Here is a 144,179-nt window from a genome sequence, read left to right on the forward strand (position 1 = left end):
ATGCAGATTACGTAAATGAAATGCCATTAAATAGGCTGAGAGAGAGAGGGGGATTTGCATGATCCAAGATCCAATAATGATAATACTAATAATGATAATAACAATGATGATGATAATAATGATGATAACGATAATAATAATAATAATAATAATAATAATAAGAAGAAGAAGAATATTTCTCTCTTTCACTTCTTTCTTTCACTTCTAATAGGACTGTTATTTTGACATTTTGTTTCCCTTAGTAGTTAAGTAATTTACAGTTCAAGCTTTGGTATTTAGTTCAGCTTTGTTTACATTCCTGATGCTTCTGTTGTCATCCATTTACATTTGACTTTCAACCTACTTCTCCTGTCATTCCTTTCCTATTCAGATGTCTTCATTCATTACATTCCCACATCTGATTCTTTTGTTCAACATTCTTATTATGTAATCATCCCAACATCTTATTCATCTTTATCCTCTATCTCTTATTGGTTATTTTTATGAATTAGATTTTTCCACTTTCAGTTGGCTCCTCCATTCTCTTAATTTTCATTGGTTGATTTTGTGTAATTTAAATATATGCTAATTTTGTATTACCATTATGAGTTTAGCTGAGGCAAATTAGCCCAGCAAATAAACGGTGCACTACCAGCATGACCAGATTTCATCGTGTTAAGTTCTATTTTGTTCCTGTGTCTCTCGAGTTAAGTTCCCTCTTCTTCTCTCCGTTTGCTTCTGTTTGATGTGTGATTGAGCTTATGTTACTCCCTTCTTCAGTTAAACATTTTATTTTCCCCCATAAACTGTACCATTTTTCAACCCCACAATAATAATAATAATAATAAGAAGAAGAATATTTCTTTCTTTCACTTCTTTCTTTCCTTTCTTCCAATCCTAATTCTCCTTTATTTCTTTTTTCTTTTCTTTTTTTTGCTCTCTCATTCCCCCTTCCCTTAATCATCATGTTTCTTTCATGTCATTTATCACCATATGTTTATAATTTCTACAATATAATGGAACCAGTTGATTAATGTGCAGAGCCGTTTTCTAAGATTCATAAAAAAATATGAAATTTCAATGTGCAATATTGATATTATGTATTTACTTACAATGATACATGATCACTTGTTCTCCGTAATGACTCTCTATTTCTTCCTCTACCTTTCGTCCTTTCTGTCTTCTGTTATCTTTATTTTCTTTCTATTTATTTTCATGTATTATTTCTTACACCTGTATACAATAAGTTTTGTTTGCCCTACCATTGGCATTAAGAGTTTCACACTTTTCTTGCCAGGAGCCTGGGCTTTGATTATATTCCTTTGATTGAAATGTTTACATGTTATTTCCGTCTTTTTTGATGTACTTTTAATGGTTTGGTGTTTTTGTATTTATTGCAAATGGCAAAATAAATAGGAATTATATACATTCATCAGAACTCTGTAAGCGCTCTACGGTAATGCAACATCACTACCCAGGCTTTAGCAGAGCAGCTGTCACGTGCGTTGCGTTTCAAGGAATAAATTCCTACCAGACCTGACCTGGATTGAGTGCAGCATACTGTCCGTAAATTTCTTGCTGAAGCAAAACACTCCATGGCTTGGGATAGAACATATGTCCCTCAGATTGGAAGACAAGAGTCATAACCACTACACCACGACACCCACAGTGACACAGTAGTCGTGTATTAGAAGTAGTGCTTAGCTGCCATTTGGGGTTAGAAGCTAGATGTACCATGATCGATGTACCATGATCGAGTGAATGGGGGTCTGTAATACTCATGTGTGCCCTATAGGGCACACATGAGTATTACAGACCCCCATTCACTCACGTGTTATATCATAGCTCATCAAAAAATATTTAAAAATCAATCCCTCGATAGATTTTGCTTTAATTCACCGACATTAGTCACAATTAACAGTACATTAAGACTTGATATGTTAATCAGGTACTTGCCCGGCTCAATCAAAAGTTAAATGGCCTGAAATAAGACTAACCATAATTTCGGCCAGTTCATTGCCAGAAAAACCAGAACTGCATTGCGGGTAATAATAATTAAAATGAAATACAAAAATGCAGTCAAGCCTCCCCAAACGCCTTGATTATGAAAGAGTATGAACATAGCATTATGTCTATCGTTTTCATCTTGATATACAAACATTTGATCTATTTTTAATGAATTATTTTAATCAATAAAGTCATGTGATCTTTACTTACGCCTGTCCGGCATGCATTGCGCGCAGATGAATTACTCTCATGTGCCATATAGAGTACCTACATACCTGTAGATAGAGCTTGGTGCCCTCTACGCTAGTATAACAGATTAAAAGAGTACATTGGACCTTGTTTGATTTTAGGGGCCTCGGTCCTAAGTATAAAATATTATAGGCCTACTTAAAATTAAAAAACTCTGAATAGAATTAGAGTTAAGTGCCCAAAGTTTGGTTAATCACTTAATCTTAAGCATAAAATTGGACCAAAACAAAAATACAGTACGTAGTTGAATGAAATGAAAATCATATTTATTTCTGTAGAATAATTCAATAAATGCTGAATATTTATATTAGGCCTATGTCGTAAAAAATAGAATTGATAAAATTATGGACTAGATTCTATGGTAAACGGAAATCATTTACTCAATACCACTACCACTAAAATAAATATGATTAGGATGGTAGAAGGGAGAATTAAGAGGGTGCTCGTTTGAGAACTAAAGGGAAGAAGATGGAGAAGAAAAAGAGAAAGGATGAAGCATAAGACGGCTGAAGGTCTGGAGGGTGAAGTCGAATACGTGGGAATAACAAGAGAACAGGGGGGGGGGGGTATAGTGAAAATTTGCCTAATAACCCTAGCACATTCAATTCAATTCAACTCATTTATTTATTACAGATGTAAAGAAAAATGTGCAAAGAATACAAAAAGGGTAGCTCTTCAAAAAGCTTACGCGTGTCGAGCAAGGTGCTCCCTTGCAAAAAACAAGAATAAATATGTCAACATAACATAAATAAGATAATTACATTGAACATAGACACATAAAGACATTTTTAACATACACACACCACTCTCAATGTTAATTTCAAATCTTCAAACATCTCACGCACACTCTCAACCCACTCTGTTTCTATCACACACGCACACCCTCAACCCTCCCCCTCTCTCTATCACACACACACACACATACACACCCTCAACCTCCCCCCTCTCTCTATCACACACGCATACACACCCTTGCCCCCCTCTCTCTCCGTCACATACACATACACACCCTCAACCCTCCCTGTATTTCTATATCACATACGCACCCTACCCCCCTTCTCTCTCTATCACACACACCCATACACACCATCACCCCTTCCTGCCCCTCTCTATCGCACACACACACGCACCATCAACACTCCCTGTCGCTTTTACTCTCTCACACAAACCCTCAACCCTCCCTGACTCTCTCTATCACGCACCCACCATCACCCCTCCCGGTGTCTCTCCATCACCCAAGCACCTATCCACACTGTAAAAATGAAGTGCCAATTTAGCACTTACAGTGCTTGCTTAGTGACTGCACTTTCAGTGCTAAATTAGCACTTCATTTTTTACAGTGCACCCTCCCCGTTTCTCTCTATCACACACACATACAGTACATACATACCCTCACCCCACACCCACATGAACACAATATAGGGAGATGGGTGGTTAGAATTCGATACCATCATGTCGATAGATGGGGAAAATAAGAAAGCAGTCTGAAGGGATGATGAGAGGGTGCTACCAGATATTGGGGAACAGAGATCATTGAGTATTAGGGATTGGAGATTGGTCAAATTAAGTGATAAAAGATAGCTATCAAAACAAAGAAGGCGTAGTCAAAGATCAGCAGTGGTCAGTTAGGGTATTAACTTACACCCACTCGTAGAAAATAACAAAGAAAAACAAATATGTCACAAACGTGTAGATTAATAACGACATATTTTCATCACAATTGCTACATGGTAAAGTTTGCTACAGATCTATTTATTTGGAATCACATTTAGGCATATTTCAACGATATTTAAAACCTGACGATGACATAAACTGTACAAAAATGATGAATGTTAAAATATTATAGAGGCAGATATGTTAATTTAACCTACAGCTGATACGAACAAATAGTTTTCAATATGAGATATCTCCAACTATGATCAGGTTCACTACCCATAATGCAATATAGTATAGTCTTTTAAAATAAGTTCACTGAAATTACACACTACTTTACTACTAAATTCATTTCCAGTTTCATTGTTTTTCCTCATTTTAAACAAATATATACTTTACAATTCATACATATCGGTAAATTTGACAAAGTAAAACAATGCATGCAATATATAATTTCAATTATAAAGTATTGATTATAAATTTGAAACCAAAATTATTAATACCTATTACAACCAAAAATCCATCGCAACATGATAGCAAAACAAGTACTTTCCCTTCTCTCTCTCTCTCTCTTTAAAAACAAAAATCATATGTAAAAAAAAGATCAGAGGATATTTTATCCTACATACATGTAATATTAAAAGTTGATATATTTAAAAACTAGCTATATCGTGACACCATGTTGAAATCAATTAGCTCGCCCCTTTTCGGGGATGCTAATTCATTAAAAAGGTCCCGTAACACAAGTTTTCGATTCATCGTATAATACGCTTGATTTTTACGATTGATTGTACATTGTACGCAATGGAATCAATCGTAGAAGTTTTTCTACGATTATTGCTAAGTTATCTGTTACGGGTCTCAGGTGCGGTGCTACTGTGTGGTAAGAGAGGGGGCTTGGAGGCCATCCTAAAGGGGGTATCTCACTGGGCTTGAAACTAGTTCGCGACTAGTTCGCGACTACAAATTTTGCTAGTTGCAGAGACGTCTCCGCGACATCTCTCAGACGTCTCATGAAAATTACAGAGTCTCCGAGGAGTCGCAAGAAGATTAAACATGTTTAATATTTTTGGAGACTGTTTCTAGTCTCCGCGACGTCTCCGAGAAGTCTCCATCAGTTGCTGCGACGTCTCGGAGACTAATGATATCCGCGACTGCTGAGACGTCGCCGCGATGTCTCAGAGACGTCTCAGAGACATCGCGAAGACCTGCTGGAGACCAAAAAAAATTCACACCGTTTGACCCACTTCAGAAACCACGTGACTGAACGCGTGCTGATATCCCTCCTCCTGCTCCAAGTCAGGTGTATGATCTTTCAAACGTTCCATCGAGACGTCTCCTTGGTGAGAGCGCAAGCCATTTTTGTCTCCGAGACGTCTCCGCGACTGCAGCGACTGATAAGTTGGAGACTGTCGCGGCGACGTCTCCGTTGGTGAGATAGGGCCTTAGCGCTGCATTGTGTCCTTGAACAAATAAGGTTTTCATGTTGTTAGAAAGAACTATTGCAGTTCAATTAAAAAAAATAAATAAAAATAAGATAGAATAAATAGATGAATGAAATAAAATAAAGATAATCATGATTATTGTGATAGTAATATAACAATAACACCAAAAATAATAAAATAATGATGATAGTAATAATGATGATAGTAATGATAATAATAATATTAATTACAATAATGATGCAAATTGAACTGTAACGATAAATAATAATACTTCAATAGCTAGTACTGATTCTAGTCGAGTAGGCGTTTTCCATACTTTTATTCAACGAATTTTAATTTGAATTAGTGTTCATGTCATCCTTAGCGCTGCATTGTATCCTTGAACAAATAAGGTTTTCATGTTGTTAAAAAAGAACTATCGCAGTCCATAAGGAATAAAAACACGATGACATTAAGGACTGACTTTAATAACAGATGAAAAGGCAAGTCATTTTTTATACGGAAAAATTGACAAAATATATATATATATAAGTATTACGGGTCATTATTTTTACACGCTTTCATCACAAAGTGAAATTTACATATAGATTTCATTCAACAGTTAATTCTTGTACCGAAAAACAGATACACCTGTATTAGAAACCATATTCAATTTCACGATTTCCTCTCTCAATCTCTTCAGGTTTCTAAAATCTAAACCTTTTTTCTAATAAATAAAAACACTGGTCACATAAGACTCGTTTTGCTCATTAATAATTTCTGCAAAGGTTATTTCCGAAAATTGGAAATCACATATTATATTTGCATTTTTAAAGAATGGCACTGATTGTCTTATTTAACCACCTCTTTTTTAACTGAATACATTGGGATTTGATAAATACTTGTATTGGAGATCTATCACGACTCTTTCTCATTCTCTCTCTCTCTCTCTCTCCTACTCTCTCTATTTATACATTCATAATAAAAATGGTTACAGATCTATTGTTTTGTAAACAAAGCTAGAACAAAGGTCTCGATGTTCAATTTTTTCTCAAGTGAATTTTGATAACAACTGAGATGTTCATTGTAGAATGGCAAAATGAAAGCCCATTCTATATACATGACAACAATTTGTTATTGCAATATAATATTACAAAGTAAAAAGAAAATGAATCAAGTCTTCTCTCTCTGACATTTGCCTGTGTGTAAACGCAATATGCCCAATTCATGGTATTGTAGAAACACAGAAAATTCGTCACTCATTCCGTGCCGCTTTGATACAATCAAGTCATCGAAGTAGTGGTACGGTACCCGCTCGAACGTCGAGTCTAATCGCAGAGGGAACGGCCAGAAGCCGTACAGATGGGTTTCTTCACACAACTCTAATGATGCATGGGTCATGAAGAATCCTGCATAATAAAAATAATAATAATCATAATAATCATAATCATAGCGATGATTCAGTCAAGGGAACGATGAAAAAGAAAATAATTATTGCGAATCTTCACTTTCTTTTTATGACTGTTATGGAGAATTTCGCATTAATATTGATCACTTTAAAAATTCTGGATGAGAATGAAAAATACGACCCCGAAAAGATACTCTTCTAAATGTACTCTCATTTATATTATAACAAAATACCTCCTAAAGCTGAAAAATTTGGACAGACAAAGTCCAATTACTCTCTTTTGGAGAAGTACATGTTCCGGACAAAGAAAAGCGGAAATCTGTCATGACGAGATGACTGTCAAATCGGTCTTTGCTGGTGAAATAATATTACAAAAGAATCATAATCTTGTTTTCGGGGTTTACAAATCTTTGCCAACATAGGGTGCGTGTAAAAAAGTGGTCATGTACCTGTGACAAAACTTTGTAACATATGCTTTGATACAAATGAACAATAAACAACCTGACACAATAAGGGTCATTTTGCAAAAAAAGGGGGGTCTATATTTCTTTATCTACAAAGCTTTACCAGTAGATGGCGTCTTGGAGATGTTTCTTGTCTTCCAGAACTCCCAAAAGTTGACGAACTGATTAGGATTCGACAACACAAGATGAGGGGTCTGTGCTTCCCCGGAATCTTGGGCGAGAATGGGCGTAAGACAGACATTATGAAGAGCTGCAGATCCAAAGCAGGCAAGCCAGATGAAGCCATGATACTGGGTGATGTTCTCTTTAAATCGTAGATAATCTTCTTTCGTCTTCAGAGCATTAAATCTAAGGGTCAATACAATGGAAAATGATAGGCATAACTGACCAACATAGGTGTTTTTAACTTTACAGTGGTTTGCGTTCAAGTTGTGTGTGACATGATGGGGTGTCATGAAATAATATGAAACCGATATGTGTTCACTGTCTCCTGGAACATAACTTTTTTTCCGTGGGGAATGTTTTTGCGCTTTAATTAACAAAAAACACTTTGGACTGGAATGACGAAGTCCTGAGTTTAAAATGTGTAACATCTTTCACGCTATCACCATGTTAATTGTTCGATCAAAATTCATGTATCAAAACGATTTTACGTTGTCTTGGGCAAGCACGGTATTTTTTTTTTTCATTTTATCAGATTGAAATTTCTTACTCCTTGTCATTCTATGTGTTGGATGCAATAATATATACCTTACAACATGACATCCGTTGGTCAATCTTCTTCTATTTTCTTGAAGCTAGCGTAAAAAGTGCATATAGTGACAGAAAAACAATGGGAAACATCAGCTTGCAATATTATACCTGATGATATGCACAAAACCGATAGCCAAAATTTAACAAACCTTAAGAGCAATATACGTACAATTCTCATAATTCCTTTTTCCTTGGTTATTTCGTGACAAACTCTGACAAAATAGATTAATGAAAGGAAATCTCAAAGAGAATGTGTACGCGCGTCGGAAATTAACAGGTTACGCACTTACGTGATGGGTCAGAACGGGAACTTTCTTGAGAACGTTAACACTGCAATGAAATATTCTCCTTTAAAGTATCAACCAGACAACAAGGTCTTTTATCTTGCTAGGTCAATCTAACAGCATTATCTTTTCGACTTGGCCAGGATTCGTTATGTTTGTCATGTTGATGTATTGCATGCCGTTGATTACACAGCTATATGTCAACACGACGAGGTACTGCTGAATGTATCTTGCCATGTCAATATAATAACTTTATAATATACGACTTGGTATTATATATCGTAATGTTAACATGCATATCTTTACAAGTCATCTTTGGTAGATCACGTCATTCTCCATCCTGCATGATATCGCAATTAAATCGACATGGCAGGATAAAGCATCTCACCATCTTATCAAGTCCATGGACACTTAAAGCTTCCGCACTGTTCACATACAGCTAACACAAATGTGTAGGTTTTCCCGCATGCAAGGTTGTATATGATAAGGACGTTTTCGCATCGCTACGCAGAAGGCTTAAAAAAACGAAGAAATGCATTAATTTTAAAATACCCTTCATGAAAAAGCCAATCAAGAAGTCGTTGTCGAAAACCGGTGAATAAGAACAGCATTTTAGTCCTTGGATCTGGACAAATGTTATATTTGCAATTTTTCGTCAGCTCCGATACTTAGGACGAAATTGTTTTTCCGCTTTTGCAATTTTCTAAAAAGACCTCCTGGTTGTTTATTGTTTTCGATGGGTATTTTATTACATTTTCTTTGTTCTTAAAACTGTTCTAAGTCGCAGTGCCAAGACTCCCTGTTTTCTTCACCAAACAAACGCTGATTACATTGTGAAAGTATTGTTGCATCATGAACGGTAGGAGAGATCGATTAGGGTCTTTCACACGTGAATCTTGAATCATGATTGTAATGATGATTGCAATTTGTCTTACGAATCATCAGACTTTTGACAGGGTAAAGTTGTATCGTAATTTGTGAACTTAACTGGAATTCACCTCCGGAGTAGAATTTGAATTCGTGATTTTGATTAGTATTCGTGATTCTAGTTTGGTTTCACACGTGCTAACAACTCTTCATTAGCCTTATTTTACACTGGAATCATTGTTCAAATTATGATTTTTTTTACCGTGTGAAAGGGCGTTTAGTTTATCAGTTAGATCCTTTTATAGTATTAAGCGTTCTCGGGTTCACCTTCCTGTCCCGTTGTTCCAAGTGAATTAAGGTGGTACCATCGCCTTCATTGCAAAGTTCATGTTTAAGAACAAAAAGTAACCACTAACCTCCTATAGAATATACTTGGATTAAATGTTGTGATGTTGCTTTTCCATCCAGCGTCGTGTGCATATTTATCGATTGGTGCAGCATTACATCTTGAAAATGAAAGAATATAAGGAATTCGATATACGATTAATACATGCGCTTAGATAGATAGATAGATAAATGGTATTTATTGTGATAAAAATTCAATTAGCAGCCAAAGGCTGAATTGTATGAATTTGTACATAGTAAAATTTTAGTAAACAAACAAGCGAAACAGTAAAAAAAATAACAAAGTATACTAATGTATAATACTGGAAAGGGAATACAAAAAGAAAAGTATAGAGAGGGAGAAGAAATGTCAAATACAGGAATGGGGAAAGGTTAGGAGTAGACTAAATGTATATACCTTTAACATAATGCACATTTTTTAGATAACAAGTTGAATTTGTCTTCTATTAGTTCATAATATCGATTAGAATAATGAAGAGTAGTAAAAGCAAATGTTTTGTCAAATACATCTTTTAACGATGGTCTATTCTGCGAAAGATATAATGTAATAACAATCATTGGAAATGACCTTCAGGTAAGAAAAGCTGACTCAAAACGCCATGAAAGCATTAGAAATGAAGGTAAGTCACAATAAAACTATGACTTTGGCCATTTAGCTTAATTATTCTTCGGGTATTGTTGGGTCAGTAAAAGAGGGTTGACGACTACCATGAAAATATGCGACGAAAACTCGCACTGTGGGAGCCTTTAATAGTTGCTCCTCCTTCTCCTCCTCCTCCCCTCCTCGCTATCATCGTCATCAACATAATCCCCATCATCATCATCATCGCCATCATCGCCACCTCCACCAGCACCCTAAAGCATTTTTCGTCTTTGCATTTCCCATTTCCCTTCATCTGAATAATATTTTTATAATTTAATTCCTTAAGAACATTTTACCTGAATATCATATCGAAGCCATCTATTTCAGCACCACAACCACTGTTGAGAAGACTTCCACTATTTCCTATAACGGCACAGCGTTTATATCTCTTGCCACGAAACGGCGACTCCTGGTCAAGACAAAAAAATACGAAATGGCATATTAGTAAGATACTACTCGATTTATTATATACTACAAACTTAGAATAAATTTCATTTCGTTCGACGCTTTCTCCCTGTCGACTTCGCCGACTTTACCAAGTTCATATTTTAAGGTCAAGTCTACCACCCTAAAGTTGACTTGAATCATTAGAGAAATATCGACCAAGCATAAATACACTACAAGTTTTATCAAATATAAGAAAGTATATACAATTTTAAAGTTTTCCTTACTTCTCACAAAGTAGTTACAAGCAACCACTGATATGCAAAGCAGTCGATAAAAATACACTTACTTATTATTTTTTTTGTTTGTGTTTGTTTTATTTGAATTATACAATATTTCAATTCTCCAGCTTAATTTGACCATCATCATTTTATTATTTGAATTATACAGTATTTCAATTCTCCAGCTTAATTTGACCATGGAGCTAGCTCTATGATTTGACGATAAGGACTTCATGACTGATTCCCAAAATGTTTAAAAATGGTCACGGTCATGACGGTAATTAAACTATTTCATGGATGAGCAAAAGTTTGTTTCACATGACAATGACAAAACGAATTATTTCATATAATAAAAAAACCACAAAAAATAAGAAAAAAAGTAAGTGCCACAACACTGGGATGGATTTTCCCTTCCAGAATTTCGGACAGAATAAGTCACCGGTTATTAGACCATGAATCATTTTCTCAATTTTCGTTTTGCTCTTATTGAAGAAATGACGTCATATTCGTGACAGTTTTATCAATAGCGCCATCTCTATTAGGGAAACTCTGCGATGAACTGGAAATGGTACACGAAACATGGTAGAAAGCGTATACAAAATTACATTCTCTAAAAGGTTTACAAATTTTATAGCAATAGGACATTCTATGCTAATGACCCTTTGTTGAATGTATTGTGCATTATTTTCATATCTTATATTTGAATATTTTCTTTTAATTTAAAAGAAAATATTCAAATATAAGTTGCTGGAAGGACTGAAATTACCAAACCTTTGGTGCTAGACAAAGTGTAATGCGACTGAAGAGAGTATTTCTTTCCACATAGGAAACTCAAAATTGCTCACCTAATTTAAATGTTTAATTTCAGACCTCAATATGTTATCATTATACAGATCGATCACTGATTTCCGCTACCTGGCCCCTTCTTTATTAATATATCATACTATTTCCCATCGTTGGCTAATCTAGTAAGGCCGTGATAATCGATATGATACTGTAGTGGCATAAGGTGTTTTTTTTTCAGGTCGTGTGGTCCAGTTGTTAGAGCATTGGACTCATAATCGCAAGGTTGTGAGTTCGAATCCCACCTCTGCCATTGTCTCCACTTTGATAAAAAGGCCCAAGAGTGATATCTGTCGTCTATTACGTCAGCCACTATGACTGATTAACCTACACGTAAAATGTTTCCAAGGTAACTGGTTATATACCAGCTTGGCGTTTGCCAGCAAAAATGCTGTCCTGCCGAGTTCCTCCGAGAGTTACCACAAATAGAAATAGAAATCGAAAAGCAGAGGGAAAGAAAATTAAAAAAGTATCAGATGTGAAATTAAATTGAACGAAAATCTAACTGAGAATAAAAACAAGTAAATATTTACCTGAGGTATACTCTGTCTGAACTGTGCCGACACATTGTAAGCTTGCACTCTCTTAGTCGTTACTCCATCGGGAACCTTTGTGCTTATGTAGAACGGAAGTAAAGAACCTAATGGGGAGTTTTTCTGAGTTACAATGAGATTATTTTCAGCATCGATGCCACTCTCTAAAAGCTCTAGCCTGAAGGATAAATATGAATATTAGCATTAGAAAATAAATTATACATACTGGCATAAATACCGTTTATAGTGGGGGTTGGGGGACAGTGTGGGAACATTATTTTAAATCAGTAATATTAACAAATTCGAAAGTTGTCTGAAATATTGCTAATACGAGGCAACTCCTGTCAATAAGTCTATCAATTTTAATGAAGATTTGCTTAAAGTTACAAAAATCCGCAAAGACGTTTTTGCTCCTGAATAAAAAAAATATATAATTATCTGATGTCCTTCACAACAGATAAATAAGATAGTAAACAGTTGGAAAGTTAGTGCATTTTATTGACTGAATCTATCATGGCGGCTATGGTTTTGGGCCTCCCCTGCACACCCCTACCCCTTCCAAATCCAAGAGCCCCCCCCCCCGACTCCCGGGTGCATCATTACTTCGTCTTTTTATATGGTAGAAAAGCGAGTCCAGTCATGAGAAGTCATCCCCGGTCAAGGACAAGATTACATCCCATCCCGTTTGTTTTTGACATTGGGTAGCATTCGCATTTAGATCATATTTTGAACACTATCAAGATAAAGACTTGGCAGTACTTATGAGAAAATAATAGAACGAGACATCGATTCCTTTATTTGCAGCCCTACCTTTCATATTTGCTATTTATCAAACTGAATCTACCGATCAATAGTATGCAAACAAAACACTGTACTAGCTATCACTATAGGTTATGTAAATTTAAACAGTAGAATGTTTGTTGTAAGAGTCTGTTTTTAATGTCTGTTATCACCGGGATTATGACAGTAGAAGCTAGTACTCGTCGACATCATAATGTAGAAAAAAGGTCAAATTTTCAAAGTAAGGAAGAATAGCAAGACTGTGATGCGATTATATTTCCTTTCCTGCCAAGGCAGCCATACACTCCAGTGGAATAAAAGAGACGAGTTAATTGTAGAGGTGTTGTAGCTCAGTGAATAAGTATCCAGACTTTGAACCACAAGGTCACACCTGCCACTCTCCGCCCAGGTGTAGTAAATGGGAACCCGGTATGAAGGAATTCCTTGAATGTTCAAGCGTCCGATCAGGATAGCCGCGCTAAACCCGGGGTAATAGTATGCAGCGCTTAAAGCCCCAGTCTCATATATAGACACGGATCCTCACGGATCAACACGGCAATGCCGGCATAATCCGTGGAGGCCATGGATCGTTTTGCCCGGATTAAGTGTCGACGAGCGTCAATGATAGCACACACGGCATCTTCACAGGGATCTACACGGACCAACACGTCGGTAACACGGACCTTCAAGTCAGCAATACGGACTAACACGTCAGCTACACGGACCAACAGGCAAGGGCGCCGGAAGCGGGGGGGGGGGCAGGGGGGCACTTGCCCCCCCCCCCCAAATAAAATCTTGGGGGCAAAACGAGATTTTGCCCCTCTCCCCAATGTGCCCCCCTAAAGAAAAAAATGATAAATTATTCAAGGACAAAAGTAAACGATGAAGGCACTTTTCTGCCTAAAAATTGTGATTTCTATTGTCAAAAATGAAAAAAATTCGCCCCTGACGGGGCAATCACATAATCATAGTAAGCCTCGCGTCTTTTGACGAACATGTTCCTCTATGAAACATACCTTTGAGAAGCCCCTTTTCCATCTTATTACAGTGTGATAACGTTTAACCTTTTAATGAATATATTTCAGACTAAAAACGAATGGCAAATTGAAAGTGGTTCACCAATGCAATGCTGGTTGTGTCGGCTAACAAACGCGCGGTCGCCCAGAAACGCTCAGACCGGACCCGATATCACTAACGCGCGTGAACTTACTCGAGCAACATATGGAATCTGAAAATGACTGCAAAACAGAAAAGGTTAAATAGTTGAAGAGGCTTGAGTAGTTGGATTATTGGATAAATGAGAAGATGCTAGCTTGAGTCGGTGAATGGAGTGCAGAGCAGGAGTACTTAATCTATCAAATACTCATCCCTCTTCTACCTTTTCTGGTTTACTGTCTGTTTCAGGACTACGCGCATTTAAACAAAAAACTACTCGACTATCAACGGTTCACTTCCTCAAAATATTGCTAAATTTTAAACGTCAATAAATGTTTTATTTGTTATCCGATTTTGATGAAATTTTTGGCATTTTGCTCAGTGAATTCTACTCTATGTATTAAGACATAAATATTTTCAGCCCGGACCATCCCTTTTTCATGATTATTTACAAATGAATATTTCCTACAATTTCATAATCATCATTTCCTAGTTATGGTCACATTTTCCCCAGAAAATATGTAAAGAAAAAGGAAGATTTTGAAGGGGTCATCTAAAAGTGCTTCCCAGCCATACAAAACATGCAAAAGGAAACACATAAATCGAGTAATAAATGTTTTAAACTTTAATGATTTTCAGAAAAGTTTTAAATTGTTAGAGAATTAAGCTTGACATATTTCTTTTTCCTTCAGTTACAAAATATGAAATGTATTGCCCATGCATGGATAATCAGGGACTATCTCCAATGCTGATGTCAGAAGTGATTTGCATAGAATGGGTATTTAAGTGCTTATCGATGTCTGCCACGTCAGAACAGTATGACATTTAGAACTTGAAAAGACATTCATAAGAATTTATTTTCTTTCTGTTGTTGCGCTTCTTCTGCTTAATACACTCCTTGTTCTGACAGGAATTACTTGAAACTTATGATTGTGCTCTTCGCGTTGTCCGTGTATGTAAATGTACATATAAATATTACTGAAAAGATATTGCATGAAAAATGTAATTTCTGGTATTTTGAGTCAATATAGGAAATTTAATTGATCAGACACAAAAAACACATTCCGAAGCGATCGTTTTGCGCGTAGATTTCATAGGTTCTCATAGATTGTGAGTGTAGTCTTTCGAAGTGAATTCTAGTCTTTTGTAGTGAATTCTATATGTTTGAATTTCAAGAAATTTATTTTTAAATGCTCTTAGAAACGCAACTTGTATACACCATTTTTACACAAAGTCCTTACCGTGGGGGGGGGGTCCACTCCCACACCCTCTCCCGCTCGATCGCTTCGGTATCTCACGCTGTCAAAAATATTGTGCCCCCTTCGGGATTTTGCCCCCCCCCAAAAAAAAAAAAAAACTGAAAGTGTTCCGGCGCGCCTGCCAACAGGTCAGCATCACGGAACACGTCAGCTATATTGACTATATAGCACGGCAAATGAAAATCTGCGCATAAAAATGAGCTGATTTTGTTTTATTTATTTCACTCTTTTTCTCATCATTGCTGCAACATTGTAATTTTTTCTGAGTGAATTACAAAATATATAAAAATCCAAACTTCCTTAACCAGTAAAAAACGCTGTTTTATTTTGTATGCAACACAGTTTACTGTTTGTACAGTAGTTGTTAAGTACTTGAAATCTTAAACAACAAATTCAATCTTTAATATTTAAGCTTAAATACATTACGCATATGTTTATGTCAACTGTTTAACATCTACTGAAAAGTTCATTAAGTAAACAGCATTGTAAACCATTGATGGGAAAAAAGGACACGGACTGCTAAGGATACTCTAGGCAGCTACACGGACCTGCACGGCAACTACACGGACCTAAACGTCAGCAACACGACCCGACACGTCCGCTACATGGACCAACACGTCAGCTACACGGACCATCCCGGATTGATTGTCTACCCGGCAGTCCACGGATGACGCCGAATGTTTTTGACAGCCAAAAACTGCCGTGTTGGCCTCCCGGACGTTCAAGGACCATCACGGACCACCACGGACCTTCAAGAATGCCCAAGGCGCCAACACGGATCCCTCCCCGGACCACCCTGGATCAGATACGGGATGGTCCGGGGTCTATATGTGACTGGGGCTTTAGCAAAATTTGCCTTAAGCGCTATATAAACATTGCATATTATTATTATTATTATTTATTGTATGTTAAATCATTTTGTTACAGGTGCCTATATTCATGATATTTGAATAATGGAAACGGTAAAGTAATCATTAATACTAGGAATGATGATGAAAACTACATGACGTGAATAAACTACTTTGTAATAGTCATTATGTAAACTATTATATTATAATCTTCGAAATGAAAATACTTTGAATGCTGACAATCGTTTGAATAGGATCCATATCAAAATCCTGCGAACTTACCTGAGATGGTTAAGGTTTGTTAGGTTTCTACTCCATCCGTGATTTAACAGCCTTTCATAGAGAAAGAGTCGCTCGGAGTTAGTATCCTGAAAGCGCCAAAGCTTTTCTGTCAGATAAGGACTGGAGGGATAAATACAGATTTAATTCTTTGGTTTGAAAGGATTAAGAAAATACATCGTTACGGGGATGATATTAAATTATGTTTTTGAATTTTCTTTTATGACATTTCATCTAACATTGATGAACTTGTCTGATAATGTCTGGACATTGACTTTCACAACGAATTGCCCAGATAGGCCGCATAAATGGCAGAATAACATGCTATGTTACTGATATCTCAATGACTCTCACTTTTGCTATTATTTTTGTGCGATATAGGCGTAATGCAGTAGTTTCATGAAACAGTAAATCATCGTCTACATCATATCTGTCAACGCATTCTTATATATATCCTCTCGCAGGGAGCTGAATTCTAATGTCAGTTCAATAGAATAAGCTCGATGTTTGGTAGAACATTCTGCTTACTTTTTGTTATTTTCAAACGAATACACAAGACAGGGGCCGCGGAACGGTTTTCAAAGTAGGGAGGGGGGACTGAGGCCAAAAGTTGGGGGGGGCTGGCCATGCAAACATATGGTCATTCTTACGTTTTTGTACAGGGTTTTGGAAAAAAAAAGTCCATGGCCCCTGCAAGAAGCAATATTCAAACACCATGATCGTTATTATTTTAAAAAATTATTATCATTAGGAAATATTAATTTAACCTTGATATCTTACCTTTCTCGAGTTTTATTCTTGAGTAGTATAGGATTTGCTTTGAAGTTACCGTTCAAAATATCGCTGTACCAGATTTCATCATAAGTCGGTATGTTTCCCTTTCCGGTTATCCTGATATTGTCCTCGTTTGTTATAACTGTTTTAATGCCTACGACTTCTTCATGAATAACTTTCCCGTTTCTCATAGTCTTACGAATGACTCTAACCCGTTTCTTTGATGGTTTGGCAGGCAAGGTTTTATTTTTAAGCGTTGGCTTGTTCCCTGACGCTGCCACCCTTGCTGTGTCAACGACACCGTCTCTAGCCACTGCTTCAGGTTTGTCCTTGTTCTGCACAGCAATGCCAATGTTACCTTCATCTTTAGCATGTTTAGGAGTGTCCTTCTCTATGATGTCTCGGTTCGGTTGATTGTCTTGGTCTCTTGTATCAAGATCTAAGTCGTTCTTCAAATGATCCCCATCAATGAGGACCGGTAGAACTCTTCTCCCCTCATGATCGGTTTGTTCTTTGTCGAATACTTCGACATTTTCTTGTACATGCTTTGGATCTTTGAGATCGCCCTCAAGCTGATGCAGTTCATTGTTGGATTGAAGCCTGGCATGTAGTTGGAAACTATTTACCCATTCATTAGCTTGTTCCTGTTCAATTTCTTCAAACCCTGTTAGATCCTTCGATCTTTCCTTGTCGGTCAACGTTCGGGTCATGTACTGTCCGTCTGCTTTCCGCCTGAAAAAAATTCCAATCGATTCTGTCATAATGGTGAAATTATATTGTGACCAAACCATTTGAGAATGAAACTGTACAATCTCCTACATTATGAATAGGGAAAATTCGAACTAGATTTAAATCAAATATATTGACACATAAACACAAGCTCTAAAATTTGACACCATTGTGAAAAATGTCTCGCCAAGCCGACTTATAAAATGATGTGTACATGGCAAAATGTATTATATTGACAAGTTATCAAAAGTTGTGTCGTACCAATTCAACTTACAGGTTATCATATCTCCCCATGTCGACAGTATGTTACATTCTATAAGTCGACTTCGCAAGAAACCTTACTCCTCCATGCCGATTTGCTACTTAAGGCTATTTATTCGGCATGGTACAACTGGGTGTTGTGGCGTGCGCCTGTAATCCTAGCTATGCGGGGAAGTTACAAATTGATGTAGAGGTTCGAGGTTCGAGCCCTGGTCACGTCTTTCGGATGGTGACGTTTAAGGTCGGTCCAAGACGTAAATAATCATATATGATCGATACACGTCTGACAAACTCAAATACACACACACACATAGGAAGATATATCACCAAATTACCAAGTATATGGCACTTTAAAGATTCTATGTCAACATCCACGAAACTTATAATAAGTCTTATTTATGTACCTCGATTTTAAGACAGTGTTCAGATCCAACATATTCTCACGCTGTTCATTGACATGTTCTCTGCCCAGTAGCCTGTGTAATTCATCGTCGCCAGAGGTCGCTCTCATGGAGTTGATCACAAATAAAACGAGGCATGACGCACCAATAAGTGTCAAGTATTTGAATACTACCCGTCTTCTAGAGATCATGACTGTAAAGGATGAAAAGGGACATGTAGATTACCCAATGATCAAGAAATATTTTTTTATAAATAAAAAAAAACAACACACAATCATGTATGAATATATCGCGGAGGAGGTTTACGGTACACCATGATTAAAGTCCTGGCAGGACAGAGAAAAGAAAAATGGATAGTATTGGAGGTGAATTGGAAAGGTGAGAAAGTGGAGATTTGAAAGGAGAATATTCTTTTTCGAAATAAGTGCCACTCGCCCCCCCCCCCCGGATCCGCCTATGGGTTTCCAACGTGTTTTTTTTAAGAAAAATTTAAAATAAAATCCGATAATAACGATGAAATGTGTGCCTTATTGAGGAACATATGTCTACGAAGCCTAATGGTGATTATGTAAAAAACAATTGTTGCCTTATTTTAAATACGTTGATGATCTTACGTTACTTGAAAACAGAAAATAATGTACAAAAATTATCAATATTACAAAATGCATTAGATGATCTATTAGAATGGACAGACAGTAATCATATCAAACAAAATCCTAGTTAGTGCATGGCAATGAACGTAATATTTATGAAAAATGCACCCTTTTGTGAGTTGTTGCATATTGGCTTACGTTGATACTTTAGATTTTTTGATGAGTTTATATCCAACATAGATTAAAATGGGACTTCCATGTAAATGAAAGATTAAAAAAGCGCAATAAAAAACTCTGTAGAGATGAGATTAGTGAAGAAATATAAAATCACCGAGTTCTGACTTAATTTAAATATACATCCGCCCCGTGTAAGAATCATTGTGTGCCTTTGCTTAGTGGAAGATTAATTTTAGACCATATACAAACATTACAAAAAATCCAGAAAAATGTTTGTAAAATTATCTGAGGTAAATAATATTTAAATTATGAAAATGCCTTAAAACAATTCAAGTTGGATACACTAAAAGACAGAAGTGAACAATTATGCTCTGACTTTGTAATATATGTGAGCAAAAATCCACATTGTAAAACCTGGTTACCAGAAAAGAACGTTGTTGACATGACTTACCGCAATAAACAAAATATGCAATACAAGTGCAGGACCCCCGTTTTAAACACAGCGCAATACCTTATTTTTATCAATCTCCTTAAATAACTCTTGCGGTGCATATATAATTTAATTTTGTATGGTGGATAATTTCTTAATGTACCATAGTTTTATCACTATCATTGATGTATACTACATGTATAATTGTTACACCTCTGTATAAATTTCGGCTTTTTAGTTGCAGTATGTTTACGATTATTTTTCTGGAAATAGAAATGAAATGAATGAAATGTGACGATCCTTGGAGTTTGGTATAGTATAGCCTAATATGGAACCAAGATAGGTCCATGGTATTACCGGCCTCTGATGGTTCACAATGGCTAAAACACTCTAAACAATGAAATGATAAATCAACATACGTGTCCATTTGACCTAATGTTATATCCAACCTTGCATAAAGTTGACTCCAACATTTAAGATGCAACATAATGGATTTAATGCATCGATAAACCGGGAAAAAGAGCCAATTTTTTTTCCTTCTCACAGAAGGGGCGGGATGAGACAGTAAGAGATGTGAAGTCAGACATGAGAAGAGAGTGCTAAATTATTTATACAAATAGAGATTCTTATTTACCAAACTAATATATATCGCGCTCATATTAATTTCAGCGGATTGCTTAACGCTGTATCTAATGATCAGAAAAATATTACGTAAGACATACGTAGGCCTACAATGTCCAAAACCCAATCGAGCCCTTTGTAATACTAAGATCTAGTACATATGCAAGCACATGCAAATCTATTTCATGGGACTTATGTAAATCAGTGAACATTCGGTACCTATTGCAATAATATAAAAATCAATTCTTGAAAGATTTCAAAGACTTCGAAACCAATAGAGCAACTGCCATTCAGTTAAAAAAGGAGAGAATGAAAGAAAATCCCACTGACTGTGTTCTCTTTTCCCTTACAGCAGCCGTAGCAGGATGTATGTATCGCGAATTGGTCTTCACTCTCAATAGGCACTTTTCGCTCATCAACGGTAACGGACCTCTTCGACTTGATTTTGGAAGACCATTTCGTAAAAAAAACTGTCCTGCAATGCAAGTTGTGTGACATGAGAAAATGTTGACTCACCGCATCCACAACGGGAACATTCAATCTGCAGTTCGTGAGCAAAGTTATAGTTGCTATGGTACAGCGACATCTCTGATTTGGGAGGATTTTCGAAAGCCACATGTGTGTCACCCTAGCGCTCCAGGTAGCTCTGGAAGCGACAGTCAATGAACGCTCCTCTAGATAGATTTTGTATTATTGCATGGCATGGAGTAGCAACAATAATTTTGCACACGAACCGCAGATCTAATGTCCCCGTTGCTGTGAATGCGAAAAGTGTCTATTATGAGGGCCCACCAGTAAGCATATGACTTTTCTCACTCTCCATCTGTCGTTTTGACAGTACTATAATAATAATCAATCTAGTATTGATTTCTTTCCAAAGTCTGAATACTTGATAAACTATTAATTTTTGAATCAACATAGTACTGCCACAAAACAAATAATTAGTGTCGCATGATACAATATCAATATTGGAATGAATGTGCTTGCAAGTGATAAAATTCCAGAATGAAATATTGAAATTAGCCAGGGAATCAGCTGAAGATGGTTTGAAACTATAAAGAAAGGCACGATGACGGGATTGACTCAATGTTATACATAATCTCTCTTTTAGCACCCCCCCCCCTCGTGCCACTATACAGACACACAAGTATCCCAAAGGGAAATGATATGCAATATCTTTTATTAAAAAAAGACTTTATGAGTATTAGACGGTCTATTTTTTTTACATTGCTATCCGATCATCCATAATTTGATCATAATCTAAATATCGAAAATAAAATCGTATTCATCAAGTTTTGATTCATTACATTTTGAAACCTGTCGTTAGCTTTGCGAAGTCCCCAAAATACGTTCCATTTTCTCTCAATTCGTCATTATACTATATGAATAAGTATGCGGAGGATATGAAATGAAAATAATAATAATAATAATCATAACTCAGTTCCGAAAACTGTTCTCCCAGCGGGCCCTGCTATCATTACCCCGGCTTTAGCACGGCTTCCTTGATGGGGCGCTCGAGCATTCGAGGAATTTCTTCCTACCGGGTACCCATTAACCTCACGTGGGTCGAGAGCAGTACAATGCGGATAAATATCTTGCTGAAGAAATTACGCCATGGCTGGGATTCGAACCCATGACCCTCTGTCTCAAAGTCTGTCATTAGATTCGTTGTTTGATATCGATCATTCATTCCATTTTACAATAACGTCATCACTCGTGTATTCTATATATATATATATATATATATATATATACACTCAGCAAAAAAAGTTCTTGGAAACTTATAAAAGTTAAAATATTCCATATAGATATTTGATTAAAGGCAAATTATTGTATGTCAACATGACCAGACAATATTCCTCTTCCAGTATGACATGAAATTTTCATGTGAACAGTCATGCATGGGTGGTTAAATGGTTTAAACAATAGCAATGTCAGTAAAAGAAAATTGCAAGAAATGGGTCAGTCAGTGCATGGCTGGTTATTGGCATTAAACAATAGCAATATCAGTAAAAGAAAATTGCAAGAAAACGAACAGCCATTCTTTCAGTTTGAAAGTTTATGTGGCATCAATATCCATTTAACGATGAAAGCAAAATTAAAGTCGAATACAACTCTAAAAGTAGAGAGAAAGTTATCCACCTTGGATGCATCACTATTCCACTGGAATTTTAAGTCAAAGTTAGTCAATGACAAAATGTCAAATTTCAGTATCTTGGCATAAGCAAAAGAAAATTCAATATCTCGTTTGTTCACCCTGGCTCTGAATGAGTGCAGCACATCGAGGTCTCATGCTAGTCACAAGTCGGCGAATTTGCTCTGGGGTGATGTTGTCCCATTCTTCCCGGAGATAACGCCGGACATCTCTAAGAGTGTCTCCTGGTTGAATTCTTTGATTGACCAATTTTCCTAGCTGATCCCACGAGTGTTCAATCGGGTTCATGTCTGGTGAACAAGTGGACCATGGATCCAAGAGCTGAACGTTGCGGTCATCAAGAAATCTTGGACAATGTTTGCTCGATGGGGACGCGCATTGTCATCTATACGAAAATCGGTCAATCAAAGAATTCAACTAGAGACACTCTTCAAGATGTCCGGGGTTATCTCCGGGAAGAATGGGACATCACCCCCATGACCCCAGAGCAAATTTGCCAACTTGTGACTAGCATGCGACGTCAATGTGCTGCACACATTCAGAGCCAGGGTGGACAAACGAGATATTGAATTTTCTTTTGCTTAGGCCAAGATACTGAAATTTGACATTTGTTTCATCGATAAACTTTGCTTTAAAATTCTAGTGGAATAGTGATGCATCCAAGGTGTATAACTTTCTTTTCTCTTTTAGAGTGGTATTTGACTTTAAGTTTGCTTTATCGTTTGATGGATATTGATGTCACATAAACTATCAAAACTGGAAGAATGGCTGATCGTTTTCTTGCAATTTTCTTTTACTGACATTGCTATTGTTTAAAGCATTTAATCACTCATGCATGACTGTTCACATGAAAATTTCATGTCATACTGGAAGAAGAATATTGTCTGGTCATGCTGACATACAATAATTTGCCTTTAATCAAATATCTATATGGAATATTTTAACTTTTTTAAGTGTCCAAGAACTTTTTTTTGCTGAGTGTATATTGTTTTTTTTTTTTGCAATTCGTCGTGCAATGTTTGATCCGGACGCATTTGCCCATTACATGATTGCAAGCGCGCACCGGGACCTCCAACACTATACACTAGTAGATGTATATGTTGACACTAAAGCAATCGCTCGCCCTCGAAATGCGGCAGAAACGAATCGAAAGGTACAGCCGCCATCTTAAAGAGAGTAACAAAAAAAAAACCCAAACCCCGATTGTTTAGCATGATGACCCTGGGGTAATTTTTGTATTCTTCTAAAAAAAAAATAATGACAAATGAAACGGTGGTAAGTAAATCTGGAAATGAATCTTTAATCTCGTTTTGCCCTTTTTATTTGACAATAAAACCAACACAAAACGGGCACAAAACAGAAAAAAGCGCAGGATGAGTTGGGTCCAGGTTTTATTTGGAAATTCTCAACAGAACGATTACACCCTTGTGATCTATCCGGTATGTTGGTATAAACACTTATACACACGACTGGCCGAGACTTTTGCTGGTCATTTGCCTGATCTTCAAATAGTACTGCTTGCGCTCCTTTGGAATATGTAAAGAATAAGTTTTACCAAATTATTGACCTTTAGAGTTATTTCATATTTCATTCAGTTTGATAGTACATGCGTGTACGATATCCATATATTCCATTTTGATCGAGTTAAAGCCACCACAGGAAAATGTTGATTTGAATAAATAACGGGCAAAACGCTGAAAATTTAATCAAAATCGGATTTAAAATAAAAAAGTTAAGACATTATAAAGTCTCGCTTATTTTTCAAAAAACAGTGGCATGCACAGCTTAGTGACATTCAATTGAGAGAGACAGCCGGTGATATCCCTCACTATTTCTTTTGTTTTGTATTGGTTGAAATACACAATATTTCATTTTTTTTATACAAAATTAACAACATGGACCACCTTGAATGAACAATGCTTATTCCATATATCCATGGAGGAATCATTGTTATTTTACTTCAAAATGAGGAGAAAAGTAGAATATTTCATATTTCATATAATAGAATACAAAGGAAATAATGAGTGGATGATGTCATCAGTCACCTCATTTGGGCATTTTCACCACAGATGGACAACACAGAGGGAAAAAATCAAGTTGATATTCATGTCAATAGCTTTATATTTCTTTAATGATACGGGACCTGAAGTTTCTGGGACAATTTTTTTACGACTCTGGCAGCCATTTTTTATTTCAAAATGGCTGCCAAAGTATAGATACAAATTAGTGTTGAAAAAAGTATTTTGATACATATTTTGTTTTGACAGATTTTTAAAGAACAGGTTTGATCATGGTGTTTTCGCCTGTGATTTAGCTTGCTATTATAACACTTTTTAAAATCCCATAGAAAGAAACACCAGTAATTAATTCATCTGAGTAAAATCATTGATGAAGTATGTGCTATGGTATACCGAAAACATGAGCTTTTTTATCATTTCCCGGAAAAGAGGATTATTATATGAAACTCGGTAGATTTCCTCTCTAGGTAACACCCCTCCCTTCTACACCAAAATTAAAGATTACCAATTAACAATGAAGCCAAAGGGTATACCCATTAAATATATGTAATGTCAGTTACCAAGTGGAAAATGTAATGTCAGTTACCGATATGTAATGTCAGTTACCATGATGAAACGTTTGTTACCAGTTTTGAAATGCAAATGTGTGATCAATTTTATGGTGAAGAAATATTGTATACTTGTTATTAAGTCTTTCACTTAGTTTAAAAGTCACACCAGAAGGAGCTTGCTTTTGACTTTTGAAACATATAGTTCACAAGGAATAATATATGAAATTATGAAGGAAGTTGCATTCCCATCGTGCAAAAAAGAAAACTATGAAAGTGCACTGCACATGCACTTAGGTACCTAATTGTTCGTATCAGACATTTTTTTTGTTCTTAAATTCAAATGAAAACGTGGAAGAAAGTGGCAAAGAAAAATCACCTTTTCAATCATTTATAATTATTCCAAATCGGCTTTTTATTCTATATTTAACCATGGACCTATTACGAGATAGGTCCATGATTTAACCTATACTAGCACTTAAACACGAAAAGTTACCCCTGTACTTTAGAGCATTAACGATTCCAATTCAGAATCCGAATCACTCAACGATGATTTAGTCATGTTAGTGTTTCGACCACAAGAGCCCAACTTTTCAATTTCTTTCCGATCGTGTTGCATGGTAGTCCTCGGTACTATATAAATGTAGGCATATATATGTATATAGGCTAATACTTCTAATGAAACTTTATCTTACCTTTAGTTTCGTAATAATCCAAATTTTGGTAAAATGCAGCAACACTTTCCTGCTTTCAGTTGACCAATCAAATACAAACAGGTTAACGTCCACGCTGTGTCACCATGCTTACAGAGTAAACATTAAGGTTTCACAATAGCGGTTATGAGACGAGGCGATACCAGGGAAGCCAATGGACAAAGGGCTACCAAATCAGAGCAAATTGTACCTGTATTATGGAAAGTCAACAGACCGGCTCAAACACAGTATGCACCAACGAAATGAACTGATTGTCAATCGATATTATTACGTAATTAGAATTTAGAATGTTTCGATCTTGAGTAGATTTCTTCCAACGTAAACGTGGGAAATGTAAAATAAATGTTTGTCTTATAATTACCTGGATTACTATTTATTTTTGTTAAAACACTGTTGAAACATACAATCGACATTGGGGAGACGACAGGGGGGGGGGGTGGCGATGAGCGCAATGGGAACATAACCCTAAAGGGATGATCCAGGCTGAAAATATTTATATATTAAAAGATAGAGTAGAATTCACTGAGCAGAATGCTGAAAATTTCATAAAAATCGGAAAACAAATAAAACGGTTATTGAAGTTTAAAGTTTAGTAATATTTAGTCATGAATATTTAATAGGTGGGATGATGATGTCACATCGCCACTTTCCGTTTTCTTATGTTATTACATAAAGTAATATTTTGTTTCATTATTTCATACTTGAGACTAATATGTATACCCTATAATGAAACAAACTGCAGCAATAAATATCTAATGCGCTAAGTCAGTTGTCAATCCAATTTTTCTAGTTCTTGTAGGAAATAATTTGAATAAACCTAATTTCATATAATAACATACAAAAGAACAAGAGTGGAGATGTAACATCATCAGTCCACTTGAACTCTAAAATTCAATAACTTTGTTATTTGTTATCCGATTTTTGTGAAATTTTCGGCATTTAGCTCGATGAACTCTACTCTATTTAATAAGCTATTTATACTTTCAGCCCGGACCATCCCTTTAAGGTGCTAATAAAATATATGTGCCGATAAAAAAAGAAAAATAATGCACTTTGTACGTACTGATAATAGCGTCTTTTTGAGTTTTGAATTCGTAGTCCGAAATTTAAAGGGAAAACATATCGAAAATACAAGTTAATTTGATATCTGAACTTTGAAATCTACAACGTGATGATGTGTGGGTGAAAAGAATTTGATTATACTGTTGGATCCCAGACAAGACTGCACTTTTTATTTTTGGACTTTTGGTATCAACCCAATCATGCCAATGCTGAAAATAAATAATGAAAATAAGGGTAAGCGGGTTCATTGTCTTTGTCCGAGTACCTTCTTAAGATAAATCTTAATTGTGCGGAGTTATTGGATACTTCTTTACATCTTATCTTTATATGCTAAATCCTTGGTCTCAGGTTGAGATGCAAAAGAAAAATGAAACAACGACAGCAACAGCACAGCACCCAAAATCGTTCCTAGGGCCATGACTCTGATCCTTTTACAACATGCAACGCACCCCCTCCAGACCACCTTATTTTTTATGATTTTTTTTTTTTTTTGGGGGGGGGGGGTCGGTTGGGGTATCATCGCCAGGCGGTTGGCTGTGTCAAAAAGCTCTTATTTACTTCCTGGCATCGCAAATGTCTCTTTTCCCCCAAACACCCACCTTGATAAAAAGCTGGTGGCGGCACTAACGGACGGAATTGTGCGCTCGAAGGTCCCACAATTAGTTCTTTATTATCTACTTTCTACTTTCACGATGCGCGCCACAATTAGAACTGTGCTCTTAATCGTGGGGTAATCATATGGATCGTATCAGATCACATCAGATCGTATCAGATCAGTCGTGACAATAGTTTTAAATGGTCAAAACAAAATTCGCGATCCGATTGCAAAATGCCAACCGTCATGACCGTGGCGTTCGAAACTTATCCCTAAACAGTGTGGAGGATTCATAAAAGGTAGAGTCATGGCTTTACCATACCTGTAAAACAACTACTAAAACTTGTAGCCAGGGGGAAACGGGCACAGCTAAAGGGTAAGAAGTCTGTTGCCAAGGGTAACGGGCATCGTTAAATTTTGCGTATATTCCAGCTTGCTCATTAACGTGCTTCTCTTGCTCATACCCGCATGTAGTATTTTACATGACTGTTCGGTGTCTAATGGTAAATTATATTTCTAAGGATGAATCGTCACTCGCTCAAAAATCATATTCGAATAAAAAAAAAACACACACACAAACATACCATCTCAGCTCACAGGGGGCACACAATACGATTTTTATCATTTCAAAGTTATATTTATGTATATGAATATATATATATTTTTTTCTTTCAATTAATTGGAAATCTATGAAAAAAAATGTATTGATGTATTACTGATTTATACAATATATTGCTCTAAATATTTTTATTTCATGTTATCAGTGTATGTATTATAAAACAAAATGTTCATGTCAAGTACTAAATGAAGTTATAATTCAATTCAATTCTTTTTGACGAGATTTTTTTTTCACGTTCTCATATAAATTCTATAGACTGTCCATCGAGTTAGGCGTACCTGTTTCAATAGATCTAGTAAAATTAAATATATAAATTACCAATCTTTGTAAGAAATGAAATTTATAATAGTCAACCATTTCTATGTGTACATAGTAATACGGTTGCAATAAATATTGAATTGAATAGATAGTATTCAAAACATAGTGACTGTTCTTTAACTTTGTCATGGACAGAAATGGAAAGTTTGTATAATCCTTCATTAGTTTCAACAAGATATGGTGTATACAAAATAGTGACGATCACCTAACTTTCAGTTAGGAATTCTTTTTATTAAAGTTAGGTTCTAATCATTGAACATTGGGAATTCTTCATCCCTGTAGTAATATATATATATATATATATATATATGTGTGTGTGTGTGTGTGTGTGTAAAGCTTTACATGTACAACAGCATTTGGCAACTCTTTTTTATTTAAATATTGTAAAGAAATGGATGAAGAGAACAATGGTAGGCGTAGCTTAAATCAAGGTTCCCCAGAGCTATCTACCCTTTGGAAAATTGTTGATGCCGAAAAAATGTGTCTGCCGGGAATCGAACCCGGGCCCCCAGCTTTGAACGCCGGTGCCTTAACCACTAGACCACAGAGACGGGTTAATTGTTAGGGCGAGCCAGATCCGATTGACCGTCAGATAGACATATTTTCGACACTATACCAATGTCTATGTACATAGGATCCAGCCTAACTTAAGTTAGGCTACTAGGATATGGGCCTAGATCAATCTAGGCCTAGATCTAACTACAGTCTACAATGATACAGTTACACAGCTAGTAAAGCTAGGGGCCGAAATTAATGCGGTAACCCGAACAATTCATTTTTTGGAGAAATGTTAAATCACGCGGAAGATATTCCTCCAGCGCAGAGCAATTCAATTCTGAAATTTCAAAAGGCGGAAGTTTCATCAAATACAGATATCTCCAATACCCCATCGGCTCTAATTCAATTAATTTTCCAAGATTATTGAACTTCATTACAAGGAAAATGGTGTGCAAAAATGTTGAAATTTCTGTGATTTATTAAAATGAGATTATGTAGGCCTATGGATGGTCAAATACACGGTAGGCTAAGCTCCTGGGCTGCCGCCCGCTGCGCGGGTGGGAGCTCCCTGATTAGACGTTACCCATCAACATCATTACTAACGTTACTCCCTTCATCTCTTGCATGAGCTTGAACAACTAGGTCTAGATCTAGGTCTAGATCTACGTAACCTAGACTAATCTAGTGATACACTTGATTCCAACCTCCTCCTGAGCCTTGCTCTTTTGTCTCTTTACATATTTATCAAACCACTTTTTTTGCGTATCCACTGGATCTCGCAGTTCTCCAGTACTGGAGAAAATCAACAGAAGAAGAAGAAATTAGGAACTCAGGGTCTTACTAAGGCTAAGGAGTACCTAAGGCCAGGGAGCTCGAGGGCCGGAACTCCCTGCCTGAGAGTTAGGCCTAGTCCAGACTGAACGTTATAACAGTTAATGTGGATCACTCAGTCTAACTAACTTTTTATTATGTCTACTTATTCGGTACAAAACGTTAAATAAAAAAATGAAGTGCAAAATCTTACCTGTTCAGCGTAACTTCGACTCAAGATTAATATATTGTCTGGGAAGTTGCCAGTTCAGAGAACTTCACCGCACGTGGCTGCAATCGTTAATTCTGCAATGTAGCGCCGGTACTATACGTACACATGTACGTAATTAAGAGCGCGGCGAGCACTAACGTTAACGTTAGCGCTATGATAGCGCCAATGCCGGGTTTATGAGTGCTCTGAAATTGGCAGACAGTGTGTGCGATGCTTTTTGATTATTTTAGAGGGGTGTCTTTTTTTATATATTTGCTTTAAAATTTTATTCAATAATTTTCAGGTCTAAAACTATAAAGATAAGTGTATTTTTAACCTATTTGTGAAATCGTTGACTTATAATTAAAACATAAACTCGATTACTGATAAAAAAGCTAAAAAACAGCATTTCTCCCAACAGTCGATATTTATCTACGACGTGATATAAACCCCTCAATTTGACACCTTCATAAAAAAAACCCATTACAGTCAACCAGATGGTTTAGTCTAAAAAATTACGTGAACTAGTCATATCTTAGTGGCAGAGAAGTTACAGTTCCAAAGGCGTAAGTGAAAGCATGTAAAAATTGGGTTGAAAAACGGTATGGGGAAATGCATATTTCGCTTTATCGTCAATTTCCCCCTAATGAAGTTTGCCATGGGTTTTCGCCCTAACTAAAGAATTATATACACACATATATATATATATATATATATATATATATGTATATATATGTATGTATATATATATATATGTGTAAAGCTTTACATGTACAACAGCTTTTGGCAACTCTTTTTTATTTAAATATTGTAAAGAAATGGATGAAGAGAACAATGGTAGGCGTAGCTTAAATCAAGGTTCCCCAGAGCTATTTTTTTGCGGCATCACCAATTTTTCCAAAGGGTAGATAGCTCTGGGGAACCTTGATTTAAGCTACGCCAACCATTGTTCTCTTCATCCATTTCTTTACAATATGTATATATATATATATATATATATATATATATATATATATATATATATATATATATATATATACATACATATATACATATATATATATATTTACTTTGTTGGTATTACGATTTTATTTGTATGGTTTGTTCCACTTTGTTTCAATGCATTATAGGCCTGATGAAGGCCCTGAATTCTGGCCGAAAGCTAGCCGAAATAAAGAGATACTTGAAGCTACGTCTTGCATCAATGATTGAGTCATTTACGTCTATATATATATTTATATATATATATATATATGTATATATATATATATATATATATATATATATATATATATATATATATATATATATATATATATATATATATATATATATATATATATATATATATATATACATACATATATATATATATATATATATATATATATATATATATATATATATATATATATATATAATTTCGGGCAAGGAAAAATTATCAGCAAAATTTGCAAGATATGACCGATCGTTATCCACTTCAAGTATTATAGTCTTTTTTCTTAAGGGTGATACTGAAATTTCACAACAAACCTGAATAGGGATCTTATGCTTCGTTCCCATGCCGTGTGATTCTATAAGAACACGAGGGTGGCCTTTTGCAACATTATCGCAAAAAATGTTGAACCGTTCACAAATTTTTTACCATCAATACGATTGCTTGGACTGATCTTTAGATTTAAGTCCCTTTGATACCTTCATCATTGCCATCATTACGGATCTCAATCTGTGCTGATGCGGGGTACATAATTGATATTTTCATTGCATTTCCGGAGCGAATACGGACTTAACTTGGAAATTTACCGAATTGTGCAGGAATATAGATAACGGGGAATATTCATCAAGTCATCTGGAATTAGTTGTACCCGAGTTCACTAGCGTACCTAAGGGGGGATGGGACCTGACGAATCCCAACCCATGCAAGGGACGTATCCCTGCCCCCCCCCCCTTGACGAGTCATAACTGATTTGCTTGTCAATTTTTTGGGGGGCAGACGATTTTGCCCCCCCCCATGTGGAAAATCCTAGGTACGCTTCTGCCCAAGTTACATTATCATTGTCGCCTTAGCAATGGAATGAGAGGATCTCTATTGCACGAGGTGTGTTTAGAAAAAAAAGAAAAAAAACATTGGAATGGCAGTGTTAGATATCTTCGAGCTTTTTCACGTGAAACGTTCTTATATTGACTCTGATTTAGCATTTTTGTTACCTTATGAATATGTTTGTGTAAATATGTTCACCATTGTGGAAATACTCATAATGGTTAGTTATGGTCATGTTTGCTTATTTGGTTACGTAGCAGACGATGCAGCCTGCTAGTTTATACTATATGTAAGTAGACCCTATTTAAATTCAAAATCGATTCCAGGCTCGATACTACTAAATATTTGCCCTCTCAAACTGTAGTTATATTATAAATATCAGTAAAAAAAAATGTGTATAGTACAAGAATATTGCTACTTTCAATTTTGAATGTGTTAGTTAATCTTGTTTGGATTGTATTAATTGTTACAAATAAAAAGGCTGTAGGAACGTAAACTATCATACGTAAGTCACGTGACTTTGTACACAGAAATATGCAATGTTCTGCCTGCTTGATTTCAAAGTTTGGGAGAAAAATGAGATGTAACCATCATACCAGTCATAAAGTGTTATACATCAACACGTAGGTTATCTATTTAGCATTGAGATGACAATCAATCTCGACTTTTTTTACCTTTACGGATATTTCAGTGGGAAAACAAAGATGCCAGTGTCTCGAATATGTGGGTGGTTTCGTATCGTTCGCTAGAGCAAGAGCTGTGAACATGGATATTTCAAATGTACAGCGAGACGTAAATTTTGAATTAATTGTAATAATATTTACATCAAGTTAATTGAATTTGATTTTTTTAACACTATTATCAATCTGGTGTGAGATTATTAATAGTTATAAAGATATACCCGGATTTTTTTTTACAATATTACGCTCGTGAAAGCGACTGTTTCCGGTGTTGAAGGTGGGTGTGCACTTTCGTATATTTCCTTACCAAAAATGTATCTTAGTCTCAAGCGCGAATGGGAGATGCTAAATCAATACGTTATTAGCCAACTCTATCAATTGACAGGGTCCATAATCATATAGTTTTATTGTATTTGTGTTCTCTGGTAATATCGAATTAAGCCTTCAAACAGTGTCCCATGGAAATGGAAATCTTTAAAAAAAAATGATTAAATATTTACCCCCCCCCAAAAAAAAAAAAAAAAAAGCTTGTTCTGCACAACTTCTAATTTACTTTATAGACTGTAAAAAAAATATATATATTTGGTAAATTTTTAACACCACGAGGGTAGTTATGTGTCCAACCAATTTGGGGCAGTATTTTACCCAATGGTGGAAACATATTGTTCAGTAAGGTAAAAAACAAAAAATGATAAGCAGCAATTACTTTAGAATGGGCAAAAATTTCATCACACTGGATAAATAAATATGCCCAAAGAAAAGCCTAATGTTGGCTGGACACATAATTACCCTCATGGAGCACTTTTACCCAATATTCTTTTAGAGTCAATTTCGAGATCTGAGATAATTATATGAATTATAGTTGGATATCGTCATCATGACTTAGATCTTCGTTCTTGTCAGCGATTCGCCTGCTGATTTATTATTAAAAAAAAGTACAAACAGGTGAGCGGACTGAGATATCAGAATACGAAATACAAATACAATCTCAATACCAGACTAAGCTGTCTCTTGATTTATAGACCTATTTGCTTTTAATCAAAATATAGATCTCTACAAATAACTGTGTACATTAACCATGTGTATGGTAAAGAAGATTAAACAATACTAATGTGACCTGGCCCCCGTAACACGAAGGATAGTGATTAATCGCTAATTTGATAGAACAATTCTGAATGGTTCCTCATCAGTCTACTGAGCACAATGCAACGATGATCTTGATAGATCGTTTCATTTTGCGATTTATCGCAAACCTTTGTTTTACCGGCCGGGCCATGCAGTTAAGGGGCCAGTTGCAGATTGAGTTGCGTTTAGAGCTAAAAATTTTTTTTTTAAAGATCACTTTAGTTCCTAATACTCGCATTTCATTGGCCGAAAATCAATCGCTAGTCTCTAATATTCGCTCTTCGTTGGTTGAAAATCGATTGCTAGTCCCTAATATTTTGCTCTTTAGTGGTTGAAAATCAATCGCTTGTCTCTAATATTTGCTCTTTATTGGTTGAAAATCAATTGCTAATCCCTATTACTCGCTTTTCATTGGTTGAAAATCAATCGCTTGCTCTATTACTTTCTGTTCATTGGTTGAAGATAAATTTTCGATTGAATATTGGAGTTGCGTTTGATCGAATCTATTTCTTGCAACAGACACCTGGACATTTAACTGCCGTTTTCAATTTATTAAGGCTTCATCGTAATATCTTCCAACAGAAGCTTATCTTAATGGTTCCGAATGATGATGAACAGCATGCTGGATTTTGATACACTTAATATTAATATTTACATAATGAATATTGTTTTCAAACTTTAAACAAAAGTTGGGTTGTCATTTTTTTCATATAATCTGTTTATAATGACAATCCTTCTCCTGCAAACTGTAAATGTTTATTTTTCTTTGTTGGTAGTAGATCATATTTGTTTAGAATGACTTTTTTTATTTTGTTTTTTTCTTTATGACTAATACCAAAATCAATTACTGATATATTGTGTTTGTTACGTTATAAAAATTCTATATCATTGTTATGAATACAGAAGAAAAAAAATCAAATCAAAAGTAATTATCCTAATATCATTACATAATTAAAAAGTAATTTAGTTGTTGCGCCCCTCCCTCTTTAGAAGTGAATTTCTTGAGTGAAGCCCTTTTTTCTTATCAATTTTAGAGTAAAGAAACAGCTGCTGTTTTCCAGCGAATGACCTTTTCCTCCATTTTGTATGCCACCCCTTCTGAAATCCAAATGCAGTACTGCCCCTACAGGCAAGGATCAGTGACTTACTAAATGAAAATGGTTTTAAGCCTATTATGATAAAGCGGGCCAATGCAATATGAAGGTATACAGTTGACCTAAGTTTGTTAGCAAATATAGGATAATTCTTCATGCATTCATAACTCAAATTAAACTTTAACTAGATTAATGTATCCATTAAACAAAACAAAAAATAACAAGTGAAGACCTTTACAATATTCATGTACATTTATTTGCTTGAAAACAAGAAATAAACTCGTCCCACGATGAAAAATGAAGATGCCTAACTTCCACACATGACATAATGCGATGAAAGCAGTTAAATTAAAGAATACCACAGGACACCAAGTTATTTATTGAGCTTTCGTGTTTCAGCAAACAACTTGGTTTCCTGCGTTATTCTTTGTGATTTTGACTGCTTTTATCGCACTACACAGCAAAAACTATGGTGTTAACCGGTGTACATAGAGGACCACACCAGTGATTTTACATCGGTGTTAAACTGGTGGTGTTAGTTTTACACCTATAGGTGTTATTACAACAACTTTGTTACATTTACACTATTTGGTGTTAAGTTCAATCTTTAGGGTGTAATTTTAACACCTCAGGGTGTGGTCCTCTATTAACACCAATTGGTGTCAGTTTAAACACCACAGTTTTTACAGTGTATGTTCAGCAATCTCAACTCAATTAGAGCCTCTGGTAGAAGTACACTTGTCATCACGGAATATAACATGTATAAGAGCATATGTGAAAGACTTGAAAGTGAAAAGACTTGCCTTTTTGTAATAAAACAAATAATGCATTGCAATATCCAAAGTTTGTAAGGCAGGCCGGGTACTAGGACAACAATACTAATAGAAGTACACTTAGTTTATTCATTCTTCAAAATTATAGTCTATGAAGTGAATATCATGAATATTGATTTCATCAGTAATTGTTGCTACAGAATTAGCAGTAGAAATTTTTTTCGTTATCACCGATTACATCATTACTATTACAATAATCATAATATCATGATTGTTTTACTTTTCCATTAATGTCATCAATACGAATATAGATATTGCACAAGCCTTCGAGTTTTATGTTCACAACAGATTAACTTTTGGGGGACATCAATTTTAGCTATCAAAATAAACGCAGACATTACAGTTACGTGCTATAAGGCAAGGATTCTGAAGATTTTTTCATTGTCATATTATTTTCCTGATTACCATCAATATCTAGGTTTTGTACACAGCAAATAGCAAATGTTCTAATTGTTTAATTTGACAAAGTGTCGTATTCGGGGAAAGAGCGACAGGTCAACGGTCATGTAATGCTTCTTATTCGGTTACATAATAACAATCTTCAATAAAAGAAGCCATAGACATTTTAAAAGATGATATTGTCAACGCGCAATAGTTCTGAAAATACACCATCGCTAAAAATGACAAATTATAGACCAACGTGAATGATACATCGATCCACAATGGAGGGCTATTAGACTGTTTATAACAATACATGTACGGTATAACATTTAATTGCTAATCGTTTCTCTGATGCTATTCCACATCTAAAAAAAACGTTTTGGAATTGAAACATTTGTGATTTCTTTAGGGTGCACTAGCTCAATTATGTTTGCTCCTACCAAAATGATTTTGAAATATGATTGGAATATTATGGTGTTGCTATCATATCTGATTTTGATTCCATATATACACAGCAACATTTTTTTATTAAATTGAATTCATGTTGTTAACAAGCATCCAAATACAATGCTAATGACTGGTCATATTTTGATTGGTGATAGAAAAATTAGTCTTTGTCAAAACAAGACCAAAATGAGGCATCACACGATAGGCAATGCATAACTCACGAATGATTACGCGAAACACCAACAAGATCATAACATACGTTAATAATAATAATAGGCATTTATAGCGCCATCTATCTAGAAATATTCTATTCCGAGGCGCACAAGAAGTTAAATACCATTGTTAATGTCGTGATCAAAAGCATAGATACAGAACATTAACAAAGCATTGATTACACTGCGTTAGAAAAAAAAGTAACGATGCCTTTTTTCAGCCATAATCCAAGCTATTTCGAAATGGAAGTTGATCTTTCTAGATTTAATACACGTTATAATAAAAAAAACAAATTGATCATATAAATGACTTGTAAGCTATTGGACATAATGATCAATGTAAAATCAATCATTTTTTAAACAAACTAATCCTATTTTATTTAACCGTTTTCTCCGTACATATATCATCTCCTCCTCCCCCATCCTTCTTCTTCTTGTTCTTCCTTTTTTCTCTTCTCCTTCTTCTTCTTCTCCTCCTTCTCGTTCTTCTTGTTATTCTTCTTCCTCTTTCGAGTTTTCGCCCCTTGTGCAAAACTTAACGGAGAGGACAGTCTTCACTTATGTTTGTCAAATGCAAAAACGGAAAGGGTTATCAGAAGAGGTGTCCAATATACCAGTCAGTGTCTTTAAATAATTTACCCAAAAATGATATCTGTACATTCTTTACATTTTGAAAGACAAGCTGTACCAACATAACAAAACATAATACGATACATATATATTTTGTGTGTGTAAAAAAAAAAATTGACACCTCACAAATCTCCGATTTAGGGGGAAATATGGAATGAACACATAATAATTATTTATGGCCTGAGAAAGTATGTTCTCCCAAATAATTTGATACCATATTTATTTGGTATATGTTCTAACGCTTGGATGATCAGGAGGTAATCTTTGCATTGATGTAGATTTTGATTTGCGCCAAAGGCATGGCTGCAGAATGGAGTCAGATGTCAACGAAGTCACAATCATACATGTACAAGAATTGCGTTAAAATCCTTTTTAAACAGTAATTTCATTATTTCCAGTAATTTACATTATTGTTTAATAAACACTTTTTAGAATCATTTTTAAAGTTAATTTCATTGGAAAGGAATGGGCAAATACGTTTACTACTTCATGTAGGATTATGACATCATTTGCATCTGGGGTTCATTCATTATAGTTATGAATATTTTGGCGCAAATCAAAATTTACATTACTGCAAAGAATACCACCTGATCATCCAAGCTTAAGTGTTCAAACTATTGCATCGATTGAACATATTCTTAATCGAAGCAGATGGACCATAACAAAGAAATATTTGCCCCAAACTTACTGCAGGATTACGGAAAATAATAAACTCAATATATAATGCCCCCGGGGTGCGGGGGGCTAACACATGACAAAAAAATTGTTTTTAAGCTAAAATCATAAAAAATTCAGAAATTCCGTCTTTATCGGGACTGTCACTGCTTTGGTTCAAAAAGGTCAACATAAGGAGTCAACGTGCCGTCAATAAAATCGAGAACCTTGAAAGTAGCATTACTGGAAATTTCGTCAGGAAGGACAGCCCCCTCCCCCACCAAAAAAGTGAAAGTTCACTCACATTTTCTGGAAACACTTGCATAAAAATACTTGCTTACTTAACCCTAAAAGAGCCGGGTTATTTGGACCAATCTCACAGCCGAGGGATGGGGGATTCCCATCCCCCCCCTCGAGATCTCGGCCGTCGATCGCACGAACGCCGCGAAAATTTGCAGAGGTAGTGTGCGATAAAATCTACAAGGCTGTATGATTAATTTTCTGCAAAAACAAGATTTTTATCTAATGAATTAATTATGCTAATTTATGCATAAAATAAAACATTTGCTGTAAGTTATTATGGACCCAAAATTGCCATTTTTTATTCACAGGCTCTTTGTAGGATTGTGATCAAATATACATTAAAAAAATGGTATCGCAATTGTTTTTCTTATGTATTTTATTGTTTGTTTTAATTTCTTATGTATTTCTTAGTTGTTTCTTACTTTGTTGCAGAGTTAATTCTGATCATGAACAAGACAAAAGAAATTAATTTTAATCAGTAAAAGTAAAAATAATGATACATTTATGAATTTTGGTTTAATACACAATTTACATTGGATTTGTACATGAATTCACGTTTTTTAGCAGTTTTTGGTCTGACATGCACTTACATAATGTTGCGTAATTGCGTAATTTTTTTGCTTACCCGGGCATATCAAATTTGGTCTCAAAAGTTGCGCGAGACCTTAAAGTAAAAAGTCAGCGAGTGGCGCGGTCAAAAAATTCGCACGGCGGATTAATCGAGAAAAATGTTGAGGGGCGGATTCCGACCCCGGGCCTTTTAGGGTTAAAAAATTCATCGCCGTTTCCGGCGGAAGCACGTCCCAGACACTAATTATACATAAATAGATAACGATCAAAATGCAGGCGGGAGGGCGTCTCTCCTGGCACCTAGCGACGCACATTTACAAGCTATGGCAGAAACCTCTCCCCAAGTTCATTTTTCTAACGGGATTTGGGGGCAGAATCAGGAAATTTGCAAAGAAATTTCCGGCCTGAAAGAGTAAACTTCACCAGTGTGAACGGTCTCGTGTATGTTTGTGCGTTTTAATGAAATAAAACTATGGCCCCTAATAATGCATCCTGCCCATTTCTGCTGTCATATTTACGCATTGTGAATGTTCCATGAACCCTATCGCATGACGTAAAAGATGTTTACCATTATTATGAAAAGTAAAGCACTAAGACCATCATTTTATATATAACAACAATGATTTTGCTGTTATTTAGCACCTCTACTATCACATTTTGCACACACACGCACACATTGATTTGCTAGCTACATGGTCCAACATTCATATGTAATATGCCAAGTGTATGGAGCTGTACTAAAAGGCTAAATTCCTTGTCCATCGAATGCACCGAATTTGCATCCGATACAGACAGATCATCAAAGTAATGGTAAGGAACATCTGTCTTGTTGTTGCTATACCGGAAGGAGAAAGGCCAAAACCCGTAGAGTTGTACCTCGTCGCAGAGTTGCAGAGCAGTTGTAACTAAATAAAAGCCTGAAGCAAAAAACATGAGCAGCATTTATTCATATTCATATCACATTTCATTTTTATAACGAATGTAAATGAGAGCTCCTGTGATTCTTCATGGGGTGCTCGATGCAAAAATGATTTAAAGTAGGTACATTACACAAGATAACAGATGAAATTTCATGGATATGTAAATTGAGGGAGCCGAAGATGTCACGTGACTCACGTCCATTATCCACTTTTATTATAAGACAAGTTCACTCCAACAGAAAGTTTATCTCAATAAAACTTAAAAGAGAAAAATCCAACAAGCCTAACACTGAAAATTTTATCAAAATCGGAGGTAAAATACGAAAGTTATGACCATTTTAAGGTAAAAAAATAAAGAATGTTTATGAGTGCAATGGACAGAATACTTCATGGAGCAAAAGATGAAATGGCCGAGTTGAATGGATCATAATCCATTAATAATAATAATAACAACGCGTTAATAATAATAACAACGCGCCTCGGAATAGAATATTTCTAGATAGATGGCGCTATATAAATGCCTATTATTATCATAATTATTATTCTCTCACCGAATGAAGTATCCTGTCCATTGCACAAGTGAAAAAAAATCATTAGTTGGTTTATATGACACCTAAAAATTGTTTTTTATATGAAATTTATATTTTCTCCTCATTGTCTAGTGAACAACGATTAATTATTCACCGAACATGTGTAATTACCATTGTTAAGTTAAGTTTACCCCTATTGTCAAATGTGTAAAAAATGAAATATTGTTTAATTCAAGCAATAAAAGACACAACAAATAGTGAGGGACGTCATTGACTGTCTCATTTGCACGTCACTGAGTTGTGCATATCACTGTTTTGTGAAAAATAAGCGAAACTTTAAAATAACATGACTTTCTTATTTTACATCCGATTTTGATGAAATTTTTTAACGTTATGCTTGTTTCATTTTTCTCTATTTATTCAAATTAATATGCCTGTCGTGGACTTGACCTTAAAAATTGTAGGCCTAAACATTTCATACATACACATTTTCCGCGTATAACGAACTATTAAATGTTGCAGCATTGGACACCCTGTATGAATAGTCATCTGATGTACGTTATTAAAGCAGAACATTTGAATAATTATTGAAACCATTATATTACATTAGACTGCATATAGTTTGAAGATGAATATACCCAAATACCCAAGCGCGGTTTTTTTTTTGGGGGGTGAGCTTTGGGGACTGAAGCCCCCCCCCCTCCCAAAAAATAATAATGAATAAATAAATAAATAAATAAATAAATAATAATATTAATAACAATATATAAAATATTAAAAAAATAAAATCGGTCGCTCCAAGCTCCATCGCAAATATTAGGCCTAGTATATAGCAAATCAATCATTTCACTGATCCCTGTAAAACGATAGAATGCCTAACACCCCCCTCCTTAAATTGGCTCCTGACTTCACCCAATACGAATGCTAATGCCTTTAAATTCAATTTTCCTAATCTTGGTCAAAAGCACAAACTCTCTCTCCTTCCATCTTTCCTTTCATCTTTTATTAAGATAGAGAGGGGAGGGGAGGAGAAAGAGAGAGAGTTAGAGCAAAGAAATATCAACTCTCTTTCTTCTTCACTCTCTCTTCCTCTCGGGCCGATTGCACGAAAGGGTCTTTGCAAGGACCGTCTTTCGTGTCGCCCATCTTTTATGATGCGCCATGTAAAACGCATTTTAAATAAATCATCTGCAAACATATTTCATTCGTCCGTTGAATTAAACAAAATATTTGTTTATAAAATGATGTGATATATCATGAAATCGTGTAAAATTTGATTTAAAAGCAAACTAACGAATCTTATTCTTTATCATAAATTTCAGAAACACCCCGCCTATAGCGTATCATAAAGATGGGCGACACGAAAGACGGTCCTTGGAAAGACCCTTCCGTGCAATCGGCCCCTCTATCTACCATACCTGTTGATAGTCTTTGATTAAGTTCCCTCTCTCCCCAGAAGTCAATAACAGATTTCTGGTGTGCTGGGTTTCCGCATACCATCTTAGGTTTGGGTTTATTGAACTTGGCAATAGCTCTGAAAGCTACGGAGAGAAATCCAGAGAAGCCATAACAAGGAACCCATAAACAACCCTCATACTGCGAGAGAGCTTCCTGGTATTTCTTTAGGCTTTGTGCATTTTTCAGGCTTTGGAAACTGTGAGAATGGACAGAACAAACGAGAGATATAATTGTAATCATTAAGAATGGTGAAAACAAGTACTATTCATTCATCAGTTAGATCATTGGTTTTATTCAGTGAGTTGGTATAGTTGTAAATAAGCTATAGGTAGTAAGCAGTTAGAAGGTGGTGAAACAAAGAGGTTGGGAGGAGGAGGTGCTATTTAAAACATGTTAATTTTTGTTATTATGGTAAATTGCCAATTCGTCTACTGCCAACTCGTCCACTCACCACATGGTCTACTTTTATTTAGTCTAATGCCATTCCGTCCATCAACATTTCGTTTTACAACCATTTACCCCATTAACCATTTGGTCCAATCATCACTTCGTCTAATCACCATTTCGTCTCAAAACCAGTTGGTCTAATATCCATTTCATTTTCATTCATTTTGCACAAGTACACCATGTGGTGAGTTGACGAACTGATGGTAGACCGAATGATAGTAGACGAGTTGGCAATTGGACGAATTGGCTGGCATTAGACGAACTGGAAATAAAACGTTAACATTATAACCATTTTTATTATCATTTTATTATGCAATTTACATTTGACTAATAGCATTGCAACATTTTAGTGATTATATGATGTTGTTATTGTTGCAGTGTTGACTGTGAAGATTAATAAAACACTCAAATATCATGATTTTAAAATAAAATGAAATATTTGTAGAACGACGAACAGATAAGACAAGGGGAGAAGAATGGGGGTAAACTTCATAAAAGAAATGATTAGCCAACTTACATAATCACAGGACTACTGTTACAAAATTTAACTATATAGGATTCAATGTTAAATAAACAGCTGACATATAGCGTCTTGAGATGTTTATTGGGTTGAATATTATTGTTCTTTCCTTACTTTCGAAAAATCATGCTAGGGTTCATTGTAGTAAAATTACTCTTGCTTCCAGCATCTTCCTTGAAAGGGGCTAGAGGGGCCAGGTTGCACCTAAAAGACACAAACACAAAAACAAGGTTGATTACTCTCAGGCTTATGGCATTAATAAAAAAACGTGAATAAATAGCCAACCTTTTAATATGATAACATACATACAAACATGCATACACCCGTACATATATACACACATACAATGTACATGTATACACCAAACCATTTATATAGCGCTTTTTTTTAATCAAAAATGCTTAATGTGATTTGTAAACAATTTTTTTGCATAACTTTTATGGGTTTTACGTATTTAAGATCACATGCTCGATCTGTAATGAAAAACATACGTCAGAAAAAAATGGGACCAGTGGGATTCGAACCTGCCATCTACTGCTTGCTTGGTTATTGCACATCGAAGCGGGAGTTCTTTTGAAGTTTTGAACTGAAAATGGGACATTCCATTCACCTATTTAATCATGAAAAGTATGGGTTTTTGCTACCGAAATGATGCGAGCGCGAAGCGCGAGCTGAAAGTTTTTATATTCCAATCTGAAAAGGGGACATTTTAAGTACGATTTTAAATAAAGAACGAGTTGTGTATAAATCTCGCTTGCTCATTTCTGTGTAAACTTACAATTTCATTTTATATTTTGCACATGCGGAATTATTGGGGGGGGGGGGCAAAACAATATGTTTGCCCCCCCCCAAAAAAAAAAAAAACATATATATATATTTTTTTTTTCGTTGGTGGAGCGATCGCCCCCCCCCCTCCCCAGGATCGACGCCTCTGATAGCTGACCTTTCATTGGAGTTAACTTTATGAATTTGTAAACGGAAGGGTCTTTTATAAAATTGTATATAATCATAGAACATCTGGCCCCCTAAAGTAACCAACACTATCCAAATTTGCAAGGCAGTGTTGGTTGCACAACAGATGGCCATTCTGAAGTCAGGTTTAAAGTTGAGGTTTAAGTATATGAAGCCAAAAGTATCAACATTTTTATGAAGTTGTATGTTGTTTGCTTTGCTCTTTCCTGATTCATCGATGGTGAAGACAACCATCTTTTTATGCTTCCTAGACAACTATGAATGATTTAAGAGCTAAATGAACTGAAATATGATATCTGTACCGTTAGTGATTTATGTAACAATCGGCTATTCATACTTAAACCACAACTTTAAACCTGAGTTTAAGTTAAACCCGACTCCAGAATATGGACCATGGAGTCTATGAACACATCCGAACTTTTGACAAAATCGGTCAGTACAAATGGTTTGTGATTCGATCGAATCAAGAGCTGAGCTTATATGATGTCTGAAATACAATACTTACCTGAACACGTAGTCGTGTTTATCGATCTGTTGACCACAGTGACTGTTCAGCATTGAACCGCTGTTTCCGATAACTGCACACGAAGAATATCTGCCTACCTGTGGGGCTAGCGGATCGCTCTGAAATTTCGTTTGAGTCATTTCAAATGCATGGATAAGAGAAGAGAGAAAACGAGATGTAATTATGAAGTATGATATATCGAAGCTTTAAAGTGCCGTTTACCTGACGAACGTTGTATAATTATTTGAAGTGTTAAGTCGCATTAATCATGTTAATACTCTTATGTCGTCTTGTACTAAAAGTATACATTTCGACATGATGACGACATGTTCTCAATGTGCAAAAACCCATATATGCGATTGAAAAAAAAATCGCATGAATATTTTATGTGTGTCAACAAAGTGTTAATACTTAATGATCAAATTTAGAAAATGAACTCACCTTGGGAAGGTACTTGTTGTAAACATCTCGTGTCATTTTTTTCTCCTTTCCTTGAAACACGAACTTCACAACTTGTCCAATTTTAACATTCTTTTGATGCAGAATAATTTTCGATTTGTCTTCAAGTTCCGAGCGATAATTTGCGAGCTCTTGTCTATAGGAAGAGATTAAAAAGACGGATGATTATCTTAGGAATGTTTATAGGACTGTTCGGTCTTCACTTTGACAGGGCTCAGTAGCCTTTTGATGAAGAACTGAACCCAATAAAAATGAAGAAGAAGAAGAAATAAAAAAAGAAGAAGGTTCACAACATAGACCATACACTTAGCTTAGGGGACGCGCTTTTACGAAAATAGCGTGATAGCGCGCTGAGACGTGTGGGCGAACGCCATTATTAATTGTATTTCATTGCAGAGATATAAATTACCCCTCTTACATGTGTAAGTCAATGAGTGGTATGGCAAACTTAAAGGACAAGTCCACCCCAACAAAAACTTGATTTGAATAGAAAGAGAAAAATTCAACAAGCATAACACTGAAAATTTCATCAAAATCGGATGTAAAATAAAAAAGTTATGGCATTTTAAAGTTTCGCTTATTTTCTACAAAATAGTTATATAAACGAGCCAGTTACATCCAAATGAGAGAGTTGATGACATCACTCACTCACTATTTATTTTGTATTTTATTATATGAAATATGAAATATATTTATTTTCTCGTCATTGTCATGTGAAATTAAGTTTCATTTCTCCCTGAACACGTGGAATTCCATTATTTTATCATTTTGTGCTTCAAGCAAGGAGGTCCTAATCGTCAAATTCGTAAAAATTGAAATATTGTATAATTCAAACAATAAAAAACAAAAGAAATAGTGAGTAAGTGACATCATCGACTCTCTCATTTGGATGTAACTGGCTCGTTCGTATAACTATTTTGTTGAAAATAAGCGAAACTTTGAAATGCCATAATTTTCTTATTTTACATCCGATTTTGATGAAATCTTCAGCATTGTGCTTGTCTGATTTTTCTCTATTGATTCAAATCAACATTTCTCTGAGGTGGACTTGACCTTTAACAATCAGGTGAGCAATGTCCACCGAAGCTCGTTTTTTGGGGGGGATTGCTTGTCTTGTCTTCCAATTGTCTTGAAGATGAAACATTGTAAGAGTATAACTGACGTAATAATAGCATGGTATATAGTCAAATATAACGTTGAATATGATGAGTCATTTCATTTAATGACGGCATATATTGTACACACCCTTTGGTCCTAAAATCACTGCTCATATTCATATCAGTAGTGAAACTGATGAAGATGGTTAACGCAAACCAATGTCAGATTCATCTTGTATTTCAATTTCGAGGTTGCCAAGGCTACCTGTATATATCGAGATAAACATAATTCTAATATAATTATCGCCAATGGCGATAATTAGATTTTTTGTATTTCATTCTTACTGCTTTGCATAGGTTCATTCCTATTTTCAAAAATTGAGGGGTACAAAGGTTATTTCATCAGTCCAGGAATATTTTCATCATTGTCTTCAATATTTTTTTTTTTTCATTTCACAGAATCGTTAGTGGAAGGAACATGAGAACCAACATTAAACCAGTAACACCACATACGGGTAGCAATAGTGGTTCCTAGAACGGCCATTTTAAATGATATTGTGTAATGACCAACCTTCAATCTGTGCAGATAGCTAATTACCATCCCCTGTTCAATTCTTTTTTGGTTAAATGCAATTTAAAAGATCAAAAATAAGAAATAAAACATTTAACAAGTGCACAACTAGTTACCAATAATGTATATAACAGTTCCATTTATTTGAATTTGAAAGCATGAAGAGCATTGCACATTAAATGCCTTGCTCACGGACATACGTGCCGCGGTCGGGGATCGATCCCCGGACTTTCCATGTCATAGCCAGGCGCACCGCGGCACCTCCACATTTAAAAGATTTAGAATTTTAGACATTGGATCAGGGCCTTGACTTGGAAAGCCCATGCCTTAAATACTACAAATTAACAGATGGATTCGGAGGCGCTTAGTTTTCTTACCGACATACTAAAAACAGTAATACCTCTAAATTTGTACAAAGCAAACATTTATATAGAATAAAGATACCACGAAGACATGCAAAACTTAACATTTCCTGATTATTCAGCTACACACTTTTCTCAAAGGATACGACTGAACACTTTCTGAGAGTGCTGAATCGTAAAAATATTAATTTCATGCAGGATTAGTGAAGACGTGGGCCGTTGCTTGGATACAAAGAAAGCCATCAACTAAAGCCCCCATATCCAGCCTTGTGACGCCATAATAAAATATATAAAAACGTGTGTTAAGAAGAAAAATTTAATCCGTACGCATTTTAGACATCGGCAAAGCCAGGAATTCATGAATACGAGATGGCACCTTTGACGTTGAAACTTCTTTAGAATTCAAATTAAGCGATGGGTGCCACCGTGGACCTACTCGTCAGAGTAGTACGTCAATGACAAAACAAATGGCATATCTAACTTTTAGGCAAGGAAAATTTTGTCTCGTTTACGTGACTTGATAACTCCGTTTACTTCTTTCTATCCATCTGCGTCTCAGAATAATTTACTAAATTTAGATACATGAAGATGGTGCGTTGCAACTGAGATGTTTATAATAATACTCGTCAAACTTTGAGATAACATTTTATGATCACTGCTTTATTATTATATATATATACATATACATGTATATATATATTATAAATTGATTGATACATCCTTCAGACCATGACATTTTTAGAAACTAGAATCTATCGTGTCGCAAATTTATTGCTCGCATTCGACGTAAATATAAACGCGTCGACGAGGTATTGGTGCACTGCAGAATGACAGTCCCGTGAAAAGGGGTCCTTTCAAAGCACCTTGCCAATCAGAGGTCTCAGATTGAGTTTCTACACACCTTAGAATGGCTGTCCTGGTTGAATTGGCTTTCCATTGTTGACGTAGTAAGTTCTCGAAAAGAAAAAGCTGCTGATCCCGTTCTTCTTGAAAGTTCCATAAAAGACCCGTCAGAGAATTATTCATACTAGCAAAGAGAGAGAGAGAGAACACATATTTTTACAGGCCAAGTACATTAAAACAAGAAGTTGGTTTGAATCAACAGAAAGAAAATAAAACCCATTACAAGGAGATTGAAAACTGATAATGGTTGTAATAAGAAAGTTATGACATGAGTGAAATGTGTATCACATGTGAACTGGTGACAGTGATCTGACGCAAATCAGGTTCAGACAGATGGGAATACACAGAAACTCAAAGGTTAAATACTTTTTTTTCAGTGGTCGCTAGGGGAGCATAAAAGTAGTTTTAAAGTAGATTCAAGTTTTCAGTAGTTGTGAAAGTAAAAACCTTAAAAGGATGGTCGGGGCTGAAAATATTAATATCTAAATAAATAGAGTATAATTCACAGAGCAAATGCTGAACATTTCACAAAATCGGATAAAAAATAACAAAGTTATTGAATTTTAAAGTTGATCAATATTTTGTGAAAACAGTTGTATGCACATCGTCATGAATATTCATTAGGTGGGCTGATGATGTCACATCTCCACTTTACCTATTCTTATGTTATTACATGAAATCATAATTGTTTCATTTTTCATACATGTGTAAATGATGTGTCCCCATTATGATGAAATAAGCTGAGGCAATAAAAAACTAATGCACTAAATCAGTTGTCAATCCAATTATTTTAGTTCTTGCTAGATGAAAAACTGAAAAAAAACACCCTAATTTCAAATGATATGATACAAAAGAACAAATGGGGATATGCGCCATCAGCCCACCTAATGAATATTCATAAAGACATGGCTAGAACTGTTTCAACGGAATAATGCAAATCTTTTAAATTCATTAACTTCGTTATTTGTTATCCTATTTTCATCAAATTTTCCGCATTTTACTTTGTGAAGTTGACTGTATTTGTTGAGATATAAATACCTCCAGTCCGGACCATCCCTTTAACAAACTGTATCGGCCGCACAGAAACGCTGTTAGCGTAACATTTCACTAACACTGCGCTAACAAAGGGCCCTGTTACAACCGGTAATCTCGCTGCGATGGCTATAATGCATTATTTACATCTGAGACCAACGCTTGATATCACAATCTTTATAGCATTAGCCATTAACAAATCAGCTCCTTACCACATAGAATTACCGCGCAGAATGCAGAGAAAGTTGTTGTTAGAGGATTAAAGTTAGGCAAAATCTATAATTTGTGCGTAGTCATGGTAGTGATCTAGATTTAACTTAAATTTAGTTTTGATTATTTGCACATCCAAGTTTAAAATCTTGTCTAGGAAAGGGTAAAGGAATGTAATTCATTATCATAGAGGCCTACAAAATTGATTTATTATTACATTCTAAACATGAAATGGCAGCAGGTAGTAAATATATATTTACTAATCTAATCTAAAAACTATCGAATAAGCTTTAAAAAGATTTTTTTAATTGCCTATCATGATATTACGATGGAGATTCTGTACAAAAAAAATGCAATCCCACTTTTCAACAGTTTCTTTTGTTTAAAAATGCTTTTCACAGACTTCACTCATCATGCTCATGATAGAGTATTTGCTAATGATGGCTATCATGCGATAAATTTCATCAGCTATTGTTCTTCTTTCTTATGTAGGGTCTATTCATAAAATAAATAAATGATTTATCTTGGAAGAAAAAAATCTTTGAAATGGATCATAAATCTTGGCACCAATCAACATTCCCCGCTATACCTATTCCTAAAGGGGTACTCCAGGCTGCAGAAAATAATACGGTTTGAACGATAAAGTGAGACAAACAAAACACTGACTAATTGATAAAAATTGGAAATGAGTACAAAAAATATGGTATCATAAAATTTTGCATTAGGCCCTATTTAGGTGAAATTTCTATTCATGTCTCCAGGAATATGCAATGAGGGTCTGTTGTATCATTCAAAATTAGGTTTATTTAATTTTTGTCCACACAAAATATTGATTCAAAGATAACTTTGTTACTCAGGCGACATACATACATTAGAGACAATAACGAGTTCATTTCAATAAAATCAGAAAAGGGGAAAGAGCTAGAGGATATGGCATTATCGTTCCATTTATTGCATATTCATGGCCAAATGCTGCTCAGTAATATCAGTTGCAAAATACAGTGTTAAATGTTTAATATTCAAGAATTTTGTTACTTTTTATCATATTTTGATGAAATTTTCAGCAATTTGCTTATCTAATTTTACTGAATTTATTCATATATTGTTGGGAACAAAATATCCCTTTAATTTGGTCGAGGTATATTTTAAATTACTTGGTATAAGAAAGGGAGACAAGTTTTAAAGAGAGAAATTATTCACTAACATCATCACTATTGGTGCCCTTGGCACTGTTAGTGATTTGTCTTGACATTAGCGCCACTGTTAGCTTCTGCTAAGCCTTTTATTGTTAGATCATTAGGAATTCGGCTTAGCTTCTGAGTTTATCGATACCGGTAGGCCTACTTTTAGTGATCTGTTAGTGAAAACAATTCGTCTATAGCGGTGGTCGCCCGTGAAAGGTGTGACTGGCATGGACTGGCCCTAATGTTAGCGTTCTGTTACGCTAACAACGCTTCTGTGCGGTATCCACTGTTCTTTAACATTGCCTCGTTGCCGTGAGAAACCATTATGTGCAGATACATTCGACCTCTGAAGATAAATAGTATTTTCAAATATTGACTAAATGAATACTGCCTCGTCAGTAGTCGAATTAGAATGATTCTGATGTGTTTTGGTTCGACTACATGAAGCATGTTGAGTAATCAATATCCAACCTACCGTCTGTTTAAAGTTAAAGGTAAAACAATAAAATCACAAATATCGTGGGGCGAAGTTGCTTCAATGCCATGATACCAGGTATGATTTTATACATAACGTCATATTCAAGCAGCTCCCATTTGTATCATGTAATATAACTTAAATAGAATGCGATTAAAAATGAAAATAATCAGGGCATTAATACATGATTAAGCACATTACTCCATACATCATAACAAAATATCATATCAGTCATCATATACCATGTAGATGGTAATATTTTGAATGTATGCAACTACTTCTAAGGCTGTTTGAATGGCATATAAATGTTAAAAATTAGCAAAGTCAAAAATCTGTTATATTCTTTAATGGATTTTCGAGAAAACCTTCTAAATTAACATTGTGTTTCTGTTCTAATTGAACCCATCTTGATGTCGTAGAAAACACCCAATTTCTAACCGTTGTTCAGCGATCAGCCATGGTAATACTTACATGGTTTTCCCCTTTTTCGGAACAAGGCGATGACTCTCTATTGTATTTTTCTCTGTTGTCTGGTTGTTCGCTGTTGTCTGGTTATTTTTTGAGGTGATATTCTGTCCATTCAATTGTACGGCATCAGACGATGGAGGTAGGTCGGCATGAAGGCATGAACTGTATTTGACAAAACATAACAAGTCGGAATAGTTAACCTTTTTTGCAAATCCCTGCCCTCCCCCCCACCCTGGCCGCCTATCCCTGATCTGCCTAATGTTCATTTCAATTCTGAATTACTTTATCTGTTCACGATTCTTTACAATGAATGCAATCATTGGACATTATACAACTCCCAAGAATGCTCTGTAATCTGATTGTTCAAAGTCGGACCACATGATATTCAGCAATTGCACTATTGCATCAAAATCGCACTATCCTGCACTCTGACGTCATACCAAATGTACTATCCTGCACTCTGACGTCAGAGTGCAGGATAGTGCGAGGTCTGGAATTATCTAGAATTTAGATAAAATATAGCATTTGGGGCAACTCAGTAACATGGGGGTTGTATAAAACAACCAATACACGCATTCTTGGACCTAAATAATGAACTCTGTGCTCGACTTGCGGACCTCGGTGCCGTATATCCATTGGCTCTTCTCGCACATCGTTCATTATTTCGTCCTGCATGCACGCGCTTATTACGTGCATTATTTGTATATTAAATCCCTGCCAACTTTATATTTTTTATCAATGACCAAAGGCATGGCTGGACACAGAATGTTCGTTCCGGGGGCAGACGCGTTAAAAGAAAATTAAGAAGTTTGAAAGCGAGGGAGCCAAACAAATTCAATTATGCAAAAAGAGCCAATAATGGCACTCATCATTTTACATTGGATACAATATCTCTTTTTTTTTCAGGTTTGGCAATAAGGAAACTTCACCAAAGTATAAGCATTGGTAAATCCGATGTGTTCAGGGAAGAATGGAACGTTTGTTTCGTATCATTAATGTAAATATTTTATATTTTCTTATGACAAGATAAAAAAAAAAAATTGAGATTGGGTTACGTCATTGGTTGTCTCATTTGCATATCGACCAAGATGAGCATGATGCCGATCCACAGCATTTGTGAGGTGCCATATTTCTGTTAAAACATTCATAGGCGCTGGCTCATCCAATTAAGCTAATTATTACACATCTGCTGAAAAAAGACCAATAGCGATATTAAGAAAAAAATCAAAGTGTCTTTATTATAATTATTATTTTACAGCCGAACTCGATCAAGTTTGAGTTTTAGCTTATTTCAATTTCTTTTTATTAATTGATAAGCTTCTTTTTTTGGGGGGGGGGTCAGTGTACTTACCAATTTATCTGCACTCCGTTCCCATCCATTGCTATGCTGTGGTGTTTTTCTCTTAGCAAGAGGTTTGCCGATGTACTAGATGAATTCCACAGGTATGTAGGCGATCTAAATGATGTCATCTGTGACGTCATCAGGCCGAAACACACAGAGGTAGCCAGGGCAAGAAGGAAACAGAAAACTTTTTTTCTGGTACATTTAATACTGAGAGCATCATACATCGTGCGTTGCAAGAACTGAATCGAACAAGAACAAAATATGATCAGACATGTTTTCATTAAGCATTGAGCATGCTATACTTCTGTACTACTCGACACATTACGCTATTGGTCACGGGGAATCCCATGATATAAGGACATCAAATCTATATTGTTTACATATTTGAATTGATTTGATTTGAAAGGGTTGTCATTGCAAGCGTACAAACACCAATACAAATGCACTACCCCTCAAGTTCATTCCTTCCCGAGTCATTTATTGAACCCTTGTCTTACTCTTGTAATGGAACGCTTATTTTCTAATCAGCATGCCACCAAATAGAAATCCGATTATATTTCTCACTGGAACGATTCTCCTTAAAGCTTGGTCCCACTGCACTTACGGATGCAGAGAGGATGTAAAACTGAAAAGAATCTTGCCATCCGTTGGAAAGCGTTATGTATCCGCTGTGTACTCTTTGCATATACGTGTTTCATACGGACTATATCCATCGAGCATCCGTCCACTGTGATTTCATTATTCGCCCATTTTGTCCATTGTCTGGAGCGGATGAAAATGGATGGAGCCACCCTGAAATTTTGCTTGTCCGCTGTATCCGTCATGAATACGTTTTGTGTCCGTCGGCCAGTGTGACCAGGCCTCAACATACGGATTGGGCTTCATTCTCATCAATGAGAAATACCCACGCCAATATACCGACGGCATTCTGTTAGAAAAATATAAAAGTCATTAACATATGTCGCCACCATGACAACGCAGTAAGTCTGTTCGACACACTCGGAAAATATTACCTATATAGTTCGCCTTCAACCAATCGAAGAGCCCACGCCACGTTTACTTTACAATTACTGCAAGGTACTGTCCAAAATGTGCAGGCAAGTCACGTTTTAATCCCGTCAGGTAAAGGTACACTGTCCACACATTAATATAAGATATTATAATTCATAAATTTCTTATTCTTTATGGTTTATGGTGACTAAAAGAAAATCTTCTATCAGAAGCGGGTGTGAATTAATTTGTTGATATACTAAAGGTTCGATAAAACCATTTTTATTTTGTTTATATAAAACGAAGGTTCATTTACATTTTTAATTTACGATGAAAAAGATCCATATTTTATTGTTCGAATAAAAAATCTGAATATATTGAAATATTCCGAAAAATTCGTTTCGCCCAACTGATCGCTGACCCGGAAAACACTGTGTCGCGTCAGATCGATGGATACTAAATAATGAACGCCATACAGGGTAGCAGCAACTCCTATTATGTTGGTCTAACGCGGTCGGGGTTTGAACCCCTGACCGCCCAGTTGTGATACAGACCGTCTACCAACAAAGCTAACACGCCGGTAATCCACACACGGGAAGCTGCTCGCATAATTCAAAAATAGCCCAGTGCCATTCATGACAAAACTGTTGAACTCGGAATAAATACCTATGTACAAGATCATAGGGCCCATATAATGTCTTTTAATTTGTGATGTTTATTTTAGATATGTATTCCGGAATAATGTATTCAGATATGACATGTACTTGATTTATCTTTTGTTTTTGTTTCAACTGTTTATATTATTTCTATTCTATCTGATAATTATTTAAAGACACACACATACACTTCAAATCTGAACACCTTCATATTATGTCTCCCTACCCTTCCTTCATAAATTTGTTAATTATATTTCTGTTTTTCATCATACGCTTTAAATCTAATATTCCGAATCTTATTCCAGCAATGCCGTGCCCCCATCTGTTTAATATCCGTACTAATGATTTGGTTTTATCCATCCTATGTAAATTTTAGTATCCACTTTTGTTTGTATAGTGTGTGTGTATGTGTCTGGATGCGGGGTGAGTGTGAGGGTGAGCGCATGCTTGGGTATGAATGTTTAATGATTGTGTCCTTGTGAATATTTTTTTCTTTTAAATTATTCTTTTTGATAATCAATATTCCTTTAAGTAATATGCAATGTACACTTTTATTGTAAATTCATGGCGCAATTTAGTTTTAAAAACTACCATGCCTGTATGTATTTTATATGTGATTTTGTATTAATAAAACCATTTATCTATCTATCTATAATGTGACGTCACAAATGATAAAAAACATATAATAACTTTTCAAATCTTAGATGGATTTCCCTGAACCATTCCCAATTATATTTTTTTAATAATTATTTTACAACAAACTTTTTGTAAAGTTTAACTTCCTCTTTAGAGTACATAATGCGATTGTTCAGATAATCACACTTGAAGTTTGTGCATATATACGCACTGATAAACTCCTGTTATTCTTATTCTAGGTTTGTTTTCTGATAAATGTTTGATGATAAATCATTAATTGTGTTGATGCTGCTATATGTTCTAGATCACATTGCACTTTGCTATATTCTGTATCATGGTACACCGGACTTTTCAGCATGAATGCCTCGATGCTCGCAAAAGGTAAGAACTTATAAAAGTTAGGCTTATCATAGACCTATCACAAATAGGTCAATGGGCTTATGTATATAGATCTATCAAGATCAAAACCATGTATACCTTACACGTTATGCCTCGCATAGCTGCAGTCCATCTATCTATCATGTCTTAGTACTGGTTTAACTTGAGTAGGTTGATACCATACCAGGGCCCCGTCTCACATTGTGATTGATCCGATCAATCGCAACTCTGGAAAGCCAGAGCCAACATATGAAATGCATGTTTGTTCCAAAAAGAATTTGATTTGAATGCATATTCATATGTTCATTTATTTTTTGACAATCAGGGACCTGTTGAGAAAGAGTTGCAATCAATCGCAACTATAAAAATCTCGCGCAACTTTATTTTCAACCAATCAACAGCGCGCATTTGGGACTTGCGATTGATTTTTTGACTTGCGTTTAAACGCAACTCTTTCTGCCACGGGCCCCAGGTGTGTTCTCCTTTGTTTAAAAAGTAAATTGCAAATTTCATGTAGAAAAAATTAAGACACTGATGGATCTCCATAGAGTTACGATTGACTGGATCAATCGTAACTCTTTCTAAGACGAGGTGCAGGACAGCAGACGGTACCTGGCGTCAGAAGCGCCCACGGGGTCCGTCCCTGATATTTAGCCAGGAAAGAAAGATGGACTGGGTCCATGCTTTCTCAAAGCTAAACCTTTTAAAATGTGAAATGATTAACCACTTATTAATACTCAGTGTCCTGAAGTATTTGACCACAATGATATTCATTCCTTGGGAAAGACGGGGTTCGATGTCCTTTACTTGCATTATCTTTTCTGTGGTTACTTAATGAGAAAAAAATATATTTGAACAACATGAATAATGAGCTTGCAAAGTTGAAAATTAATAATATGAATCTAAACGTCAAGTCCATCCCAGAAAAATGTTGATTTGAATAAAAAGAGAATAATCAAACTAGCAAATGCTGAAAATTTCATTAAATCGGGTGTTATATAAGAAAGCTATGACATTTTATAGTATCGCTTATTTTTCACAAAACAGTTAAATGCAAAACTCAGTGACACGCAAATGAGAAAGTCGATGGTGTTCCTTACTCACTATCACCTTATACTGACTATTGATTTTGCTTTTTATTGCTTGAATAATACAACATTGAATTTCTACAGATGAGGACCAACATGACTGAACAAAATATAATGCTAATTCGACATGTTCATGGAGGAATTAATATATGTGTCACTTGACAATTAGGAGGATACTATAATGTTTCACATGTCATACAATAGAATACAAAAGAAATAGTGAGTGGATAACGTCACCAGTCTTCTCGTTTGCATACAGATCAGGATGTGCATATGACTATTTTGTTAATTTAAAGGAAAGGTTCACCTTGAGGGAAATTTTATTGTAAAAATATCAGAAAAAATAATAAAAAATAATGGCGAAAGATAATGGCTAAAGATTAAGAAAGCCTTTTGGAATTTTAAGTTTTGGATTTGTAACGTCATAGACGAGCGGCCGCCCCGTATGTTAATATGTAATACAAAATGCACGACTTTCATTCTTTAAATGGTACCAGATGGCTTATATTTGTTTTCTATTCATGATATGGTGTGAAAATGATTTATCTATTGATATACAAAAAATACAGTAAAACCATTTTCAATTTTCTGCGAAAATTACATTTCATCTATTTTTTCATAATTCGATATGTAGGAATGCTGCTCGCATATGACGTCACAAATCAAATAATTAAAATTCTAGCATTAATAACTTATTAATTCCTTGATTCATTTTTCTCAAACCTTCGGCATTATATTTCATTAATTTTCTGCCATTTTAAAAATACACTTTTTGTCAGGGTGAACTTCCCCTTAAAGGGAAACTTTAAAATGTTATCTTTCTCTTGTTATTCAAATTAACTTTTGGTTGGGTTGAACTTGTCCTTTAATAAAAACACATGGTGTGCATTGTGTGCGCATGTAACATGATATTTGTGATTGAGAGACTGATCAAACCGGGGATCAAACATTGTGACTAGATATAAAAGATAGAACGAGAAAAATGGAGAGCGCACATGAGTAGAAAAACCAAGTAAATGGATGAATGAAATGAATGAATGAATAAATAAATAAATAAATAAATAAATAAATGAATAAACAAATAAATAAATAAATAAAATATTCAATAGCACGCCAATTACTTTATCTAAATTCAAAACGCATATCATAGCGAGTATTTATTTGGCCCATCATCATGATCAAAGAATGAAAATGCTGCCTATAATGGTAAAATAACGGTCAGAAAACTAGTGCCAAGGGTGTCACAACAAGCCGGAAAATTTTATGAAAACACCAAAAGCTAAATGCTATGAAAAATTATATAAAAGAGGAACAGATTATTTATTTATTATTTATTCATTTATTTATTTGTCGTTTTATTTTAACAGGGTAGCCCTTTCAGTTACAAGAACTGCTCGATCAAGGGGCCCTGTATCAACAGGAATTAAAAACATGACAAAACAATATCACAAACGGAGAGAAAGGGATAACGTATTCCATATAAATTGATGGGGAAAACAGGCGTCACATAAATTGAGACAAACTGAACTATAGACAAAGACGCCCAACAATACGATCATTATGAACACTTTTCACTTGACATGTTTGATATCGTTTGGTCAGTGGCGTAGCAGGCGGGGGGGGGGGGGCAGGGAGGCAAGCTGTCCCCCTGACGAATTTCACCGGTAAAATACATGAAAGAAAGAAAGAAAAAAAGAAAGAAAGAAAGAAAGAAAGATAGAAAGAAAGAAAGAAAGAAAGAAAAAAGAATAAAGAGGAAAGGGAAAATGGAAAAGGAAAGGGAATTGGAAAAAAGGAAAGAAAGAAAGAACATAAATAGGGAAATTGAAAGTTAAGAGGGAAAAGAAAGGAAAAAAATAAATATGAGGAAGTACAAAATATCCTAAAATACTAATATATTAATTAGCATGATTACCAAGAGAGGGGTATTAAGACTCAATGGCACGGGCAAGAATGGCAGGGAAATGGGGGGGGGGGAGGCAAAGAGAAACGGGAAATAAAGGTAGAGCCAAAAGCTAAATTGGAAAATCAGAATATGAAGAAAAGGGAAAAGAAAAAAGAGAAGTACTTGATAAAGATGGGTTGTGTCTATTAAGAGCTTAATATTTTATGCAATAATGGTCGCAATCAGGACAAAAGTCCTTAACCAAGGGGTAGCCAAGGGCAAGTTATATGCCCCATATAATGTCCTATCCTAAGTAAAGCGTTTCGCTTGCAAGATTTACCGTAAAAGCATCTTAATGTTTACTTTGACCAAATGTCCAAAGCTACAATCATTTAAGTAGAATTTGATATCAAAATCATTTTAAAAAGCTCGCATCGCTCGCTGGCGAAATTTACAAACTTTTGCAAAATATATCGTTTATTATCCGCAACTGCGTTCAATTGAATGTGGTGTGTGTACCCGCGATTTGATAAACACGATAAAACAGTGGCCATCTGCAATGTTTAAAAATAACACTAGGTTCTGGGGGCTCCCCCCCCCCCAGACTAGGAGCGGCACCAAGGCGAGAAGCATGGGGGCATTTGCCCCCAGTGAGTCGGCCTGACCCCCGAAATTTTGAGAAAAAAATAAAAACAATGTATAGTAAATGTTGTCATAAGCATCCCACTAAAGCTTCAAAGTGCTCAAAAACAGCCTTTCTCATCTATTCGCTGTTAGCTCCCAACATTTTTTTTTTTTCAGGTCATTATATAAAATTAAAAATGTCGCTTGCACTACTCGCTCGCAGTAACTATTGACTGAGATACCTGTAAGTAAATTCACTTTACACATGGGGCTTAAAATTCCGACGTTCAAGTCATGCTTCTCGCGATTAGCATGATTAGAGTTTTCATTATTTGTTTTAAAGCGAGATACACACCCTACGTATTCATAATTTTCTTGAATATAATTTTTTCAGATCGCCCTACGCGCTCGCATCTATTATTTATGAATTAGGTAGCCATCAAGTTCATGATTACAAAAAGTGCGTATAATGTCCAGTCATCATCCCAGGATATCAACAATTTTAAGCTCGCCCTTCGGGCTCGCATTATTTATATGGTAAGATATCATCTTCATGACCCAATGCAAACAGCTAGTCCTAAATAGGTCCCTTTTCCTTTTTAGGGTCTACATAAAAAATATAGCTCGAGATTCTTGCTCGGTTTTAAGAAATAGGCAAAATATTTGTGTATTCCCTCCCCCGCCCCTAATATTATTTTGCCTCTCCCGAGTTAAAAATCCTGGTGCCGCACTTGCCCCAGACCCGAACTGCAAGGCACTGGCCCCCAAAATTTCTTACAACCGAGAAAAAAAAAAGATGAAAGGAAAGGAAAGAAAGGTTAAGGTACAATGTTATTTTCTAAATATCATGTCAAAATCAATCTCAAAGTTAAATTCTCATGAAAAGGTGTTTTTTTTCTCGCTGGCTTCGTTCGCTCGGGATTTATGTGGAGCAAATTTGCGCTGTGCGCACCATGCTGTGTCCACTCTTTTATTCATGCATTGAGCTTCGCCCTAAGGTCGTGCCACAATTATAAAAGAGCCTGTTCATACCATGATATGGCCAGGAAATTTTTGGCTATTGCCCCTCCTCCGGCCACCGACCCCTGTTACGCCCCTGCGTTTGACTAAGGGTGTGTCATTTTCGATAGCATGATAATAGTATTTGTAGGGAAATGTACTTGTCAACGTGCATGTGTGTATTATCAGATTAAAAAATACATTCTCTCAGACAGGGAATAACAATGTTTGATCATAATAATCAATTACTCAATAATTATCAGTCCTAAGGATACGGAGCAACGATTGGGCATCCCCAAGGGATTTACAGTAGCCTTTTATCAGCCTTTGTAAATTTGTTTTGTTATTTATTCTTTTTTTTTCTTGCTACGCTAGCAGAAGTCGGGATGGTTTAAGGCACTTGTTAACTGCAATCATTTTGCTGTTTGGAATCTACATGTAGATCTATGGTATGCCAATGAAGTAAACAGCACACACTTAAAAAGTCTATTAAAATATAAGTTCTTATCCCGAAAAAAAATAGTTTCCGTACAGTTCAATTCATTTATCATTTTTTGTATTCACCTGAACGCTCAGAACTTGAATTTGGGGCATATTCACGTGTACGCCCTCTATTGGTGGAAAGTAAAATTGCAAGAAAATTGTTATTTTTCTATCTCTATTTTTTATTCAGAAAACAATAATTTAAAGAATTTAATTTACTTTACAGCCAAGATATAGGATAAATACCTGTAATGGAAACTGACAGTGTCAAAAATCAAGCATTCCTCCACAATATCAAGAGAAAATAAGCCAAACATTGCCAACCTTATTTCACCACATAGGGAGTAGTGACAAAGAACAAGATTATATCATAACCTTGTTCATTGAATGAGTGGTTTAAGGCACCATCACTCTTTTATCTAGGAACTACAATCCTGAAATTCATCATGCAGCAAGGTGCCCAAAGAAGGTTATACCGCACATGCAGTATATTACCTGGCACGCTATCCTGTTAAAACTCTGTCACAGCCCCCAAATAGCTACAGAATTATACAAAATATTTAAGGAATGTGGACATTCTTATATCATCCTAATAAACACACAAAAAAGATGTTCATAGAAATGAGAAATGAAAAGTTTCCCTCCTCCCCCCAAAAAGATTCAAAACTCAATGACAGACAGGTGCGTTATATGCACACGAATGCAATGGGAATATCAAAACTTCTTGAATTTCGAATAGCAAATGCATATAGGCTCTACATCCCCGGTTGCCACATTTGCAATGAGTTTGTAGTAAAATATACTGACTCTTATGAGTGTGCCTTGTGTAATGCCTACAATCATTATACATTGATTATTATGTGCATACGAACGACGGGGGACGTCTGGATTGACTTGACCTGAATTCCCGGGGGGGGGCCACTTACATTGACGAGTGAATACCATGCGCGACCAAAAAACACGTAAAAAGGATGTCTTTTTCACGATAGGGCACGTTACGTACGTAACGTGATAAGGGTGTCAAAAACACAAAAATAATGAAAAAGGGTATCTATTTCGCTAGGAAAATTACGTGTTTAGGGCCATGTTTGCGGGGTTGATAAAACAAATCAAAATGTTTTATGAAGGATGTCCTTTTTGTCCCTACACTTCGTGTTTAGAGTCCGATTTGCGCGGGGTGTAGAAGCTGGGGTCGTACTAAACCAAATGAGGTAAAGCCGAAGACCGAAGGACCCGTAACAATAAAACATTCCTGTACTTGTTTAGGGGTTCATTTCAGGGAATATTTAATTGCCATGAGTATCGTTTTGTTTCCAATAATTGTCAAGGGTAGGGTTTCACACGCCAATACTTGTTAAGGGGCGCATTTTCAGAATATGGAAATTACGTGTTTAGGGTGCTTTTCGAGACCCCATGGTCGCGCATGGTATCCACTCGTCAATGGAAGTGGCCCCCCGGGCCTGAATTTGTAGCCAGTTCACCTGGTGCGATACTCTTTGACGAAAAGTGCACTGGTTTTAACGTGCATAATTATGTTGTGACTCTCCTCTACACGGGACCAACATTTGCCTCCTTTCCGATGGACGGAGTGTTTTTTAACTGCATTCACACCTGCACTGAATACAGTGGTGAAGCATGCTAACACACAACGCTATAGCATCAGATTTTTTGTTAGGCACGTTTCGGCATGAGCGGGTCTCGAACCCCTCACGTTGAGATCTACAATCTTATTCAAACGTGCGCTCTAACCGACTGAGCTTCGCTGCCTCCCGAATATTCCTTCTAATACACTCATGGCTATACATTATACAATTATGATGATGACTTTGGATAAAAAAACACGCGTCTAAATATATATTTTCAGGACAAATCTGCAGACTTGTGTTATTAAAGGACAAGTCCATCCCAACAAAAACTTATTAAAGAGAAAAATTCAACAAGCATAACACTGAAAAATTCATCAAAATCGGATGTAAAATAAGAGAGATATGACATTTCAAAGTTTCGCTTCATTTCACAAAACAGTTATAAGCACATCTCGGTCGGTATGCAAATGAGGAAACAGATGACATCACTCACTCACTATTTCTTTTGAATTTTATGTTATGAAATATTTTGATTTTCTTTGTCACATTGTCATGTCCCTGAACACGTGGAATTCCATTATTTTAACATTTCGTGCTTCGGGCAAGGAGGTCCTATTCATCAAATTCCTAAAAATTGAAATATTTCTTTTTTATTTTACATCCGATTTTGATGAAATTTTCAGCATTGTGCTTGTCTGATTTTTCTCTATTGATTCAAATCAACATTTTTCTGAGGTAGACATGACCTTTAATCTGCACACACACGCATTCATCAGCTCAAAGAAACCTACTAAGTAACCATGGTAACGTCTGGACTGACCTGTATGCCTAACGTCATCATCTGAAAGACGAGATCGGGGTTCGAACCTCTGCGCAGCATCAATGTTAAACTGTCACAAATACAGGCACATGCCAGAACGCCCTTTGAATGGTTGACCGGAATATAATGATACTGTGTCCGAGATGATAATGGGAAACATATACCGTGCAATGTGTATACACATCGGCGGATCCAGGGGGGGTGCGCAGGGTGCGCGCGCCCCCCCCCCCCCTAATATTTGAGCGGCGCCGAAGGCGCCGCTCAAAATAAAGAAAATAAAAAAAAAGTTAAAGAAAGAAAAGGCGCCGCTTGAAAAATTAAAAATAAAGGAAAGAAAGGGAAAAGGCGCTGCTTAAAAAAAATTATACACTGATATAACATTAGCAACAGTAAAGGAAAGACTATCCCCAGCAAAGCGTAATCATATCATCTTCCTTATTTTTTTCTTTTAACTACCCTTTTCCCAACAACTTCGCCGGTAGCAGTGCGCTGCCTGCATATAACTGGCGCCAATCAAGAATAATCAGCGCCACCTTAATCTAAATCGGCGCCGGACAAGAATAATCAGCGCTATTTAGTTATAAATCGGCGCCAGTCAAGAAAAATCGGCACTGCCAGAGTCTTAACCGGCGCCGATCAAGGATAATTAGCGCCACCTAAATCTAAATCGACGCTGGACAAGAACAATCGGCGTCATCTGGTTATAAATCGGCGCCGGTAAAGAAAAATCGGCGCTGCCTGAGTTCTTAACCGGCGCCGATCAAGGATAATCAGCGCCACCTATATCTAAATCGGGGCTGGTCAAGAATAATCAGCACCACCTGGTTAAAAATCGGCGCCAGTCAAGAATAATCGGCGCCTCCTGGTTCTAGATCGGCGCCAGTCGGTTATGGATTGCCGCTGCCTGAATCTTACGTAACGTCGGTAAAAATAATCAGTACTACTTGTTTAAATCGGCGCCGGTCAAGACAAATCGGCGCTGCCTTTGTCTTAACCGGCGCCACCTAAATTTAAATCGGCGCCGGTCAAGAATGATCAGCGTCCCCTGATTTCAATAAATAAGCGCCGGTAGAATAATGAAGAAGGGCCTATTGCTAACCAAATCTAGATCGGCGCCGCGGTCAAGAATGATCGTTTTGCCCTCCCCCAATAATTCTGCATGTGCAAAAACAATAAGATGGTAATGTTACACAGAAATCAGCAAACGAGATTGAGCTACACAACTCGTTCTTTATTAAAAATCATGCTCAAATTATCAGATTGGAACATAAAAATTTTCATTTCTGTAGCAAAACCCCATACTTTTCATGATTAAATAGGTGAATAGAATGTCCCGTTTTTAGTTCTGAACTTCAAAAGAACTCCCGCTTCGATTTGCAATAATCTTTTGTTGGATATAATCTTGTTCTTAATTAAAACGTACATTAAACTGTAATGTTTTCAGATCGAAATATCAAAATTTTAAGCTCGCGCTTCGCGCTCGCATTTTTTTTTAGATACCCATCTTAATCATTGGTACCAAGAATGCTTAGAATATCAAGCTTTCTGGTCAGAATATAAGTAAATTTCAGCTCGCCCTCGGCACTCGCATTATCTGTGTAGTGAGATATGTATCCTCATGAGGACAAACAGTCCTAAACAGGCACCTTTTTCCTGTTTTCAGGTCAGAAATATGTGTCTCTATCTCATGAGTCATGTATATCTATATGATATGAGTCATATATATATATATATATATATATATATGTATGTGTGTGTGTGTGCGTGTGCGTGATTTGACAGGGTCAGGCATTATCCCTTTTTCTTTTTCAACATTTTCTTTTATGGCGCCGGTGAAGTGCAAAAATATGTGCGCCGCTCGGCAGTGCGCCCCCCCCCCCTTTCGCCAAAAGCTGGATCCGCCTATGATACATGTATAGGGATGAGAAGGAATACGAATAAAGACAACAATATCCCCTCTTCGCTCCAACAGTTTCGTTGAAAGTCTGTATGCAAAGCTGTTATGCAAGAAAAGAAAGCGAAACCTTGTGGGATGTGTAATACCACGGAGGTTATAATGAATGGAGCGCTGTAAACTCATTTCTGAAAGAGCCCGGAATATATTTGGACCTCACTCACAGCCTGTGGGGGGATTCTGCTGCTCCCCCCCCCCCTTCCCTTTGATCGCGCTAGCGCCGCGAAAATTTGCACGGTGGTAGTGGGCAATAAAATCTACAAGGCTGTATGGTTAGTTTTTCTTGTAATAATGAAATTTTCATTTAATAAATCAATTACGTTTATTATGCATGAAATAAAACATTTGCTCTTATCAACTATCATACGGCTCCCAAACTGCTACTTTTTTTATTCACAGACTCTTTGTAGGATCCCGATCAAATGTACTTTAAAAAATATGTTATCGCAATTTTTCTTATGTATTTTATTGCTTTTATTTTAATATCTTATTCTCTGTTTTCGATTCTTTATTGTTTTTTTCGACGGAAATTGTTGCAGACTTAATTCTGATCATAAAGGTCAAGTCCACCCCATGGAAATGTTGATTTGAATAAATAGAGAAAAATAAAACTAGCAAAACGCTGAAAATTCCATCAAAATCGGTTGTGAAATAAGAAAGTTATGACATTTTAAAGTTTTGTTTATTTTTCACAAAACAGTGATATGTACAACTCAAATGACACATTCGATGATGTCCCTTACTCACTATTTTTTCTAATTGTTCGAATTATGCAATATTGCATTCTTTGATAGATTTGACAATAAGGACCAACTTTACTGAGTAATATAGTAATAATCAATGTTCATTCCACATGTTCAGGAAGGAATAAATCGCTGTTTCGCTCGACAATGAGGAGAAAAATATAATATTCCTTATTTCACATAATAAAAATACAAAAGAAATAGTGAGTAGATGACGTCATCAGTCTCCCCATTTGCATACTGGCCAGGATGTGCATAACCGTTTTGTGAAATTAAGCAAAACTTTAAAATGTCATAACTTTCTTATTTTACATCCGATTTTGATGGAATTTTCAGTGTTATGCTTGTTAGATTTTTCTTTTTAATTCAAATCAACTTTCTAGGGAGGACTTGTCCTTTAAACAAGACACAATTAATTAAGTTTAAACATTATAGTAGAAATAATGATGCATTTATGAGTTTTGGCTAAATACACAGTTTGCATTAATTCGTACATGAATTTACGTTTGTGAGCATATTTGGGTCTGACATGCACTTACGTAATATTACCCGGGCATCGCAAATTTGGTCTCAAAAGTTGTGCGAGATTTGAAAGTAAAAAGTCAGCGAGCGGCGCGACGGATTCATCGTTAAAAAAAAATGTAGAGGGGGGGGGGCGGAATCCGTCCCCTGGCCTTTAAGGGTCAAGCCAGGTTAGTGAGGTTACGTTATACCCAAACGAATTCTCCCGAATAAATTCGAACCAATCATGCCCGAATATGACCTGATTCAGATAATATGGGGAGCTCCCCGAATCAGATGCGAATAGGTTTCGAATCCACTGAATCCATGCGAGTCAGGCCATATTCTGTAAGAAATGAACAAAATGAAATGAAATGAAATGAACCGGTCCCAATTTATTCCGGAGAATTCGGTTATGGTGCAACTGGCTTTCAGCAGGGCTTGAATAATAATTCGAAAACAGATCGATGGACCAAGCCTCATGAGCACCTTATGCCGCAGTCATATTCGCCCTACGGCGGCCATGCGGCGAGTCGAAAACACCCGTTTTATCCATTTATATTCAAACCATGCACCTATATGTAGCTCGTACAAGAGTTAAAACGGCTGTTTTCGACTAGCCCTACTCCGCCGTAGGGCGAATGTGACTGGGGTTTTAATTAGTTGGAACTGCAATTTATATTCAATTCAATTCAAAGATCCTCTTTACTCGCATAAAATGCACATACACATAAAAATGTGTTTTCCAATTCACCAAACAAACAAATTCAATATATAAAAATTACACTTTAAAACATTTATTCAACAAAAAATAAGAAAGAAAGAAAGGAAGGAAGGAAGGAAGAAAGGAAGGAAGAAAGAAAGAAAGAAAGAAAGAAATAAAGAAAGAAAGACAGAAAGAAAGAAAGAAACGAAGGAAGGAAAAAGACCCGAGATGGGACCAGGAATTAATATACTTGTAAGCCCAAAAAGCCAATAAGTTTCAGTTAAACAAGAGACATCCCTTTCATCCCTCATTAAAATGAGCTCCCTAATTTGCCCAACCTTGCGATCCACATTATTATCTAACTTGCATTGAACCTTATTCCACTGCCTATTTACCTGTCTTGGGTGCATCGTATAGTTTAAAAACAGAGAATGAACCAAACTGACTCATTTTTGTTATATATGATACGGTAAAGTTATCAGCCTTAAGAGATGACGAGACAAAATTTAAGGATCTTCTATGAAACCACAATTTGATGCACTGAAAAGATAACTTTGTCACAAGGCCAGATTTGGTACTTGGTAGGAATCCTCCAAAAGACGCCATAAAGGTGTTTAAACTGGAGGTGTGTCGCGTACGGTCACCAAGGTTCCGATTTTATGGGGTTTTTTAGTGCTGACTTAAAGGTTGCTAAGGATGGTTGGGATATAACTGAGGAGGGGAGATGGTTCCAGTCTTTGACAGTCCTCGGAAAAAATGAGTTTGCATGTGTGTCTCTTCTGACATGTTTAATGTAGAATTGTTGATCATGACCCCGTCTTGCTCGATTTTCCTTCAGAGAGATGTATTCCTTGTAGTTGACGTCCATTAAACCGTGGATCATCGTGAATAAACTGGTAATTCGGGAACCCTGTCTTTCCTCTTGGAGGGGGATCCAACCCAAGGAGTCCTTCAGAGCAGTAACACTAGAGTCTTGCCATAAGTGTTGGTGGTGAACCTAGCTGCTGCATTCTGGACCCTTTCGAGATCTTTTATGTTTGTAGTTGTGTAGGGATCCCAAGCTGAAGACGCATAGTTAAGATGAGGCTTAACCAGCATAGTATACAGCTTCTCCTTTGTCTTAGATGAGGATTGGTAAAAGTTCCTTTTCAAGAAATTAAGGACTTTCATCGCCTTTTTTCTTGAATTCTCAACCTGTTTATTCCATCTCATGTTGTTCTGCAGGATGATACCCAAATATTTGCTGTGGGAGGTCTCCTCGAGGTCAGTTCCCATCATCTGGTAGGATGCTTTGACCGGATTTCTTGCTCTTGTGATCCGCATCGTTGTGCATTTTCTAGGGTTAAATGCCATTCCCCAGGTCTTAGCCCAGTCGACCAGAGTGTTGAGGTCTGTTTGTAACTGATCCACATCTTTAGATGATCTAATGGTATCGTAGACTAAGCAATCGTCCGCGAAGAGTCTGGTGGTACTCTTCACTCCATTCCCAATATCATTTATATGGAGAAGAAATAGATGGGGCCCGAGTAATGTGCCTTGCGGAGTTCCACTGAGTACAGGGACCAAGTTTGAGCATTCACCATTTACAATAACCCTCTGATATCTCTCCGTGAGGAAGGATGATATCCATTTCTTGGTCTTAGAGCGAATCCCATAGAAGTGAAATTTGGTAAGGAGGCTATGATGTGGCATGACATCAAAAGCTTTCGAAATATCCAAAATAGCTTCATCAGTTGTAAGTCCAATATCAATGTTCATGGTAATCAATCATGAGCTGTTAAGATAAGTTGAGTCTCACAAGATCTTGCCTTTCTAAAAGCGTGCTGATTTTCAGACAGTACGTATGTCCTAATTTGTTAAGTGAGCCATTAGGTTTGAATCAATTATATGTTCCAGTAACTTACAACAAACACTTGTCAACGAGACAGGGCGATAATTTGCTGGGTCCGTGGTCGACCCCTTTTATGGATAGGTGTGATATTTGCTTTTCTCCAATCCTCTGGGAGGTCGCCTGAGTCTAGAGACTGCTGGAACAAGTGTTGTAATACGGGAGCAACTTCATCTGCTGCCAACTTCATTTGACAGCAAACTTGATTTGGGATCTGGTCTGGTCCAATAGCTTTCGAGGTATCAATATTCCGCAGTAGTTTTCTTACTCCTTCAGTGTCGATGACGATAGGCGGCAACACAGGAAAAGGATTTCCGGGCATTTTTTAGTTAGGGCTTTGACTCTGACGATTGAAGACACTTTCAAACTGTCTTGACAGGGCACAAGCTTTGTCTTGATCCTTAGTGAAAAGTTGATCATTGACTTTCAAGGGCTGGATACCCACGTTATCTTTCCTTGTTGAACGTACATATCTCCAGAAATTTTTAACACTGGCATTATCAGTTAGGTCCTTAACATACTGCCTATGTGCAGACCGAATGGATTTGTCAGCTAACTTGCGAATCTGTATGAAGTTAATCCAGTATTGATGTGACTTAGATCGCTTAGCCTTAATGTAAGCCTTTTCCTTTTTGCTACATAGGCGCTTGAGTTTTCGCGTGAACCAAGGTTTGCGAATGTTATCCTTAACTGTCTTAGTAGGCACTGTGTCAGATACTATTGACTTCAGTGTGTCCCTAAACCATGACCAATTTTCCTCAACAGATTTCAGCTCGGGGTGTCTTTCAAAATAATCTCTACGCAGTTCCTGAGTTTTGGTTTTAAAGTCATCAGGAACTACACTCTTCCACAGAAAGATCTTTCGTGGCGGTTTCTTGGGAAGATTAGTGATAGTGCTGAACTTTGCTTTAACGGTGCAATGATCACTAAGACCCGCGACTGGCTTGACTTGTGTAATCATGGAAGGATGTGTTGTTAACAAAAGATCCAGTGTATTCTCGGTTCCATTCTGGTGGTGCCTTGTGGGAAAAGTCACCATCTGGGTCAAATGATTGTCGTCGATTAAGTTTAACAAGGACATTTGGAGGTTTCCTTTAGGTGACGTTACATCATCATCAGCAGTCCAAGTCAATCCTGGGACGTTAAAATCACCACCAAGGATAACATCTGGAGACCTGGTGCAACTGCTGATCTTAAATAAACTTTCTCTCAACCTGTTAATAGGGTTTATATTTTCTCCCGGTGGTCTATAAAATGCACCAATCAGGATAGTCTGGCCAGGGAGGGAGGCTTCACACCAGACAACTTCATTATCCTCATCTACAAGATCTTTCCTTTCAAAACATGGGACCTTTTTGTTGATGGCTACAAAGACTCCGCCTCCATTGGAGTTCCTATCTTTCCTAAATATATTAAAGTTACTTGAGAAGATTTCTGCTGAGTTAATGTCCTGTTCAAGCCAAGACTCTGTACCAAGTATAATATCTGGCTTCTCGGAATCAATAAATGCTGATAGTACCGCAGCCTTTCCCCTAACACTACGGCAGTTCATAACGGCAATGTTCAAAGAACGCATAGACGAAACAGACTTGGTCTTGTTTCGATATTTCTTAGCAACACAGTTTAACGGTGCAGCAGTTTCTCTATTATTGTTAGCGATCCATTTGCCCGAGGATTTAGTGATCTTAATTGGAGAAACTCGCTGCTGAATTTCTTTCTTGTTTACAATCCATTTGCCAGAGGAATTAGAAAGTTTAATCGGAGAAATTCGTCGTTGTACTACTTTCCGGCCATCTGATGAATCAACAATCTTCAGTGCTGGAACTTGTCTACGGTTTTCGAGATTACTAAACTTTGACTTGACCTTTAACTTACGGGAGCCCCGACTCGGACTAGAAGAGTGGATGGGTTTTAGATTTGCGTCCGCGTCAAAGTCGGGATATGAATTCTTTCCTACATCTAAATCCATATCATTCTCATCCAGGTATTGTAATGGGTTACAAAAATTATCTACGCAAGAATCAGAATCACTGTCATGCTCAGATCTACATGTAGACTAGTAATGTTTAGGTCATCGCAGACAGGGCATATCCAAGCCATGCTAGGGTGTTCAACATGCTGTAAAAAAAGTCTCATCTGAAGCACCTGAACACATGTTATAGAACCACCCGTTACATCCCGTACATTGGATGCAGTCACTCTTCAGAGCATACCCACACAATCCACAAGGGTATTTAGGTTTACGACCTCTGTCATGTTTCCCACATTCCGGGCCAGGATTTAGATTGATATCATATTAGCTAACAAGTTTACCAATATAAACAAGGGAAATTTGACTCTCGGTACTCCTAAGGATGTTGATCTCAAATTAAGACCTCTTCAAAGCCGAGGTTTCTTTGCACAATTGGATGATATCAAATACATGTCACGTAAACTCACTGTCACATAATTTGAATTCGAATTTAAGTCACAAAGATGAAGGAACAAGTTCACACAATCAGACTCAGAGTCAAAAACATGATCGACAAAATGGCAAGATCCTACCATATCTGACTTGATTACTCTTCTGATTCTGCGGGTTCACTTGGCCATCCAGTTTCAGCAGTGCAGACAAATACATGTAGATCATAGCATATGTTGATAGACAAGTCATAAGGGAACCCAATCTCGCTTTTTCGTTTCCACTACATCGAGAAGTCCCTCGTTGATTCACAAAAAACAACATGGCGGCAAGTATGGCGGGAAAACCAAACACGTGACGTGATGCAATTTGCACTTTTTTTAAAACAGGCTAAAAATTCCAGGTTCCGATGTTAAAAAGACAGATGACTCCAAATCAGGTTAAAACAGATTAAAAGCACGGAAATCCGGTGAGTTTTAATTAAAAACAAATAAATAGCTAAAACCGCGATGCGACGAAGGGTGCGTCGGAGTACATGAAGGAGGGCGACGAAGGTTGTGCTACACGGCTATCTACGGCGCATGATGTATGTCAATTACGTATCGCTGTCTGGCTTTCAGCGGTGCGAACAATCTCAGTTAATTTTCAGTTTTCAATTGTCAAATTTTAGCTAAAGTTGACCAAAATTGCTCCCCATCGATCTTTGATGGTATAATCCTTCCGAAATTGGTTGAAAATTCATATAAATAAGATTTAAAAGCAAGTTTAAAAGATAAAAAACGCAGCAGCAAAAATTGGTGACCGCACGCTCCGACACACGCACGCATAGGCGGATCCAGCTTTTGGCGAAAGGGGGGGCGCACTGCCGAGCGGCGCACATATTTTTGCACTTCACCGGCGCCATAAAAGAAAATGTTGAAAAAGAAAAAGGGATAATGCCTGACCCTGTCAAATCACGCACACGCACACACACACACATACATATATATATATATATATGACTCATATCATATAGATATACATGACTCATGAGATAGAGACACATATTTCACCGACAAATTAATGCGAGCGCGAAGCGCGAGCTGAAATTTTTAAAGTATACTGACCTGAAAACAGGAAAAAGGTGCCTGTTTAGGACTGTTTGTCCTCATGAGGATACATATCTCACTACACAGATAATGCGAGTGCCGAGGGCGAGCTGAAATTTACTTATATTCTGACCAGAAAGCTTGATATTCTAAGCATTCTTGGTACCAATGATTAAGATGGGTATCTAAAAAAAAATGCGAGCGCGAAGCGCGAGCTTAAAATTTTGATATTTCGATCTGAAAACATTACAGTTTAATGTACGTTTTAATTAAGAACAAGATTATATCCAACAAAAGATTATTGCAAATCGAAGCGGGAGTTCTTTTGAAGTTCAGAACTAAAAACGGGACATTCTATTCACCTATTTAATCATGAAAAGTATGGGGTTTTGCTACAGAAATGAAAATTTTTATGTTCCAATCTGATAATTTGAGCATGATTTTTAATAAAGAACGAGTTGTGTAGCTCAATCTCGTTTGCTGATTTCTGTGTAACATTACCATCTTATTGTTTTTGCACATGCGGAATTATTGGGGGAGGGCAAAACGATCATTCTTGACCGCGGCGCCGATCTAGATTTGGTTAGCAATAGGCCCTTCTTCATTATTCTACCGGCGCTTATTTATTGAAATCAGGGGACGCTGATCATTCTTGACCGGCGCCGATTTAAATTTAGGTGGCGCCGGTTAAGACAAAGGCAGCGCCGATTTGTCTTGACCGGCGCCGATTTAAACAAGTAGTACTGATTATTTTTACCGACGTTACGTAAGATTCAGGCAGCGGCAATCCATAACCGACTGGCGCCGATCTAGAACCAGGAGGCGCCGATTATTCTTGACTGGCGCCGATTTTTAACCAGGTGGTGCTGATTATTCTTGACCAGCCCCGATTTAGATATAGGTGGCGCTGATTATCCTTGATCGGCGCCGGTTAAGAACTCAGGCAGCGCCGATTTTTCTTTACCGGCGCCGATTTATAACCAGATGACGCCGATTGTTCTTGTCCAGCGTCGATTTAGATTTAGGTGGCGCTAATTATCCTTGATCGGCGCCGGTTAAGACTCTGGCAGTGCCGATTTTTCTTGACTGGCGCCGATTTATAACTAAATAGCGCTGATTATTCTTGTCCGGCGCCGATTTAGATTAAGGTGGCGCTGATTATTCTTGATTGGCGCCAGTTATATGCAGGCAGCGCACTGCTACCGGCGAAGTTGTTGGGAAAAGGGTAGTTAAAAGAAAAAAATAAGGAAGATGATATGATTACGCTTTGCTGGGGATAGTCTTTCCTTTACTGTTGCTAATGTTATATCAGTGTATAATTTTTTTTAAGCAGCGCCTTTTCCCTTTCTTTCCTTTATTTTTAATTTTTCAAGCGGCGCCTTTTCTTTCTTTAACTTTTTTTTTATTTTCTTTATTTTGAGCGGCGCCTTCGGCGCCGCTCAAATATTAGGGGGGGGGGGGCGCGCGCACCCTGCGCACCCCCCCTGGATCCGCCGATGCGCACGCTTGTTTTAATTCGTCAATCGGGGTAAAATAATTTGTTTTGCGATATAACTGTGAAACGACAAACTCATGGTAGTAAAATAACAAATTGATCGAGCACTATTACAAAGTTTCAACTGGTGTTGATAAAAACAAACTTGCGCATGACTGATTTATTTGCGTGACGACTCTTCGCAACCGTAATTGACAAATCCTCTTCGCGGTCAATGTAGAAATGACGATTTTAAGTCGGCCATAAGGAATTACATTACAAATTATTTGCTGAAAAACAAATCAATTTGCCCGGTCAATTTGTTGACGCAAAATGCATGACAAATTTAGCTCCTGAAGACAGTTCGGGACACCCCGCACATAATCAGCGTCTTCGAATCACTCGCCGGTCGTGATTTTGCTGCGAAGCAAGGCTTGGGTAGATCGTTAAAGGTAAACTTTTATACTAAAAAATAAATTAAATGATTAATTAATGAATTTGATTGTAGTATATTACTGTGGAGATAACTATTGTATGAAATTCTATAATAGTGAAGTGTTTTTCACCGAAATATTAGTAAATTGAGTATGCATATCTGCATGATCACTGCTACCTCGAGCGACTGAAGTTCGTGCAGGCTCCACTCCACTTCACTACGCTACCGGTACACTACACTCCCGTCTCCACCTACCCGAAAGTACCGGTACGTGGAGTGTAGTGTACCGGTACGGGTAGTGAAGTGGAGTGAAGCCTGCACGAACTTCGCTCGAGGTAGCACAGGGCGGGACGGGCATCCCATGCACAATGACAATACAATGTAGGCCTTAGCTTATAAAATGCGATTGACTCCAACAATGTCGAATGCGTGTAAATGTACCGTACTGTGTATGTCTTGCCTGGTCTTGACCGAGTGTCCTGTACTCACGTACGTGAGTACTAGTCTCTAGGCTAGTTTCACCAGTCTAGTATGAGGTAGGCCTAGGCCTAAATTTAGGGCCTAACTTACGTGTTTTATGTTAAACTTAAACAATCGTTAAGTTTCGAAAAAAGTAGGCCTCTTATGGGACTAGGCCCAAGAATATGTTATATCATAGGCTACTTGTTATGAGTCAATAATATATTTGTACTCAAATTCAATAAGTAGCAATAAGGAGAGACCTGTCTGGACTGCAGACTGTTTGCTACACTCATGTCTCATGACAGTCAATAGTGTTGGCCCAGGCCTAATTTACTTACTGACTGCCATATGATTGACAGGCCTTTTGACTGGGTGATTCACTAGGCATCATTTTCATGGTCTTGGCCTACATGTATCTACAAATTAATCCGACTTGGCACATTCCTATGCCCCATCGACGCCATTACGGGGGCAATTTACACATAAACTAGCATAGTTCGCTTGGATTTCAATTTGTGACGTTCACTGTCGCAAGCCACATGAACCTCACCAAAGATGGTAGGGTTTATGATTACAATTTCTTCAAATTAATACCTGAAGTAGTCTAAACAAGATCTTTACAGGAGTGTGTTTGTGGTTATGATAAGCTAGCTGATTTACAGGCTGAAGCTGTATCTTTCTTGTCAGTAAAATTATAAATCCAATCAGCCTGTCACTATAAACACCAATAAGTTAACATGTTCAACAACACCAGCATTAATCTAGTGAACAGGGGTCATGATGTTTTTCATATTTTCAGTTTCTTGCAGAGTTTCGCCAGATTCATGGTGAGGACCTAATCACACTGTTCAACCAAGCTCTACAAAGACTGGCAGAACCCCTTTCTGGACTTCACAAAGATAGATGCAAATGAGCCAAGAAAGATGTGACAGTTTACTTCCCGGAAGCTAAGAAGGTATTCTGTTATTCGGATATGGTTTGTAACATCACACATTTAAAACCCAAAACAATGGAAAAATAATTTGTAACATTATTCCCTTATTATAATGGATAATTATCTCTTCATTCCAGGGTGCCACACGTGATAAAAGGAAACTGTAAATATACTTTAAGAATTGAAGTTCGAACCCCTTCAGGCAACCAACTTTATGCTGACAAAGGCATGCAACCATTTTACACTCACACTTGGCCTAGTCACTTGATGTAAAATAGATGTGTATCAATGTCCAACAAATCATGAGTTTGTCTCTTACGCCTGCTTAAAGTGTTTAAATCCTGTCCATTTGTGGTCATTTTGAAGCCGACATTCTGAGATAATTCTTCATTGAATTTGGGTTTTTTCTTTTCTATCTTTCAATAATTTGAGCATTAAGAGACAGCTGTTAGTTATGAAGCAAGTTGGTATTTAAATTTGGATTCGTTGGCAAGGCCAGAAAATTTGGTGCAAATTGATTCACTGATAGGTTCTTGTAGACAACTTTATGTGTGAATCAAACTTGATTCTTGCAAGCTGGTATCATGAGAATCAAGGCTGAAGGCAGGAAGCTATTCATTAGTTTTGAGCAAAATTACAACTCAGCAGGTACATGATCTAAAGATTGCGGTGGTAACGTGGTGGTATAATCAATGTTGGATTCCAACTTGCAGATTACAAGCTTCTTTTTTAATTAAGAACATGGTGCATTTTTAAAATTATTGACATTTCTTAAACTGATTCCAGAAATTGCCATACAGATCCTACCAACCTTCTTCAAGGAAGACCTGGTGATATATTCATCTCAAGTGACAAGTGGCAAAACCAGTTAAAAGTAATTTTACAACATTGACATGGACTAGATTATAAGTTTCATAAAGCCAAAACCAAAGAATCATATTTTAGCATTCTTTTGCACTCCGCTCTACAACTTTAGACTGCTGAGCCAACTGGTAGGTCGTGTTTATGACAAAGTACACTGGTATTATGTGATCAGTTACATGCATGCTATGTGTGATAACACAACATTCCAGTCAGCCCACTAGCATGCAGTTGCAAAGTACAGCACCAAACAAAGCTGAATATATTCTGAGTGGTGGAATTTTGTTAGTTTTGCATTTTATCAGAGTGATTTATTGGCCAAAAATAGTGTTACATCTTATTAATGTTATTTGAATAATAATTGAAAGAGAAATATTTCAATCCAAATAGGGTGAAAAATATTGTGTGTTGCTTGCGAAGAAATCTTGTCGTTTTTGACTCCGCCCACCCATCCATTGTCCCATAATGGTGGGCCAAGTTTCTTCAAAAAACAAACACATTTCTTGTTGAGAAGCTAAACCGCATGCATTGAATAAGAAACCCTTGTTATTGTTTTTCATTGACAGGTTGATACGAAGCCCATGTACATACGTGTATCCTGCAATCAACAGGAATCATATGAGCTTGTTCTGGAGGAGCAAAGAGTCTGTCAAGTCAATGATAAAGTGCATGTATTGGCTTGTTAAGTAGCTGGTTTTTACATTTTTCATTCAGCCTATGGCTATGAGCCATCAGTCATGAAAATTCTTGAGTTTTGCCAACTTGGAATTCTTCAGGTGAAAGATGCATGTCCTGTTGATAAATCTGTTATCAACCTTCTGAACAAGTTGAAGAAGAAATTTCCCTCCAAACAAGGGAAGTAACTGAAAGGGGAAGTTCACCCTGACAAAAACTTTATTGTAAAAATAGCAGAAAAAATAATAAAAAATATTGCCGAAGGTTTGAGAAAAATTCATCAAATAATTAAAAAGTTATTAGAATTTCAATTATTTGATTTGTGACGTCATATGCGAGCAGCATTCCTACATAGCGAATGGTAAAAAATCAATGAAATGTCATTTTCTCAGAAAATTGAAAATGGTTTTCACTCAGTGCCTTTTGTATATCAATAGACAAATCATTTCACACCCGATCATGAATAGAAAACAAAATTAAGTCATCAGGAACCATGCAAAATTTGAAATTCATGCATTTTATATTACATAACACATGGGGCAGCTGCTCGTTTATGACGTCACAAATCCAAAACTTTGAACTCTAATAACTTTCTTACTCTTTAACGGATTTTCCTCAAACCTTAACCAATATTTTTTACTATTTTTTCTGCTATTTTTGCAACAAAGTTTTCTTCAGAGTGAACTTCCCCTTTAAGTCCGGCTGAAGTCATGGAACAGCTGTTTTTAAGTCACATAGCATGTCCTTTAGGTTAAAATTGTTACAAGTTTAAAGATTGTAAGTATGTATTGATAAATTGTGATTTTTTTTGAAAGAGAATTGAAAAAGAAAGTGTAAAGTCACATTCAGAGCACAGTAGATGGAGATGGTTCACACACTTGATGAAGCATATTCTATGGAAGCTTAAAAGTGCCACCGAGATGTTGAGAAAATTATCTTGGGAAGTCGACAACATGGTAGCAAAAGATCAAATGACGAGATCCTGGATCTCATCATGTCCACATCTTTCAGAAGAGATGATCAGAAGACAAGATCCCGGATCTCATCATGTCGACATCTTTTAGAAGAGATGATCCGATGACAAGATCCCGGATCTCATCATGTCGACATCTTTTAGAAGAGATGACAAGATCCCAGATCTCGTCATGTTGACATCTTGTAGAAGAGATGATCAGATGACAAGATCCCTGATCTCGTCATGTCGACATCTTGTAGAAGAGATGATCAGATGACAAGATCTTCTATCTCGTCATGCCTACATCCAGTGGAAGAGATGATTAGGTGTCATGATTTTGTAACTCGTCATGTCTACCTCTTTTAGAAGAGGTGATCATATGACATGATCATGAATCGAAGATCTTGTCATCTGATCATCTCTTCTACAAGATGTCGACATGACGAGATCCGGAACCTTGTCATCTGATCATCTATTCTACAAGATGTCGACATGATGAGATCCGGGACCTTGTCATCTGATCATCTCTTCTACAAGATGTCGACATGACGAGATCCGGGATCTTGTCATCTGATCATCTCTTCTACAAGATGTCAACATGACGAGATCCGAGATCTTGTCATCTGATCATCTCTTCTAAAAGATGTCGACGTGATGAGATCCTGGATCTCGTCATCTGATCTCTTGCTATCATGATGTCGACTTCCCAAGATCTCAACATCTCGGTGGCACTTTTAAGCTTGCATAATATTCACACTTCATTTACTCACAGGAAAATCTGAATATCTCAAGAGATCCATTCCTGAGAAAACATAGTGCAAGGTCTTGTATCTTCTTTAGAATATGTGGGAACTTCTGTACACATAATCAATGTTGACTCTCAAATCTCCTGTACAGAGAATCCTTGTATAATTGCTGAGGTTGGCCTGATGAACAGATACCAAAGTGTAGCTTGCGAGCTTTTGAATATATTGTGAGGTAGCCTCACCAACTGCATAAGGATTCTCTCATATCAACCTGTACTGGTTCAAGAACTGCCTTGTTTATGTTATTGCAACAGCTGAATGCAAAATTGTTTTGAAAATATGCTTGTAAAAAAAAGAAAAGAAAAAAAAGTATTGTGAACAAGTCAAACAAAAGGACAATATTTTAGAACTTGATTGGCCATTAGTTTTGGTCTCGACGTAAATGTGTTTTCTACAAAGTGCAGTAGTTGTACATACCTGCCAACTATTTAGATTTTTGAGCTTTCAAACTAAAAAAATCTGGATAGTTCAGATTTTTGACATTCTTCATGATGGTTAATTCAATCTTAAAGTTCAAAGATTTTATATTTAAATTAATTGGAAAAAATTTCCATCTTTTCAATTTGATGATTTTAGACTATCAATGTTGGCAGGTTTGGACTGGCATTGTGTATAGCTAAAATGTTTTGCTCTCTGAATGTGAAATGGTGGCAAGTGGGCTCTCAGTTTCTTGAGTAAATCATGGAAAAACGTGAGAACCCTCTTTCAAGGAAGGAAGAACAAAAACAGTAAATACAGTTCCAAAAAGACTGAAACACTAAAGAGGAATTTTCATTCTTTAATGGCTTTGGATCAGGGAAATTTCTTTTCTTTTTTTTAAGTTGTCCAACATGTTATTGTTCTTTTGGAATGATTTTCAGCTCTTAATGGAAAGTATTTTCATTAGTCAGGTTTGTAATAAATCATCAAATTTGTTGTTTTTGTTTGTTTTTTGACAAAAAACAAATGGTTTTGTCAAGCAAAACAACAAATCCGATATTATTGAATTTGATGCAATTGTTGCATGGCACTGGTAACTGCATTTGATGTCAGGAAGTTAATGCCAGGGGCATATGCAGGATTTTTTGGGGGATGGAGAAGTTTTGGAAAGTGGACTTTTTGCTAAATTTTCCTGAAATATACATTTATGTCTAATCATCGACCAAAAAAAGCTAGGGGCGGCAATTTGACAACCAATTTTCTTTTCAAACGTATAAAACGGGCGATTGATTAACGCAGATGCAGAAAAGTAGACCTTTCGCATTTTGTGAACGCAAACCTGCACCCCCTGCAATGCATATGCCCCAGAATAATGTACAGTATTTTGACATTTTTAGTGAGTTTAATGTAGGCCCTAATTATTCTAACTGAATAACTTAAGAATATATCAAGGAGTTCCAGCTAATCTCCTTCGCAGCCTGCTTAACACTCATACTGTGACAGCAGGAGACTTAGTATGAGACTGCGAAGGAGATTTGCTAAAACTCCTTTATTTTAATGCAGAGTATTTTGACATTGCTAGAGAATTTAATGTAGGTCCTAATTATTGTAACTGAATTTGTTGCGATTGTTATACAGTAGTGGTAACTAATAAAAATAATTTGTTGTTGGAATGAAGATTGCTTGTTGCTCTTTAGGATATATTGGAGTTTTGGTTTATCTCCTTTGCAGCCTGCTTGAAAATAATACTGTGACGGCAGAAATCTCAATCAGGCTGCTATAGTCCAGGATAGAAGAGGCATAACCTTGTTTTTTATATATACAATATTTTTTGATGGTTTCTTGTCAATTCGAGGGTGCTGATTCCGAATCTGAATGATGCCACTTGTGTAACGTTGAGCATTTTCCGCAAATTGGCAAAATCCAATATGGCTGCCAAAATATGCAAATTACCCATGAAAATCCTAAAATTGTCCACACATTGGCTATGAAATGCTTGAAATTGTGTGGCAGGAGTGAAATACTCTCTGAAAAATAACTTTTGACAAAATATTTATTTTTCTGATATTCAAAGACCCTTGTATACTCTATATTATGTACAATATGAATAGGGAAAACTAATTTTCCCAAAATTAGCACTAAAGTGCAAAAAATCGCGATGTATGAACGAAGTGATATATGCAAATCATCATTACTAACGAGTTATATCATTTATTGTGTCATATTTGGGAATATTTCTGTATTTTGATATCTAAAATAGCCGCCACTGGCCCAAACAGTATTGCGTACAATGGCAATGGGGGCCAAAAAAATCACAAGAGTGATCACTAAAATGCATATTATTAAGAATAAACAAGTGGAATGCTGACTAAAAACATAATTGTTTACGAAATATATTATTAATATGCCATGTATGTGGTGAATGTTTTATTTTGATATTCAAAATGGCTGCCAAAGGCCCTAAAAGAAATCACAAGAGAGAGCACTAAAATGCATATATATATATGTGATAAATTAATGGGATACTGTCTAAAAACATATTTTCTAACGAAATATATCATTCAGGTTTCAAGTTTGTGTTAAATACTGTATTTTGACTTTCAAAATGGCCGCCGTAGACATTAATAGTATTGTGTATAATGCAAAGTGGGAAACCAATATTCACAGGAGTGAGCGCCATAAATGCACGTAATAGTGATCTATGAGTAAAATATTGTATTAAAGCACAAATTTCTATTAAGATATATCATTTATTCTGCCAGCTAGGTGATAAATACTGTTATTGGAAAGTCAAAATGGCCGCTACAGGCCCTTATGGTATTATGCACAATGTGAATGGGAACAAATTATTTCAACAGAATTTGGCTTTGCTTGGCCAAATGGTGATGTATGAGTGAAATATTGTCTAAAAACACGAGTTACAACATAATATATCATATGTTATGTAATTTAGGTGATAAAAACTGTATTTCAACATTCAAAATGGCTGCCATATGCCCATTTTGTGAACATTGTTTATCTCCACTCTTGTACGAAAGGGCCTATAGGTGGCCATTTTCAATTAAAAAATGCAGCGTTTATCAACTTAATTACACATGATATGATATATCTCGGTAGAAAGCATGGTTGTAGACAATATTTTACCCTTTTACAATTCACAATCCACAATTCACAATTATATGCAATATTTAGAGTCCAGCAAAGCCAAATTCTGGCAAAGTTATTGTGTCCCATGTTACAATGTACACAATACTTTTAGGACCTATGGCAGACATTTTGGATTTTAAAGTACAGCATTTATTACCCCCACGACCAATATGTGATGTATTTAGTTAGAAATAATGTTTAAGACAATATTTTTACTCGTATATCACAGTTATATGCATTTTATGATTCTCACTCTTGTGAAAATTAGTTTGTCCATTTGCATTGTACATGATGAATATATGGCCTATGGCTGGCGGCCATTTTGAATGTCAAAATACAGCATTTATCACATAAATGGCATATTAATGGCAATGATGGCAATGATGCTTTTAGTCAGCCTTCCACTTGTTTATCTTAATAATATGCATTTTAGTGCTCACTCTTGTCATGTTTTTGGCCCCGGCCATTGCCATTGTACATACTGTTTGGGCCAGTGGCGGCTATTTTAGATATCAAAATACAGCAATATCCCCATATATGACATAATAAATGATATATCACGTTAGTAATGATGATTTGCATATACTACTTCATTCATACATCGCGATTTTTTGTGGTTTAGTGCTAATTTTTATGAAAATTAATTTTCCCTATTCATATTGCACATAATAGAGTATACAATGGCCTATGGCGGCCATTTTGAATATCAGGGAAATAAATATTTTGTAAAAAACTATTTTTTTCAGAGAGTATTTCACTCCTGCCACACGATTTCATATCCAATGTGCGGACAATTTTAGGATTTTCATGGGTAATTTGCATATTTTGGCGGCCATATTGGATTTTGCCAATTTGCGGAAAATGCTCAAGGTTACACGAGTGACATCATCCAGATTAGGAATCAGCACCCTCGAATTGACAAGAAACCATAAAAAATATTGTATATGTAAAAAACAAGGTTTGGTCAAGTTTCTATGGGGCCTATCCTGGACTACTAAGGAGAAAAGCCAAAACTTCTCTAATCCCTAATGCATCCAAAGATGAGTCAAAGACATTCACAATTATCAAACACGGCATTCAACAGATCTTCACTTAACCAACCCAAGAATATTACTCGCTCATAAGACGATACGCCACCGTGTCCCAGACATTTGGAATGCATTGCCACATGATATAAAACAATGTACATCTCTCTATTCGTTTAAAGCTTCGTTGAAAAAAAATCTTATTTCTATAAGTATACCTTATTTGATTCACCTGCACTCACCCACATGCACACACTTGCACTTCTTTTTACCAATTTTTTTCTACCAATATATATATATATATTTAAATCTTATATTTCGTGACGATCAATTTATCAAATATAATTTATGATGGTTTTCATGTAGCCCCCAGCCTCTCCTGGCTGCTATTGCTTCAAGCACCTCTGTGCTTATGATAGCTGGCCCCTGTATTTTACCGAACTATATCACATGCTTAGGTATGATTTAATTATCAGTCTTGTTTGTACTATTATTTACATTGTATCTTTTAAATTGTCACATTTAATTTGTATTCATTCAATTATGTGAACATGTTAATTTATCATTGATTTCTGAATAAAATGCAGAAACTCCTGCAAAAAAAAGAAAAAAATGCAGAGTATATTGATATTGTAGTGAATTTGATGTAGGCTAGGTTTGTAACCGAATTTGTTGCAATGGTTACAAAGAATTTTTTGTCAGGATGAAGATTGTTTGTTGCTCTTATAGGAGTTATAGCTAATCTCCTTCGCAGTCTGCTTGACACTCATACTGTGATGGCAGAATTATCAATCAGACTGCAAAGGAGATTAACATCCTTAATGCAGAGTATTTTGACTTTGCAGTGAATTTTAGTAAATACTTTATAAAATGTTAAGTTTATGTTACTTGCTGGCAAGTGTTGACTGGATTTGATGTATTTTGAATTTGTTTCCTCAGTAATTTCGAGGTTCTATTAAAACTTACAAAAATATTATCTGTATTTGTTTGTTTATCACAGGTGTGCTTTCTGACTATTACATGACAAATTGACGTCAAAATGCATTACAAATTGATGAATGAAAAAAAATTAAAATGTTGCAATGACAAACTTTGAAAAAGGTGACAAACTTTGAAAAAGGTTTGTCAAATTAGACCACTTTTCATGACAAATAAAAATTCGTCATGTTGTGGTGCATGACAAATCTATAATGAAAAAATCTTTGGCATGACAAATTTATTAATTTGTTAAATTAAACCACAGTAATGACAAATTTATATTTGTCAATTGACAAATCTATAATGACAAATCTTTGGCATGACAAATTCATTAATTTGTTAAATTAAACCACAGTAATGACAAATTTATATTTGTCAATTGACAAATCTATAATGACAAATCTTTGGCATGACAAATTCATTAATTTGTTAAATTAAACCACAGTAATGACAAATTTATATTTGTCACTTGACAAATCTATAATGACAAATCTTTGGCATGACAAATTTATTAATTTGTTAAATTAAACCACATTAATGACAAATTTATATTTGTCAATTGACAAAGTTATCTTTTCAGTGTGTACATCGTTTTGGCCAAAAAGGGTAAGAACACATTGTGTGTTTGCTAAGGAACTTTCCACACTCTGCGAACAGCTGTTCTCCAGTGTCTAAATAAAAGCATCCAAAGATGAGTCAAAATAATAGTGCATATAACTGTGTTCCATAAAAACTAAAACAATTTTTTGGAAACAGAATATTACGTATTAACACTTGGCACGTTTGAAATTGCTTAATACCATATATATTGCACTGACGATTGAAATATATAGGTTTTGAAACATAATCACTAAAATTATCATGACTGATGACATGACCAAGATGACAAATTCTATCCACAACCTGAACTGGATTACCACTGACTTCAATCATTGGGTCCACTACCTTTTTTTCCATCACATGTAAATATGATAACCTGGCTCTTCTCAGTTCTCACTATTAAATTTTATATCATATTCCGAAGCCTAATCCTGACAAATAAGCATCATTATGTCGAGGGCAACAGCACTAGGTGACAGTAGGATTAAAGGGAAAGTTCACCCCGACAAAGGTTTATTGTAAAAATAGCAGAAAAAATGATAAAAATATTGCCGAAGGTTTGAGAAAAATTCATCAAATTATTAAAAAGTTATTAGAATTTCAATTATTTGATTTGTGACGTCATTCGAGCAGCATTCCTACAAAGCGAATGGTAAAAAATCAATGAAATGTCATTTTCTCAGAAAATTGAAAATGGTTTTCATTGTACCTTTTGTATATCAATAGACAAATCACTTCACACCCGATCATGAATAAGAAACAAAATTAAGTCATCAGGAACCATACAAAATTTGAAATTCATGCATTTTATATTACATAACACATGGGGCAGCTGCTCGTTTATGACGTCAAAAATCCATAACTTTGAACTCTAATAACTTTCTTACTCTTTACCGGATTTTTCTCAAACCTTCACCAATATTTTTTACTATTTTTTCTGCTATTTTTACAACTTCCCCTTTAAATCATCAGCATAAGAGAAAGTACCTGCAAATACTTGTCCCATAAAACAACCCTCACCGTTATCTTGGAGTTTAGACAGAAGTCTATCAATATATACGCAACAAAAAAAGTAAATCCCCCTAAATCAAATTACTGTAACTTTTGAACCGAGGTATTTTGAGATATGATATTTCATGGGTGGTTTTCTACACTCATTAAGCAACTCCTGAGGAAAAATGAGATTGATCAGTTGGGTCATGCATGAGTAATTAAAGATTGAATTAAAAATGACCATTTTTGAAAGTCACAAGAGTCGTTTTTCAGATTGTGCAAATACAAAGTTGGGCAAAAATTGTTTTTTAGGTGAATTTCATGGTGTTATGCTGTTTTACTATCGATCATTTAACCACTTCAGATCAAATTTTGATATCGTATGTTCATGGTTGAGTGAGCACGATGTATTGCAGGGGCTGCGGAAAGGGGGGGTGGTCTGGGGGCTTCAGCCCCCCACTTTTTCCATAAGCAAGTACAAAAATGTAATACGATTGTGATTTTTGGCATGGTCAGCCCCCCCCCCCCCCCCCCCACTTTGAAAACTGCTCTGCGGCCCCTGTATTGTGACGTATCATAGGGTTTTTTGGTAGTATCTTCTACAACTTGTTAGATCATGTTAAAATTTGAAAAATATTGATGGCGCCCCCGATTATAGGCCCCTTTCCCCATTTAACATTCTGGATCCACCACTGATCTGTCCATACATTCAACTGATCCTGAGAAATTGTTAGGAAAAGAATACATTTATGCAGTATAAAGAGTATTCATTCCTTAGTTTTCGAATGTGCTGCTCAACCATGAAAATGGTTGAAGTTCGGAAAGTGTTTGGTGATAGAAATGATGGATGATAAAAACAACAGCAATTAAAGACACATTTGAAGCCAAATTTGCCCCCAATATTCACTTTATTACCCTTTAAAATGAGTCCGTGACATTGAAAATACCAATTTTCCCACTTTGATGCGTGCTCACTCATCCATAAATAAACAAATCGATTTCATTTTTGCACGGAATTCTGTCCATAGGTAGATAAACATTACTGCCAAAGACAGCCTTGAAAAAAAGTTCCACCATATTGAATAAGGGGTTACGTATGCTTAAACATATGCACCCATAATGTACACAAGTATATGAGAGAGGAAGTCAAAATTTTAACAAATATAAAATGAGGGTTTGTTTCATGGACAGTTTTTGTTACTTCTGCCAACAGTTATTTCATGAAACTTCGCACATGGCTTCAGAGTAACACTATCCAAAAGGTAAGCACACCAAAATAACCATTCGATACGCTACAGAGTGGGGCCAAGGCCTTGAACTTTCTTCTCATTTGCATAATTTTCGAATATTGTGTGCTCACTGATGCATTAAACATCGGGATTTTCATAAAAATCAAATCAAATGAACTATGAAAGGAGTTTTGTGACAGATATCCATAGTTACAAATTGCATTTTTTCCAATAACGTAAAAAAGAGCTTCTCACATTCCACATGTTCATTCAAGCGTAAATGTTTAATTTGACACCTTTGAATCATTGAAGCATGTTAATTGGTCATGAACATAACGAAAAAGTTGAGAAAAGATCATTTTTAGTTACCAAAATGAAGCAATACTTGCCTACGATATTTGGAAATCGCATTTATTGTTTCCAATAAATGTTCATTGAACCGTAAAACGACGAATATTGTTGAAGATAGTCTTCCCCAAAATAACTGCCATCATATTTTAGCATTTCTATCGATAGAAATGTGTAAAAATCCATTTATAGCAAATTTGGACTTTAGCTAAAAAAAGTTGTATCGTCTTTTAGAAAGTACCTTTTACAAGCCTTCTGACTATTTTTCATGATGAGAATGTGCAATTAGTTCCAATGAAATGGAAGCAAAGTCATGATATTTTGCTTATGACTTTTCAAAAAAAAAATTCTGACGGTGCTCACTGAAGTATGACGTAAGATACGTCCACAACATTTACTCAGAGGGTAGCTTATAAAATTACCTACAAGCTCATGTAAAAATATACCAAAAACTCGCATTGGATCGGAAATTATTGATGTTTGTTTAGGGGGACTTACTTTTTTTGTTGTGTATATAAACAATATAGACTGGGAGATGATATTCCACCTTGTTTTACGCCGTTTTAAGAAACAGTAACATAATCGGAATAAACACCGTTCCATCTTAGACGGATCTTTTGGTCCAAATACATATTCAATAGAAGTTTACAGAACATGGGACATACTCCTTTACATAACATGATTTTAAACAATTTAACAAAATTAACTCTATTAAAGGCTTTGCTTGCGTCTAATACAATTACTCTTCTCATGAACAAAGTATGACACTGTCTCTTTTACCATACTGGTACACATAGTTGTCGACAGCCCTTCTTTAAAGGTCAAGTCCACCTCAGAAAATGTTGATTTGAATCAATAAAGAAAAATCAGACAAGCACAATGCTAAAGATTTCATCAAAATCGGATGTAAAATAAGAAAGTTATGACATTTCAAAGTTTCGCTTATTTTTAACAAAATAGTTATATGAATGAGCCAGTTACATCCAAATGAGTGAGTTGATGATGTCACTCACTCACTATTTCTTTTGTTTTTTATTGTTTCAATTATACAATATTTCATTTTTTACGAATTTGACGATTAGGACCTCCTTGCCTGATGCACAAAATGTTAAAATAATGGAATTCCGCGTCTTCAGGGAGGAATGAAACTTCATTTCACATGACGACGTGAAAATCAAAATATTTCATATTTCAAACAATAAAAAACAAAAGAAATAGTGAGTGAATGACATCATCGATTCTCTCATTTGGATGTAGCTGGCTCGTTCATATAACTGTTTTTGCGAAATGAAGCGAAACTTTGAAATGTCATAACTTCCTTATTTTACATCCGATTCTGATGAAATTGTCAGTGTTATGCTTGTTGAATTTTTCTCTTTTTATTCAAATCAAGTTTTTGTTGGGGTGGACTTGTCATTTAAAGCCAAACTGCAACTCACTAGTGCACAGATTATTAATTTCTCTTTTCATAATCACCAACTCCAACATTTTTCCAATCATACTACTTAACGTAATTGCTCGAAAGTTGCACGAATCGCCAAGATTAGCCCAACGTCCTTTAGGAATTGGAATCATTGTACTTCGCAGCGTGCTATCAGGTCTTATTTCATGCCAGACATTAATCAACTAATATCGTCTTTTTTTCGACCCATTCAACTTAGCTATTGCATTACCATGATTTAATACATATCTCTTCCTCTGTTATTATATGGTCATCTTGTACACACTCGTAGCATCTGCATTTATTATCAACAGAGTTATCAATATCATTTTAAGATCTACCATATCCATTGCACTGAAAGATACACTGTTACATAACCCGTCAAATTTACTAGCAAACGTTTCAGCTATACTATGTTATATCCTTGAACACCATCAACCACATCTATTGCATTTCTAAACCTCAGACCAGAATGATCTGGTATATACTTCTGGTACTTCCTGATTTGGCAAACGCTTCTACAGCCAATCTTTGTATCAGAGGTCATGCTGGTCGAATGTTCGATAATACCTAAATGTCAATATAATTGATAAGACATGTTATTTATGCGTCATGTATATTTCTGATACCCGGTAACCTTTTATAATCTTGTAACAGCCTACATTTGAATCCATTTTAGTTTGGGTCGTTTGCCAGGGCAAGCCAAGATTGACTTGATAAGTTTTAGGTCAAGAATAACATTTTATAATGGGGCCAGGTGGGTGTTTAATAAAGCTGTTCGTAAGTAAAAGGTGAAGTCCACCCCGGAAAAATGTTGATTTGAATAAATGGAGAAAAATCAAACTAGCATAATGCTGAAAATTCATCAAAATCGGTTGTAAAATGAGAAAGTTATGACATTTTAAACTATCGCTTATTTTTCGCAAAAAGTATTATACAACTCGCTGACATGCAAAGGATGATGTCCCCCACTCACGATTTCTTTTGGGTTTTTTTTATTGTTTGAATTAAACAAGATTTCGTCTTTTACAGATTTGACAATCAGAACCAACTTCACTGAACCATATAGTATTAAACGATGCTAATTACACATGTTCAGGGAGGAATTAATCGTTGTTCCATTTGAAAATGAGAAAATTAGAAAATTTCACATTTCATATCAGAAATTCTCAAAAAGTGTAACCAGAAATTGTACATGTTTAGGATGGTAAAACAATATGGCCTTTGTTTATCAGATATGAAAACAGTTTATGTGGGGTATATTCGCCCAATCATGGAATACTGTGTACCCGTTTTTAATGGATCTCTCACTAAAAAACAAGTCACTGACCTCGAACGAATTCAAAAACGAGTCTGTAGAATTATGCTTGGATCATTGTATACTACATATGCCGATGCTTGCCGAAAAAAAATATGCGCCGAATTTGCCAAATCTCTGGTAGAAAACCCCCATTGTCGCACTTGGTTACCACCTAAAAAGAAAGTTTACATGATGTTAAGAAACACCCCCAAATTCCAACAATTTAAATGCAAAACAAACCGCTATCGTAATAGTTCCCTGCCCTATCTTATCGATCTACTAAATGAAACTTAAGCAAAACATTTTTTTAAATATAATAAAGTAATAATGTACTTCAATTTTAGCTTACCATATGCCGAGATAAAAACACAATATCAATATATGGTTTGTTACTTTTGTTTTGTATGATACTGTATTTAATTTCCTTCCCTGGAATTAAATGATTTTTTTTCTTCCTTGACCGAATCAATTTACTAGACTTAGTTTTATAGTTCTCATGATCCTTTTACCTTACAATCTTATGTTTGCATGATTTACAATATTTATTTGTGTACCTTCATATGTTTTCCAGTTAGACGAGCAGGCCATTAAATTCCAAGTCCACTTTTGTTTCTTGATTTATAATTGTATTCTTATGCTTTGTCCTTTTCTCTCTCTGTCTCTCCCCCTCTCTCTCTCTCTCTCTCAATCTCTTTATCTTTACACTCATTTTTTATCTGTAACTGTTCTCCATTATATTATCTGTGCTTCTAATGTTACTTTGCGAGACATTATGTTATTTCGATATTGTGAATTCGAATTATAACGCAAACGTTTTACATATATGAATTGCAATTATTACATTTTTCGGTATATTTCGTTTTCCTACATATACACATGTATGATTCAGTTTCTTCTTCGTTTCTTTCTTTCATTTCCCTTACCTTCTGCCAACTCATTCAAGCCTTTTCATTCCCACTTCTCCACCCCATGATTTATCCTTTTCTAAACATCTCTCCCAATTTTCCTTTCTCTTATCCCATATGTCATCCTCTCCTTCCTTTCTATGTTTCTTTCTCTCTTGTTCTCTTTCTCTATGCCATCCTTTCAACCTTTAGTCTGTTAAAAGTTGTATTTAGTCTTAAGATGTAGTTATTTCATATCATTATGTAATTGAATTGTGAAAATGATGTGTAATCAAATTTTTTAACATTACAATTGTAAACTTCATGTAATTCAGCCTTTGGGCTGCGATATGTTGTTTTTGCCAATAAATACCATTTTACTACTACTACTACTACTACATTTCATATAATAAAATACAAGAGTGAGTGGATGACGTCATCAGTCTCCTAATTTGCATACCGACCAGGATGTGCATATAACTGTTTTGTGAAATTAAGCAAAATTTTAAAATGTCATAACTTTCTTATTTTACATCCGATTTTGATGAAATTTTCAGGGCTATGCTTGTTGGATTTCTCTTTTTTATTCAAATCAATTTTTTGATGGGGTGGACTTGTCCTTTAAACAAAATACAATTAATAACGTTTAATCATTATAGTAGAAATAATGATACAATTAAGTTTTGGCTAAATACATTATTTGCATTAATCTGTACATGAATTCACGTTTTTGAGCAGTTTGGGGTCTGACATGCACTTACATCAACTTTTTGTTGGAGTGGACTTCTCCTTTAAAAGCGACTTTAAGAATGACCCGGGGGGCCACTTACATTGACGAGTGGATACCATGCGCGACCCCAAAAACACGTAAAAAGGATGTCTTTTTCACGATAGGGCACGTTACGTACGTAACGTGATAAGGGTGTCAAAAACACTAAAATAATGAAAAAAGGGTATTTATTTCACTAGGAAAATTACGTGTTTAGGGTCGACTTTGCGGGGATGATAAAACAAAATTAAAATGTTTTATAAAGGATGTCCTTTTTGCCCCAACACTTCGTGTTTAGAGTCCGATTTGCGCGAGGTGTAGAAGCTGGGGTCGTACAAACCAAATAAGGTAAAGCCGACGACCGAAGGACCCGTAACGATAAAACATTCCTGTACTTGTTTAGGGGTTCATTTCAGGGAATATTTGCCAAGAGTATCGTTTTGTTTCCAATACTTGTTAAGGGTAGGGTTTCACACGCCAATACTTGTTAAGGGGTGCATTTTCAGAATATGGAAATTACGTGTTTAGGGTGCTTTTCGAGACCCCATGGTCGCGCATGGTATCCACTCGTGAATGGAAGTGCCCCCCCCCCGGGATAATGACTGGTTATCATTTTCTGGTTATGGTATAGATTCAGTTGCGATGTTTTAAGCAAGGATCACCAGTCTTTCTTAAAGTCGCTCTTGTCTTACGAACAGCTTTATGAAACGGCCCCTAGATGCACTATCTCACCCCTCCCCTTCTAACCCCCCCCCCCCTCCCTCTCGCTCGCTCTCTTCCCCTCTTACTTGTGTTTTTTTTTTTCATTAATTCTGCAATCATTACAAAGTGGATACCCGGAAGTGTTCCTTGTATTGGTTTTTAATTGAAGGCTAACACTATAGCACAGAAACTGAAACTTTACACTGTCATGTCTGTCGCCCCTTCGGAGTATATACCGGTAGTTATCATACATTGTAGGCATACGTACATAAATACATACATAACAAAACATGAATCAATATAAAAAGCTAAAACAAGATGGCAAAAAAAGTTGACGAAAGCCTAGCTTGAATGCAAAAGATAATACTGTTGAACACATGAATAACAAAAAGAGATAGAAAAGGGATATAATAACATATTAATACACAGATGTATACATTTGGTACTTATCTACGAAACTGTGTCATAATAACATTAAAGGACAAGTTCACCCCAACAAAAACTCGATTTGAATAAAAAGAGAAAAATTCAACAAGCATAACACTGAAAATTTCATCAAAATCGGATGTAAAATAAGAAAGTTATGACATTTCAAAATTTCGCTTCATTTCACAAAAACAGTTATATGAACGAGCCAGCTACATCCAAATGAGAGAGTCGATGATGTCATTCACTCACTATTCTTTTGTGTTTTATTGTTTGAAATATGAAATATTTTGATTTTTTTCGTCATTGTCATGTGAAATGAAGTTTCATTCCTCCCTGAACACGTGGAATTCAATTATTTTAACATTTTGTGCTTCAGGCAAGGAGGTCCTAATCGTAAAATTCGTAAAAATTGAAATATTGTATAATTCAAACAATAAAAAACAAAAGAAATAGTGAGTGAGTGACATCATCAACTCTCTCATTTGGATGTAACTGGCTCGTTCATATAACTATTTTGTTAAAAATAAGCGAAACATTGAAATGTCATAACTTTCTTATTTTACATCCGATTTTGATGAAGTCTTCAGCATTGTGCTTATCTGATTTTTCTCTATTGATTCAAATCAACATTTTTCTGGGGTGGACTTGACCTTTAACAAACTTGGCAAGTTTTGACAGTGTTTGGGGGCTTTTAGTATTAAATACAATATGCATTTTTAAAGTGTTTGCCTTTGGACGTTTGGCAAACTGAGAGGGAATATATTTGCTTCTGTCTAATTTGAAGTAAGAACACTCAAATCAATAATGAAATTCATCACCAATCTTACCCAGGTTACAAAGATTACATAATCTATTATGTCTAGGAATACCTTCATAACGAACCTTTGACGCAAGGCAGATAATGACTGCCACATCTACAGACTATCTACAGAGATATGTTCGATCGCTTTCATTAAGTATTATGAGATAAGCCTCTTAGTTAAGGCTCTAAGTACAGAAACGTGTGCATTGTTATGCGTTTCTATAAACATTATAAATCAAATTCTAAAAATAGAATAAGCCAATATTTTTTTTATTTCATTTACCTATTTTGATTTTAATTTGTTTCAATTCATTCAATACGATAGCTTTGATATGTTATGTAATTTTGATGAAAGTTTCAACAGTTTGCTTGGTGAATCTATAGCTCTATTTAATTCTCAGCCCGGAGTACCACTTTAAAGGGGAATGAAACCTTTAAAACAAGTAGGCTTGTGTCGAAACAGAAAAATCAAGGAATAAGAACAAAGAAAGTTTGAGAAAAATCGGACAAATAGTGAGAAAGTTATGAGCATTTGAATATTGCATCCCTAATGCTATGGAGATCCTCATTTTGGCAACGCGACAAGGATGTGTGATGTCACATGTGAACAACTTTCACTTTGATGGACTATAATATACCCTCAGAATGTCTCTTTTTATTTTTCTTATGGTGATACAAACTCTTTATCCATGATGTATTCTTTAAAAATCTGTATTACATGCCCCAATCCTCTAGAAAGAGTACATGATCTACTAATAGATGTGATAAAAGAGGCAGTATGTGAAATATATACTAAAGTAATGGGGAGAGTTGTTCACAAAAGACATCACACATCTTCGTCGCATTGCCAACGTCAGGATCTCCATAGCACTATAATGATCGCAATATTCTCATAACTTTCTCATTATTTGTCTGATTTTTCTCAAACTTTCATTGATCTGTTTCTTTGATTTTTTTCACACAAGCTATCTTATTTCAAATGTTTCATACTTCTTTAAAGGTCAAGTCCACCTCAGAAAAATGTTGATTTGAATCAATAGAGAAAAATCAGACAAGCACAATGCTGAAAATTTCATCAAAATCGGATGTAAAATAAGAAAGTTATGACATTTCAAAGTTTCGCTTATTTTTAACAAAATAGTTATATGAACGAGCCAGTTACATCCAAATGAGAGAGTCGATGATGTCACTCACTCTCTATTTCTTTTGTTTTTTATTGTTTGAATTATACAATATTTCAATTTTTACGAATTTGACGATTAGTACCTCCTTGCCTGAAACACAAAATGTTAAAATAATTGAATTCCACGTGTTCAGGGAGGAATGAAACTTCATTTCACATGACAATGACGAGAAAATCAAAACATTTCATATAATAAAATACAAAAGAAATAGTGAGTGAGTGATGTCATCAGTTCCCTCATTTGCATACCGACCGAGATGTGCATATAACTGTTTTGTGAAATGAAGCGAAACTTCAAAATGTCATAACTTTCTTATTTTACATCCGATTTTGATGAAATTTCCAGTGTTATGCTTGTTGAATTTTTCTCTTTTTATTCAAATCAAGTTTTTGTTGGGGTGGACTTGTCCTTTAAAGTCCGCTTTAATATCTACGCTTTGATTTCCGGTAAGCCTGTAGTTTTTCATTATATTTGCAGTATAGACGTAAGGGCATGAAGGGCGCATGCGTGTGTGTTTGTGGTTGTGTTTTTACAGATTGAATTAAAAGCGCACGCCAGCTGCTTGGATTACCGCACGCTAGCTTGGATTACCGCACGCGAGCTTAGATTACAGACGCATGCCAATGTTATGTCCACAAGGTCGTAATTCTATAGATTTCCTTGTAATTTGGGGTTTAATGATTATGTTATATTTTCAATTAATACTTAACTACATATAAAAAAAAAACTCGAATATAGTCTAGATCTGGACACTAGTAGTTATTAAAGGGAAAGTGAAGAGGGGACTGGTATTTTGGTGTGTAATTCTGGTGTGCAATGAATCTTAACAACACCAACGTCCAAATCTAGCTTGAACGTGAACCGGAAGTACATCGAGGGTGAGTTCTTTCCTCTTTGGCCATGCATAATGGGATAATGATTTCCTCAACTTTAATCCATCAATTCATATCACTGTTTGTTTTTATGTATTTCTTTTTTTTTCATCTCGCAGTTTTGAGGAGGCGCGATAGCTCAGTTGGTGGAGCGGGGATTTCGTATTCCGTTGAACCGGTTCGATTCCCAATGGGCACGCTAGCTCCCTTTGGCAAGGCATTTAAATCCTCACTACCAGGTCCCTCGAAGAGGACGTTAAGCCGTTGGCCCCCTGGTTGCTTGCTTACAAGCATTCATGCTTCCTTAGAAATTAAGTTTAAAAAAAATCATTATCACTTTTGAGGATAAATAAATTAAACTTGAACCAACATTTAACTTGTACTTTGACATGGGGTGGAGTGGCAATGCACAGGCTAGATTTGGTTCTTGGTACACAAGGGGTGGGGGGGGGAGCTCTCGCCGTTGGCTGTTGTACAATATGTGAAAATCGAGTGGGGGACGTCATCACGCTCATGCACTCGGGTCTGAACATTTCCATATGCTAGACCACACCCTCCCCCCTCGAAACAACAAATGTATTGAAAGTGCTGCCAATGTAATATCATAATTGTAATTCTTCAAATTTTAGACAATCTTCTCATCCGATTACTGTGCTCCCGACACTATTATTTGATGGCTGGCGGCTTGACTAATGTGAATTTTTATGTAGGTGTATCATGTATAATGATAAGAACTGCTTTTAGTGCTGGTTAACCAAAAATAAATATTATTTTGGCTTGCCCTAAAGCTCCATTCCCTCGTTGACAAGCCACTGGCACAGACTACCCGCCGATTATATTACATTCTATGTACTTGTACAATATAAGTTCTTTCATGAAGCTTTATTCTCGTAACGTTTGCCCCCCCCCCTAAAAAAATCCTGGTGCTGCCACTAAGCTAGCGACACCTCCAGAACATAAAAGCAGGAAACAACTTCATAATATGAACCTGCTTTTATATTACATATATTATATATAGACCAATTTCAATTGAATCCAACTTCGCATTCGATCAGTTAATAGTTCTTCTCGCTAGTACGCAAAAGGGAATTATTTTCAGAATTATTTTCAGATAGAACTTTATTTCACCGTCTGATAAAATTATTCCTTCCCTGGAAAATAAAAAAAAAATTGTATCATGCATGAAACTGACAATCTTCACTGATACACAGATTGTGATTATAAGTTCAAGGACAAGGGCTTCCTTTTGCTTCACTACTGTCCTTTGTCCGCCTCTGCCCATCCCATCCTAAAAAAAACGTTTGCCCCCCCCCCCCTTAAAAAAATACTGTGCTGCCACTAAGCTACCGACACCTCCAGAACATAAAAGCATGAAACAACTTCATATACGTAGACCAATTTCAATTGAATCCAACTTCGCATTCGATCAGTTAATAGTTCTTCTCGCTTATGACGAAAAAAGGAATTCAAGAAGACATCAGTAAATGTATTGAAAATACATGACAAATGAAAATGTACATCTGGGAGGCTTTGTCGAAAACATGGTAAACCGGAATAGCAATTTCTTCTTTAAGGAATCAGTCTCAACTAGCAAAGACTTGTGCTACCTTCTGGTTCCTTCTTAACAACAACATTCAACCATATACATCAATATTGGAAGCTGTGACTGGGGTCTTCAAATTGTTAAAACATTAGTTTTAGGTTCATACACACACACGTCACATTTTATGTATTCAGATTTATCGTTTGTATTCTCATTCTATCCTTCATAATGTTAGCAATTGCATCTGTGTACAAGAATAGTTATGTTTGTGCTGTGATGTTAACACATGCATTGTTATCGTTATTGTTGTTAAGTAAACAAATAAACTCGATCAGCCTGTCATCACGGTCGTGCCTAGATTAAGAGGCATACCGCGGATCACGGCATGGCGGGTGGGGGGGGGCAGGATCAAAATTTGTGAGTCACTTACCGAGCGCGCACTTCGCGCGAACAATATTCATAATTATACAATGACCGCAAGATGGACATTTTAAGTCGGTTTTTAAGTAATATTTGTTGGAACTTGTGAAGATCTCAAGATCTATAATCAAGCGTGGGGCGCGGGCTGATTTTCATTGTTTACATTCTACCCATTAGCTTTTCTGGGAATCATGCCACGTTTCTTACTAGATAACCGCTGTTTTTTCTTTCTTTTATTTCTAGCCGATGCGATGGGGGGGGGGGAGGGCACGAGTTGTTATCCCAGATAACAATGAACAATTATATTTGCTGTTTCGGAGGGGTTTTATTACATTTTCTTTCATATTTCATTTTCAAAAGAGAAGGTATTTTTTTCTAAATCCCCCAGATAGCGGATATATATCAAGCATTGAGGGAACCATGCAAAACGGTCTTGTGATTGTGTAGTCGAGAACGATCGACGTATATATATATATACGCCTTGTAATTTGAAAATATTTCACTGGCATATTTCGGGCCTAGTAACATGACACACATGCCTATACATGGTCAAGACATATATTTTTCGTTAAACTGAAATAACAAACAATATGAAGAGGAGTGGATTGAAACACGACTAATAATGACTTACAATACAAAATATGAATAGATATATATTACAGACGTAAATGCTCAATTGATAATAACAACAACAACATCATGACTTTGAAAAGGGGTAGTGCTCACCCATTTGCCCGTGGAGAATAAACGAACGCTTCTGGCATATCTGATGTGATGCCTAATTCTTCTGCTTCGGGTAATTCTGTGTGGGTATGTGAATATGGTCTTGCAAGCATACTACACAACAATATATTTACGTAGCTCTGCTCCGTGCACGCTGTGGGATGCGAGTACGCAGTCATTCACTGCTCACGCGCAGCCGAATCCCAGCATTGCTTGCCTCTATCCAACCATTCATTCATCCATCCATCCACCCTTCCATCCATCCGTCCGAGCTCATTAACTGCAACCTATTCTTGGCCTGGACGTTATAGTACTTTGATTTGTGTGGAACACCGTACAGTCACTGATGCGGTATCGAGTCTTCTGACTCTATACAGAATGGGATGATGATATAGGCCCTGCATTGGATGGGTGGTTTTGTTTTCTAAACGAAAATGGAACATATATATACAAAAGTCCAGATCTAGACTACATTTATGAGCCTTATGTCTTGACGAACACAGATGCGATGTGAACAGGCTCGGTCGCAATATTCTCCCTGACGGAGTCTAAAGATATAAAACGGTTTGCAAAGCATTTGAGACTGATTCGAACTACGTTCTCTAGAAACATTACAAATCCGCTATTATCCCGACTACTATGTTATAATGCAGGGCAGCAATCCCTATGGCCCTGGAAACGATTCTTTTACAATAGGGGTGCAGGTGTATATTTGAAAAGCAAAAAAAAAAGAGAAAGACAAAAGGTGTTCACTACAAAAAAGGGGTCTATTTATTTGTCCCGAGAAATTTGAGAATAAAAAAAAAGGTTTCACTACAAAATCAAGGTAATGTTGGTTACCATCTTTACACACCTTCCACAATACCCGAGGTGCTGCCTATGGACAATGAAATACACGCAGCACCCTCTATGGGGGGGGGGAGCACCCCTGCATCCCAGGGACATGGCAATCCCAAGTCATGTCCGTTTCAACATGATGATTATTCAAAATGTTGTAGGTCATTTCAATGGAGGTTCATAATCAAAGTGCTTTGAATACCAAGTTTTACTTGAGAAATTTTCTCCTGCAATTCGCTGACGTACCTTTTCTTTAAATCAAACTAAAATATCTCGGAACTGTAAGAACAGCTCTTCCGGTGTTTTCCCGCTCGTTCGCTACGCTCACTCGCGTATGAATAATTAAAAACTCCTGGAGAAAGAAAAACGCGATAACCATGATAACAGGTAATCAGACCCTTTGCCAAAAAACAGATGACTTCCAAAACACTTTTAATGTTAGAACTTCCAAAGATTGGAACATGCTTCCAAGTAATGAAATAATTAGCCCATCTATCTCTACTTTTAAAAACTTACTCAAGGCCCATCTTCTTATATAATTTCCACTGCAAAATGATTTCAGAACCTGTTATTTCCACAATAATACCTCACATTTAATTTATGCTCAATTTTGTCATATTATTTAAAATTTTGGCTCACACCACAACAAAGATTTGTAATTCATTAATTATATTTTGTCATATTATGTTATCTTATGCCTTTTCTATAATTTTGCCCTCAAATCACGTTTTAATATTTTTATTTGTTACATAAATCTGTAAATATTATCTATGTCCTTTTAATGGCAATTTACATTTTTTTAATATTTTCGAATGTTAAACTTATATTTTTATCTTGATGCTACTTCATTGTAATTGTACTTTTGGGATTCAAACTTGTACGGGTTTTTCAAACCATTGAATTTGAACTGAATTTAATTTATTTCCGTTAAAAAACAAACAACAATATATATAAAATGAAACATATATGAAAACGGGAGGATGGCCCTACTCAGCAGCATCAATCATGGTGCTGCTGGTCTACCGAGGGGCCCTCATATAGCATGAAAGAAAATTACACAAATAAAAATTATACATGATATAGAAATAACATACCAAAACAATAAGAAATAAAACTAATCGGTCATAACATCTAGCCCCCACCCTCTCCCTACATTAACACACCCTACATTTAAATGCATAGGAATTGAGCAACAGAGAATAATGTACAATCAGACCCAATTTAAGATCTGGTTATTAACTACGGTTATTAAATGAGCTATATAAGGAAATGAATATTTAGCATCAAGTGGTAATTCATTAAAATATTCATTGTTTGTGTCCCTTGACATGTTTTATTTTATATGTCTTGTTTAAATAAAATAAAGTACACAAATATATTTTATGATACTAACCAAGGCGGACCTTTGTTCACCTTTATTAGGGACCATTTGACCCCGAAGCTCTAGTGTTTCATTGCTCTAGTGTCGCTTATAATTCTTTAAAGATCTTCCGAACGCCCCCCCCCCCCCACCTCCACGAATGCCTGAATAATAAAATCCAGAATGCTAATATTTTATTGTCTCCTTCCTCAACCTTGATGCAAAGTTTTATGATAGTGCTGTATTGATTCTTATACTTTACACACTCTGTAAACTTGGCCTAGATAACTTGATAAATATGTTTTATATACTAAAAGGGTGGGGCAAATGAGAATAATGAGTCAATGAGATTAAGATAATGAAGTTCAGTTCATAAAAGCGATCAAAAACCCAAAGTGGCATTTAGTGGTGTTTAGAAGAAAAATCCCAACGCATTTAGCGCTTTTTGAATATTGTTTTAAAGATTGATAAATTCTGGATGAAAAAAAATATTAAAAAAAATATATATATTCTCGTGCAACAAGGAAAAATAATAATAATAATAATAAACAGTTCTTGTATAGCGCATATCACATTATGAATAATGTCTCTATGCGCTTCCAAAGGACTTGGATATTATTACCCCAGCTGTAGCTGGGGTATGTATGAATATGCCCATGCAGGCCTAGAAAACCTGCAAGAATTATTCTTTCCATTTTGATTACTGAGTGGCATAATAATGAACGCCTAAAGAAGAAGAAAAAAAGGGTAACAAACATGGCGTATTGGCAAAATTTCCAAAACGATGTCAGCGAAAATTTTTACCTTTTGAAAATATTTTTTATTCTTTTCTTTTTAACCCTTCCACAGGGTTCCTTTATTGAAATCACTATAATACATATTTTCAAACAATACATAATTGAATAATTAACACTTTTGAAAATAATGATGTTTTAATTATCGTAGTAGATTTTGACATTATTTTCGAAAATTTCGGGAGTCGGGCTCATACTTTACACCATCTCATAAAGGGAATGTTGTAAATGTCATCAAAACATTTAAAGTATAAGGACATATTTCATGAAAATTGGTCATAAAAAAAGAGGTTAAAAGTTTATATCATTTCAACGATCTTGATATTTTATTTCAAATACACATGATGATTGTTTCACCTTTCTCTCTTTGACTCAAGACCCACATGTCTTTAGAAGTTTCAATCAAGGTATGTACACAGTAAAACGCTGTTTAAGATTTTATACAACGCTGTTTACTATATGAACCTTACAGTATTTGTTAAACCGTTTAAACAGTCATGTTTAATTTATTGAAGATTAGATATTGAAAATTAAACTTTGTTGCTTAAGATTTACTCTTTTTTTAACTGTTATTACAGTGAGATTCATATAGTAAGCAGCGTTGTATATATTTTTTACTGTGTATCTACATACTTTTCCCAGTCAGTTTCTCTGATTCTGAAGTTTATATGCTGTAAACACTTTTGAGAGAATTACATTGACACAGAGTGTTCTTTAAAGATAATTTATTATTTTTTTTCTCGTTACAGCAAAACAAACAGCAAACAAAATAGAAAACATAACAATGTGTAATCTTCAAGTAATAAATGATTAAATTAATTACTATTATAGGATTTGTTTAGTGCACGTATCCACATTTCTAGGTGCTCAAGGCGCTCCTATATTACCCCGGCTAATATTATACCGATTCTGGTGCGCACAGCTTTTTTGAAGAATTACTTAATGCCGGTACCAATTTGCCTCACCTGGGTCGAATGCAGCACAGTGTGGATAAATGTCTTGCTGAAGGAAAACACGCCATGGCTATGATTCGAACCCAAAAACATATTAAGAAGAAGTAAACAGAAATATTTTTCATATTTTCAAGTGGTGTTAAACCAGCCTATTTATCCTACCTATTCCATTACCATGAGTAAATAAAAAAACACAGCTGTGGTGACATAGCTATTAATATTCAACGTGTTCAAACAATGAAACATCCTGTTGTAAAGTTAAAGGGGGAGGGGCAAGTTATACAATAATTTTTTTACCAAAATAAAAGAGATAGGACACATTTATTTGGCTTAAGGGACCAGAGCACGGCCAGTGATTCCAGGGAGTCGTGATAGTTTCATCAGTGGCATACAGATAGGAGGCGCTTTGGGGCACTTGCCACCCCCCCCCAAAAAAAAAGCACGACTAAGAAAACACAGAGAAAGGAAAGGAAAGAAAGAAGAGTGAAATATGATATCATTTTCTGAATACTTGTCAAAATATATCACAAAATTGGATTTTAGAATAACAACTATAGAAATATTTGCTCGATCGCTTCGCTAGTATTTTATTATCATTTTTTCATATAAATGTTTCTAAATACGCCATATTGCCCTCCCCCCTCAATTTGGTTCATTACGTCACCGAGTTTTTTGAGGGAGTGGGGGTATGGCGACCTAAAGATGACGGCATTTTTTCTTTAATATACTTTAGAGTTAGATATGGATTAAACCTCTCATTTATAATTCTCGTTCCCCCCTTCCTCCATTCTTTTTCACTACTTAATTCTAAACTTGAGGTCAAGTCTACACCCCAAAATGTTGATATGAATCAACAGTGGCAAATCAAATTAGCAAAATGCTTAACGTTTCATCAAAATCGGATGTAAAATAAGAAAGTTAACATGCAAATGAGAGAGTCGATGATGTCCATCACTCACTATTTTTTTTTGGGGGGGGGGTTGAGTTATACAATATTTAATTTTTTCCAAATTTGACATTAAGGACCAACTTTCCTGAACCATAAAATATGGTAACAATGGTGACACCACATGTTCAGGGAGGAAGAAAATTTTGTTTCACAGGACAATGAGGAAAACAAATATTTCATAATAATGAAATATAAAAGAAATAGAGAGTGTTTGATGTCATCAGTCCCCTCATTTGCCATGTTTGCAGACCTATCAGGATGTGCAAATAACTGTTTTGTGAAATTACGCGAAAATCAAAATGTCATAACTTTCTCATTTTGCATCCGATTTTGATGAAATTTTAAGTGGTTAGTTAATTTTTCTCTTTATATCCGAATCGACTTTTTGTTGGGGTGGACTTGTCCTTTAAAAAAACAAAGTGTTTGGTCTGCCCGTGGTGCCAATCCGGAGTGATTATTATGAACTTCCAGAGTTTTAACTATACATGCATGTGGATGCATGTAATTAAAACTATTATCCATGATGGCATGTCATGATGATAATCATGAGCAAAATGTTGAAATGTAGAAATCGTAGATATACTGTCAAACCACAAATCACAAAAAGGAGCTCATCCATTATCACTCCATTTATTTGGTCACAACTTTTCCATGATTTCTGGGGAGAAAAGCACGCAAACATCAAAATGCGAACGATCTGTTTATTAAAACTCAAACGATTATGATAAAATTCCCAGTGGCTTACTCTACTTTATCATGTTTATGTTTACTGTTACCATGGTTACGGAGTATCTCATTAAATAGTTAAATGACTGAGTCACAGAGAATTTATAAAGCGGTATACAACAATATTATCCATTTACTTTTAAATACAAATGACATTTGAGATAAATTTATTTACTGAATTGTGTTCCTTAAATCTATGATTATGTTATATATATGTATATATATATATATATATATATATATATATATATATATATATATATATAATATTTATTTATTTATTTATATTGTAGTATTTTCGATCTTGTTTTGTTATGTTTATCATATTATTGTGAAACGGAAATAAATAAATAAATCAAATCAAATCAATATAAGCTATTTATTTATTCGTGCATTGTGATCATCTTCAGCTTCACACATTTTTTTTTCTTTACAAGTACATTACTGTGATAGGTATACTTTGTCAACAGAGTATCATTTGTTATCGAACTTACACTGTAAAATCTGTAGTGTTAAAACTGACACCAATTGGTGTTAGGACCACACCCTGAGGTGTTAAAATAACACTCTAGAAATTGAACATAACACCAAAGAGTGTAACTGTAACAACCATAGGTTTTTTCTAGATTTAATGTTTTCTTTTAATATGTATCCCTTGATTACTAAACCCACAAGTATTTCGTCTTCTAAAGCTTCTTTAATAGACAACATCTTTACCAATTCAATTGAAAAAAATAATTACCAAGGACTCATTTATTCAGATCTCTCCGATCATTTTCCAATATTCTGTGTGAGTAAAGATAGAGAAAATTTTGTCTTACCGATTGATAATAAGAATCATAAAAATAGATTAGTAAATGAAAGAGGAATAGCAATGTTTAAGGAGAAACTTCGTACAGTTGATTGGCAGACAGTTTATAGTAACGATGATGTGAATATTTGTTACAACTTTTTCATTTCCAAATTCTGTATGTTATATGATGAATGTTTCCCTGTTTGTACTGCAAAACCACGCAGTAGTAAAACACATTTCAAGAAACCTTGGATTACAAATGGTATATTGAGTTCAATAAAACATAAACAAAGAATGTATAAAGGTACGATGAATACATTGAATACAAGGAAAAAAAGGAAATATTATAATTATAAGAATAGATTAACTTCCATAATTAGAGCTTCAAAGGCAAAATATTATTCTATGATATTCTTATCAGTCAAGGGGGACATGGTTAAAACGTGGCGAGAAATTAATAATTTACTTGGAAAAAATAAACAAAATTCGCTACCACAAAAAATGTTTTATGGAAATTCATCGTTCCATTCATCTAAAGATAAAGCACAAGCTTTCAACTCTCTTTTTATCAATATGGCTAAAAATATTTCAGCATCAATTCCTAATTCAACTAAGTCATTCAAAGACTTTTTGACTACACCCTCCATGTCCTCTTTGTTTCTGAATCCAACCTCTCCTTATGAAATTATTAATCTTTGCCATGAACTCAAATCATCTAAAGCAACAGGCCCAGATGATGTATTAACTTCTGTTTTGAAAAAATGTATACATTTTTTGTTGAACCTTTGTGTTGTATTTATAATAAATCTCTTGTATCAGGAGTATTCCCCAATAAACTTAAAACTGCCAAAGTTATTCCTTTATATAAGAAAGGTCCAGTAAACTGTATAGAAAATTACAGGCCCATTGCACTTTTATCTACTTTTTCAAAATTACTGGAAAAAATAATGTATAAAAGAATTTATAAATTTTTATCCAAAAATAATCTTCTAGTTTCAGAACAATTTGGCTTCCGGAAAAAAAACATTCTACTTCTTTAAGCATATTAAATATTACAGATGATATATTACGTAAATTTGATGAAGGTAAATTTTGCTGTGGGTTTTTATGGATCTTTCCAAAGCATTTGACACCATCGACCATCACATACTGCTTGAAAAATTGTATTATTATGGTATAAGAGGTGTATCTCTTGAATGGTTTAGAAGTTATTTATTTGAAAGGAAACAGTATGTGATGGTCGATGGTGTAGCATCCGATTTTTCATATATAAATACTGGTGTTCCACAAGGATCTGTGCTTGGGCCACTGTTATTTTTGTTGTATATAAATGATATTACACATACTTCAGATATTCTCAAATTTTCATTATTTGCTGATGATACTGCTGTCATTTCATCTCACAAAGATATAAATATTTTAATTTGTAATATAAATATTGAATTAGAGAAATTTGTAACAAACTCTTTTTAAATGCTGATAAAACACATTACATAATATTTCATTCCAAACAGAAAAAAGTTTCTTGTCAGGTTTCCCCTGTGTATATTAAAAATGATATTCTTAAGAAATGTAATATTGTAGAATTTTTAGGCATCAAACTTCATGAATCGCTTGATTGGTCTCACCACATTTCTCATGTTTGTTCTAAAATCTCAAGGGGAGTTGGTATTATATCACACTTTAGAAACACACTGCCAAAAAATATTTTATTAACTATTTATAACAGTATTATATTACCACATATCAATTATTGTAATATGATATGGGGCAACTCTTACAAGACACACCTATACAAAATTCATATTCTTCAAAAACGTGCTATCCGTATAATTACTCATTCTAACTACATGACACCAAGTACTCCTCTGTTTTGTGACCTAAAATGTTTGCCTGTTTTGATCTTGTAACAGTAAACAATTTAATATTTATGTTCAATTTTCATATAAAAGAGCTTCCATCAATATTCAATGATATGTTTAAAACAAATTCTTTTTATCATTCTTATGCTACCAGAAACAAATCAAAATTTCTTATTCCTTTTGCACGTACCTCATTAACCCAACATACAATAAGATTTCAGGGTGTTCATGATTGGAATTTGTTACCTTATGTTGTGAAAAATTCTTCAACTTTAACGAGATTCAAATACTTATGTAAACAATTATTGTTTAAACGTTTGATGTGCTCTGAGTAGAGGGTATTCTTTCTCCCTCTCGAACTCTATCTTCCTTTTTCTTTCTTTTTTTCTCCCTATCTCTCCTTTTCTTTTTCTATCGCTTCCTTCTCTTTCTTACTCTTTGTTAACTTCTCAATGTTCTGCTTATGGGTGTGTGTTGGTGTGATTGTGTGTGTGTATGAGACAGTTTTTTTTATCTGCTTTACGTTTTAACAATGTAAGATCTGTTTTGTTTTGTTAATGATTGTACAGGGCCCCATCCTCGCAAGCTATGCTTTTCTTGGGGTCCTTCCGATTTTTAATTGTGAACTTTGTTATGTATTTATTTCAATTGAGTTTTTAATGGAAAATAAATGAAATAAATGAAAAAAAATGAAAAGGTGTTGTAATAACACCTATATGTGTAAAACTAACACCACCAATTTAACACCGGTGCAAAATAACTGGTGTTGTCCTCTATGTACACCGGTTAACACCACAGTTTTTGCTGTGTACGATAGTGCATTTCTGGCACACACAAGAAATATACAATTTAGTTATTAATTGTTAACTTCCTAAAAAGGAATTTTTTTGTCATCCAAGTATAGGCCTAAAATTGCTATAATTTTGGCTGATTATAGACTGACACTAACAGTTGTGTGTTTCAACAGGGGCAGATCCATGACTTTCCAAAAAAGGGGGCACAAGTCCCAAGCAAACAACAAAAGTTTTCAACCAAAAATTCAGGGTCGGCTGTGCCCCCTAGATCCGCCAGTGAACTCTCATTTACTGTTTGTTTTCTCATCACCATGATCACTTCATGTTTCTTTGAAACTATAATTATATAACCACTATAATGTGCGGGAAAAAAAAAAAAAACAAATAAAGCGGGAATATTTTGCCACTAAAAAATGGCTTCTTTGGGATTCTTAAGAGATCAATGTCAATCTTTGTTTCTTTATGGAATAACCTTCATCATCTTTATTTCCATTCGATATTATTGATCCCAAGTATATGTTTAAATTTCAACTTCGAAGAAAAAAAGGCGGTTACTGCTTGCAAAAGACAACTTATAAAAGCACCCCTATGACAGGAGATTAGCTATTTGACAATTGAGCACAAAGTATCACTTGCCATTCTACCGTGTTAAAGAAAACTTGACACTTAAAAAATCTTTAATATAAGAAAGAAATATGCCATGGACACATAACTATAATATATGGCCTGAAAAAATATGTTCTTCCAAATATGTCTTCACGCTTGGATAATCAGGAGGCAACAATTTATGAATATTCAATAGGTGGGCTAATGTTGGCATATCCCCACTTGTTTTTTATCATTATTATATTATTGAATTAAGTATATTCATTTTTTTTACCAAGAACTGATTAAATGCATTAGTTATTTATTGCCGCAATTTATTTCATCAAAAAGGAGACACATCATTTATACATATTTCATTTTTTCATATATGAAAAAATGAAACATTTACGATTTCATGTTATAACATAAGGAAAAGGAAAGTGGGGATGTGACATTATCAGCCAACCTAATCTTCATGACGATGTGCATAAAACTGTTTCCACAAAATATTGATAAAATTTAAAATTCAATAACTTTATCATTTGTTATCCGATTTTGATGAAGTTTTCAGCATTTTGCTATGTGAATTTTTATTTATTTAGACAAAAATATTTTCAGCCCGGACCATCCCTTTAAGCTTACCAAATTAGAGTTGCAAAAGGATGGAAATTTCCATGAAAAGTTCCGGGAATTTTCAGCTGCCGGGAATTTTGGGAATTTTCTTTTTTTTTTCAAAAAGAGAGATAATACTTTCTTAAAATGAAAAATTATAAATTGATATCATCAAATATTATTCTTTCTATATTTATTCATACGATTGTGCATTCTTTAAATTGCCAAGGGTATAAAATATTCATCAAATACATTATATCCAGTAACATGATGGAGTATTATGTACAAAATGAAACTTTTCAATTGAACATGAAAAAATAAAAACTTTGCACTATTTTCCATTTTTCTTTAAGTGTTGTGAGATGCCCCCTCAACCCCCAAAGAAAAAAATGGGGGAGGGGTAGAAAAAATATAATGGCTGACTTCGAAAACAATCAAGATTAATAATTTTTCACAAAGGGAGAAAAAAAATGCACTTAAGTTTGTAGACTTCAAATGACCTTTGACCTTGATTAAGATTGAGAAAATTGCTACTTTTTGAAAATTCCAAACATTTCTTGAAAAATCCTGAAAATTGCCAAAAATTCCCAATAAATTCCCGTTTATTTCCATGGAAAGTTTTCACCGCAAAAAAATCCCGGGAATTTTGCAACCTGAGACCAAATGAAACGTGGTGAAAACAGGCTAGAGTGAGTTGAGTGGTCTGGTATGATGGCCCTGAAGGGACATCGCACATAGACCAAATCGCGAATATTCACGACGAAATTCGCGACATCGTTAATTTCGTCGCCAATTTCGTCGTAAATATTCGCGATTTGGTCTATATGCGATGTCCCTTCAGGGCCACCATAGTCTGGTGCCCCTAGCCTTGTGAGTATGAACATCGATCACCTCACACAGCTATTTGTGTGAAGTCTCAGGATCCCGAGCTCGTGTAGTTGCAGAAGGTTCATGAATTCATCGCCCATGGCGTGGGAGGTACTAAAATGTTCTTCATCGAAGTAATGATAGGGAACGTTTCTCATCGCCTCAGAGCGGAACTCGTTTGGGAATGGCCAGAAGCCGTACAGATGAAGCTCGTCACATACCGTTAAGGCAAAGTTTGTTACATAAAAACCTGATTAAGAGAAAAGAAAAAAGTATTTAAAACAAGTGGAATGCCTCTGGCCGTCTCACCTGCATCACGCGGTTCAATATAGCAGCAGTGCTGACTTTGAATACTACTCTAACTCGCACAAGATGTTCAGTGATACATGGTTACTCTTATGTCCACTTTTTATGAACTAGACCAATAAACTTACAGAGATATGATGGTTATTCACCAAAAAACCCCAACATGGCCAAAGTTCATTGACCTTACATGACCTTTGACCATGATCATGTGACGTGAAACTCAAACAGGATATTCAGTGATACTTGATTACTCTTATGTACAAGTTTCATGAATCAGATCCATAAACTTTCAAAGTTATGATGGTAATTCAACAGATACACCCAATTCGGCCAAAGTTCATTGACCTTTGACCTTGGTCATGTGACCTGAAATGTGCACAGGATGTTCAGTGATACTTGATTACTCTAATGTCCAAGTTTAATGAACTAGCCCAATAAACTTCCAAAGTTATGATGGTAATTCAACAGATACCCCCGATTCGGCCAAAGTTCATTGACCCTAATGACCTTTGACCTTAATCATGAGACCTGAAACTTGCACAAAATTTTCAGTGATGCTTGATTACTATTATGTCCAAGTTTCATGAATCAGATCCATAAATTTTCAAAGTTATGATGGGAATTCAACAGATATCTCCAATTCGGCCAAAGTTCATTGACCCTAAATGACCTTTGACCTTGGTCATGTGACGTGAAACTCATGCAGGATGTTCAGTGATACTTGATTAACCTTATGTCCAAGTTTCATGAACTAGGTCCATATATTTTCTAAGTTATGATGACATTTCAAAAACTTAACCACAGGTTAAGATTTCGATGTTGATTCCTCCAACATGGTCTAAGTTCATTGACCCTAAATGACCTCTGACCTTGGTCATGTGACATGAAACTCTAATAGGATGTTCAGTAATACTTGATTAACCTTATGGCCAAGTTTCATGAACTAGGTCCATATACTTTCTAAGTTATGATGTCATTTCAAAAACTTAACCTCAGGTTAAGATTTGATGTTGACGCCGCCGCCGCCGTCGCCGCCGCCGCCGCCGCCGCCGCCGCCGTCGCCGCCGCCGTCGGAAAAGCGGCGCCTATAGTCTCACTTTGCTTCGCAGGTGAGACAAAAATCAGACATAATTACCATAATCATCAACACCATAAAATTACTATAAAACGGAGCAATTCGACTCCGGGATAAGGGACCTGTTCATATGTATTGCTCTCGGAATACGGCCTATGGGCATTTTGTCAAACCTGATACAGGTTCCGCATATGTTAAACTCATTTTTCAGATCAAGAGAACCCCCTCTTTCTCGAATATTTTATTTACAAAATTCAAAACATAACATAAGCAATAATCAATAGGAATAAATAACGATCTATAAACGACAAAGACAAGTATACAATTAAATGCAATGTAAAAATACACCAGACAGCTGGCATCTTATGACTTGTGCGTATCCCTTTCTTTGTCTCTCTTTCAAATGAAAAAATAATTTTGTCCCTGTCTCTCCCAATTTCTCTCCAAAGTTGATTTATAGATAATGTACTCAGCTCCACGAGGCAGTGAATAAAACTAAATCTAAATCAGTAGATTCCATCATTGAGATCAAAGCATGGACCTACTGCTAGTAGGTCCATGATCAAAGTATACTGCATGTCACGTTGCAACAGTGACTCCTTGTAATTACACCCGGTAATGACCAAATGAGTCGTGACAGTAGAACCAGGGATGGAACCAAGTTGGCCTTTTCAGATTCAAGGAATCAATCGGATGACCGCCCTCATTGGTAGACACGGGAGATCCAGGCACGAACAAAACCTGAATGAACATGATCAATGGGCTTATTTATTGCCCTTTTTCAGACAAAGTAAAGATGTGTCATGCTTATTTTTTCAAATGGTCTGGCGTAGCGGAGTTTGTTGCGATTCGGGTATTGATTTCTAATGACATACATTTTGCTGTATTAATTCCATTATCACACTCTGAATTGAAAGAAGGCAAACAGGGTGGTTGAAGACAGGGGCGGATCCCGTACAGGATTATTCGATGAAGTTTGACAAGCAAAAAATATAAATAAAAAAGTAAAGGGTTGTAATAAAAAAAAATTGAGGGTATTCCTCCACGGAAAATGATGACAAGCAAAAAAAAAGGTCTTCACTTTAAAAAAAGTGGTTGATGAGCTGAAAGAAAAGAGAGGATTGAGAGGGATAGAAAAGAAATAGGAGAGAGGGGGGGGGGGGGAGGGGGTAGGCATAAAAATGATGGATAAGAGAGAAAACGTACCTGTTGATATAATCTTGGTGACATTACGGTCTTTCCAGAATTGCCAGATTGCTTTAAAGTGTTCCGGGTGACCGACCACAAACTGATTTTCAGAATTGTTGTAGAAGAAAGAAGCGTTAAGACATATATCTGTGTACCTATGGCTGCTTAAACATGGAAACCATAGATACCCGGAATATTCTTTCATTTGATGAAGAAATTCCGAGAGGTTGCTTTCATTGGCAAGGCCACCAAATCTGTGATGAGGAAGAAATGGTGATTATCATATTAATGGAGAGGAAAATCGATAATTATTCTCTGTACCAGCATCATTGCTATGGTTACCATCAGGATTAATTTTTTGTTGCAGATAATTATACTTATTATCTTTATGATATTAACCATCGTCATCATCATCAAAAGCATCATCATCATCATCATCACCATCATCATCATCATCATCATCATCAACATCATCATCATCATCATCATCATCATCATCATCATCATCATCACCATCATCATCACCATCATCATCACCATCATCATCATCAAAATAATCATCATCATCATTATCATCATCACCATCATTATCATCATCACCATCATCATCATCATTATCACCATCCGAGGTACTGATCAACATCATCATCATTATCACCATCATCATCACCATCATCTTTGCCATTATCAACATCATCATCATCACCATCATCATCATCAACAGTGGCGGACCGTGACCCGGAGGAGACAGAATTGGAGGGGCACTGTATTGTTTGTGAACAATGCTGTGCCCCTCCAATGCTTTGTCTCCTCCGGGTCACGGTCCGCCACTAATCAAAAGCACCACCATCATAATCATTATCATCACCATCTTTATCATCATCATTGTTATTGTTATCCTCGCCTGTATGAACATGTTTTCTTTAACTCACTTATTTTGGACTACGTCAGACTCTGTAGAAAATTGTGATTCTATAAAATGCAATGACAGATCCACGATATCGTATAGCGGAGGTAAAAATGGGCACATTTTTTCTTCAAAAATTAGAACAGTTATATCATGATCAACCCCATACACAAGACTCCTTGCACAGCTTACTTTTAAAACATGCCAAAAGGGAGGAGAGGTATGTGGGTATATTGATATCCACATATCAATGAAGCATTACACAATTCAAAACACTGTTTTAAACATTATACAAAGCTGTTTAACTCTACATTCTATATCAACCTTATACAGCAGTTGTTTAAACGGGTGCTGAAATCTTGAAGAGCAATGTTTAATTTTCAATATGTAATTCTCAATAAATTAAGCATGGTTCTTTAAACAGGTACAGTAAGGTTCAGTAGAGGGAGGGTGGTTCAAGCTGAACGTAATTTTGATCCCCCCCAAAAAAAAGTCTTCACCACCAGTTTTAGGTCGTTTCCCACCCCCCCCCCCTCCCCTCCCAAAAGTAGGGGGTGAACCCCTGTAACCCCCCCCCCCTCCTGCGTACGCTATACTGGTAATGTTTATGCATGTATGTATTATAGAAAACAATTATGACTTTTGTATACAATTTCAAACACCGTTCACAAAAACCCACTCCAGAGAAATGTGAGAACAGGTCTGACCTATCAGCACGTCGTTAAAATTATATTTCCTTAAACGCATTTAGGTATTGTTTTGACCTCTGGAAATGACCTCTGAATCACCAAACAACCATCTCTAACGTGACAATCCAACTTTATATCATAAACTGAAGTTGACATTTGACACGGATAATAAAGCCGACAATACTTTTTTTCTACAGTCAAAGATATTACATTACCAGTCGATATTTTCCGACAAAAGCTGTTGAACTTTTGAAAAGAATCAGGCAAATGCCACACTTGTAATTTTCGGGGTGGGGTCGGTAAAAAAGGTCTTGTATTATTTCTATTTCTTCTACTTATTATTCATTAATTTGTCAACTAAAATTGGTTTGATGTTAGACCAGGCGGATATTGAACAGCCTGAATAGTGAAAAACGTAACCTGAAATAAAAAAAAATGGTAAATCAGCTGAATTTCAATTAGACCAAATTGTTCAGTAGACGAAATGATTGTAGACGAACTATAGAATTGTACTACGACAATAAATGGACAAGAGACGAAACAAATGTATACCATTTACCGCAGCTAATGGGTAAAAAACATTGGATTTATTGTAATTAAAGAAACCAAGGATAAAGTATGCTCCTCATTCACACGAAGAAAATAATTAGAAGTGTTAGGATCAAGCGATGATAAAAATAATATAGGGATAACAATATTCAATAGGGGAAAATAGGGATAATGAAAACATTATCCAAATTCTGTAAAATATCAAACCTAAGGATTGAATGACAAAGAGAGAATATTTACGAGTTCGCATTATAGGTGAATGGCCTCAGGAGTCTGAATTGTATAAATGATAAAAGTCATATTGGCTCTCATTTACTGTTTGATAGTATGGGGCGAATGCCCGATAGACAGCACTTGCTTTTAAGTTGTTAGCGTCGAGTATTAAGAGTCAAACTTGAGCTTTTGAGTGGTTAAAAATATTTGACTTATGTACGGCTTCCGAGAAAACACTTGAAATAGCAGTAAATGACTTACAAATATCACCATGATAAGCGTCCATTTAAATTAATTCCATATCTAAGAATCCAACTGAAATATTCCTGCATTCTAACTATTGAGGAGAATGGCACATGAGTGACATGACAATTCTGAATTTCAATATAATAGATTATAGGGCCGGTCGATTTCGATTATATCATAATCGATAATCATTGCCTGATGTACAGGTTTATTGAAACAAAAGTAACAGCTTCCAAATTTTCCATGGACTTATTTGAAGAGAGAGTAAACATAAGACATATTAAAAGTACAGAGTTTGGGAAAGTTGTGATTTTTAATAATAAGCCTATTCGATAGGGAGTTGTATATTCGATAAGATTCTACACGATAAAGGGGTTTATTAATTGCATCATATTTTGAAAAATATTGGCAAACTAATAATAATAATAATAATAATAGGCATTTATATAGCGCCATCTATCTAGAAATATTCTATTCCGAGGCGCGTTGGTATAATTATTATTACCCCGGCTTTAGCTTGAGCTGCCTCTCAGCGCTCATACATTCAAGGAATTAATCCTGCCGGGTACCCATTCACCTCACCTGGGTCGAGTGCAGCACAGTCAGGATAAATTTCTTGCTGAAGGAAATTACGCCATGGCTGGGATTCGAACCCACGACCCTCTGTTTAAAAGTCAGAAGACTTATCCACTGGGCCACAACGCTCCACAAACTAAAATGTGATAGACATTTTCTTAATTTGAATTTAGATGCAAATTACAGTGAAAAGGTCGCGCATATTTATGCCTGTTTATCCGTTAGTTGGAAGAACAATATCGAAATAAATAAAAACATAACTCTGGCATCGATTTCTATTTGGGTAAAAAAAAACTTTAAAATCTAAAGAAATATACGAACAGCTGTTAAATAAAAAATGAAATTAGACCCTCTATTTTCGACCGATTTATAACGATTTTTGGTATTACCAATAAGGAAATAGACAGTAATTCTTTAAGATTAAGATATTGCACACTGAATAGTCGATTAAGGGAATTTCAGTACACACTAAGAAATGTTTGAACCCTAATGAAGCACTTGTACGAACCTTTAGGGGTTTAATCTTGCACCCTAAATGGCAAAAGGTAAAAAAATGCACCTTTTATCATTAAATGCACCAAGAAATGCTCGCTCGCACCCTAATAGGTTCAAATATGAACGTGTTAAGGTACATAGTACTTGACATTAAATAGGGTTCAAATTTGAACCTTTATCACATTGTTCAATTTCGCACCCTATAGGGTACTTAACATAGCTAAATGCACCCTCAAATGAGCGTAATTACACTCATTAGCACCCTTTGGTGCAGCTATTCAAATTCAAATTTGATCCCTTATTTCTTCGTGTGTATAAACCCTTGCATGATATTATATACACTAACCACCACTTTTTCCGTTTGGTCGACCAATTTATGCTCATTTTGAGAAAAGGACGAAGAAACGTTTGGACATCTATTTACTCTTGTGAATGTTTAAAATCACTTTGGGATCTGTGAGCAAGAAGTTTAAATTTTAGAATAAATAAAATTCAGTTCGCAGGAAATTCTTTTCGGGAAGAAGGAGAGAAGTAAAGGTAAGTATCAATTAATCAATCCTTTTTTTTTTAGTTAAATATCTATTTACAAAAAACCGAGAATTAAAAAAACACTCCTTCATTGAATAAAATAAAAATAGTGTTAGAAGGTGTCAAAGAGAAGAAAAAAAGAGGGGGACTCTTACAATTTATTTCTCTAGGTGGAAAAACTTTAGACCATTTATTGGAACCCAGAGCCAGTTCTCCACCGGATAGGGGATGGGGGTGTTTTAATCTTAAAAATTGTCTGGGCCGGACTTTCGTCCAGTTCTATCGCTCAGTTGATCAGTCACACACAGTATAATAATAATGATGATGATGATGATGATGATGATAATAATAATAATAATAAAAATAATAATAATAATAATAATAATAATAGTAATATGATCATGATAATAAGGATTATGTAATAATATAATAATAGCAATAATGATTATAATAATAGTAATGATAAAAAAATAATGATTATAATAATAATACTGACAACGCAGTTCCTGTGTAGCGCATATTTATGTCACAACATCCCTATGCGCTTCTAAAGCAATTGCAATTGATACTATTACCCTGGCTTTAGCTCCGCAGCCTTTTACAGCGCGGCGGCATTTCAAGGAATAATATCCTGCCAGGTACCCATTCATCTCACCTGGGTTGTGAATACATTTCTTGCTGAAGGGAATTATGACATGGCTGGGATTCGAACCCACAACCCTCTGTTACGTGGGCCACAACGCTCCACAACGTATGCTGATTGCGGTCTGGACATCCGTGTCTCTTGATCGCTGGATCAAAGATGGGAATTACAGTTGATATCCAGAGTATCTATTCAGTACTGGATTAATCATTTTAAAACACACTGATTCCGGTCACCTCGCTTTTTCAGAGTCATGAGAGTGTGAATGTCAATAACTCGGGCACCATCCCATTCACTAAAGTGACCTGTAATTGAGGGCGTGTTCTGCTAGAGCTGAATAGATGGATTGCTCAATCTGAGGGCTCTTTCAATCAGAGATCTTTATGTTTTTCCAACACGACAATTGTCACAGTCTACGCGGGTGATCTTGTAGACAATAGACCTGTCTCCTTTTTGGAAATTGGTCTTTTGGATTGACTAACCTGCTTCTTAAAGTGTTCCGGCTTTCGAAAGCAACGGCAATATCCTTGTCTTGGAACGCTTGTTCCAAACGAGAGGATAATAGCTATTGAAAAAAGGAAGGACTACCCGATTGTTGACTTCTTTTCTTTACCTTGGGAGACTAGGTTTAATTCTGGTTTTGTCTTCTGCTCTACGACTTAACCAAACTGGGTAGCCACATGACATAACACATTTTCACTATGTTCGAATTCACTTTTTTATTCACGGAGGATAAAAATGATTAATCCAGTACATAATAGAGACCCTGCATATCAATTGTCATTCGCATCTGTGGTCCAGTGATCGATAGACATGGAGGTGAAGACCGCGGGCAGCATACTGTGATTGGCTGATCAATAATTGGTTTGAGAAAGTCCATAGGCGATAGGAGTGGATGAATTAAAGCTCGCCCCAGATGATTTCAAGGCGAGTTGAAACTTAAAGGGGAAGTTCACCTTGAAGAAAACTTTGTTGTAAAAATAGCAGAAAAAATAGTAAAAAATATTGGTGAAGGTTTGAGGAAAATCCGTTAAAGAGTAAGAAAGTTATTAGAGTTTAAAATTTTGGATTTGTGACGTCATAAACGAGCAGCTGCCCCATGTGTTATGTAATATAAAATGTGTGAATTTCAAATTTTGTATGGTTCCTGATGACTTAATTTTCTTTTCTTTTCATGATCGGGTGTGAAATGATTTGTCTATTGATATACAAAAGTTACAGTGAAAACCATTTTCAATTTTCTGAGAAAATGACATTTCATTGATTTTTTACCATTCGCTATGTAGGAATGCTGCTCGCATATGACGTCACAAATCAAATAATTGAAATTCTAATAACTTTTCAATTATTTGATGAATTTTTCTCAAACCTTCGGCAATATATATTATTATTTTTTCTGCTATTTTTACAATAATATTTTTGTCAGGGTGAACTTCCCCTTTAAACATTATGAACCTGTGGATATAAAGCAATCCATCCAACTAAGATTTCCTTGTATTATGTGGGGTGATGTTTCTTGTTTGTTGGAGGGAGGTAGTGGCCCGGGGGTAGGAGGGGTTTGCAAAGCCAATACTCAACGCCTTCATGGCTTTTATAATAATCGAAAATTATGGACTGCTTTTGGTTAAGGTTTTTGATCAGTAATGTAAAATACTTTACCTTTTAAAGAAAATACTAGGATTAAATGTTGTGAAGTTGCTCTTAAAGCCGGCATCCTCGCTGTGATTCTGTAACGGAGCCGCATTACACCTGATTGACCACAAGAAGTAAGATGGTATAGGATGGGAGGGGGGGCAAGAAAAAGGGAAAGAAAATACGGGAATAAAAAGTGAAAGGGGAGGGGAGAAAGTAGTTTTGTATTATTTTATGTCGACTTCCAAAGTATGAAAATAATAGCTGGTTTTCTATTTTCACTTCCCTTGGTAGTGATAATCTGGAAAGAATTTAGAGTGAACGTTTACGAGAAGGAGCATTTCACACAAAACTTTACTTGTTAAAAAATGGTGAAATTCACTAAAATCAAGCAAATGTCTCGCTCTATCTGATGAATTTCATTCTCTCCCTTCGAGTAAATCATTCATCATTAACATGGTCAAGAGAACAAAACTGGCTTTGATTCATGCTACTGGTACACTCTAAAAATTCGAATGTTAAATCAACATTTGAAAGGTTGGAGGAGTGACAATCTTTTCCAAATGTTACACCCAACACTGTATAAAGCTGAATCCAACATTTTAAGTGTTGGGTAGAACCATTTAAAGTGGTAAATGCAACATTTACAAAATGTTGTCACTCCTCCAACCTATTAAAAATGTTTAGTTAACATTTATTTTTTTAGAGTGTATTAAGCTGTAACTGTCTTTGCTTTGAAAATCAATGTGTTATGTAATATTTTCGACCGAGTAATCCAAACAATAAAAAAGTTGGCACATCTTAAGTGAAATTAATTGAATAGTAATGACCTTTACATACCTTTCTATTTTTACCTTTTTTTTCTCTGTTATGTTTTGTTTTTGTAAACTCACCTTGTTAGTCTTCGGGCTTTTTGATGAGTATTGTTGAATAAAACCGAACTGAATTTTAGTTTGAATTTGAATTTGAAAACATTGGTTGTAAATCTTAACCATTTCTTTTGGTTTGGTAAAATAATAATCATCAACCCATTGGTTATCTTGACCAGTCCATTGTTATACGCCTAAAGTTCGGATTGTATTCAGTATCGATCAGTACACGTGTTACATACTAATATATCTTATTAGTCTAAAATGGACTATATCAGTAACCATGGTAACCAATAAAATAAGAACACTCACCTAAATACAAAGTCTGCATCATCTATTTCTACTCCACATGAATTGTTCAGTAACGATCCGCTGTTTCCAACTAAACTGCACTTTTTGAATCGTTTATGTCGAAAAGGAGAGTTCTATGGATGAGGAAACGATATAGCAATAAGAAAGTTTATCATCGAGATATAATTTGTAAAATCATGAAAACGGAGAGGTGACAAATTGTAAATGAATTCAACAATATATTGTGTAAAATATTTGTCAGTCATAGATATACCTCGCGTGAATATCAACATGTGTTTACATTCTTTATTTTTAAGGCAGCATGATGTATTCGCGCGCTAAAAATATATACACTTCATCCCTCAATGATTAATTAATGATGGTATCAATTAATTAATAAATTAATAAATTAATGATGGTTTAATGTTTAGGTTTCATAAGGTCTCAGTGATGTAACGTAATTTTGCGAGGGTAAAGTGACTTCAATGTAACTATTCTATTTAAAAAACAAGGTATAATTGTAAAGTAATGTACAAACAAGCGATCTCTTTTTAATACTCCTCCTTTTTCATGTTTTTTCTTTCTATTTCCTTTTTTTTTCTCTTCGATTCTTCATTTTTTTTTCTTTTTTTTGATGACTTGTAGAGGCTAATCACCCCATGGTATTCAGGCATTGTCAGATGTCAATCTTTGTGTCAATTTAGTTTTCAAAGCACCAAGGTTTAACTTATTAACAATAGCAAATAAAGACAGAGTAATGGGTAAAAGATCCCATCATGGAGGTAGAAATAAATCGATTTGAGGTACAGACCTAAATACTTCATATCTTATTTACAAATATTATTTAAAAAAATACAAATTAACTAACGTGAGGAAATGAATTATACACCGACTCGTTCATGATAAAATGAGTGCCGTTGTTGAATTCGTGTCTCTGGGTTTTTGAAGTGATGTAAAATTGTAATACACTGTTGGCGTTTGTATTCTTCTGTGTGGCAACGACCATGTTTGGGCGCCTTCTTGGTTCGTACAACAACTCCTCTCTGAAAAAAATACAAATTAATGAACAACAAATAGTTATAAAAGTATCATTACATAAATAAAAATGAGATAAAATTACCTTTTCCCCCAAAACACACCCAAATATAACAATATTTTGAAGGCTGAATGTTTTCATTATATTTTTGACGGCTAAATATCCCCTAACTGATTCGTTTATAATATGCTAACTTATTTATTTATGCCATTATCTTCATAAACGCGCTTTGGGCCATTCTGGGAAAAGCGCTTTATAAAAATTGGCTATTATTATTATTATTATAATTAGTATGATTATTATTGCTTCTTTGCATGACTTGTATTCTTGTTCACTGTAAAAACTGTTGTGTTAAAGCTGACACCAATTGGTGTTAATAGAGGACCACATCCTGAGGTGTTAAAATTACACCCTAGAGATTGAACATTACACCAAAGAGTGTAAATGTAACAACTAAAGGTGTTGTAATAACACCTATAGGTGTAAAACTAACACCACCAATTTAACACTGGTGTAAAATAACTGGTTTGGTCCTCTATGTACACCGGTTAACACCACAATTGTTGCCGTGTATCACCTGTGCCCTTTACGTCACATGCACTTCACATGAGTACAGCATTTACACACCTCGTGATCGCTCCAACATGCCTCTCTCTCTTGACGTTGAGGGAGTGTAACTACTTTGACATGTAGTCGAGATTGGACAGTCGGAAGACATGGAGAGGAATGCTGTTTTATTTTTCATTTTCATTTTACAATATTCGTGATATTCCAAGACTGGTTTTGCCCAATGTTATTAAGAAAACATTGTATTTTAAGCAAACAATACCATTGTCATTTTCCTTATACTTTATAGACACCCAAAGCTCGTGAATATCATGGCTGTAATAATATCACTGACATAATTATAGTGGTCTGGGAATGCCGTTGAGATGCAAACCAATTTCAAGATAGTATTTTAAAAGCAAGAAATATAATTAGATTTCAACCATAATAATGACAGGTGCCAAGAAATCATGACACTGTAACAAAAATCCACTGCAAAACGTAAAGAATGTAGTACACTGTATTATTCATGATCAAAAGAAGCAAACATAAATGCATTCTATACTTTTGGAATATAGTACGCATAACTTGGTGGATAAATGCAATGCATCAGGCTTCGTTCCATTATGTCGAATAATATTCTTATTTTTTTTCTTCTTTCTTTTTCCTTTTTACCATGTCTTAGTCCTTCATTATGTGTTTTTCCCCACACTCAAATCTCTCGAGACACTGTTAGCAGAACTTACCCTGTCGGTATGAAGGATAATCTAATTGCATGTAACTATAGTAACGAGTATTCTAAGTATTTGTACAATTCACAATGTAAATGTGCAAAGAATAGGCATCATCGGTACGTTCGTTCTTGAAATAAAATTTTGCTTTCTTTTTTTCCAATGAGAAATTACTCGTAGGTTTTACACTGAGGAAGATTCTTTACGAATGGTATGTTTGCCGAGTTTTCGGATCGTGGCATTGTCAGGATGACAAAGAAAAATCAATGCGAGTGTTTGATAATGGACAAATGCCTAAACATGTAGACAGTTATCATGTGTCTTGATAGATCATGGATTATATTTTTTTTATAATTTATCAAGTTGACCTCACACTCAGCACGCCCCCCCCCCCGTTAATTGCATATTTTTAATTGTTGTCATAATGATCACACATCAGTACAGAGGAGACTACTACGGGGCGTGAAACAGGCCCAAAACGAACAACAACAACAGCAACCCTAACTGGAAGAGTCAGGATTGCCGTACGTCTAAGAAAATTCATATTCTGGTCATGTCTTTTAAAAGATTGAGACGTGTTATATTCACATAAAAATAATCGTTTAACCGTAGTCGATTATAGTACTTTTGCATTGGTATATCAAATAACTTTGATATTTTGGGAATGATGTTTTCAATTTCTGCTATATCTATTATTCATTCATACAAAATATGGGCTTACAAACTGTTATTTCAATTTGAATGTTACTAGGCATACTTTAAAGGTTTATTGGTCAATCACTTGGTTGTTGACTTGTTATTACAAATATTATTACTGTTTGATATATTTTCGGGCACTCACTATTTGTCAGATGAAATCTAAATCATAAGCATGTTTGAATGCTAAATATAAAGGAATCATGAACATCGAGATTTTAGTTCGTTTAGCAATCAAATTGGCTATTTATTAATTATATTAATTAATAGACGATACACATATCAATAATTTTGCTAAATAATATATTGACAGCAACTAAAGCTGTTATTTCTCCTACATGCTGTAATGATACTCTGATCTTTATCTGAATACTGTGTGATTTCTCGTTTCTCAATTTTCTGCATTGCAGAAAGGTTTTTTTCTTATATATTCATCATACAAATGCTGCGCTCAAGTAGGAAATTAAATTCCGCTCACAACTCTACAACTCATCGTGTCGTGTCCTTGCGTTCTGGTGGTGACTTTCCTGACCAATAAAATCAGAATACTAAAAAAACTTGAAAAGAAAAAGGATTTGCGATCAAGGAACTATTCTATCCTTTTAGTCCAAAACAATCAGCCAAAGCGCATTTCTATTCCATATACAATTCCACAAACTTTTTTTTTAAATAGTAATAAATAACATCGCGCCGCATATAATAAAAATTATTAAATTATTGAAATTGGCATGACATGTAAGCGGACAAGGCCAATCGATAAGGAGTGAAATTATTTGCAAACGAGGTGATTAGGATGAGAAGTGAACTAAAGGGGGCGTTGTGACCCTGGATAGGCTTATCTCGGGTAGATATGAAAACACTCTCGAGACATGCAGTGTAGGCGTTAAGTGCATTAAAGCCTCTCAATAGTCACAAGATTGAATGTAAATAGACGATTGGAAAGGATGGAGATGGGTGAAATAAAAGGTATCCCAAGACAATGAAGGGATAATGGATGGATGGTTACAACATGACATGAATCTGAAAGATGGCTGAGTGAAGTGATCTTACCATATGTTTTTTTTTTAAATTGATCTTATTAAACATCAAAGTAGAAATTAGCTGCCTATTTAGTCGAGATATTATGTCATATTTTACTTCAGGCGATCAGCACCCCCTATGAGGAGAATCTATACACGTAGTAAGATGGAGAAAAAAAGACCATGTAAAGCAATGAGGATGACCAGACGGGATAAGCGCTACAGAATATTCGAGAAAAAAACTAGTTGAATTTTATATTCCCTTACCATGTCCGATATTTGATAGTGGTAGTTATAAAGGGTGAACGTCATTTCTTTTATTTAAACACTATCTGCAAGTAAAGTATATTACGAATGTCGGATGTGAAGGCCCATTTATTTGTATTATCTCGCCTGTTTTAGGCCTGCTAGGTTTGGGAGACGATTATATTGGCACGAATGTAGCACACTGCAAAAACTCCGGTGTTGATTTAACACCGGCCCGGAATCTATACATGTCCACACCAGAGAAGTGTTAAACAACACCATTTTCGTCTTGGTCTAACACCAGAAAGGTGTTTATACAACACCAATTAGTATTAAAACAGCATCGGTTTGATTCCAAACTGGTGTTGTTTCAATACTTCTCTGGTGTGGACATATATAGATTCCGGGCTGGTGTTAAATCAACACCGGAGTTTTTGCAGTGCATACCGGGAATGGAATCAGGGAATTAAGTCAACAATGCGGCTTGTACAGTACGGCAATGTATAAAGACATCTAGAATCATAATTATGACTGGCAGTGTAAAAGATAAGAGGCGCCGTCGATGAATATATGAAACCAATATTTGCCTGATTTTAAAAATGCAAAACTTTTCTTTGATTTCTAAACTGCAATGTTAAGAAAAAGAAATAGAATGCCCTAAAGAAATTTGGACAGTGATGGCAAGCTTCTACACGTAAACAGCATTGCTATGTCTATAGATAGCTCTTACTGTTCAGTGCTCCTGCTTGGTATATTGATTTCTTCTTGTGGTTAGCCTATATACATTTCCTTGATTCGCCTTAATTTCTCAAACAGAGCTAGGATCTTCGATAACACTTCACTGCAGAATTGACCCACTTTACGCCCAAGTCATGTGGGAATATGTACGCCCAGCGTGCCTTAAGAGTCAGGCTTCCTTAACAATAAGACGAGAGTATGAGAGAGATATATCGGGAGTTTTTTAACCTTTCATTGACTCTGAATACTGGTAATTCACCCATTAATAAACGAGTTCTGATTAAAAAGAAAGATTAACTATTGAAATCTGAAAAATAGGTTTTTGATTGATAACAATGCTCTATTTCCATTTCAAGTGTAAAAATAGAATTAACTACAAAAAAAAGCGAAATATATTACAGCATAATGATATGATATGAAATGAAATAGGAACCCTGTAAAGCATCCTTTTTTAGTGGGATTACCTGAATAAAATTATGTATAAGGTATACTGTTAACAGGATAAAAACAATTTAAAGCAGTTATAGACAGATATGGGGTTTATAATGATACCAAATATTAAATCATAGAATATCATTCTCTATTTGCTCTCTCCTACAATATCATACAAGCCGTACTGCAAGAAGCATATCAGAATTACATGTTATGGCTTGCGATAAACTTCTTTTTGATCTTTATTTGGTGTTATTTCCCATTAAAGATAACCATGCACTCTAAGATCAAAATACAGTTCCGTTCGTAATGCTACAGACCACAATCGTACAATCGTAATTATGCACCTTTCTGCCTTGAGAGCTACACCTACAAAGCTCCTAAACCAGACAGGTGCAATGTTACACATTTGATTTTGAAATGTACAATAACGAATCATTTCACCCTGTAGACAGACATCCAATCATTCCATTCCATTCATAAAATACACCCCCTCCAATTTTTGTTTTATAAGTCTCGCCAAACTCGATCTATTCATATCGCTATAATCTGGTAACCATTTCCTAGTTACTCCACCTGCATCTACTATCTTTTGATTTCAAACCTTATGTCCTTAAGAAAAAAATGTCATAAGGTGTTGTGAAAACAAGATAAAAAAATACTGGAAAACAGATTCACACTTCAATAATCTGAAAATTAACTCTTATTATTTACTCTCTATAAACATTATCAAAACTTGCATTTAATCAAAAGGTTACATCACTTACTTTGCACCACGTGCATTACCCCCCCCCCCCCCTTGACGGAAAAACGAAGACTAGGCCTATTATGGATTGTACACTGTAAAGTTTCATTGAAATTATTACTTTTTTTTGCTTTTTAATCTAAGCCGCAAGATCCCATTCTTACCTGTATCTGATATATCTTCTTGATATTATGCCCTGGAAATTACCAGTCGAAAATTACCATTCACCATGTTCACTGCCACAGTAAAGAGCAAAATAAATTGACCGGAAACACCATCCCGATTGTATTACAAATAATATAAGTGTTAATATTAGACCCTCCAAGAAAAAAAAAGAACTTTGACTTTCATTTTTCAGTCACAGATCATTCCGAAAGGGTCTGCAAGAATTTGATATTTTTCTTCCTTGATTTGTTTTTAATCCATCGAAAAAACATTGAATATAACGCCATAGTTGTAATGGTAACCTATATGTCTTTACAATGAAAAGATACTTAATCAATTACTGGCCGAGATAAGGGAATCGCCTGCATTTCCGTTTCCTGCTTGAGAAAATGTATGTATCACAATGAATCTTATACCCGGGGGGGCCACTTACATTGGCGAGTGGATACCATGCGCGACCAAAAAACACGTAAAAAGGATGTCTTTTTCACGATAGGGCACGTTACGTACGTAACGTGATAAGGGTGTCAAAAACACAAAAATAATGAAAAAAGGGTATCTATTTCGCCAGGAAAATTACGTGTTTAGGGTCGAATATACGGGGATGATAAAACAAAATCAAAATGTTTGATAAAGGATGTCCTTTTTGCCCCAAACTTCGTGTTTAGAGTCCGATTTGCGCGAGGTGTAGAAGGTGGGGTCGTACTAAACCAAATAAGGTAAAGCCGACGACCGAAGGACCCGTAACAATAAAACATTCCTGTACTTGTTTAGGGGTTCATTTCAGGGAATATTACCAATAAGAGTATCGTTTTGTTTCCAATACTTGTTAAGGGCAGGGTTTCACACGCCAATACTTGTTAAGGGGTGCATTTTCAGAAAATGGAAATTACGTGTTTAGGGTGCTTTTCGAGACCCCATGGTCGCGCATGGTATCCACTCGTGAATGGAAGTGGCCCCCCCGGGATCTTATAGGTCTTCAAGCTCGTCAGGGGGGGGGGCAGGGATACGTCCCCCCCCCCACCCGTAGTTACGCTATTGGGAGTGCAGGTTTCCAAATGTGACGGGTTCAATAATCGTAATAATCAAATTTAAATATCTCGAAAATCCAAGGAATTTACTATTAACTATATCAAACTTGTTTCAGTTCTCCCAACATGTTTCTTATACAGGAAATGCTGGTGTAAAACAAGTTGGGCTGTTTAAAGTACTACACTTGTCCTTTCCATTGGGAAAGTGATGAGCGAGCTTTGATTTCCTACCAAGCCATGCTCCTGATAGCCCAGAAAGGGATAGTATTTCGAATTTACTAGATCAGAAAGCGAACCAAAACAGGGAGCGTGAAGTCCCGTATCATGTCGGGAGATCTATGTCACCCGGCGGCCCCCAAGGGGAGTTCGCTTTCCACCATTACGCGCAAAAAATTCCCGTCGGACATCTGCTCAGGTGCGAGAAATATAACGGCTCGTCAGGGGAAAGGGCGGGGGATGTCTGCCCCAGAAGTAGCAATGAAAAAGTACTTAAAAGAAACACCTGATATGATGATGATGAAAGGAAGAGACAATAAACTAAAACCCTCCAGTATTTTACGTATATAGTTTATTTTGTTCTTTCTTTTTTATGAATTTGACTTTGCTTCTTCTTCTTCTTCTTCTTCTCCTCCTCCTTTTTCGTCTTCTTCTCCTTCTTCTTCTTCTTCTTCTTTTTCTCCGCGCCAATAAAACCAGAAGTTACTTGACATGACTCCTCCTGAATTCGAACCAACGATCTCTTATTCATGGGGCGGCGCTTTAACCACTGAGCTAGAATGCAATGTTGACGTTTATTGATTTTGATATTCTCCTTCTTCGCCTTCTTTCAACCTCCCATCCCACAACCCCTCTCTTTCCGCTCTGTTTCATCTGTCCCACTTAATCTTTTTTTTCTTTTTTATTAATTTCCCTTTTCTAATTTACGCTTTCAATCTTTAGAATACGATCAATCCACTTTACCCCCCCCCACCCGTCACGTGACAGAACCTTTATAAGCCACTGTGCTATTGGCATCTCGCATGAGTACTTGTGCATCAGCTCATGCTACACAATATAGCAAAGTTCGTCTATTATATATATAGAGCAGAACTTATGAATAATTGAGAAACACTTAACTATCATCATAACTACAGACACGATGTATTGTCAGAACTCAAGTACAATTTCTTTTTCGGTCATGTATGATGTATCCAAAATGTTTTTCATGTAAATCTGGTTTCTTTGTCCGATAACATAGAAATGAATAACAAGATAAGCCGGGTAAAATTTAACATCCTACTTGTTTTACATGGAGGCAATTTCAGGACGCTTTATTCTCAATAAAAAAAGAGAAAAGATAAATAAACATGAAAGGAGCTATGCCTTGCTCGTTTCTGCTTCGTTACTATTCTAGCAGTCCTGTATCCTATAAAGTACCAAGAGGATTTAGTTAATCCATGCTTTAAACCCTCTTTCCGGTCTTATGAATTTTAGCCTATAAACCAAAATACAACAGATATGGATATGAAGTTGGGTCACGTAGCATTTGTTTAAGATGTGCCCTGTCATTTGAAATCAATCCGTATTATACACGAGGTTTGCCCTCCAGCACCTTCTGATATTGTGCAATATGCAAACCCAAATCGTGCACTCTTGCAATAATACTACTTGACCATTTTGGCGACTCTAATTCAACTACAGAAAATGCAATATCGTTTGTTTAATAAAAGCATTACTTGTGAGTGGAAATTTGCCAGGAGTTCCCTCACTTTCGTTATTACTTTTTTGTTAAATTGATATTTGCCGTTATTGTAAGATGCAAGAGCAGGCTAGAATTAGTCATCATCAATATTTTCGGCAATTTCTTGATTTTTGGCATTTGGAATATTTACAATACTATATAAAATTACAGAGAAAGGGTAAAGAATTAGCTATTTTTAACACAGACGCACTTAATCATACAATCATCATGTAACATCATACATCCAATAGCAAGGGTTTTCAGCCATGGTTCGACCCCTTCTTTTCCTTAGCTAGCAAAATTGACAAGCAAAAAAAGGGGGAGGTTCATCATTCGAAATTGTAGGATATTTCGTCCCCGTAGCCGCGGAAGGGTCGATCGAACCCCCCCCCCCCATCAAAAATCAAAATCCAGAAAAAGAGGGAGGAAACAATTCATCGACGAAATATCCTTCCATATGTGTAATTTCTCACACATCCATAAATATATAGATCCAGCTAATTAATGGTGGTTGAACTCATTTTGCTTTGATAATCTATTGCCATCGACTGATAGATGAGGCCATCATAAAAAGGAATAGGCTCATTAATTGGAATGAACATATACGTTGTATAACTATTAGTATTTCTATAAACGTTGGTATACTTTACAAAATGAAGAACATAATTCCACATACAACTCTTGTCATACTATACAATTCATTAATATTGCCTTATATATCGTATTGCAACATAGTTTTGGCAATATGTGCAAAAACTAAAATTAATTCAATATACCTATTACAGAAAAAAGTAATTCGAATCTGTACTGATTCCCAATATTTATCACACACAAATCCATTATTCCATAAACTAAAGACTCTAACAGTATTTGACATAACTACTCTTCAAAGCTTACTACTTATGTTTAAGTACGTAAATAACATGCTCCCACCTTCATTCCACAATTTTTATACTCTGAATACATCTATTCATTCATACCCTACCCGTATTACTCTTCAGATTTCCATTTAATTAACCCCAAATTGCTTATTGCGCAGAGATCCATAAGACACCATGGTCCAGATTTGTGGAACTCTCTACCAGAGCCTGTTAAACAATGTTCGTCTCTTCATTCATTTAAGGCAAACGTTAAATCTATGTTATTATCAGAATACTTGAAGTAAAATTTCTGTGTCGTATCCTTTTTATCGTGAATTTATTCCTCCTTCGATTTAGTCATTACCAATATCTTCATCATGACCATCATCATCTCCATGGCCTTCATCATCATCATCATTATCATCATCATCAACATCATCATCATATCACCGTCACCCTCAGCTATTTGAAAATATATGCCCATTCTGCTTTATAAATGTATTAATTAATTCATTTAGTATAAGTGTGGGATTGTCATTTTTTTTCAAGCAATCTGCTTATGATGACAATCCTCCTGCAAATTGTAAATATCATATAATTATTTTCGTCTGGAATTATCTTTTTAGTACTCTTTATTTATAATTCATGCCAAAAATGCTAACATATTATGTTTATTATGTTATGAAAAATGTATTATACGAATGTTATGGATGCAGAAGAAAACAATAAATCAAATCAAATCAATGATACTTCTTCTCCTATATTTCTCCTTTCATCTTTCCGGTCACCATTTCCACCTCATCTGGTATACAGAGGCTACTATAGGCGTATACTGAGCCAACAATTTTGAGGGGCATGCAGAACATGGTGTATATGAAGCAACATTTTTAAAAACTCACGAGCGAAAAAAAAGCTAATAAAAGTGAATTTTATTTTTGTGATAGATTTTGACGTATCAATATTTAACAAAATCATATAGTATTATTTTGTCACCTTTCTTCTCATTTTCTTTCCATTGTTTTGTTTTGTTTCTGGTAGCGGCGTACCCAGGATTTTCCAAAAGGGGGGCAAATTTTTTGGAGGATATTTCGTCCGCGAACAAATTACAAATCTGACAAGCAAAAAAAAGGGGTCTTCAACCACAAATAAAGGATTTCGTACCGGAAAAAAATGGTAAGCAAAAAAAAATTAAAAAAGGTCTTCAACCGCAAATAAAGGACATTTCGTACCAGGAAAAAAAAAATGACAAGCAAAAAAAAAAGGTCTTCAAGTTCAAAAGAGAGGGCACACGTCGGTTTTCTTTGCATTTTTACATTGCAAATTATTAATTTTGCTTTTCAAAGGGGGGGACGTCCCCTGGATCAGTTGTGACTCGTCAGGGGGGAGCAGTTTGCCCCCTAGGTACGCTAGTGGTCTCTTGGCCGTGCCCATGCCACCACCTATACATGTAAACGGCAATCCTTCATCGGTGGACGGTCGGTGTTATTAAAGATAAAGGCCAGTTATGGTAACGATTACAAAGTGAGTTCGTACAAAAGCCAATAAAATAATCGCCCAATTTTTTACATAAATAGAAATGATTATGTGTTCCATCAGATTCAGGTACAGATTGTGTAATAAGTGAGAAAATAATATAACGATGTAATATACCAAAATATCGAAATATCGAATCATCTTCCAGGCAATAGTAATAATAATACTCTGCCCCCAAGTGTGCTAAACTGTGTTGGCGATCTTCACTGTAATAGTTTTTTTTCAGCATAGAACGCATGATTTTACAAAATTCAGTTTAGGTAACTTTACCAGATCTAGATCTAGGATGATATGATGATAATAATTATATCCTGATTATATATCATACTAGTAACCAATCACAGACCGATCAAGGATCAGAAACTTCCGTACTGTTTCTTTATTACCGAGCCCGTTTCGCTTTGTTGGATTTTACTTTCTGTTCACTCTGATCATTGCTCTGATTACAATATGAAGCTTGTTTTTATTCAGCGCCATTAAACAGCTTTTCATTTTTTTTTACCAATCTTACTTTTTCATGAGACAGGCTACTTGTCGTACCACACTTTTAAAATATTTCTATTAAAAAACAAAACATCCTGCAGCAGGGTCTCAACAACACATGTAATCTTACGGCACTGTGTAATTTTACATGCATTTGTGTAAAATTACAGAAAATTGGTATTTGGTGCATGTAACCTTACAAATTAATAAAACTGTTAACCCTTTTTTAAAAAACGGACCTGTTCCGTAAAATTGTAAAAAAGAAAATCGCAGAAACTCTTTCCTGTGATAACAATTTGCAGAATGATTTTGTTATTTCTTTCTGTAAGATTTTTTTTCCAACAGTGCAGTCACGCCGGTGTTCCAACCCAATCCTTGATGTGTTGTCATAGATGTTTCAGCCATGCATGGACATCGTTAGATGATATTAACAGAAACCCATTCTTGCTATCAGGGATTCATTCAGATATTGGATCAAACGATGTTCACGTCTTACGCACTTTTTCTTGTGTTACTTAAAACGTAACAGCCAAATCAATATATGCAGTACATGACTATGTGACAGCCCTGATCGATTCGACCACAGGCACATGACTGTAAGCGAAACGTTTCAGAATTCAATATCCTCGCCCCATCAGAGCAATTATAAAATCATTAGGGAAGAAAGGAACGTCCATGTTAGAGGACAACACACGTGTCATTTACTGTCCTCGGGTTATATAGGAAAATGAAGTGAAGTTTGCATAAGGTATTACACCTAGGGTATAGAAGAGAATATGGCCGGGTGTCGGGTGACAAATTAGATTTTAGTGAATCATGTTGTTTCCGGGCTGCCATGAAGTAAGGTGTTAGATTGAGAAAGAATGTAGGGTGTTAAAGCTTCCTCATTTCTTTTTAACCTGTTTCACGTACTGACGGATCAAAACAATTCAGCAATATAGCTCATAATACATCATTGAGTGATATTTTTTGTATGGATCTTGGCTCTTTCTTGTGTTAGCATCATTTTGTAATAGGCCTATTATTTACACTGTAAAAACTGTAGTGTTAAAACTGACACCAATTGGTGTTAATAGAGGACCACACCCTGAGGTGTTAAAATAACACCCTAGAGATTGAACATAACACCAAAGAGTGTAAATGTTACAACCATAGGTGTTGCAATAGCACCTATAGGTGTAAAAATAACACCACCAATTTAACACCGGTGTAAAATAACTGGTGTGGTCCTTTAAGTACACCGGTTAACACCACAGTTTTTGCTGTGTATCATTAAATCTACTTTTGTTTCTTTTTTTCTACTATTCTGCGCGTTTCAATCTATACTTTAGTTTAGTTGTTACCTTCAACAGTTTAAAATAGACCGAAAAAAGTGCAAAACGGCCATCAACGTCACAACGTGCCATCGAGACTGTCAATATTCAAAATAAATTACGGGATAGCTAGAACCTGTTACGAAAGAGATACTTTAAAAGTCATGAATAGGGTAGGACATGTTCCATTTTGAAGGTCATTTATTTACTATCTGAAATAGACAAGGATCATGATGGTTTCACTTCCCTCTCTCCTTTAATTCCACCAAATTTTAACATGTTTAACACGGCTACATCCGTTTTATGACAATCACGGTATCGATTTATATTAGCGATAATGGAGGTGCCGTGGCCGAGTGGTCTAAGGCACCTGGCTATACATGAAAAAGTCCGTGGTTCGATCCCCGGCCGCGGCAGCTATGCCCATGAGCAAGGCCTTTAATCTACAGTGCTCTTTTATCCTGCTTTCAAATAAATGGAGTATGCTATATGCATTATTGGTACCTAGGTGTGAACTTTTTTTGAAATAAATAAATAAATAATGATAGTAATGCATTTACTTGAATGCACCCTTCTCATCCAACGAAGCGTGTATTTAAAGCTGTAAAAATATAACATTGTTTAAAGACACGTTTTGGAAGAACAAAAAACATCCAACCAATTTTTTGAGTCATTTATTTATTCTTCAGCTGGACTATATACTTCTTGACGTATCTAGAAGTTGACAGAAACCGTCATTATCACTTTCTTACTTCAAATTGACGTTCCGCCGTTTCATATTCAGAAAATAGACACTTTTCGCTCAACGACGGAAACAGACTTTTACGACGCTAGTTGATTTTGGAGAAGACTTTTATCACCGTCGTAAAAGCTTGTCCTTCGATGCATTTTGCGTGATATGTAAAGATTTTTACTTTCGCAATAGCAACGGGATTATTAAAGTTTCGGTGTGCAAAATTCTGAAGGATATGGCAACAATGCAATCTCAGATTTTGGAAAATACAAGATTTTCAGCAAAAAAAAATCCGGGTAGGATTTCAGACGGACTTTGCAGATATCAACGAAATAGTTTAGCTTGAGAGGTGAATATTGATACAATATCAATTATTGGATGGACTGTAATGATAATTACCTAAGCGTTAATTCAGTCAATGTTTTTTCTCCCTTAATATGTACTCGATTTGTTTGAAGAACCACTTATGTCATATCCGTGTAGACCTAGCACTTCTCATGACATATTTGAAGCCCAGTGGATCCCGGGAACAGGCGGGCATGATGTGCTGAGCAGTCGTATACGTGATGAAAGAACGGGATTTTCTCATGTCACATCTTGCCAAATGGTTTAATGCGCAATGGCGTCGCATCCGGTGATATCGACATGTCGCTCTTTCCATACAGGTAGCACTACACTGTTAAAAAAACCCTGATTTTACAGAAAAATAAAAGAAGATTTTGCAGAAAGCAATACCAGAATCATTCTTTAAATTCATGAAACAGGAATTTTTCTGCAATTTAACAGAACAGGTCTGTTAGAAAAAGGGGAAAAGAGTGTTTTATTTAAGGAAATTTGTAAGATTACACACACCAAATACCAATTTCCTGTAAGATTACGCAATCTGGTAAGATTACAGGTGTTCTCGAGACTCTGCTGCAGGAACTTCTTTTAGTTTAAGGATAAATTTTCTAACAGTGTAGCATACAAAAACTGATCCAGGGGATGCTTTTCATTTTTTTTCTGGTACGAAATCCTTTATTTGTGGTTGAAGACCTTTTTTTTGTTTTTGCTTGTCAATTTTTTGGACGGACGAAATATCCTACAAAAAAATTGCCCCCCCCCCTTCTGGAAAATCCCGGGTACGCCACTGACAGGTAGCATATATGGACCTACTACATGCATGTAGTATTAACAAGAATTTGCAGACGAACCAAAGATCTAATGTTGCCATATATATATATATATATATAAATATAGCACTGACGTACAGATTTTTTTTTTTGGGGGGGGGTTGGACACCATGGACATCGTAAGTTTTTAGCGATCAAGACAAAAAAAAAGAAAGAGAAGGGTGAAATATGACATTATTTTCAAAAACATTATGTCAAAGCTATTACAAAATTGGAGTTTTGTAGTAAAAATTGTGAATTTTTTTGCTCGCTCGCAACTTTTTATAAATTTTGCCCGATACTCGATATCTGGCCCCTCATTTTTTGTTGTGTACATTACGCCAATGGTATAAAGTGGTGAACAGATTAATCGAAGAGGAAACGCATATCACGCATATTTTACAATCACCCTAGTAAAGAACGAAATTTCCTTATTAAGGTACAATGGTATGACAGGTGTGGTTGTCCCCACCCCCCCCCCCCCCTTCCCCCTCGAGTCTCACTCTCTCCGTTCATATCATATCCTGCATACATTTTGGAAAGTTGCGAAAATCTGCACACTGTAATACATATATACACTAAGAAATGTTTGAACCCTAATGAAGCACTTGTACCAACATTTAGGGGTGTAATCTTGCACCCTAAGTGGCAAAAGGTGAAAAAATGTACCTTTTTATGCTCACTCGCACCCTAATAGGTGCAAATATGAACCTGTTAAGGTGCATAGTACTTGACATTAAAAAGGGTTCAAATTTGAACCTTTATTACATTGTTCAATTTCGCACCCTATATTGGGTACTTAACATAGCTAAATGCACCCTCAAATGAGCATAATTACACTCACTAGCACCCCTTTGGGTGCATCGGTTCAAATTTGATCCCCTATTTTTTAGTGTGATAATATATTAATAATTAAGCACATCGCACAAACACTCAATTTCATGGGATACCATTACATTGCCTACAATCGGAAGCAGATTCACATCTACATCCATGCATCATAAACGTTGTCTCAATTCGAAAAATGTTCACTTTTCTAGAATTCATTACAAACATGACAAAGATGATATAAAATGGTTGGATAAATTGGCATACTATCATTCGAAAGAACTTCGTCTCGTATTAAATTGGTTCGTAGGACAATCGTACGGGGATATATTTATTACCTGAATTGACGAAGATGCTCTGGGTTAGGTTTCCAAGGTTTCGATAGTAGCTGCCTAAAGAGGTAGATCTTCTCTGCCTCCATCTTACTGAATTTCCATAACTTGTCCGTGACCGGAAAATTACTGATAGAGAGTGAATAAAGAGAGATTGTGTTCCAGGTTAAAGCAAGATGTCGGGAAACAGAGAAATATCATGGGTAGCACGCTGAACAAATCTTACACACTAAGAAATAAAGGTTCAAAATTGAACCCCGAAAGGTTGATGCAAAATCAGCACCTTATGGGTTCAAAAATTGAACACCTGGTTGGGGTTCATTTTTGCACCCTGCGGGTTCAAAACTGCACCCCTAGATTTTAAATTTAACCCCTAGAGATGCAGTTTTGAACCCGCAGGGTGCAAACATGAACCCCAACCAGGGGTTCAATTTTTGAACCCATAAGGTGCTGATTTTGCATCAATCTTTCTGGGTTCAATTTTGAACCTTTATTTCTCAGTGTGTATATATATATATTTTTAATGCAATTGCGTTCTTGTTTTTCGTTTTGATAGGGTTCATCTTTTGCAGATTTGGGATGTTAGCATCACAAAAAATAGGGGTAAGTAGATGCTTTATATTCAACCCTGTCGCACAAAGCTTCTGTTCATGATTATCAGTACCAACAAGATTCTATTCTTTCAGCCAATCACAAACTAGCTTATTTTCACGTGGGGTGGAGTAGCTCTCTACTTTCTTTCTTTTTTAAGTCCATTAAGTAATAAAGCCCCCCCCCACATCTTTTCAGGATAAAATGGAAGAGATGAAGACAATGCTTATAGAACTTCCATCCCTCTTCCGTTCCCTTAAGCATGTCCACCATCATCTATTTGGGATACCTCAAAATGAAATTCGTCTGACTACGATAACAGAAATGAAATTAACGAGGCCTCAGAGTCTGTAATAATATCTGCGTTGAGCAATCGCTTCGTATGTTGTCACGATGGACGAATAAACATGAATAATAATGGATCCGAAAAGGAAAACATGAGAGAAGAGTAGACTTGTGGGGACTTGGTGGCTATAGAACCCTCAATATCATAGCAAATTTATGTTGTCCTATGGGTTGAATGAGTTGATACAATTTCTCGTCATCGTGTTGACTTTTATTCGAATTTCTATAAATCTGGCTGATTTTATATACCTCTACTTATTTTATTTCACTTGATATCCGTTCATATCTTCACTCTCTCTGATTGGATTTGATTTGGAGGGTTTTTCCAAAGTTGACTTGAATTTGATTTATTTTCTTCATAGAATGTGTAAGTGAGAATCCATATATTCCAAGAGTATATGATAAGAAAAAATCAATCTTAATGTTTCAAATGCGTGGAATTGTAATACTTTCGGATAATTTAACCACTTTGACCCCATATTAACCAAATTGCGATCTAGGAATAATATTTGTGTGCAGCAAAATAATGCCATGCAATGAACATCTGATAATCCATATTCCTTAATACAACCTGCTAGAGAAGTCGAAAGGAATATGATAGTACTGAACCACATCAGTAGTAATGATGCGAAAGCTCTTAGAAGGTTAATGAGGAATATTGCTGAGTAGAAACGCAAGCAAAATGAGGCTTCAACTGAAACCGGTTATGAGCGATTCTCATTTCTTATAAGGCAAAGAGGACTGACAATACGGAAGATTGACATACCCGGGCTTTAAAAAACACTATGAATATTAAAGCATTATTATAATGTGAAAACTGTATTGATCATATCAATCAGATAATCTTTCTAATTAGAATATTAAAGTAACACACTAACACCATATAAAGGAAATTCAAGAGGTTTGTTTACGACCCTAATAACTGATTATTAATATACTTAATTATGAAGGGTTTGTGTGTATGTCATTGTGGATGAATGTAAGTGTGTGTTTTGGTGTGTGTGTGTTTTTTGGGGGGTGGATGCAGGGTTGTGTATGTTAGGGTAAGAGGAGTGTGTATGTGGTTGTTAAGGTGAGGGTGTTATCTTTTAGTGTTTTGAGTGTTTAATGGTAAGCCACTGCGTGAGTGGAGGGTCGCGTGTGTTGGTGTCAAGGTGAGGGTGTTATCTATCAAGAGTTTTGAGTGTTTAATGGTAAGCCACTGCGTGAGTGGAGGGTCGCGTGTGTTGGTGTCAAGGTGAGGGTGTTATCTATCAAGAGTTTTGAGTGTTTACTGGGAAGCCACTGCGTGATTGGGAGGGTCGTGTGTGTTGGTGTCAGGGTGAGGGTGTTATCTATCAAGAGTTTTGAGTGTTTACTGGGAAGCCACTGCGTGATTGGGAGGGTCGTGTGTGTTGGTGTCAGGGTGAGGGTGTTATCTATCTAGCGTTTTGAGTCGGTAATAGTCTAAGTGCTCCCAAGGGGGTGGCAGTTGATGGGGTATGGTACTATGAATCTTTCTCATGATTTTTTTTTCATTTGGGATCCAAGGGATGCGTAGTACAGGTTGGGTGGTATTTTGATGAAATTGTTTGCATCATATTTGCGTATGCTTTGTCGGGCAAGCAGTCATTCTAAGCACCTTTACAATCTACCTCCGTGAATTGGTTAAACCCTATATGGATAGTTTTCATCTGTTATGATTATAGAATGGCTCGAAAACTGCCTCCATAATTATCAATTTCCATGAAGCTGAAGAAAAAAAAAACGCCTTGGCGATTTTCATTAGAATGAAATAAATCGATCTTTATATCATGCATATAGCAGAGTGACCCACTTCTTGCTCCGTGAGCAATATTCTATGCATTGCTATGCGTAGCCCCCCCCCCCCGGTGATGAATAGTTCTTATAACCTTCCTTATTCCCTGTAATTGCATTACTCTTCACTGCATCTAAGCTAGATGCCCTCGGTTGCCATGGAGACTAAGATGCCCGACAACGTGGAGCGCTCTCTCTCTCTCCTCAGGTGATGGAGACTTCGCCCACTTTCTCTATAATATCCAAACCACAGTATGAATTATGCGGAAATAATGATTTTACAAGGGTATGAGACAAACGTGGAGGACTCAACATCCCATTCCCACTTTCTGCCCCCACTCCCCCCCCAACCCTCCTCCCTCTGTATGTCTGTCTGCCCTCTCTTTCATTCTCTGCCCGCCATGAGTCCCCCCCCCCAAAAAAAAAAAAATACACAATTGGCTTTCTATGTGTGATCGCTGGAAGGAATCGTCTCGATTCAATTACACTTAACTTGGTATCAATTTATTTTGCCTGGTTTTCCGTTTGTTTTTCAGGTATCAATTCTGTTTGGGGTATTACGATCACTTCAAATTGAACGTGCATGCAATATTACGCGAAGACGTAAGTATTCCACCAGCTTGAACCCTTTCACGTAAGTAAATAATGCAACACTTGGTCTATTTTATTTTCCAAGCGCTATGGTTTCATCTGGGGCCCGTTGCAGAAAGAGTTGCAATCAAACGCAACTCTAAAAATCATGCGCAAGTCCCGAATGCGCGTTGTTGATTGGTCGAAAATCAAATTGCGCGTGATTTTTAGAGTTGCGATTGATTGCAACTCTTTCTGCAACGGGCCCCAGGTCTACTTTAGGCATCTCGCCTGCTTAACTCCCCCCCCCCCCGCCATCGTCATTTGAATGTTATCAACGTGATCAAGGGATCTATTTGTTCTCTTCTATATGTATGTCCATTTCTGGGGGGGGGGGTATTCTAACAATCACTATACTCTACATGCATGTAACATATAAAAAGAGATACTCTTGAAACTGATAGACCCCCCCCCCCCCTTGTATAGTAATGTTCAGCCTCCTCCTTTTTATCTTATGCATTAAATTCAATTGCGGTGGGAAGCACAATGATAGCTTTATTATGGCAGACAATGTTTATTAAACTTTGTTTTTACTTTTGATGATAATGATAATATTCAATTGTTTGTACAGCGAAGATTACAGTTATTTCTCTATGCGCTCTGAAAAGTAGAATGAGAAAAAAGAAGAACAACCAAATTGAACCTTATACACCATAATACAAATCTAAGAAAGAGTTTAAAGAAATTTGAACGATATATGTTGCATCAATATTATGAAAATGTGTAAGTGTTGATAGAAAAAAATGTATGCGAGTGAGCAAAGCGAACGAGCAAATTACGATGTTTTTTTAAATTTTGGGAATTGCATTGTATAGAAACGATTTGAAACTCGTCACGTATAAATTAAAATAAATGAGATCAAATTGAAAACAATATTTAAATATCCTTACCCTACACCCGGGCTGAGAGATGAGCCCGAGTTCGCTGCGGATTCATTTGTAATGAATTCACCCTTTTCTTCTCCCGTTCTCATTCGTTCTCCAATATCTATACTCGCTGTATTTGTTTCTTATTCCCAACAATCCCAATCCCCATAATCTTCCTCCTACCAGTGTTTCACTATTACATACAGTCACCGAAAATAGAAAAGCCACAGTACGGCAGTCTCTAGTCACCCTATATTTCAATCATCTGTTCAAATTTTAGAAAGATTTCAATTCCCCCCCCCCCCCTTTGATTGCAAACCTATTATAACGTTGGAGTTTTAAGAAGACAAATGCAAATAACATGAGAAAAAAATTACAGTTTTTGTGTTTTTTCTATGATATTTATGCAGTTTTATTCAACTCAGTGTGTTCCAACCAGTATTTGTAACAGTGATATAAGGATTGTTGTAGGCCTATTAATAGTCACAGTATTAGGAAAATGAAAAGAACAAGTAGTAGTAGCAGTAACAGCAGATGTTGTAGTGGCAGTAAAGTATTGGAAGTAGTTAGATTTGGGTAGAATGATAGAAACAGGAGTGGTGGTAATAGTAGTAGTAGTCATAGTAGACGAAGAATTAGAAGAAGAGGAAGAAAAAAGAAGAAGAAGAAGAAGTAAAAGTAGTAGTAGTAGTAGTAGTAGTAGTAGTAGTAGTAGTAGTAGTAGTAGTAGTAGTAGTGGTGGTGGTAGTAGTAGTAGTAGTAGTAGTAGTAGTAGTAGTAGTAGTAGTAGTAGTAGTAGTAGTAGTAGTAGTAGTAGTAGTAGTAGTAGTAGTAGTAGTAGTAGTAGTAGTAGTAGTAGTAGTAGTAGTAGTAGTAGTAGTAAGAGAAGATATCCTAGTAGTACATGTAGTTCAATTAAATCTACTAGTAAGCGAATAGTGTTTTGTGTTTGATATAGCAGTGTTGGCAGTGGTGTAATGGTGGTGCTTGATAATAACAACAATAGAGTCATTAAGCGGGGTCAATTATGATACTAATGATTGCAATAATGGTTGATTGGTTTGATTATTTATCCAGTTCACTACAAGTAAAACTAACTTGTTCTCGTTCTTGGATGCTGATGCTGGATGAAGCTTAGAGGCGTGGCTAAAGAACTTGAGGACATCCTTCGTTGAGGTTTGGTCAGCATCGGAGGTGACCACTTTCTGAACAACTCGTCGTATGACCCTAACCACTTTGACCACCCGTTTAGGTTCGTCACCTGACTTCTTCTCCTCTTTTCCTTTCATACCAGCCAGCTGGTCACTGTTCCTACAACAACAAGAACAACAAACGTGAAATTTATAATCATGCGGGGTTTTTTATGTTTGTCATGAAAATCCTATTCAGAAATAATAAACTTCACCCAAAGTAGATACCTTGGGCATGTTAGGCGCGAAACTAAGGAAGTCATTATTTGAGTAGTTATCGATTCGGTTGAGACACAAGGTCTGTTTATAATTTCTCTAAAATCCTCACACCTCTTAAATTCATTATGTCATTCTCTTAGTAATACATAACAGGGACTCTTTGTAACAACAAATATCATGGATCTAGCTTACCCGACGATTATGAACCGACCGACCATTTTATCATATATGATAAAAACAACTATCAAATTTGCAGAACACCGTTCTTGATATGCTTTGGAATCTATTTAATGACATACACCATTTATTGTATAGTTACAATGACACATGAGCCGATATCTTGCCCTATATTATTCGACAAGTCAGACCAGTTGAAAAAAAAACAGAAATAAAGCTCGATGAGCAAAAAGGTCTGGAAAACTGTGAGAGACTTTCTCAAAAAACACCCTAGCTCTAAATCTATTACCATAAACTGTTAGAATTTGAACATTTTCGCTTTGCTAGTTTAGAATTCTGTAAATTTGTCGTGACGAAGAGAACAACCTAGAATGATACACCCAACGTATCGTTACCGCGCGTTATCCTTTCTTTCCGCGCTCCAATGCACCAATGCATTTTTAATTCCATCCCACGGAGGCTTTGAACCCTATTGACTATGCATTCCTGCAAAATACACGAACATTAACGAAACAAACAACATTTACCCGCTATACAATCGTAAAGCAGGTAAATAATATAATCAATGATGAAGTTGCAATGAATCCGTTGTAAGAAGGACCACTAATCGTGACAAAGATGTAGGTGAGATCATGGAGCATTCCATCAATATTTTTGTCCAACAAGTTGTCAGATCTGACAATCCTTCCTAGATTCTGATTGGCTGAGAGGTACTGTTACTATAGTAACTGTCTGATAAAACAGGATTTGTCGGAAGAAACGTCCGACAAGTCCTTTCATGAAACGCTAGCTACACAGATCCTCCCCAGACTCTCTCCTGCAATAACAACTCAACATGCGCCAACGTCCAAGTACCCTATAGCTCTCAGAGAAGCAGCAGTCACAAGCAGGGTGACCAGACGTCCCGTATTTCCCGGGATTGTCCCGTATTTTGCTCCTTTGTCCCGGCGTCCCGACAAACCCTTCCCGGGACGCCTATTTGTCCCGTATTTAAGAATATTGAACAAAATGTAGTTAATATATATTAATATTGATAATCATCAAATGACCAAGAGATGACGAAGCAGAGGTAACAATGAAACTACATGTACTGTAATTTGGAGATGTAATCGGTGGAACAAATTATTGAGTTTTCAGAACTAGATCTTGTTGTATGATGCCGCTATGTATCATCTAATTTTTGAATTTGACAATATTACACTTTGAAATTTTATTATCTAAAACATTTTAGTTTTTCAAAATTCTAAAAATGTATTAAAAAGCACCAAATATCATTATGATTTTTGTTAGATGACTGGATTTTTTGTTTGCTTGAAGTTTGAACTTTTTTCCTCTTTCTTTCTTTTGTAACATTCTTTGTTCATCTTTATATCCGTCCTACTTGCCCTTTTTTGTTCCATCTATCTTTATTTCCGATCTTTTTTTCCTGAACCTTTCTCTCTCTCTCTCTCTCTGTTCATTTGTCTTTCTTTCCTTCTTTCTGTTACTTTCCTTTATTAAATTTCCATTTTTTATTTCCTGAAATCATTCTTTCTTTCCTAAACTTTTCTTTGCTTCCTTCTCCCTTTCTCTTTTTTTCGTTCTTTCTCTCCTTCCATTATTTTCTCTTTCTTTCATTCTCTCTTCCCTTCATTCTTTCCCATAGGCGGCGGAAGCGGGGGGGACGTGTCCCCCCCTAAATTGTAGGTGGGGGGACGTTCCCCCCTAAAAAAAATTTCTATCCTTTTTTTTTTTTTTTTTTTTACTTGTCAATTTTTTTCCCTGCGTCCCCCCTAAATTCACGTGGACCCCCATTGAAACGTGTGTTGTCCCCCCCTAAAATTTAGGTTGATTACCTTTTTTTTTTTTTTTGCTTGTCAAATTTTTTTTGGGCACTTGTCCAATTTTTTACATGTGTCCATCCCATTTCAGGTAGACACCCCCAAAACTTTTTTGCTTCCGCCGCCAATGTTCTTTCCTCCCTCTCTTTCCTCCTTTCTTTCATTATCTATTTTATATTTCCTTCTAATTCTTTTCCCTTATCATTTATTTACCTTCCTTCCTTCCGTCCTTGTTTTCCTTCATTCCTTCCTGTTTTCTAATTTCTTTGTTTCTTTCTCCAAAGAATGAAAGAAACACTTTCTTTCCTTCATTCGTTCTTTCCACCCTTTTTTTCTTATTTTCTTTTTCCTTTCTCTCCTTTATTTTGTCTTTCACAAATTTATTCATCTTCCCTTCCTTTCTTTTTCTTTCTTTCTATATTCATTTCAAAGAATGAGGTAAAACCTTTTCTCTCTCTTTTATTCTAACTTTCTTTATTTTTTTCTCTTCTTTTTCCCTTTAGTTATTTTTTTTCTTTATTTCTTTTCAATTCATCTCTTTTCTTTCTCTCCTTCATTCTTTCGTTTACCCTCCCTTTCAATTCTTTACAATGTGTATCTTTGTTGATCCTTTTGTCGATTGTCCCGTATATCATTTTGTGAAATCTGGTCACCCTGGTCACAAGTGTCCTCTCTACATCGGGTGACGTTCTCTCTGGTGCCCCATTCCTACAGCAGGACATTCATGACAATTTCGTGAATGGTCCACCCTGTTTGTTGCTATGAAACAAGTATTCCACGATAAGGAAAAGAGATTATGACTCTTAGTTTAAGTGAACTCTTCGGTCTCCTTTCGCTTCTCAGATCATCCTGGTAAGCCTCCCCCCGGAAAAAAAAATGGCAGAAGCAAGTTTGCTGTGATTGTATTACGTACCAGTACCAGTGACAAAGCCATTCCAGACCTGGAGAAGGTATTCAGGAGATCTCTCTATGGGCTAATAGCAATTGCCAATCACAGAGCTTGCAAATAATATGGAATTGCATTTTTAGCCAAGGTTGACTCTATTCTGGACCATGTGCTTTTGGATTCAT

General features: G+C 35.9%; 4 protein-coding genes across 4 annotated transcripts in view; all 4 read right to left on the reverse strand.

Moving 5' to 3' along the window:
- Positions 1 to 5,639: 5,639 nt before the first annotated feature.
- On the reverse strand, positions 5,640 to 26,065 carry LOC121423818. The gene is made up of 9 exons (XM_041619316.1): positions 25,901 to 26,065; positions 18,667 to 18,856; positions 17,279 to 18,004; positions 16,502 to 16,621; positions 12,178 to 12,355; positions 10,433 to 10,545; positions 9,505 to 9,594; positions 7,288 to 7,532; positions 5,640 to 6,721 (listed from the first exon to the last, which is right to left on the reverse strand). Exons 2-9 carry the CDS (start codon positions 18,852 to 18,854, stop codon positions 6,486 to 6,488), a joined length of 1,896 nt encoding a protein of 631 aa, XP_041475250.1. The 5' UTR covers positions 18,855 to 18,856; positions 25,901 to 26,065; the 3' UTR covers positions 5,640 to 6,485.
- Positions 26,066 to 38,965: 12,900 nt separating this feature from the next.
- On the reverse strand, positions 38,966 to 62,726 carry LOC121423848 (CMP-N-acetylneuraminate-poly-alpha-2,8-sialyltransferase-like). The gene is made up of 9 exons (XM_041619353.1): positions 62,605 to 62,726; positions 52,466 to 52,698; positions 51,118 to 51,276; positions 47,744 to 47,869; positions 44,795 to 44,948; positions 44,354 to 44,472; positions 42,991 to 43,080; positions 41,870 to 42,105; positions 38,966 to 39,918 (listed from the first exon to the last, which is right to left on the reverse strand). The coding sequence occupies exons 1-9, from the start codon at positions 62,662 to 62,664 to the stop codon at positions 39,686 to 39,688; spliced, it is 1,410 nt and encodes a 469-aa protein (XP_041475287.1). The 5' UTR covers positions 62,665 to 62,726; the 3' UTR covers positions 38,966 to 39,685.
- A 5,995-nt stretch (positions 62,727 to 68,721) lies between these two features.
- LOC121424122 lies at positions 68,722 to 70,365 on the reverse strand. Its single transcript, XM_041619721.1, has one exon. The coding sequence runs from the start codon at positions 70,363 to 70,365 to the stop codon at positions 68,722 to 68,724; it is 1,644 nt and encodes a 547-aa protein (XP_041475655.1).
- A 38,537-nt stretch (positions 70,366 to 108,902) lies between these two features.
- The window catches only part of LOC121424570 (alpha-N-acetylneuraminide alpha-2,8-sialyltransferase-like), a 61,590-nt gene continuing 26,313 nt past the window's right edge, over positions 108,903 to 144,179 (reverse strand). The window contains exons 3-9 of the mRNA XM_041620298.1: positions 140,801 to 141,013; positions 135,480 to 135,602; positions 120,004 to 120,178; positions 119,157 to 119,269; positions 118,003 to 118,092; positions 111,516 to 111,751; positions 108,903 to 109,178 (exon numbers count right to left, since the gene is read on the reverse strand). Of these exons, the coding sequence (XP_041476232.1) occupies positions 108,949 to 109,178; positions 111,516 to 111,751; positions 118,003 to 118,092; positions 119,157 to 119,269; positions 120,004 to 120,178; positions 135,480 to 135,602; positions 140,801 to 141,013 (1,180 nt within the window). The 3' untranslated portion in view covers positions 108,903 to 108,948. The remainder of the gene's footprint in view (positions 109,179 to 111,515; positions 111,752 to 118,002; positions 118,093 to 119,156; positions 119,270 to 120,003; positions 120,179 to 135,479; positions 135,603 to 140,800; positions 141,014 to 144,179) is intronic.

Source organism: Lytechinus variegatus, chromosome 11, assembly GCF_018143015.1.
Source record: "Lytechinus variegatus isolate NC3 chromosome 11, Lvar_3.0, whole genome shotgun sequence".
Lineage (NCBI taxonomy): Eukaryota > Metazoa > Echinodermata > Echinoidea > Temnopleuroida > Toxopneustidae > Lytechinus > Lytechinus variegatus.

What these genes read in the sequence shown, in the direction of transcription:
- LOC121423818 (XM_041619316.1), bottom strand. Translation starts at nt 18,854, where the DNA reads ATGATCTCTAGAAGACGGGTAGTATTCAAATACTTGACACTTATTGGT. An exon ending in AAGAATAAAACTCGAGAAAG is followed by an intron (nt 16,622 to 17,278) that starts GTAAGATATCAA and finishes TTATCCCTCCAG; the next exon opens with TCCTTATCTGACAGAAAAGC. An exon ending in CCAAGTATATTCTATAGGAG is followed by an intron (nt 7,533 to 9,504) that starts GTTAGTGGTTAC and finishes ATTGACCCTTAG; the next exon opens with ATTTAATGCTCTGAAGACGA.
- LOC121423848 (XM_041619353.1), bottom strand. Translation starts at nt 62,664, where the DNA reads ATGCTGCGCAGAGGTTCGAACCCCGATCTCGTCTTTCAGATGATGACG. An exon ending in CCGAAAAAGGGGAAAACCAT is followed by an intron (nt 47,870 to 51,117) that starts GTAAGTATTACC and finishes TCTCTTTGCTAG; the next exon opens with TATGAATAATTCTCTGACGG. An exon ending in ACCAGGACAGCCATTCTAAG is followed by an intron (nt 44,949 to 47,743) that starts GTGTGTAGAAAC and finishes CTCTTCCTATAG; the next exon opens with ACAAGAGCTCGCAAATTATC.
- LOC121424122 (XM_041619721.1), bottom strand. Translation starts at nt 70,365, where the DNA reads ATGGATTTAGATGTAGGAAAGAATTCATATCCCGACTTTGACGCGGAC.